The sequence below is a fragment of the Nyctibius grandis genome, chromosome 8 (genome assembly GCF_013368605.1).
Source record: "Nyctibius grandis isolate bNycGra1 chromosome 8, bNycGra1.pri, whole genome shotgun sequence".
Taxonomy (NCBI): domain Eukaryota; kingdom Metazoa; phylum Chordata; class Aves; order Nyctibiiformes; family Nyctibiidae; genus Nyctibius; species Nyctibius grandis.
In genome coordinates this window covers 2,221-142,108 of record NC_090665.1, presented here as the reverse complement: position 1 = coordinate 142,108, position 139,888 = coordinate 2,221, and the positions used below count along the sequence as shown (strand labels likewise).

The 139,888-nt window shown below is 42.4% G+C and overlaps 8 protein-coding genes and 1 long non-coding RNA gene across 18 annotated transcripts; 4 read left to right on the top strand and 5 right to left on the bottom strand.

Moving 5' to 3' along the window:
• Positions 1-353: 353 nt before the first annotated feature.
• Positions 354-10,207, top strand: TM4SF18 (transmembrane 4 L six family member 18). Of its 3 annotated transcripts, none has more exons than XR_011048636.1 (6): positions 354-831; positions 2,327-2,416; positions 3,091-3,233; positions 4,777-4,957; positions 6,355-8,687; positions 9,928-10,207. XR_011048636.1 is itself a non-coding variant. In XM_068406320.1 (6 exons), exons 2-6 carry the CDS (start codon positions 655-657, stop codon positions 6,367-6,369), a joined length of 606 nt encoding a protein of 201 aa, XP_068262421.1. In that variant the 5' UTR covers positions 354-543; positions 621-654; the 3' UTR covers positions 6,370-10,207. The 3 variants fall into 3 exon arrangements, 2 of the variants coding, with proteins under 2 accessions (XP_068262421.1, XP_068262420.1); XM_068406320.1 differs by having other exon boundaries at positions 354-543; positions 621-831; positions 6,355-10,207; XM_068406319.1 differs by having other exon boundaries at positions 6,355-10,207.
• Positions 10,208-12,804: 2,597 nt separating this feature from the next.
• On the top strand, positions 12,805-34,334 carry CP (ceruloplasmin). Its single transcript, XM_068407070.1, has 20 exons — positions 12,805-12,967; positions 15,823-16,067; positions 17,282-17,494; positions 18,019-18,192; positions 18,775-19,029; positions 20,259-20,424; positions 20,863-21,002; positions 22,390-22,530; positions 22,655-22,866; positions 23,430-23,580; positions 24,809-25,021; positions 25,389-25,596; positions 26,829-26,968; positions 27,454-27,582; positions 28,162-28,268; positions 29,042-29,258; positions 29,888-30,027; positions 30,516-30,678; positions 31,889-31,936; positions 32,993-34,334. Exons 1-20 carry the CDS (start codon positions 12,813-12,815, stop codon positions 33,019-33,021), a joined length of 3,246 nt encoding a protein of 1,081 aa, XP_068263171.1. The 5' UTR covers positions 12,805-12,812; the 3' UTR covers positions 33,022-34,334.
• LOC137666821 (BLOC-2 complex member HPS3-like) lies at positions 33,300-49,785 on the bottom strand. Its single transcript, XM_068407072.1, is given in 19 exon segments — positions 33,300-34,392; positions 35,558-35,648; positions 36,918-37,124; positions 37,489-37,596; positions 38,110-38,298; positions 39,444-39,629; positions 41,330-41,560; positions 42,190-42,367; positions 42,700-42,881; positions 43,092-43,184; positions 43,186-43,201; positions 43,788-43,942; positions 44,357-44,438; positions 44,700-44,872; positions 46,050-46,133; positions 46,136-46,163; positions 46,699-46,885; positions 48,147-48,641; positions 49,520-49,785. Coding segments are annotated over 19 exon segments (3,036 nt in total). The 5' UTR covers positions 49,743-49,785; the 3' UTR covers positions 33,300-34,264.
• A 668-nt stretch (positions 49,786-50,453) lies between these two features.
• Positions 50,454-54,914, bottom strand: LOC137666183 (tubulin alpha-3 chain). Of its 2 annotated transcripts, none has more exons than XM_068405918.1 (5): positions 54,885-54,914; positions 53,201-53,423; positions 52,530-52,678; positions 50,949-51,629; positions 50,454-50,750 (listed from the first exon to the last, which is right to left on the bottom strand). In XM_068405918.1, the coding sequence occupies exons 1-5, from the start codon at positions 54,885-54,887 to the stop codon at positions 50,454-50,456; spliced, it is 1,353 nt and encodes a 450-aa protein (XP_068262019.1). In that variant the 5' UTR covers positions 54,888-54,914. The 2 variants fall into 2 exon arrangements, with proteins under 2 accessions (XP_068262019.1, XP_068262020.1); XM_068405919.1 differs by lacking the exon at positions 54,885-54,914 and adding an exon at positions 54,211-54,296.
• Positions 54,915-58,578: 3,664 nt separating this feature from the next.
• Positions 58,579-61,659, bottom strand: LOC137666739 (BLOC-2 complex member HPS3-like). Of its 2 annotated transcripts, none has more exons than XM_068406941.1 (3): positions 61,394-61,659; positions 60,021-60,515; positions 58,579-58,759 (listed from the first exon to the last, which is right to left on the bottom strand). In XM_068406941.1, exons 1-2 carry the CDS (start codon positions 61,614-61,616, stop codon positions 60,244-60,246), a joined length of 495 nt encoding a protein of 164 aa, XP_068263042.1. In that variant the 5' UTR covers positions 61,617-61,659; the 3' UTR covers positions 58,579-58,759; positions 60,021-60,243. The 2 variants fall into 2 exon arrangements, with proteins under 2 accessions (XP_068263042.1, XP_068263043.1); XM_068406942.1 differs by having other exon boundaries at positions 58,579-58,711.
• A 508-nt stretch (positions 61,660-62,167) lies between these two features.
• On the bottom strand, positions 62,168-66,645 carry LOC137666177 (tubulin alpha-3 chain). Of its 2 annotated transcripts, none has more exons than XM_068405904.1 (5): positions 66,616-66,645; positions 64,932-65,154; positions 64,261-64,409; positions 62,675-63,355; positions 62,168-62,476 (listed from the first exon to the last, which is right to left on the bottom strand). In XM_068405904.1, exons 1-5 carry the CDS (start codon positions 66,616-66,618, stop codon positions 62,180-62,182), a joined length of 1,353 nt encoding a protein of 450 aa, XP_068262005.1. In that variant the 5' UTR covers positions 66,619-66,645; the 3' UTR covers positions 62,168-62,179. The 2 variants fall into 2 exon arrangements, with proteins under 2 accessions (XP_068262005.1, XP_068262006.1); XM_068405905.1 differs by lacking the exon at positions 66,616-66,645 and adding an exon at positions 65,942-66,027.
• Positions 66,646-71,421: 4,776 nt separating this feature from the next.
• HLTF (helicase like transcription factor) lies at positions 71,422-97,415 on the top strand. 3 transcript variants are annotated; one of them, XM_068406060.1, is made up of 24 exons: positions 71,422-71,506; positions 72,808-72,979; positions 73,571-73,737; positions 74,196-74,329; positions 75,321-75,418; positions 76,169-76,243; positions 76,455-76,646; positions 76,773-76,868; positions 77,890-77,938; positions 79,686-79,773; positions 80,462-80,541; positions 81,425-81,514; positions 81,737-81,834; positions 83,150-83,293; positions 84,099-84,237; positions 84,979-85,114; positions 85,417-85,596; positions 86,057-86,178; positions 87,446-87,624; positions 90,954-91,082; positions 92,519-92,631; positions 92,933-93,113; positions 96,326-96,406; positions 97,119-97,415. In XM_068406060.1, the coding sequence occupies exons 1-24, from the start codon at positions 71,487-71,489 to the stop codon at positions 97,269-97,271; spliced, it is 2,916 nt and encodes a 971-aa protein (XP_068262161.1). In that variant the 5' UTR covers positions 71,422-71,486; the 3' UTR covers positions 97,272-97,415. The 3 variants fall into 3 exon arrangements, with proteins under 3 accessions (XP_068262161.1, XP_068262160.1, XP_068262162.1); XM_068406059.1 differs by having other exon boundaries at positions 75,318-75,418; XM_068406061.1 differs by lacking the exon at positions 92,519-92,631 and having other exon boundaries at positions 75,318-75,418; positions 97,119-97,203.
• Positions 97,416-99,998: 2,583 nt separating this feature from the next.
• Positions 99,999-116,617, bottom strand: GYG1 (glycogenin 1). The gene is made up of 7 exons (XM_068406062.1): positions 116,221-116,617; positions 112,824-112,959; positions 110,748-110,922; positions 110,188-110,350; positions 106,496-106,622; positions 103,069-103,288; positions 99,999-102,179 (listed from the first exon to the last, which is right to left on the bottom strand). Exons 1-7 carry the CDS (start codon positions 116,225-116,227, stop codon positions 102,009-102,011), a joined length of 999 nt encoding a protein of 332 aa, XP_068262163.1. The 5' UTR covers positions 116,228-116,617; the 3' UTR covers positions 99,999-102,008.
• Positions 116,618-133,860: 17,243 nt separating this feature from the next.
• Positions 133,861-138,608, top strand: LOC137666601 (uncharacterized). Of its 3 annotated transcripts, none has more exons than XR_011048672.1 (3): positions 133,861-133,939; positions 135,774-135,939; positions 136,693-138,608. It is a non-coding gene; the product is annotated as an uncharacterized lncRNA (long non-coding RNA). The 3 variants fall into 3 exon arrangements; XR_011048671.1 differs by lacking the exon at positions 133,861-133,939 and adding an exon at positions 134,273-134,353; XR_011048673.1 differs by lacking the exon at positions 133,861-133,939 and adding an exon at positions 134,273-134,353 and having other exon boundaries at positions 136,667-138,608.
• Positions 138,609-139,888: the final 1,280 nt, after the last annotated feature.

The following is a 139,888-nucleotide window of genomic DNA, read 5'->3' as shown; positions in this document are numbered from 1 at the left end:
CAGTTTCTAACCAGAGTTATTTGTACCTCTGTGCTCGCTGCAGGGTGCTGAGACTCAGCTCAGTGTTCTCGTGAGGCTGCCCCAGGTCAGCAGCAGGTGTGGGTTCACCCTCCGGCCGTGTCTGCCGAGCTCTGGTGCTAATTCTCTGCAGTATGAGGCAACGTGTGGCCTTCTGCACGGAGACTGCACATATTTATCATTTGACAGCCCCCTTCCCCATGGGAGGTGAAAACTTTGAGGTGCAGTAAGGCTGAGCAAGCTGCCTCGTGTCGGAGCATCTGCTCGGCAGTCCGTGTTCCCAGGAGGAGCGCGTTGCTGAGCAGTCACTAGGAAATGAGATTGGTGAAGTTCCTTCCTGAGTCTGACTTCTAGACATATTTCATCTGGAAGATCACAAAGGAGGATCTTTTAGAAGGGAAACTGCTACTTAAAGATGTATGCCTAGGAAGGACAGTGAGTTTAGACAGCGATATTCCTCTCGTGTTCTGCCAGCTGTGAAGCACTCCCCTGTCTCTGGAATCGTACCCCGGCCACCCGGTGTCTGTGAGTGTGGAATGACTGAATCAAACTGAGGAGGTCAAAACGCTTTTCATATTTAAAGCCTTGTAATCTTTTGTTAGCTTAGAAGAGCAAAACGTCTAAAGCTCTCGAGAGATGGCTTTAGAGACATGTGGAAGCTGCCTGAGTTGTCTGCTGATACCTCTTGCACTTTGGAGTATTGTTGTGAACATCCTATTGTACTTCCCTAACGGGAAAGCTTCACATGCTGCCAGTTACCAGCTCCCCAACTACGTGTGGTATTTTGAAGGGATCTGCTTCTCAGGTGTGATGGTAAGTGTTGATTCTATTGTTTTTAATGACTTATATTCTACTGCAAATAACATTGGGTTACTGTGCAGCAACGTAATTGTGCTAGAAAGAGAATATGGATTACTTTGGCAAAAACACTGCAGGCAGAAAAACTTGATCAAACTGAAAAAAATGTGACTATACTGAAGGACATGCTATGTATACTATTTAATTTCATGGAAGTGATTTTGCAGGGTTGATTTTTTTTTTTTCTGCTGCCTTTTTGCTTATGTGTAATTTACGCTGGTATTGTGGAGGCAGGCACTATGTGGATTTAATTCTCTATGGAGGTTGAATTAGGGCTCTTTTAGCAAAACAAAATGAAACAAAAACTAAAAAAGCTTCTCACAAACATTCCAGTGTTTTTAAGAGCTGTGTGCAGTCCCGTATTTAGAGGACTGGATGGATACACTTCACAATGCATGAGTACCGCTGTTGTTAGGCTAAATACAGAAGATTGTCTCACTGTGATTGGCGTAGTAGGATTTTCGCCATTCCATTTGTAATATGCTCACCTGCAGTAGTAAACTAACACAGAGTTGCCCGCTGCTCATACTGTTCGTTATGTTCATCAAGAACTGTGGCCTCGGGGACAGAGAGCAGTTATGCACACAATCAGTACTTAAAAAGGTCTCATCTGCATAAGTAAGGTGTTTTTGTGAAGGTGCTGAACTGGGAGAGGTATTAAAACATGAGACATTCTTTTGAAATTGTGTATTCTTCCTAAAGCAGAAAAACCTACTCTTTTCTAGCGGAGGAGAAAACTATCAGGCAGAGAATTTGAACAGAAAAGCCTTAGGATCATTACCAGTTTATTAGAAACATTCATATTGTCCTGTTACAAACAGGGCAGCAGCATGTGAGAGGGTAGTGCTGTGATTCAGAAACATTCCTTTTTCATGTTTCCCCTTTCAAACCAGTGTCTCTCTGAGTGGCAGTCTGTGGTTCTGGACTCCAAATCTTATTTACTGAAATGATTCTAGTATCAGGTTTAAATAATCCAGTAGTCTGAGAAGAAGTCTCTGTCCCTTTGAAGTCTCGGAGACAGGAGTCTCTGTCTCTGACAGAGAAAGCAAATGGCTGCCCAGGTGAATTTAACAGAACGCTGGTACTGCTGACTTCTTCTAGCATCGCTGTGTTGGTAAGGAAGGTGATGCCCTGATCCCTGTAGCCGTGTCAGCCAGCGGCTGTTGCACTGATGTGGCTGTGTCGATACCATCTCCTTCCTTTCATTGGTGTTGGTCCTTTTTGCCTGTGAGGTTGGTTTTACTCTTTCAGCTTTGCTGGTGTAGCTGTGTCCACGCTGGTTAACACTTTGCTGTGGCAGGAGACACTGTGCTCTCGTCCTTCGAGCCAAGAATCAAGTGCAGTGACAGCCCAATAAAAGCAGCCCCGTTCCGTGGAGCTGCCACAGGCCAGGGGGGCTTTGGCGTGGTGTCTGCTGTCACTGCACTGACCTTGCAATGTCCCTTTACAGATCCTTCTGTTGGCAGCAGTTCTGATAGCCCTGGAGTGCAGCGTGTTCTATCGGTGCTGCCAGAGCGAGAGCTGTAACAAAACCTACAGGGTGAGTCTGTGTTTTATTTTTGTGCGTCCCTTCAGCGATTGTCCTGAGCCTTCCTGCTCCCATCCTTCCGCCCTCTCCGCTGCTCCGTTTCCACTTCCTTTCACAGAGAAGAGTTCTAAGTCAGGTTGGGAGGTCACAGAAAGTGTAGCTCCTTCCTTCTGGTGCTTAAGCAGGATGAATGACAAATAAACAAAACAAAACAAAAAAAAACCCCAAAAAAATCCTTGTAAATAAAATAAGAACGTAGAAGGCCTGAGAGTTTCAATGAGGTGCCCAAACCAAACAGGTTCAACCCCTTGCTTGTATTATTTGGAAGTAATTTTTTCCAGTAACGACTCAATATACACTATCTGGGATGCAAACACGTTTAATGCGTGGTTGTGTTGTTCCAGCATTTTGGGAAACAATTTTGCAAAAATGCAAGTTTTTAAAAAAAAATCCTCCAAAAATGTTTAACTGAGAGTTGTGAAACTGTCTTAAACTCTGTCTTAATTGTTATTTTGTATGTGTATGCTTACTGTTCTTTACGTGGTATTTCTCTTTCTGAATTTTGAAGATTGGGACAATCAAATGTGAAATTCAGCCCCAAGGCGGTAGCTAGGCAGGCTGAATGAAGGCTGTATTTGCTGTGGACACTGTCCCCACGCAGTAATATTTTTCTCTCTTTACTTCAGAGTTTTATTTCCATTGTGCTGGCCCTGCTTGGAGTTGCTTTCTCTGGATACAGTTGCATCATTTTTACGTTGGGGTTGATCCAAGGCCCCTTCTGCAATTCATCAGGTGGATGGGATTATATATTCAAAGACACTGCTGGAGGGTAAGCAGCATCAGTGTAAGTTTTCGGGAAGAAACTGTTCATCAAAACAATAGTCAGACAAGTGCTCCCAAAGTTTTACACAAAGTGGGCACAGTCTCTTGAACACAAGACCTATATTGGCAAGTGAGGTTTTTCAACTTCTTGAATGAGCACCAGAATCCTCAAAGAAAGGTATTTGCCTCCTTGTAAGGAAAGAATAAATGTAAGAATCTTTGTGCTGATCAGACCTGGAGGTCCATCTGGCTAAGTGTCCTTTATGTGGTGGTGGGCACAATCACGTGTAGTAAAGAATATAAGATCAGAGTGAGTGTAGATGGATACTTTCTCAGAATATTCTCTCAAATTCCTCAAGTTTGGGGTTCAAAGATCATAGATGGCATTTTCATCTTTAATAACTCAGTAGGTTTCTCTTTAAGTCCTAAAGCTCACTGAAGTCTGTGGTTTGATCACTGCTTTTGCTACAGCTGCTGTATCTCATAAAACACCTGAGCGAGGCAGACAGAGTGGTGTCCGTGTCCCGGCCTCCTAGAGGCATGAAAGGTTTGATTCAAATCTGGAACCTGAGGCTGCTTTTGCAAGACTTCATGTTCTCCCTTTAAAAGGTCAAAGTTTTATAAGACTTGAATATTTCAAGTCACATAATGCCAAGCTCTTACAGCTGCATTTGAATGCACTGAGGATTAAATTGGTCAGAGGATCATAAACAAGTTCCTTCAGCACCCAACAGGAGCAGTTCCTAAGCTATGGCCTTATCTGACTCAAGTCAGCTTTATTTGGAAACACCGAAGTGCATCCTGCAATCTTTGCTGCATATCGCCAGCTTTACCACCCCATGTGGAAATACAAGAACGAGAGTTTGAGTCCAACGTAAAGGGCCAGATGCTGAACAATCCGCCGCAGGTTTGGCTCAAAGCATTTCAGTTATGAAAGTTTGGGGAAAAAAGCAACTGACGCTGAGCAAGTGAGTCTGACAAAGGTTCTTGCCATTAACCTCCAGGCTACAGCCTGTCTCACTGTTAAAAGGGCACAGCTGGCACGTGTCAGTGGTGCACATTGTGCTCCTGAAGGATGCGAAGCGTGGCTCTGGAACAGCTGCAGAGAGCACGCGGTGACGCCTCAGCTCTGCCACGTAGGCTGTGGGCACTGCTTAGAATGATGGTGTTGGGGTGTTCCTGCTCTCTGCACAGCACTGGTGTCAGCTGGACCTAACCTAGAGCTGAAATTAAATCAATAAAAGGAAAATTCCCATTTTAAACTTGGCTTCTGCCATTTGAAAAAAGGGCAGGGTCTTTCTAACACTTGAGTGTCTACCAGGGAAACTAACGAAGCAGATGTATTTGAGGGAAATAAGTCTTGTCACTCCGCTGAGTTTGACAAACCTATGCAGGAGTCATGCTGATGTAATGAAAGACTAGAGTCTGGCTCCTAAACTTGAAGTATATAAAGCCCAATTTTTCTATATATTATAGGTAAAATAATGTGTGTTTAAATGGAATTGCACCCAGCACACTTAATTTACTTCCCATTGCTCTTTCTCTAATAGGTACCTCACAGATTACCCTGCTTGGTCTCGGTGCACCGAACCTGCTAACATAGTGGAGTGGAACATCATCTTACTCTCTGTTCTGATCGCTCTCAGCGGACTGCAGCTGATCATCTGTGTTCTCAAGGTGGCTGCTGAACTGAAACGGACACTCTGTGGGACCTATTCTGTTTTTGTCCAGGTAACATATATCTGAGGTAATTTCTTCATCTCCAGTCAGTTTAGCTTCAGCAGTTTCTCTCAGTTGAGGGCCTACCTTTCTGGCTTACGCATTCGCTATTACCAGAGGATATGTGCTGCTAATAATGTTGTCTGAAAAGTGGATTTGTGCCCAATGTGCAATGAACCAATCTCACACGCTCAGGAGAGATATTGTATTTATTCTGCGCAGGGTGCTCGGTGGAATCGCCCACAAATCAAGCGCACCTACTGCGAATCCCATTACCTTTTTTATACACCAAGAATTACATGAAACCATCCCTCTATTTCCATAACATACTTTTCATCGGTTAATATGGCTGATTACAATTAACATAAATGCTTAGTCATTCCTATACGATCTACGCATGCTCAAGGAAGGGGTCTTCACCTGGGCAAGGGTCTTTTTGACCTGTGGGTGTGACTTTTAGTATTATCATAATGAGCATAGTTTACTTCATGGCATCCTAAAACTAATACTTCTGTCAAGGTTGATTTACATTAAACAATAGTTATTAGTTTGCTTTAAACAGACCACAGATTAAAGTCCTTATGTTCCAGGATACTCCTTTCTTCTTCTTCTTCTTCTAGCTAGCCGCCCAAGATGTAGATAAGGACAATATCTTCTTTTCTTTGTTCTTCTTCAAGCTAGTATCCCAAGATGTAGATAAGGACAATATCTTATTTTCTTCCAGATGGACCAGGTGTGTCTTGACAAGATGTATCCTGCATGCATCTTTAAGCAATTAGCAAGTACACTAAGTAATTGTTCAAACACAAATACAAATGTCACTGTATCAATAAAACTATGGTGTTTGATTCACCCACTAACTCCTCGTGGTATACAGGGATTGGTGACTGCTCACTCTGACCTTTAAGCTAGGACTGAGAACAAAAAAACGTGGCTGGGAATTCAGCACCGATGCTGAGCCCATTACTGCTACGCCAGCAGAGGTTTCTGAGCACCTTTCTTCTAGCATTCAATTTAAAATCATTCTTATCAATGTGTGGGTTTCACAGCAAACAGAAGAAGACGAAAGAGGTAACACATAGCAGTTGTGATCTAGGCATCAGTTTTTACTGTATTTTCGGTGAGCCATTGAAACAATAACTGACGGCTCTGCTTTAGGCAGAAGAATTAGTTGGAACCCCAGAGCTCCAGCGGCTGATGCTGCTAACCTGCATGCTGGTGAGAACTGGCGCAGTTTAGCGTGGCATTCAGTTCCCCCGGCTTCAGAGGCAGAGTGGAATTAGGCATGCTTACCCCTCCCTGTCCATCTGCGCTGGGATCAAGGAGCCCTCAGGGTTTTATGTAGCCAACAATCCCAGCACGCTGTTGAAAACAAGAGGGCAATTACTTCCTTCCTTTTTTATTTGCAGGCCGGGATTCTCTGAAAATGGTGACGAAGTCTTCGCTGCTTCTCCCCCCACCCCGCCCTGAAAAAGAGAAATGTCTCCTCCAACATTTGCAATGGCAGATTTGGGTGCTGCAAAGACAAGTGAAACCCTTGTCTTTAATCTTTGTCTCTCAAGCCTCTCTATTTTGGATGAAGCTATTTGAACTGTTTGACATCTACATTCTTCTAGTTGTTTTCTAACGCGGCCGGTTGTCCCTGGCAGTTGCTCTTCATTTTTTTGCCCTCCAGCTTGTTCTGAAAATAGAGAGGTTTGAATACCATGGAACTGCTTTTGTATTGAAATCACCTTTTTTTGAATAAACTGCTGTAAAACTGCTACAGAACTGCTGTTATCCTCCCCTCTCTCTGTTTAGGACACAGGAATATCTGTTGTTCTGAGAGGGCCTGCCTCAAACCCAGTATGTCAGGAGGGGCTGTTCCCTGGAGAATTAATGCACTGGGTGAAGCCGTGATTTCTAAACGAATGAATTTTAGTCACACACAGACCATGATGGTCACGAAAGGCAGCAGCCCATCCTGCTCATTCTATCATGGAAGTCCTTCACTGCCCAAAGCGATTACTGGGAAAAGTCTATCCAGCCTGCCTGTGGCAAGGCTTTTAGAAAGGCATCCAGCCTGATTGAAAGATTAGATACACAGCTGTGAAGTCAGCCGTGCTAATTAGTACACATTAATAGCTGCACTGGATTTCTTTTTATTTTATACTCAGAGGCAAACTTTTTTTGATCATCTGTTATGTGACTTAAGGGAATATATGAGGGAACCTTGCGAGCACCCAGTGCCAGCTTATTAATACTCTTCTGAATTCTCTGACCTTGCTGCAGTGGAAGGCTAACGTTCTTGACAATAATAATCAGACAAAAAGGAATAATCTGTTTTAAATTAGCAGCTAAAAAGTCTTTTTAATTTCTCAAATAATTATTATTTCATTGCCAGTGGAAATTCAAGAATTCACAACAAAGTGGACATATGGCTCGTTTGCAGCTGCGTGGGCAACGTCTGGCAGTATTCAGCACTCTGGTTTTGAGAGAATGAACACCCAGAGGGAAGCGAAATATGTACTTCAGACTTGCAGTAATGCACATGTCCCTGTAACATCAGGGCTAGTGGGATTCAGCTATATCCACATCTAATACTAAATACTGTTAGAACTGCAAACCATGCAGTAAGTGGCAGCGGTGGGTAAGAGATTTAGAAAAAAAAGAGTCTATCAGTCATTTAATTCTGTTTCAAGACAACATTGAGATTTTGCCGTGATACTCCTTTATCAGATTGTTTTGAAAAGGTGATTTCTTCCTGTAGGATTTGGTTTGAAGAATGCATCTAAAGTTTTAATTGCTTAGTTTCTATTAAGTTGCAAGAAGTAATAAAGAAATTAATGATGTTTAAGGATGGGGCTAGTCTTTTGGGGGACGGTTTGAGGTGGCATGGATGTTCAGAGGTGCATGATAAAAAAGCATGATTACGAAATGGGAACTGTTTGCAACTGCACGCTTGTTTTTCCCTAGGCTTAAATATACATCATAGCATATATCTACTTAAATGATAATCCCACATTTTTATGGATTTGTGGATATTGTTTGTGGACGATCAACCTGTACTCCTACCAAACATCTTGGAGAATCTTGCTGATTTCATGCCTGCAAACCATGGAGCTGTTTATTTTGAAAATGTTAGAAATATTTTTAAAAATTATTAATTTTATCAATTATTAGTTTGAAGTTGGTAGTAAGACTGCTAAAGGCTAACAGTGGGTTGCATTTACAAATTTAACAACTTGCTTCACACACAGCTTTTGGATGTAAGGCAAAGCTAAATTTGATCTAATCCATTTAACTCCTGAGTCAATCCTAACTATGGTGTCTCTGAGAAGAGGTGCTATGAACTGTGCCCGGGAGCAAAACCAAGATTCCTGTAAGGGATATCAACTGACTTGAAATCTAGACATAACCAGCGACTCTGGTGGTGGTGGTTGAGGAAACATGACCATTGGCTCATGACCTCACCCCAACAAGGGCAGAGGAGTGGGCCGCAGAGCCAGGCAGTGCCGGGTTAACAGTTGGACTTGATGATCTTTTCCAACCAGAACGGTTCCGTGGTTCCCTGATTCTATGACAAAGCTCACACCGTGCTGGTGTATGAGAAGCCCTTTTTTGAACAGGTGTTCCTGAACCCGAAGTGCATGTGCTGCCTGCTGCCATCCACACAAAAACTGCCCCGGGCACACCTGGAAGAAAGCTGCAGATTTGAGTTCATAACCTTCTGTGAGTGAGGAGTTAATGCTGAAATCCAGAAGTAAGAGCTCCAGCATTATTTGTTCCTCTCAGCCAATGCCTTTTGCCAGAGTATTATGATGCTGTGTCTGCAACAGGAGTGTCATTCGTTTAAAACACTGCAACTAGAAATAGATGTGGAGACTCAGTTTTGACCACAAATAATTGTGGGCAGAGAGTCGCAGTAAAATACTGTGGACCCCCACCCACCTTTGCATTTTGGGGCATATTATTCCTCATCTAGGTAAAAGTGAGTCTCACTGAAGTACGATGGGCTGATTGCTAATTCTTCACATGCTGGATGGAGGTTTTTTCCCACATTGAAAAAGAATAGGGTGGCAGAGGACAAATTAAGCTCCCCTGAACTTCAAAGGGTGTTTACCTGCAAAGGTTTGTGGGAGGTCAGAACAGCAGCATGGGCAGCAGACTATAAACACATCATTCAGATTAGGGAATTATGAAATTGTGGGGTTTCAATTCAGTCTCACTGGGAGCTTTTGTTGAGACTTTTTTGTCAGAATATTCAATTTTTCTTTTTTTTTTTCCTCAAGGAAAATTTTTGAAGTAGAAGATCAGCTTTGTATTTTCAATGCAATTTTGAGGACTTTCAGAACAGTCGTAGCATTTCAGCATCCTCAGCATGAGAAATGAGATATTGTAGTTTAAAACAATAAGGGGATATCCATGACAGCAAACTGCAGACTCAGAATTTAACCAACTAAATTAGGTGCTCAGCCTTTTTAGGCCCTGCCTACCAGAGGAGAGAGGTTCCTGCTCTCCAAACACCCTCTGAAGATAATAGTACAGGCTTGGGAAGCTCAGTCCCCTCTGTCAGCTTTTTGAGTTCCCTAAGAGAAAGATAACAGGAGTGTGCTCAGGCACACGAGTATCTTAAAGTTTGGATGAGACGCAATTAGAAGCAGTAATGGAAAAAACTTGCCTGTCAGAAGTTTTTGTTTTATCTTTGAATAAAAACAACACGCAGTTCTTTTCCAAATCAAGAAAGAGGAATTTAGAGGAGTCAAGGGACTAAGGCAAATAAATGCTCATGTTTTTACCCTCAAATAAATGTGCAGATTTCAAGGATACTGCATGTGCGTTTTTTTGCTCTTCCTCAGTCCGATGGAAATTTGAACAAAACTAAACCAAATAGCCCACGTATACGTGAACAACTGTTAGCTGAGTGTTAAGGAATGCCTTTGAATTGAAGTAGTATAAGAGGAGGTAAACATTTTCTCATTTTTACCTGACTTAATTTGCAGAATGGGGCATACGCAACCTGTACAAGCAGATCTTTCCACTGAACCACTGACCTTCATCCATGGCAAAGAAAAAAAAAATCCCTGCAGAAATCATTTTGAGCATGTGACACCAACCTGGGAAACTCCAGAATTTCATCATAGATTCAGTCAGATTTCGAAAACTTGGCTTTGGCGAAGTCATTCAGACAGAAGCAGAATCCTCCATTTAATGCAGATGTGTAGAAGGTTCCAAAAGGTGAGATTATGAACTTCTGAATTTTTTTATATGAATAGTGATTAAAATTGGTCATTTATCTGTATAGCACAGTCCTGATAAATAAGCTTTAGATTTGTGTGTCATTAAAGGAAACCTGTCGTACTTTAGTTCTGTTCTGAATCTTAGTCTTCTATCCAAAATAATAATAATTTTTCTGACCTTTAAGAAAATAGCTTCTAAGAAGATTGTGGTTATTACAGATATTTTTATGTTGCCATACAATGAAAAATGTCATTTAGAATGAGTGTGACTGTGTCAGTGCTCAGGGTGCAGAAGAGATTTTTTTTTAAGAATTCCCAAGTGACTGAAGATGTATATTTTTAACAGAAGTCTCTACAATTTGCAAGTTTACAGGTGGCTTTGTATGTCTAAAGCTTCAGACTCGACCATGATGTAATGGATGTATGCGTGAAAAAAAAATGCAACTGCAAACTTTAGTTAGGTGTTTTTTAAACAGCCCATGTTTAGGTTCCACTTTTGTTCTCATTTTTCAACGAGACTAACAGATACAAAAATGTTCACAGAACTTGAATAAAGCAAAAGTATACCCTTCTGCACTGGGTAGTGCATTTAGATATGATAACAGTTAAGATTATCTGGAGCTTTATACATCTATTATGCTTTTAATCATTGAAGAATGTGGCTTATCTGGTCCGGTGACAGACCAGGAGGAAGATAACGCGGGGAGTTAATTTTGTGGGATTTCTGAGCCTTGTTTCCATTTGGGCGATACTGAAACTGCTGGGAAATGAGGCGCAGACACCCGCCCCCTCCATCCATGAGCACCCGTTCCCATTGTCTCTCGCTGTATCTGCCACACTTTGTGCTGAAATCCCGTTCCCACGGGTGCTGCGGTGGGCCAGCAGCCTGTCCCTGTGCCCATCAGGTGTGAGCTCTGCGCTGGCACCAGGGCCCTCGGCACTGCGGTGGGCCAGCAGCCTGTCCCTGTGCCCATCAGGTGTGAGCTCTGTGCTGGCACCAGGGCCCTCGGCACTGCGGTGGGCCAGCAGCCTGTCCCTGTGCCCATCGGGGTGTGAGCTCTGTGCTGGCACCAGGGCCCTCGGCACTGCGGTGGGCCAGCAGCCTGTCCCTGTGCCCATCGGGGTGTGAGCTCTGCGCTGGCACCAGGGCCCTCGGCACTGCAGTGGGCCAGCAGCCTGTCCGGGCACCCATCAGGTGTGAGCTCTGCGCTGGCACCAGGGCCCTCGGCACTGCGGTGGGCCAGCAGCCCGTCCGGGCACCCATCAGGTGTGAGCTCTGCGCTGGCACCAGGGCCCTTGGCACTGCGGTGGGCCAGCAGCCTGTCCCCGTGCCCATCAGGTGTGAGCTCTGCGCTGGCACCAGGGCCCTCGGCACTGCGGTGGGCCAGCAGCCTGTCCCTGTGCCCATCAGGTGTGAGCTCTGCGCTGGCACCAGGGCCCTTGGCACTGCAGTGGGCCAGCAGCCTGTCCGGGCACCCATCAGGTGTGAGCTCTGCGCTGGCACCAGGGCCCTCGACACTGCGGTGGGCCAGCAGCCTGTCCCTGTGCCCATCAGGTGTGAGCTCTGTGCTGGCACCAGGGCCCTCGGCACTGCGGTGGGCCAGCAGCCTGTCCCTGTGCCCATCAGGTGTGAGCTCTGTGCTGGCACCAGGGCCCTCGGCACTGCGGTGGGCCAGCAGCCTGTCCCTGTGCCCATCGGGGTGTGAGCTCTGTGCTGGCACCAGGGCCCTCGGCACTGCGGTGGGCCAGCAGCCTGTCCAGGCACCCATCAGGTGTGAGCTCTGCGCTGGCACCAGGGCCCTCGACACTGCGGTGGGCCAGCAGCCTGTCCGGGCACCCATCAGGTGTGAGCTCTGCGCTGGCACCAGGGCCCTCGACACTGCGGTGGGCCAGCAGCCTGTCCGGGCACCCATCAGGTGTGAGCTCTGCGCTGGCACCAGGGCCCTCGGCACTGCCGTGGGCCAGCAGCCTGTCCCCGCACCCATCAGGTGTGAGCTCTGCGCTGGCACCAGGGCCCTCGGTCCTCCCTCTGTGTCGCACCAGGTCAGCGCGAGGGGAAGCAGCAGCAGCCTGTACCTTGGGAAGGAGCGAGGGAGACGGGCAGGAGGTCTGCACCTGCAGAGCCTGCCCGGCGCTCGGTGGTGCCAGCGCAGGAGCAGGGACGACGGGGGAACCCGGGTCTCTTACAGCTTTGCCCAGTGCACTTACAAAAAGTTGTGTTCTTGTGCCGCACGTCACAGAAGTTATTTTCTCAGTAGTTTACAAGCTGTAGAGAGAGTGATATAGTGAAGAATGTCATCAAGGTTAAGTCTGTAAATCCATTTAAATCTACAGTGCTTTCAATTTGGCGACAAGATTCCCAGTCTGATAACAGCCTGAACGGTAATTTGCGTGATGGTAGGTTGGCAGAAATTGAAAAAATTTCTTTGAAGATTATCTGAACTGACGAGGTTACCAGAATCTTTTGTTTACTCTTGTCACACAGAGACATTGTGCAACTTTTTATTGTGTTCACCAGAGCAAACAGGAGCGGGGAGGGGGAGGTTGGGAGGGTGGGCGGCGGGAGAGACAAGAACATATAAAGGGAAATTACATGTGCCCGTCCTGTGTTTTTATTTCACATTTTCCACAAGGTTCATGAATGCAAAATGAAGCTATTCTTCCTAAGCTGCTTGCTGGTTTCTTGCTGTGGCCAAGCTGGGGCAGTGGACAGGGAGTACTACATCGGCATTACAGAGACGCTGTGGGACTATGCACCTGGCAACACCGATATCGTGTCGGGGCAGCTTTTTGCAGAAGAAGAGTAAGTAAAACAGTTTGCACTGGTTGAGTTTGATTTTACAGCATTGTCTGCTTTAGGCACTAGGGCCAGGCTGAAAACCCGGTGAAGGCAGTGAAGTGAATCACAGTGTCAGTGGATTTTCTGTCAGACATATAAGGGAATTTTGATTTTTTTTCCTGGCTTGCTTGAGAATTGCATTCCCATGCTCTGCTGATTAAAAGCATTGTAATACGTAGGTTTCTTCTGAATTTGTTGCAATGAAATATTTACTAAGTAGAGACTAGAAGATGACCCTGAATGTCTAATGATGTTTAATTTTAAATGGCTAAGGTGCCAGTGAAGAGACGACTTTTGCTGTTATATTTTTAAACGCAGAAGTTTGACAAATTTAAAACTTTCCTGTTGGACACAGGTTTCCTTTTTTAGACATTTGCTGCTGGCAGTGATCATTTTCACTGGTTCAGCAGCACAGCTGGGTCCTCCCATCCACACTGGAGAAGCTGGGTTGCTTGTTACAGGGCAAGGAGGGTCCTGTGCAGAGTGAAAGCGATAAGTAGGCTGAGGATAAGTATGGTGAGAAGGAGGGGAGCACCCTGAGGATATGAATACTCAATAAAGAAAACTCAGATATAAAAGGTATCAGAGAAATATTTGAGAGAGAAAAAAATGTCCCTTCCTTCTATTTTTTTCATTGCCTTTAAATGAAGTAGGACTATACTAAAATCAAAACAATGAAGAGAGAAATCAGAAATTAGAAAAATCTCTAAAATACAGTTCTCATTTAGTCTGTAGATGAGGGATTAGAAGATTTCCTGTGGTTTGTTTTCTCCAGTGAGAGCCAAGAATATCTCAGCCATAATCAGCCACTTCATCAGGTGTGAGATGAAGCAGTCAACTGTTTTATTTTCACTCATAAACTGAGTGATGTGTAAGACAGTGGCAGTGATTCAGCAGGCCAGTAATTCTGATAGATGGTGGAAGCAGGGCGTCTTGTCTGACAATTGCAGAGCAGTGTTGTGATACACCAAGCCACTGTTCGCTGCCCTTCCTCTGCTTTGCTCTGCTCTGTGATGACCTGCTGCATGCTAAACCAATCCCCGTTTGCCAGTGGCTGTATGCCTGCAACGGAGCCGGTCCCTTTTGTTGTACTTTTAATCTTCAGCTTCTCCAATTCTTCTTCTCCTCCTGAACCCCTCAACTATGAGGCTGTGCTTGTATGGAGATTGGTATTTATAGAGGCAGGAGGAGCAGGAGAAGGGAAGAGTGCGGTGTACCTGCTAGCAGGAGTACTCTACAATTAAATGGCAGCTGTTTAAACAGTCCAAGATGAGCCATAACACATTTGTTTGATGTAATTTGTGGCTAAAAAGCTTCATGCACTCAGACTTCCAGTAACTGAGCCTTCACAACTAAGTTTATGCTCTCCAAGTTTCATGGAGCTCTGAATTATCACTTTAATTACACTTCAGATCTGTGCTTGCTGAAGTACAAACAATTCCTTCCCTCTATGCTCAAACAATGCTCAGCCTTGTGGGAAATACTTTGCATTTTTGGGCAGTATTAACTCGCTTCACAACATGGCCTGCTGGGCATATGAAACCAGGTCAGCTTGGCTTCTCATCTCTCTCAGCAGGAGGCTGCTGAACTTCAGGCATTGTTACCCTGTCTCTGGGATTGCCTCCTCCTGGAGCAGGGTTACTTCCACAGCTCGTCCTCCTGCGATGGGCAGGGAACGTGCAGGAGGATTTGCTGTGAAAGGCTCTAGAGTTTGGGCAAACTGCATCAGCCAAGAGCAGCACTCCTGGTTTGAACAGCCGGCGCTGGCAGTTCCTCTCACCATTGCAGTTAGCGAATACAAGCACTTTTCCCACAAAGATAACTCTTCTCAGAGACTAAAATATTTAACGAGAGGTGCCTGACCCTCAGAGCAGGCAAAAGTTGGCTCCAAAGCCGTTGCCAGTTGATAGTTGTCAGAGACACCTGCAGCTGGTGGTGCTTGAGCAGCGTATCCACGATAGCTACGCAGCTCAGAGGTATTGCTGCCTCATGTAGGAAATACCACCTCCATCAGTCTCATTTTAGCTCATGGGTTAGGCTGTTTCCTCGCTAGCCAAGTTCTCATTTTTAATGTGTTTCATTAATTGAGAGGAGCAATGGTCCAGTAGATAAGGCGCTCAGTGACTGAGGCCATGGCTAGGTCCCTGCTCTCATGTGACCCGTTTGTACATTCTTGGGCTGAATCTGTGAAAATGAGACTTAATTGGGGTAAATCCATATCAAGCTGTGATGCTGTGATTCTTCATCTATGACTGGTGAGCAAGCTGAGGGCTTGGGCTCACTCATTTCAGCACTGCATGCTCCCCGCTGCCAAGCACACACTGGACGTTAGCAGCACCTTGTAGTTTTGCTCATGTCCAGACATGTTAAATGTCTTTTGCAGCTGAAAAGTGTGCTGTTCATTGCACTGGAGGAAGGACTATGCAGTCACTGTAACAGCGTGGTGATGGAAATTATTGTTTTTAACAGGCCATGGAAAATTATACAGCAGTTTAAGCATGCAAGTACAGAAGTTTCGAGCGATAAGAACTATTACGTGCCTTGTCCATACAGTCTCAAATTTGCCTGAAATTGTATCAAATACCCTTATCGTCAGTCTAAAACATACGTAGAAAAAAAGTTCAGGTTGGTGCATAATATTTAATCTCTATATGGGTGCCTAACTCTACAATAAGAGACATATTTACTCCTACACACAGATAGAGTTGTGCACAGCGCTACGGAGGCCTGGTCTTTATTTGAGCCCCTGCTGATGAACACCATTCAAATATGAGATGAGTATTTGACATTACAGATGTGTTTGTGTATTTTCTTCACAGGCAGGCTGGAATCTTTCTCAACAGAGGACCCCACAGGATAGGAAGCACTTACAAGAAGGCTGTCTACACTCAGTACACCAATCACTTATATGATGTGATAGTTGACAAACCTTCCTGGTTGGGTTTTTTAGGCCCTATCATTAAGGGAGAAGTTGGAGATTCCATTATTATTCACTTGAAAAACTTTGCTTCCAGAAGCTACACACTGCATCCACATGGTGTAAGATACACAAAGGAAAATGAAGGTAAGCTTGTATCCGTTCTGTGCCAGAATTTATCAGAAGTTGATCATTCCTCTGAGTGTAAGTGATATTCTCTCATCAAAGAGAAGACTGTTCAAGTAAATAAAGATTTAAAACACGAGACAATCAATTTAAAATAGGAGCTAAGACGTTTGATAATTTTTTCAAGTGCAAAATACAAAGCCACAAGTGGAATTCATAAAGAAAGCAATTTTAGATCAACATTTCACCTGAAATAACAGTATTTACATTTCACCTGAAATAAGAATATAAAGGCATATAAGAGATGCAGGTATTGAGGATATCCAAAGGAAAAATTGATGCTGTTGTGAAGAAATCGTTAACAGTGATAACTTACAGTTCCAAATTCTTAACACTACATTTGTATCTATTGTATATGAGATACACAAGAATTTCTTAAAATGGAGAAACAGCTCCTGCTTAGTAATAAATTAATGATGAGATAAAAGTCTGACAGCCTTTCAGATGCGCTGTGGGGGTGCCGCTGGGATTAGTGACGTCTTGCCCTTGCAATAGCTGTCTTGACGCACGGGCGACGGGGGATTTTCTGCACCAGGCGGCACCACGGTACGGTTGTTGGCAGTTCTGGTAGGGGGCCTTAAAAACAGCGAGTGAATTGTTGAGAATATGATGTTGTCTCAAAAGGATTCCTTAAAAATTTTTAATTAGAAGAATTTATGAAGTATCAGCTTAATTTCTAATGTTTCCTGAAGTTTTTCATTACAACTAATGTGTGGCTTAACACAGACACACTCTGTGGGAGCAGAGCAGTGTGTTATGTAGCAGTACATGCACTTCTGGAACAAGGTTTACATTTTTTTTTCTGTTGCTCTCATTCCAGCAACACCTGTATTCCCTGAGGATATATGCAATATTTTAGAACAGTTTCCAAGATTAATATTTAACAAATGTTTCACAAATATTTGAATTGTTATCTTTTTAGCAGCAGCACATAGTGTTCTCCTAATAAATTAAGGACTACATGTAATGTGCCATTAATCGAAGCACTCCCATGGAATTCAAAGGCAAATGAAGAGACTCCCGAAGAGAAGGGAAAGATCTACTCACCTGATTTTAAAGATTTATTTTTCCCCCTGTATTCAGATGTTCATTCCAGGTTACTGCAACATGTAGTCAACTTTAAAGCACGGCAGGTGAATGAATTGTGTTAACGGTGGCTGCGTGGCATTCTTCAGGTGCTTTTTATCCTGACAACACCAAAGATTTGCAAAAGAGAGATGATGCTGTGCAGCCTGGAGGCCAGTACACTTATACATGGGACGTGACAGAAGATCAAGGTCCAGCAGAGGGAGATGCAGACTGCATAACCAGGGTTTACCACTCCCACATAGATGCTCCAAGAGATGTTGCCTCAGGGCTTGTTGGGCCTTTAATCGTTTGCAGGAAAGGTAAGCCATAAATAAATAAGTAAATAAATACATATGCAAGGTGATTGGTAATGGTTATTGATAAATATCAGTGAAATAATTTACTGGAAGAGGAGAAGATTACAGTTAATTTTGAAATAGCAGCTTTTTGTCTTCTCAATTAGCTGCCTTTCAGTAGTATAGGAAGTAGTTTGATTTTGTGTGTGACCACAAATCTAATTTGCAGAATACTTTGTCCACAAATCCATATGAGTGCGATGTGTTCATGCTACTAATGTAAAAGGATGTGTAAACACTGATATGAGAAACAGATTCACTGTAATCTTGTCACAGGCAGTATTTATTCTTAGTAAAGCTACTTTATAGTAACGTCAAAACCGATTTTTGTTTTCTGAGCGTCTGTAAGTTTATGTGTACACTCTTACTCAAGAAAAGAGGCAAAATATGAAGTAAACAGTGACCAGCCCTACTGATACTACACTTAAAACTGATGAAAAAATAATGTCAGTTGCCAAAGACTTTGAATATACTGCTTTCTTTTTCAGATACAATGAATAAGGGCAATGATAAACACTTTGATGCTGAATTTATCCTTATGTTTTCTGTGATGGATGAAAATCTCAGTTGGTACCTAGAGGATAATATCAGGACATACTGTTCTGAGCCTTCCAAAGTTGACAAAGATGACGAGGACTTCCAGGAAAGCAATAAAATGCACTGTGAGAGAATGTTATATTAATGCTGCTTGTTACTGATATGGTGAAGTAATACTTTTGTGTTGTCTCTGTTAAAGATGAACTGTAGAGAATTTATTTTTTTTTAAGCAAGGCTTTTTCTAGAAGGATTAAGAAAGGTCCTTTTAAATTATAAAAAAATTTAAAAGTGATGGCAAATATTGTCCAATCAAATGGACAATGGAGTTGTGATATACAGTTCTTAGGGGCCAAGAACCTCTTTGCCAGTAGAGCTTCCCTGGCACTCTAGAGTTGTGTTACTTTCCTCTGTTTCTTAGCCCTGAACTCTGTACTATAATGTCGCAGTTTAGACAAACAGTGTTTACTGTTAGTGTCAGCAAAGAAGATACCTTTGGCTCTGTCACAGATCCCAGAATCACAGCAGGAACTGCTGGTCAGGAGGATAGTTGTGCAGAAGCAGCGTGTGTCTGATACAGGCTCACTTTCAGAGGTGCAGTTTTGTTTTGAGCCTCTTTCTATTTTGAAGAATAGAGTGATGGTTGTATGACACCTGCTTTTGAAGAAAAGATCTGTGAAGGTAACTGCAATAAATAACATTTCTTTCAGCAATCAACGGGTACCTGTATGGCTACCTCCCAAACCTCACAATGTGTGTGGAAGACAAGGTGAAATGGCATCTTTTTGGCATGGGTAATGAAGCTGATATCCATTCCGCCTACTTTCACGGACAGACCTTGATAGAAAGGCATCATCGAGTGGACACCATCAACCTCTTCCCAGCCACATTTATTGATGCTGTCATGATACCACGGAGTCCTGGGGAATGGCTGCTCAGCTGCCAAGTGAATGACCACATTGAAGGTACAAAATAAGTTCCAGTAATCAGAATTTTTTTTAGCTTGAGCTAACAGTTTACTGAGTCACTTTAGCAGTACTCCTGACCTGGTTATGTGCCAGATGATATTCTCCTCTAGGTAACAAAACTCTCACAGTAATTGAAATGCCTAGAATTAGATGGGCTTGAGCATGTAGCCACGGAAATCAAGGAAATTCTTGTCTGAAAGGGAAATTGCTATCAGTTGGCAGCAATTGGCACAGCTGCACTTTTGCAAGTCTCGACTTTAGACAAACAATAGCATGATGTTTGCCTCTTACTGAAGGTAATTAATTACAATTTTCTGTTTGCCAACAAAAAAGTTGGGCTCATTCCATGTTTGGGCAAGGGGCACAGGACAGGCAGGCTAACTTGCCTGCTGACAAGGACATGTTCTGGAAAGCACTTTGGCTAATAGGCAGAGATGATCTGCATTTCTCTTCCCTGTATTTCCAGTGTTTGTTAACCATATGAAATACTTAGAAGCTAATTCCACACTTTTCCATGCTCTGTATCCCTATAAGTGAGTTAGAGAAGTAATTTGTCACAAAAGTGGGAAGGAACACAGAACTCAAAATCATTCTCCAAGATTTGAAAATCCTGATATAAGAAGGAGTGTGTTTAACCTACAGATTCAACTACACAGAGGTTATAAGTTTTGAAATAGCTGTCACATCAAGCAACATCCTGATGTGGTTGAAGCATCCTGGGCGAGACTTAAATCCTACAAATTGGCCTAATTCATAGCTGTAAAAGAGCTCTATTATATTATTTGTATCTCCAGCAAGCAGATTTGCTAACAGACCTTTCTCCTGGGGTGCACAGATCCAGGGGTTTCACAAGCAAGCTGTTGGTTAGATTTAAAGGGAAGATGGTCAGCCTGGTAGCACCTGGCCCTGATGGAAGTGCTAATAAGACTGTTTCCACTCCACCCTGATCTTCTCCGTAACTACCACGTCAGCTGCAGCTTTACAAGCAGAACGGGCTTTACCACCCCTGTCTGCCTCCTGTAATACTGTGGCTGTGTTTCTACATCCTAGCTCAGCTGGCATGCATTCTTTCACATCATTCATCTTCCTTTTCAGTTGTGATTTGCGTATCCACCAATGGTATGGGGATTCTCCAGGGAAGAGAAAAGCTGCTGGAAGCAGGGAAAGAGGAAACAAAGTGCAGTTCCTTCTCCCTAGTTTTCCCTACCTCCTCCTTTTTTTTCCAGGTGGTATGCAGGCCCTTTTTAAAGTAAAAGATTGTAGGAAATACACAACAGATCACACTGAGAGTACAAAGATAAGACAGTACTTCATTGCTGCTGAAGAGATCATCTGGAATTATGGCCCATCTGCAATGAATCATTTTACAGGACAAGAATTAATTGCTGACAGGTAAATGTATCTGATTTAAAGAAGTTTTACTTTCCAAGCAGAATTGATATAAACATGCTAAATAGGGTGTATAAATATCTCTATTTAGATGTTACATATTCTTGGTGTTTGTATCTACTGTTGTTCAACTATTTGTAACTTTTATAAAAAGAAGTGTGAACGTCAGGTTATGAAATATTGACTAGAAATTGTTGTTGATGAGTCTCTAAGCGTGCCGGCTGTAAGGGCAGCACAGCATAGTGTCGTGAAGGATAATGATTCCTGCACATCCTTATATGGGACTGCATATAAGTGTGTGGCCAGATCACTGAAAGGCGACTCAAAAAACAAACTCAGCACATCATGCCTTAGAAAATAGGGTTGAGGTCCTGACTGCCTTTGTAAAGCTGAGCATTATGACTTGAACTGTTTGCATCTATGGCCATTTCTTTTACACAGTGAATCTCGCGTATTTTTTGAACAAAGTGAGACAAGAATTGGTGGCGCTTATAAAAAAGCCATTTACAAAGAATACACAGATGGTTCTTTCACTGAACATAAAAAAAGGCTCCCAGAGGAAGCACATCTTGGACTCTTGGGTAAGATATCTTAAAATTATTCCATGTCAAAGATTTATGAGAGTAGCCTGTCAGTGCCACTGGCTAGCCAGCAGTGCCTCTCTACCTCCAAGGGAGGGGCCCTCGGCTCTCCCTGACTTCTGCAGATGCTGGTGCCTGTGGCTCTCTCCAAGGGACACACCAGGGTTTAAGAAAGCTCTTGAAGGCAATGCTGTGGTGGTCCCCAGCTTGCCTGTGGGAATATGCCACGGTTTCCAAAGATCAGGCTCTGAATTACAAGGCCAGGCTAGGCAGATCTAGCCCTATTTATAACCTGTCTGCTTCTGGCATGGCTCTGGACTGAGTCTGAGGTTGGCGCTAATGTCTGTAGGTCCCTTTCCAGAGGGAGGAACTGTCCTGCATGTCGCTGGGCCTCCATGAAGAATGGGACCTGGGCAGTCGAGTTGCTGCTGGGCTGCCATGTGAATCAGGTCATGTGCCAGGGACCTGGTCTGTGGCCACACAGGCCCAGGGGCAGGTCCCCATGCAACGGGAAAAGCAACCAGCCAGTGATTGCTATAAGCTCGTGGTGATCTGTACGTTGCTTGATAGAAATGTCACAGAAATCAGGAATAAAACTCCTTAACGCCAGGTTTAGCATTCACGAGCAGGCATTACTTTATTCAGCCGAGGGACATGGGGGATCGCTCCTCCTAGCGTGCGCACCGAGGCACAAAAGCACGCTCATTATATACGTTATAGAAAAATGAATATTCATACAATTCCTGAGAAAAGCCCGCCTATTCCAAGAAACCTTATGGATATGCTAATACATTATGTAACGTCCTTGTGCATGCGTACTAAATTGGGGAAGGGGTCTTGGGTGGTCTCTGGTGGTTGTAATCCCCCCATAGTTTTTCTGTCCGCTGTATAACCCCGCTTCCACGCAAGCGCGGTTGGTGCCTTTCTGTTGACACATGCAGGTGGCTGCAAGGAGAAGATCCTGTTCTGGTTCCTACAGGATTTCTCTCTACTCCTGGTGCCAGAGCTGTGAATCAGGTCATTTAAGACACTACAAAGATGTTGTTCACAACCTTGTTTATCTTTGGCCCTTCTTTGTAATTAGTGAGGAATTTAACAGAGACCTTGGATTCTCTAAGAATAAGCACAAGCAGGAGTCAGTGATGACTCTTACTCTAAGCGTGATCAGTCCCAGAAGCAGACCCTGTCTGCAAAACGTGCAGTTAGCTTCAGAACGTACTGTTATTTTAGTGGAAAGGAAAATTATGGACAGGAAAGCTGATTCTGTCTAAAGGTTACACAGAGTAGGTCTTTTAGGGCCTACTTTTAGGGCCTACTTTGAGGCCTATTTTACTAAACCATCTCTTATCAGAAACATCTTGTAATTAGATCCTGCGCTCTTTTCTAGGCCCTGTTATCAAGGCCGAAGTGGGTGAGAGCATCAGGGTGACCTTCCGGAACAACGCCAGCCGCCCATTTAGCATCCAGCCCCACGGCGTGAGCTACCGCAAGAGCGACGAGGGGGCCTCGTACGGTGCCGCCTCCAGAGGTGGGCCTGCGGGCCGGGATCCTCCAGCACCAGGGAGCAACCTGCCGTACACGTTGATGTGTTAAAGGGGATGAAATAAACAATGTTCACTAGACATAACTCCTGATGTTGATTTCTGTAATAGGTACCGAATCTCCAGCCTCTCACGTGAGTCCTGGTGCTACGTTTACATACGAGTGGAACGTGCCAGAAGATGTGGGCCCCACAGACCGAGATCCGGACTGTTTAACCTGGCTTTATTACTCAGCTGTGGATGCGGTCAGAGACACCAGTTCCGGCCTCGTGGGTCCTCTCTTGGTGTGCAGGAAAGGAGCTCTGCTTCCCTCTGGGAAACAGGTCAGTCAAAGAAGGAAAATGGAAGCATTTGCACCATTGTAGCTGAATCTGCTTTCGCTCCCTGAGTGGTGTCCTCAGGGCCTGCCACATCAACGACCGCTCAGCACCACCCCCTTTCACATCACAGCCTCACCCATGTGCTGAGGGGAATACATAAAATGAAGACAGGGGGTTTGGTTTTTTTTTTTAAAAAAAAGCAAAATCAGTCTGGCTCCAGACAGACAGACACTGTGTTGTGAAACCACCATGGCAATGAGCAACCACAGGCATTCAAGTCTCAGCTAGGATGAGAATGACAAGAAAAATGCAGAGACTTTAGAGACCCAAACACACATTAATTTCCAGAGGTGGCTCCTGCTAGTAGGAAGAGCATTAGCAGCAGATATCTAGTCACCAGACACACAGCAATTAGAGAGCTTTGAGATTATCAGAATGGAGTATCAATGTATGCATTTACTCTACTTTGTGAATTATACTCATGAATTATTATGCACATATAATTTTTTTCTGACATTTTCTGTTCACTCATTTCTATTTCCCTTTGTGCTCTTTCTTCTCAACAGAAAAATGTGAACATGGAATTTTTTCTACTTGCTACCGTATTTGATGAGAATCTGAGCTGGTACATGGATGACAATATTTTGATGTTTACACTAAATCCTGATAAAATCGACAAAGATGATGAGGACTTCCAAGAGTCTAACAAAATGCACTGTAAGAAAATTATTAGTTAGCCAAATATTCATCTCTACAATAAGGTTTTTACTTTTGTAATCTTATGTTGGAGACTGGGAAACTGTATAGTGGCAGAGACATTTCATTTCTTTCCATTGGAAACAAAACCATGTTTGAATGAAATTCCATTTCAGCTAAATGTGGTAGTTGAAAATATAACACCAGCTGTTCAGTGTCTTGCATGGCAGTTGAGCATTAGCACTGTTATGTACTACTCTGAGCAGACAGAAGAAATTAGGTCTGTAGCCCATGTGCAACCCCTATGAATGCAACCAGGCAGCAAGAGAAAACCGACCTTTGCCCTACAGATGATGTAGCTGAAAGGAGGATTTTCACAGAATCACAGGACAGTTGAGGTTGGCAGGGTCCTCTGGAGGTGGTCTGGTCCAACCCCCCTGTTCAAGCAGGGTCACCCAGAGCCGGTTGCCAAGGACCTTGTCCAGATGGCTTCTGAATACCTCCAAGGATGGAGACTCCACCGCCTCCCTGGGCAACCTGTGCCAGTGCTCGGTCACCCTCACAGTGAAAAAGTGTTCCCTGATGTTCAGAGGGAACCTCCTGCGTGTCAGTTTGTGCCCATCGCCTCTGGTCCTGTCACTGGGCACCACTGGAAAGAGCCTGGCTCCTTCCTCTTTGCGCCCTCCCTGCAGGTACTGACATACATTGATGAGATCCCCTGAGCCTTCTCCTCTGCAGCCTGAGCAGTCCCAGCTCTCTCGGCCTTTCCCCATAGGAGAGACGCTTTCTTGTCCCTTCATCATCCTTGTGGCCCTTTGTTGGACTCTCTCCAGTCCGTCCGTGTCTCTCTTGTACTGGGGTGCCCAGCACCAGACTCAGTCCTCCAGGTGTGGCCTCAGCAGTGCTGAGCAGAGCGGAGGGATCCCCTCCCTCGACCTGATGGCGACACTTTGCCAGCTGCAGCCCAGGGTACCGGTCCCCTTCTTTGCAGCGAGGGCACATTGCTGCCCAGAGAGGTTGTGGAGTCTCCTTCTCTGGAGACATTCAAAACCCGCCTGGACGCGTTCCTGTGTGATATGGTCTAGGCAATCCTGCCCCGGCAGGGGGATTGGACTAGATGATCTTTCGAGGTCCCTTCCAATCCCTAACATTCTGTGATTCTGTGTGAAGTGTGTATTATTTAATGTGTATTGCAGAGTTAAGTAATGTGTTAATCAGGGTGGGTTTTGCTTCCTGATATCTTCTACAGCCATTAATGGTTATATGTATGGAAATCAACCTGGTCTCGAGATGTGTAAAGGAAGTGTGGTTTCCTGGCATTTGATGGGCTTGGGGTCAGAAGTCGATGTCCACGGGATATACTTCTCAGAAAACACATTCGTAACTAAAGGAACACGAAGGGATACAGCAAATCTGTTTCCACATACATTTCTTACAGCTATTATGAAGCCTGACTCTGAAGGTAAATGTCTTGTTTAAAAAATCTTGCTATTAGTTTAGAAACCATTTGCCTATAAACATTTTATGCTTAGAGGCAAGCTTTAAATAGCTGATATTTTGATCCTTTGGGTTCTAAAACTGGTCAGCAAACTTGTGTTCATAGGACGTAAGCTCTTAATGCTAAAGCCTTGGGTTTTCTAGCTTCTATGAATGCTGAATTTTATTATTACTACAAGTAGCCATACTACATTAAAAATTTGGATCTTATACGAGCAAAAGCCTGTGTCTCAGTCTCTAAACACTAAATCAACACAAGTGATGATACAATCTCAAGATCTACTAGTAACAGATTTTTGTCTTCAAGTCTTTGTTTCTTGTACGACCTCCAGGAGTTTTCGAGGTGTCATGCCTGACAACAGATCACTACACGGGGGGCATGAAACAGAATTACGAAGTGAAACAATGCCATTGGTGGAATGTGGATGTGTCTATGTATTTGCATGAAAAGACTTACTACATTGCTGCAGTGGAAGTTGAATGGGACTATTCTCCTAACAGGACGTGGGAATTTGAGCGGCATCAATACCACGAGGAAAGGTACTTTGGAATACACACAAGGGAAAAAAATGCAAAAAAGCGAAGGAGCAACTCACTTCTCTGAACCTTCTCCTCCTCCAGGCACTTCTAGACACACTTTCTTTGCACATGTATTTTGAGGGCTCACCTGAATTTGTGGTCCTTCTCCAGCAATGTTGCCATTTAACTGTGAGCCAGACAGAATGATGTTTGTGAAACAGTCCAGTATAAATCTTTTCTGGGGCAGCTGCAGATTTTCATGAATCCTGGGTAGTGCATGTGCATTCATTATTTACTGATGTTGGTACAGTCCTTTATGTGGAATGCTTAAAATGTTCATTAAGTTGTAGATACGATGACTACTTTGTCCTAATGCTTGATTACTTACAATGTGTAACATCTTTGTCTCATGTTTACCTGTACTCTGAGTAAGGTTTTTTTTCACTCCTCTCAATTTCATTAGCTTACACAAGGTAAGTCCATGACCGAACCCATTCACTATGATGAAGCTTGTAGCCTTGGTGTTTTATTCCCAGTATTTGAATCTCAATGAGAGGGAACTGATTGGATCAAATAGTTCATGCCAATTAGCAGAAGAGGCTAAACAATGAACTGATGAATTTCTATATGTTCCACATGTATAACTTCATTTGAGGTTCAAGTAGTAGATTGTAACTGCCTATATTTTTTTATTGACCTCATTGTATTTTCTTATTTTTCCTCACCTTGATAGCCCATTTCCTTGCCCTGCATACCACAGAGGACTCTGTCATAGTTCTAAGCCCAATATGGACTATGCTGTTACCAGACTTTTTTTCCCCCACTGTCTCCAGCCCTCATGATCTCAGCAGAGAATCAGTCCCTCATGTTTCATTTCAGCAAGGCACTTACACTTTACAAGTTTTAGGCTTCATTTCAGATGTACAGAAGTCACTGAGGGCTCTATTTTTTGGTATGACTTCTTGCAATTTGAAATATCTGCCAGACCAAGCACTCAGCATTGTCTCAAATGCTGTACAGACTTGGTCTACTTACAGTGTTGTTTTAACCTTCCAGGTTAAGAGAAGCCTCCCAGCTTAACAAGAATGTTTTCATCTTGAAGATACCAGTGGTCTATGAGATTACGGTTTCACTGAGCTGGATTTTTGTTTGATGGTTAATTGACACACCTGCAAAAGATGTTTTAAAATAAATGAAGACATGTACGACGTATTCTGATCTCTATTGTCTTTTTTTTTTCTTTTTTTTTCCAGCCCTGGCAATCCCTTTTTAAATAAAGAAGACAAATTCATTGGCTCAAAGTACAGAAAGGTAGTATATCGCGAGTACACGGACCAGACATTCAGTACTCCCAAAAACAGAGCAGAGGAGCAGCAGCACCTGGAAATTCAAGGTACAGTCATTATGAAGTTCATTTTTGAAACTGGGAAAAATGCAGTGAAACAAAACACAAAGTTATTATTTGAATAATACTGAGTATAGTTCTGCCCACACAAAGTGCCTAATCCTACATGGAATTGCTACTTCTTTTATTATGGTGCATTCCTTGCAAGATTACATTGCTTGTTTTACAAGAAAAAAACCCTTCTGGTTTGCTGCCTGATCATGGGTCAGTATTTTCAAAGTCAGCATAAAACTGTGCAGCAACATCCAAACTGACTTCAGATACACAGTAAATGCTCAGAGCTTTTGAAACTCAGATGCCTAACTTCAGCCACTCAGGTTGGCTTATCACAGTGAACGACATTATCCATGTATAGTTCTTAGTTGAATTATAAGCCACTGTTGTGTACTTGAACACAACAAACTCTCTCTCTTCCTCTCTCTCTGGTCTGATCTTTTGTAAAACCAAGTTAATCTTTCTTTTCAATCCAACAGGGCCGCTGCTTATGTCAAATATTGGAGATAAAATTATAATAGTTTTTAAGAACTTGGCATCAAGACCTTATTCTATACATGCCCATGGAGTGAAAACAGACAGTTCTGTTGTTGCTGTAACTAACCCAGGTATCAAAGCATGCTTGTTTATTTCCAGCAGGTAACATCAAGCCATCTAGTAAGGTTTAGCAAGCTTTCATTTTAGGATAGCAGGAAAGACTTTGGTTTTGTTTGGTTTTACCTCAGGTTCTTACATTTTTGATGCTGATTATGACAAATATTTCTACAACTAAAACGCCCTGCTAACGATTGCTATATATCCTAGCCCTTGACAGATCAGTGATTTTTTGACGCAGCGTGGCTGCACCTTTCATGAAAGCAAACAGGTTTGGCTCTGTAGGGAGAGCATAGCTTATGCTAGCTGTTATTTCAGAAGTTTGTCTGTGAACTTTGCAAAAGGTACAATTTTTTTTAATTAAATATGGTAAACTGGACAGTGCAGCCACACACAAAAAAAATAAAAGTTGGCAAGAAGAGTCAGGCATCTGCAGAAGGGAAGTAACAATAAGCTAGCCAGTGCAGTGATTGGGAGGAGGAAGTTCAAGACAAATATAAGCTGTAAGTGGAGATAACATCTGTTTCAGGATGACCTCTTATAGATCAGCACACAGAAAACTTCTCAAATTCATCAATATTTATTTAATTCAGGTGAAACAAAAATTTACATCTGGAAAATCCCAGAGAGATCTAGTTCTGAGAGAGGAGATCCACACTGCATTGCATGGGCGTACCATTCAACAGTGGACATCATTAAGGTATATTATTAATATCAGTCTAAAGGGTCTTGTCCATGACTTCAACACAGTTATACTTACAGCAAAAGGGAGATGAGTTTGAAACTCCTTCTGCTTTCTCTGTCAAGTCATTCCTCCTTTACCATATCTTTGAATTTAAATGCCTCTTGAATAATGCAAGAAAGTCAGGGCAGAATTTGAGAGTCACAGCCCTTCATGTTCTTGCTCCCTGGTTCTTCTGCTGTTGCTGTAGACCACTTCACTCAGATTTCATTCTAAAAGCTAACATTTTATTGCTTGCTCAATATCTAATCAGTCGTGTGTGGGACAACGAACGTGCAACTGTGGAACGTAAATCTGCCATTTTTGTACAAGCACCCGTTAACTTAACATGACACATATTTTTTAATGGAAATTAATGTATTTGTTCCTTCATGTTCCTTCAATAAGAAAGTGTCAAGAAGTATATTTTGAATGGAAACCAAGCTCAAAATCCTAAAACCTAAAACAAATTTGGGAAAAAAAAAAAAAAGATGAGCAAGAAATTAAAATGGAACAAATGTTTATTTCTAGCAAGAGATGAAAAAGAGGCAGTTACTCTTCATAGTCCTTTGAACTTGATCCACGGGTAGTATGTTAACAGTGAAGAAATAACCTTGTTTGTCTGACACTGGCTACCTTTATTCCCAGATACTGACAGCTGTAAAAATAGTAAGAGGATTCATGTCTGGCATTAAAAGTGCTCCTGCTTAGTCACACCTTGCAATTACATGATTTTTCATTTGTAATTTCAGGACACCTACAGTGGATTAATAGGCACACTTGTTGTGTGTAACAGACATTATTTGCCATCATTTAATACTGAAAAGAAAGTTCAATTTGCTCTTCTTTTTATGGTTTTTGATGAAAATGAGTCATGGTACTTGGATGAAAACATTAAAACCTATTCTACCAACCCACACCTTGTTGACAAAGAGGATGAGGAATTCCTTGAGAGTAATAAAATGCATGGTATGTTTCCCAATTTAGTTAACATAACTCTGGAAACCCTATAAAATTATATATTTGAAAGTATTGCCTATAAATTTGACTTCCCCCTCCCCCCCCACCTCTGAATTTCCGTTCCAGGGTGGAAGGCTTGAAAAATTTCACTCAAACTGTTTGAAAACACTGTTAATGCCACTGAATGACTTTTTTTTTTTAACCTATATAAAAATGCTTCTATGTTGAAATTTTGAGGGCAGAAAGAATAAAAATTAAATTTGAAATTTAGATTTGATGTCAGCAAACAACTGTTCTGGATAAGTTGGAAGGGCAATGTCTATACTGAAAGCACGTGCTGATAAAGCTTCCCCTTTAGGAAGAGCTGCAGGAAATGCAGATCATTAAGAGCTGCAATATTAGCAGTGGTGTACAGTAAAGAACTTTTTTTTTAACTATGTCTTACTTTCTAGTTAAATACGGAATATAACCAGACCCATTCATAATATGCTGTCCAATTGTTTTGTTTCTCTATACTATTCAAAGTTGTCACTTTTGCCTGGCATTGGCTTTCAAATCTTGTATTCTATGAAAGTTCAGAGAATTAACAATACAGAAAGTCTTATCTGTTTTCTCTGTCTTGCTCTTTCCCTTTTCAGCCATTAACGGAAAGGTGTTTGGAAATCTGCATGGTCTGACTATGCATGTTGGCGATAAAGTAAGCTGGTATCTGATGGGAATGGGCAATGAAATAGACATTCACACAGCACACTTCCATGGCCACAGCTTTGAGTATAAGGTAACAGGTCCTCTCCACTCATTTCTTGCTGTGTTAAGAATGAGAGGTAGATCAAATACAAACGACTGCAACCTCTGGTGAAAAGTCAGATGTTACAATATGAAGCAGGACTTGTAATTTGACCGTAAAGTTTTTATGCCCCAAACCTGTATTTGATCAACCTACAAGCGACAGAGAGTATCTGCCAGTAGCATTTGCTGGCCTGTAACCTCACAAGTTGGTTTGACACGGCAGCTGTGAATTTTCATGGCTGTGGTAAGACAACGGCTGTACTTCTCCTTCATTTCCACTTGGTTTGCTAGTTTACTCATCTTTCAAACATGAAGTGGATGTACAAAGTGATGCTTCTGTAGAAATGACATACAGTAGATGTCATTTCACTCAACTGTGATTAAAAAGTTCGGTGGGAGTATGCGTAGAAGGTAGCTTAAATTACTGCCATCTGGCAATGCCACGCTGTTTAACCATTGTTTCTTTCTGTCCTGAAGCAAACAGGGGTTTACCGGGCAGACGTCTTTGATCTGTTCCCTGGGACATTTCAAACTGTGGAAATGACCCCGCAGAACCCTGGAACCTGGCTACTGCACTGCCACGTTACTGACCACATCCACGCGGGCATGGAGGCAACCTACACAGTGCTCCCCAGGGAAGGTAGGAGCTCATCTAGCTCAGTGAAGTTCATTATGTTTAAAGGTGCAGAACGGGGCTCACAGACAGGCCAGTGAACTCAGAACCAGTTCAGGCATCCAGCAATATTTTATGGCTCAGTATTCGTGCTTGGAGGCTGGAATGTTGCAAGCCACCCGACTGTACTTGCCTGAGCGCTGCTGCTCAGAAAACAGGAGTAGCCAAGGGACTGGATGTTAACTGACTATTGCTTCAGCTTCCCATCATGAAATGTGGCTGCCCCCTCCCTGGCAGTGCTCAAGGCCAGGCTGGACGAGGCTTTGTGCAACCTGGTCTGGTGGAAGGTGTCCCTGCCCGTGGCAGGGGGTTGGAACTGGATGGGCTTTAAGGTCCCTTCCAACCCAAACCATTCTATGATTCTATGAAATCAAAATGACAGATTTTTATTTAAAACAAATTCGTCATGAGACAGAGTGTTTCTGTACCGAAGAAGTGCCAGTAGTGTCAGACTCCCTCTCAATCTTCATTTAAAACAAAAAGAGCAGTTGGTAAATAAAGCTGAAGTCATCACCCCTAACAGAGTACTGAAAAACTAAAACAGTCATTTCTTTCTAAAGGACATGTTTTAGCTTTACAGACGCTATTGCCTTGCTTTGGCAATATGAAAAAAACTTGAACCTTGAAGGATTTTGAAAGTTCTTGTTTCTATAAAGTTAATACAATTTTAAAAGCAACCCTTTCCTGTACTCAAAATTCAGAGCACAACAGGTATGCATCATAGTTAATTGGCAGAAAGAGAGCAGTGGGAACATTTCAAAATGTGTGTATGTATGTCGATATGGAGATATACAACTACATAATGACACGTGTATCTATACCAAAACCACAGGCTGGAATGTTAAACACAATCTAGCTCCACTTTCTAAACCATTCTGATGGACAGAATATACTGTGCTAAATTTGCACAGGTAACAACAAAGTACAACAAAGTTGACTTAAGAGTACACAGAAAGAGATGTAGAAACAGACTTTAACTTGCAGAAGCAGCATGTTGGATTTTTCATCATCAGCCAGCTAAAGTGCATTAAAATGTACCCTTCAGTGCATTTTATAGCTGTTTTTAAATCTAACCACGTTTAGAAGGTACTGGGATCTATTGGACTCTGTTGGCCATATGGATAGACTATTCTTTTGATAAAATCCATGTTAACAAAAGCTATTTTCCCCCTTACAGACAAACAATCTTTGTTCCCAAGATTATTCAATCAGTTCAAGTGTAAAGGTAAGCAGACACACTAGACTGATGAAAACATTCTACCACAGTGATTCTCCAAGGTCCACCTTCAGTGAAGCACTTCTTGAGAAATACTGTCTAGCTCCTGGACAATTCACCTTCACATGTGTTTTGGAAGATTTCATCTGGTGGCCCATGGCTAACGAAAGGGCCATAGACTAAGACAGCTGAATGGATATAACAGCTTATAAATTTTTTCTCTAAATAAAACTAGTATCTTGCAAGCTGAACATATTCTAGGTGATGCCTAATGCACGTTATTTAACTGCTGAGGAACATGGAAGAGTCAAATGAAATGTGCTTTCCTTTTTATTTTTTTAAGTTTGTAAATAACCCTGTGTAACAGCAGAATTTGTTTTAGGTATCTGCTCTCACATTTTACTGGTCAGATTTGTTAGTAGATATTGCTTGGAAAACAGGTATTTGGTTATCACTTTATCCGTTGGTTCACACTTAAAATACATATGCTATCATATACTTGAACAACTAACAAGTTAGTTCTGTTATTTGTTGTATTATTTTATAATTTTATCCAGTAACATCTTTCAAGACAGTTAATTTAAAAGATGCAATGGCTGAGGGAGCATGGTTGCACAAGATGTTCTTGTTTTTTCTGTTATGAAAATAATTACAAGACAGACAAAGTTATGCTGAAATCAGCCTGATGAAATTCAGACAGTGAAAGGCAAAATGTGGTGACTACTCTAGCTAAGAGCTTTGCTCTGATGCATCTTAACTCCTGCGGTGGAATGGTTTTGCTGTCAGTTTTGTAGTGCAGACCCAGGCAAATGAAGCATCGTTGACAGAGGGAAACAGCAGCAGCATTATGGCTGATGCTGGTCAAAAATGAAAGCAGTAAGAGCGGGTATCGTCGTGCCACCCAGCTGTGTTTTAATAGCCCAACTCCACGTTAGCCCTGTGTCACACAAGAGGGAAGGACGGATGGGACAGGCAGGCAAAGCAAAACATTTGGGCTTTACAGCCACCAGAACAAAGGAAGTTGCTTCTCTGGAACAAGTCTAAATCACTTTGGCCTTTCTTAAGGTAGAAAGATTCTACTGAAACCGGCATAATCCCTACTAGTAAATTAGATCATTGTGGCTGTAGCAGGAATGCTACATAGGTAAGTTAAACTATTTTTTTCGTTCTTCTTTTAAAAAAAATGTATTTTATTTCCAGTGTAGATGATCTCTTCTGAGTGACTTCTACAGGTTTAAGTAACGTTACAGCTTCAGTGAAAATGGATTTGACAGTCAATGATGTCAGCTAATGAGGCCTTTAGATGGTTATTGGATCATGGAGCAATTGTTTTATTTGTGGTAGATTCTCAAAAAAAACCAAACTGCATTCATAAGAAGGTCATAAACATTGTGACAGTTTATTATGACTGAATTCCAGATGAAGGAACAGAAGGATGTTTTCTGCCCAAAAGACAGACAAACATCAGTAGGTACATGCACAAGTACCCAAGACGCGTACCAAAAAACTTAGAAGAAATAAGTTTTCAGCTGGATTTGTGACCTAGCGATACTTCAAATGCTTGTCTGCTGACAGTACAACAGGAGAAGAGAGAGAACAAAAAAAAAAAAAAACAAGCAAGTGGTAGTCCGTATCTTCCACTCCCCTTGGGAACACCTGCGTTTCTCTTTGATTTATGGCCTTTTTTTGTGAATTGCTAAATGAAAATATTGTCAGTGTAACACCTGCACGGGCATGTAATTAAGATGACAGAGCAGCTGACTGGTTTTGCCAGCTGGAATTCAAGGGAATGTCTATGTTGCAAAATGAAGTAAGTGGGGCCCAATTCCACTTGGAAGAGTAAGGCACTTACTTTTACTCATACAGTTAAGACACATGCCTGAGCTTAAACTCCTCCCTAGGTCAGTGATCTAACTACCACACACAGAATTAAGACTGACTCCCAGCTTTGCTTCCCGTGAGCACTGTATGTCCAATTGTACAGTCTGTATTCTCTAGCTGCTTTGGCCAGTTCACCCTCACTGAGAAGACGAGTGATCCTGCCTAACAAACAGCTGAATAGCTGTTTTCACCAGCCCAACCACCACTCAGTTCTACCCGGCAGGAATTCTGGTTTGCTGACCTGTGTCAGAGTGCAATAGCATTAGCTTCAAAACAGATGCTTTGCCTCAGACAACTGCTGCCATTCAATAGTTGTCGTAAGGTTTCAGCTGAGAAATAAGGAGATTTATGTGAGGAGTCCCACGGTACCTTATACGTAGTTCTACTATTTGTTTCATTTACTTTTTTATTCCAGCACATTGCCGTGCACTCAAGGACAGAGAGACTTTCATTGTTTTAGGTCAGCAGCTTCCTCTGGCTGCAGTGAAGAAGATGTGGCAGGAAAAACGCTGCAGTTCCATCCTCTGGTAGAAGACTGAGGAAATCCCTTAGTTCCAGTTCCATTGCAACAACTGATAAAGTTTCTGCTCAGAGCAGGGGAGAAAATCTTGTTTAGGTGTTTTTGGTTTTAGAACAAAGAAACAAAAAAACATTAACAATGTAATTACTAATAGAAGTCATCAAATTATCTAAATATTGCAACTGGAATGAAATTTGAGTCACACCCATTTGGGACCAAATGCAACTAGAGGAAATCTCAGAAGCAAACTGAAATGATGTCTTAGATTAAAACCATACCTCTGTCTGGATTCATCAGGTCTACATGTGGCACTAACGCGTATGGAAGTCAGATGTAGTACTTCACATGGTTTGTACCAAATGCAGAGGAAGCCCTAGAAATCCGTACTCGTACCCTAACTCAGCAGGATCTGTAAAAGGGGATGTTCTGCCAGCAGCTTCTCAGACCCAGCTGTTGAACATCATGTTCTTAAGCTATTACAGCACAGTTACTGCGTGAAAACAGTGTTTCAAAGAAAAAATGCTTGCGCTTGAAACTAGAACTTCGTGACAGAGCATGGCAACCTGTGCTGCACAACGCAGCCCCGCGATGCTGCTGTTCTCCCCTCAGGCATTACACGGGCATTTTTTAAAAAATATATGCGCTTTATTCAATCTTCTGATTCTGTCAGTACAAATACACTGGCCCCTCAGCTATTACAGTAATACACAGTATTACTGACTTCCTACAAACATGTAACAACAGGACTACATCACCTACCAGGGCTGGTTTCTCTACTTCTAGTAGTAACACACTGTGTTTTTTTCAGCCTATGACCTAATCATCAATACACACTTAAATGCCCACTGGGTTATCATAGTAGCCTGTTAGCTGTCATTGCTCAGAACCATATAGGTACTTAGCCTAGGAAAAAAAAGAACCAATTACTAGCTATTAGTTCTATTTAGTAAGGGTTTTTTTAACTGTTTCTATTCTTGACCTATACATAAACAAGATGATTCCCACAATTTAACTGTTTTCAATACGAAATGAATGCCATGATTTTTATACGTTGCAGAATCCTGTGCTCATGAGTAGAAAGGCTGCTGAGCTGTATTAGCTTTAACTGTAGAAAAAGGTCCCCTTTTTTTTCCAAATTATCACATCAGTAGTCCTTAGCCTGAACAGCATTTAGAATATCAGATGACATACAAAGGCTTCTGGAGTTGAGTTGCAATCAATTGATTTACCTTTCAGTGCTGAAATAAGAGCAGGGCAATCATTTCCAGTAAGTCTGGTTCTCTCGCAAAGTTCAGGAAGCAGCTTGTTCCACCACAGAGCCTAATCCACAAAAACCCACAGCAAAAGTGTAAATTAACAAGGACTGCAATTAAGAGTACGAAAGACCTGCTAAAAATACGCTGAACTAAGCTCAGATGTGTACAAATACAAGTAGGTTATGATTAACTCAATAATTAATTTAGATAATGCTCTGAAAGGCAGTGTGTTTGCACGTTGTATTTTCAATTTTCAGTGCAATCTTTTTATACTCAAAAATTTTTACACAGTGCCCCCTCGTGCCTCTATAGATGAGTTTATAAGAGAAAAAAGTCACATAATTAGGAAGACTGACACATAATTAGGAAGACTGCTCTGTCTCCTGGCCTAATCTGTCTGCTTCCAACAGCTGTAGTAGTGAATTATGTTTTGTGCATAATTTTGTTGATAAGAATGGAGAGAGGGGAAGGGATTGCTTTCCTTCTTTTTTAGACGTGGTAACTCTTTTCTTACACCTGTATTCAGATTCAGTTCTGCAACCTCACATTCAACTCTATAACTAACACGGAAACAACCAAAGAAAAACTATCTTCAGATCTGAATAAAAAGCACAAATCCAGTTTTGAACAGAGTTCCAGGACATCCATCTGGTAGAGGATCACCTCTGCCCACTCTGGCCAGCAAAACTGTGTACAATTGGGTAGCTGTGATGGGCAACGGCACTAAACTCCTGTACTCCTGGAACACTGGAGCAAAATCAGTTCCAAAATTAAAACTGTATAGAGGCCTAAGGGGAAAATGGGACATAAAGAACATAATCTTCCCACTAGTGCACCAGGACCATTCTGATGTTATAAGGTCGGCAGATGTCACTAGAACACAGGAAGAACATATTTAAGTGTGATTTTATTTGAGGGACCATGAGCTCTCATCAGTTAGCTTATCACTAAAATTTCATGTTATACAACACTCTCAAACAATTTACAACAATATTAGTGAGCGACTAGCTAGTTTTTCATTTACAGTGGAAAAAGAACACATTACTCTCCATTTTCTGAAGCGCTCTGCCATCTGAAAAGACTATGCTTTAAGTTTACTACAACGAATATAAGAAGTCACAGAAGAAACTTGGGAAAAAAATATTCCATTAGAATGAGTGGGGACTGAGTTATGGAATTTAAATGCCAAGCAAGACGTTCGAAGCGAGCTAAGCAATTTACTTTATCTGAAAGCTGGGCTCTTCGATCCATCCAGAGTCCATCTGTACACAATAGCATTTTAGTTAGACAAAAACCAAAAAGTACTGAACAACTTTTAATGAAAGCAGCTCACCCGACTGTCATCCTTCAGCTCGTGCTCAGCGTATAACACAGCTGCACCAGGACACCCTCTGAGCAGCTGGTCAATGGCTTCCTCATACCTGCCCAGACGGGTGCTGCAGAGAACACGGATGGTGAGGCCGACGTTGCCGGCCTCCGTCAGAGGCTCCAAGACAGGCAGAGCTGAAGCTGTATTGATTGACTGACTACACAGAAGAGACTGAAGACAAGAAGAAAAAGTATGGTTTGGATTTAAGACAAACTTTGCAAAAAAATGCTAACCACAACCTTAGAACAGAAGCCCTTACTTCTCACAGTAATTTTGAAATAATATTTCCTTTAATAAATGATACTGAAAACTGAGGAAGCAAGTTTAGAGTGGACTGCAAATGTGAATATCATTGTTATCGACCTATGTCTTCAGTATTTTTTTTCTTCCATCATTTCAATGGGCCTTTTAGTTCAACTTGGATAACCTGGAGGGGAAGGAGAGGGGGAATCTGCTAGCCAAAGTTGTTCATATATACATGAACATTTGCAGAATGGATCGAAGCTGTAAGCAGTAAGATTTAAGGGTTTCATACCTGCAGTTTTGAGATATCTTCATGGTGATCTTCATCAGATGGAGATCCCACTGACATTATGGAAGTTACCCATGGGAAAATCAACCCAAAATGGTTACAGGAGTTTATCTATACAAGAAAGAATCAAGTTGCAATAAAAGAAATATTTTTGTTAGTGACAGTTCCACGTGAAACCCACCACAAGTGAAGAAAATTTTACTCTCAAATACCGTAATTTAGAACAGCAGCTACTCTTTCTTCTGCTTCATAAAATTCAGTAAAAAATAAATGGAAACTTCCATTTAATTCTGTATTTCAGATTTCTCATTCGGAATTCTTTAAAATTCATCATTCACACATTTTTCTCAGTCAGTTTTGTAAAACTGCAAACACTCCACCTGACAAACTCTCATTGTTTCATTTTAGCCCTTATTTCTGTCCAGAGCTGAGATTCCTGTTGGCAGTATATTTGCAAATGTCCCCAAAAAGTAGGAGTCCCCAAACCCAGCAATACCTTATTTGCTTTCAGTCTTGCTTCTTCTAGGAGATAAACTGTCCAGAATTAAAATACTAAGGACAGTATTTGGATAGATTTTGGAGGGACAACGCAGTCATAAAACTTCCTCGGAGTGCTGTACTTACCAGATCCTCTGTGGTTTTCAATGGCTTCGTCTCAGGAAGTTGCTTCTTTGATATCCTCCAAACATACTGAGAAGTAACCCTCAATAAAAGCTCCTGAAGTATTTCTTCCTGAGAGCACACTACAAGAAGAGCTTCCCAGAAATCCACCAAGAGCTGAGGAACAGTGTTTTCACTGTTACTACACAACATCTGAGAACAAAAATGTCAGAAGGCAGCAAGTTAGCACAGACTATGGTAATTATTAGTAGCAGAAGTCAGAAGAGACAGGAGGAACAGTTTTTCACTTTTGCTAGAAGCAGAATTTTGATTCCTTTTTCTGTCTTGATGTATTTCTAATAGCTGTGATTCTCCATAACACAGTGGTAGGCAAAGAAATCAAATCTTGATTTCTTCTTCACGATTTACTCCACTGCCAGAAAAGTTAGCACACTGTCAGCAAGTATTTACAGGCTGCTAACCTGGAGGATTTCACGCATGCCAACAGCCAAGCAGGTGTCTCCAAAAGAAGAATCTAACGGCCACGACAAGAGATGCCATGTAGCTCAGTTGGGTATAACGGTAGGACCCACCAGGGAGATGCTTTAAGGTCTGGTGTGTCAGCAAACAGGACTTTTACTTGGTTTCCAGCTGGCTTTAAACAACAACACTGTTGTTGTAATTTGAGTTTCATGACTTGTATTTCTGATACAGGTCTTTCACAGTCACAGATCTAAGACTGCAACATACCTACATTGAAGAAGACATGGTTTTAATCCAAACAATGTTATTTGTTGTAGAGAAAAGAAATAAGGTTTGTCTCTCCCAATCTAAATGAAGAAAACTTCCGTGACACCAGAAAAACTGTTCTATTTATCTTTCTTCTCATAAACTGCAGAGACCCACTCTTCTTTCAGAAATTTATACAGAAATCAGAACATTATATACCTTCATATTTAAGTCTGTTTCTTTAGAAGTATGTTTCAATCCTAATGATTTCTTTAAAAGGAGCTTATGGAAGTGATTTATCTAAATTCTGTTAAATTTCAGTAGTCTTAGGAAGCCACTGAAAGATCTCTGAGATTGGGGTATTCTCCATTCAAATGACAGGGTCAAAAAGCAAAGAACTTAATGGAATTATTTTTTGCTTGATTTAATCAGTATTTCTTTCCAGAACGTCCACTTTCTGACTCTGTAGCCATCTATCATGGCTGGAATATATCCAGCACTCGTCTCCCACTTTCTGAAGAAATGCTGAAATGTGAGCAAAGGAGCAACCGAGGCTGCTTTGCTTACCCGTAACATCACTAGGAGAAAAAAATGAAGCAAATGAAGCAAAAAAATGATCACAGGCCAACCTTGAAAAAGGTATCTGCTTCCTCCAGCTCAATTTTACTGTTCTCGTGTAAAGCCACCATGGCAGCCACCAGCAAACCCGGCTGCGTCTCCTTCAGGTGAACAGCAAACTCAGTTGGAATAACAATTCCTTCCTTGTGCTGTCTCAAGAGTTTTGGTTGCCCAATGAAGCCACAAGCCAGTATTGTCTACAAACACAGAGATAAATCAGGTAAAGAATTCAATGCACATATGATTCAACTCAGCAAACTTAGTATTTCCTCAGGCAGCGAAGTTCAGACAGATGAAGGAAAGTCAGGGGAAGGAAATAAATCCTTTTTACAATTCACAGAACAGCTCTCCAGAGACCGAGCTCCAAACCGTGTGCTGCAGCAGGGACTCCTGAGCAATGGACCATTTGCCTGAACACTGAAAATAACATGCTGTCGAAATCCGGAGTTACTGTGCACGTGAGAGGTAGGTTTCATTACGAAATCCAAGACATTCAATACACGTGGTGAGTTGAAAAATCGCTGGCTGACATTTCAATAGACTACTTTGCTAATGTATGATTTTTATTGTGAAAATACCCCTGAAACAATGATCAAAATGTGCTGCACTATGTGCAACAGTAAGTTGTTTCTGGATATCTGAGTGCTTTTGAAGGTAAGCATGACAAGATACTATTTCCACTTTAAAGACAGTGGAGAAATGATGCCTAAGCAGATTAACTGAATTACACAGGAAATGTAAGACAGACTTAGGAGGAAAATTCAGATTTCACCCCACTATGCATACAAACTATCTTTCCTTCTTTATCTTTCTGAAAGTCTTATTTTTTCTACTTTGCAACAAAATGCTTTTTAAAGGTGAGGTGCGACAGAACATTTTTTAATAGGTCAGATTAAAAAGAAACAAAAACCAAAAAAACAACACCCAAACCCCAGCCACCTCATTCTCTAAGCAATATCCACGCAGCAGAATGTGTATGTTGGCTCACAACACGGCAATTTCACTTGATCATGCTGCAAATGGTTAGAAAGCAGGTGGTGCTGAGTATCATTGTTGAAACAGCTTTCCACCGTTCCCACCTTGCAATTCAAAAACTGCGAACTTTGAAAGCTCTCCAGGACTTCTCCTACCAAAGCAGGATATCTGACTTTGGAACAGCTATCAGGTGATTTTAACAGTTTTTAGACCTCCAATATCTCACTCTCAGAAAGAGTCTGTATTTCAAGCTCTGTCACCTTTGAATATTCAAAGAGTCCTGATCAACCTCCACAAGAAGTAATTTACAGACTGGTCTCAGTCTAAAACCACGTGTGAACATCTATGGCAGAGACTGCTTCACTAACAGTTTTCCTCCATTGATGTGGAATTCTTACTTTGGTAGCACTGAAGTAGGTTCTGATCTGATCTTAGGAAGGGTTAAGTGCTTTCACTCCACTTAAGAAAGATGGGAAATTGTATATAGAAACTTTAGTTTGTGTGCACCGTGGACATTCTGCTTTAAAAGCAATTTTATAAGGGCTGTTTGCATACAGATGGTGTTTTCCTGGGCATATCACACATTAATTACATGTGGAGGGGTGTAAAAATGCTACCATACAACCCTGCCATACTGCTGAAGAGCACTGGCTCTGCAGAGTTTGTTACACCCCAGTAAACAGCATTTAATTCATCAAGAATTAACAGCTTCAAAGCATTTGCTTACTTGGTAAGGCTTTGCTACGATAAGGCTACTCTGCCTGCAGGGTGAACAGAGCAGTCCCAGTGCACGCCTGTACAGCGTATCGGGAGGAGGAGGAGAGGCTGACAGTTCCTTTTACTGCAGAATACAGCTACCAGACAAACCTGCTGACCTGGGTTTTGCACAGCGTGAACAGCTCATGCTTTCGGCATACCTTACCTCCTTATAGGCGTCCATCTCGTGTTCATACATCGTCAGGTCTCCCATTTTCAGAGCCATGAAAGCCTTAGTAAGTGTCAGGACCACCGATGGCATAATCTTTTCTACTTTCTGAAGATACTTCACAGCTGTCAAAGGACATACATTTCTCATGCAGGGACTGCAGAGGATATGAGGCAGCTGCACAGGGTCCGCAAGATAGAATATTTGGAGAACTTTATTTGCTGATTCCTATTAAAATAAAAGCCATTTGACAGTTTAGACCTTTCCAGATACACAGTCTTCTCTGGCATATGAAAGTATTGTGGGTTTTTGTTTTGTTTTGTTTTTTAATAAAACAGACAAGTACAGCTTAGCTATCAAATCACAGTGCCTTTCCTGCCTCTTTCCTCCCTACTGGTAAAAGGAAAGGATCCCTAACTGGCAGTGACTCAACCCATACTCTGGGGTGCTAGAGAACATCCACCACCACAGTGGGCTGGTTTTACCAACCTGTACAATTTGGCAATGTTCAAAGAAACACTTTGTTTTGTTACAGAAATGGGAGATCAAAGAAATTTGAGGCAGAGCTTTCCTAAAATGCAAGTGTCTCTGTTTGCAAGTGGGAACCAGATCATTAGCGACATGCATCATGATAGCCAAACCCATAATATGTTGCTTGAAAGCAGCCCAAAGCATCACAGGTGCTGCCTGCTATTTTGTCAACAAAAATGGGAAAATAAAAACCATGTTAAAGAGAACAACTGTAAAACTAAGTAAGCAGCTCAGCATTTTCAAACGGCATTTAATTAAAATTTGATACACAATTCTTAAAATCAGAACTAAATAGATAGAATAAGAAAAAAAAACCTTGTTTCTACCTTACTTAATTCTTCATTTAAGTCTTCATTAAGAGAGTGAGTTAAGTAAAACATAAATCCTCTCTCATATGTCTGTATTTCACCACCTTCTGAAACTAGTCTCTTTAAAACTTCAGTCATGGATAAACCTGACATTCTGTAGTATGGCAAAGCAAGGTGGTAATCCTTTGTGTCAAACCTGAAGGCAACAGAGAGGAAAGAAAAAAAGAACAAAACAACTAAGGGCAACACTTTTGCCATCACTGTTTGTAAGAACTAAAATACTACATCAAACAAAGCTGCAGACACACCAGTATCTGCAAATACATAGCTCGTGTTTAACATAATGTTGTATTCTGTGTTCAATGACAGCCAGATACTGAAGAGATGACTAGATCAAGCTGGTTTCATAGAAAAAGCATTATATATGCAATACTAACGTAGAACAGCAAAGAATGATGGATTTTCGTTTTAAGGTTACATTACTGGAAACAAAAGCTCACCTGTATCACTTTGACATCTAAAACATACCTGCTGTAGCAGTCCCCTAAGGCGGCACAGCTTTCTCTGAATGCTCTTACAAGTTCTTCTTTCTCATCTGATTTTAGGAAACTAGGGTCCATTAGAGCTGCTCTGACCAGTAAGTGAGCCTCACTTAGAAGATGGATGCACTCTCTGTTTTCACGTTTTTCGTAAGTTCTACTATAGTCTACCTGGAACAGACACAGGATATCCTTAGGCTGCTGGCAAAAATTAAGAATATACAGGAACAATTCTAATGAAGGCAGCAGCCATTTGAAACAGGACTATGAGCTATTCATGAGAAATACATTATGTTATATTCAGCAACAGCATGCATCAGAGATTAATTAACAGTACTTATTTTTAGTCACCAAACAAGACAAGGAGGAGTTGGGCAATACCATTTCTCTGTAAAGCTGAATGGTTGAAACCATGTTTATAATATATAAATTCCAACCGGGCTCTGACTCAGAATTTGTTCTGGATTTGATGTCTGTCAGGCTTTCTGGAACTAGGGAGAAGGAAGAGAGTTGTCAGCGTCCAAATAAACATTATGCAGCCAAAAAAACCTCTCTCTCTTGATAATTTAAATGCATAAATAGGTATGTTTGCAGGCTAGTAAATGCTTGAGAGTTAACCTGTGAATTTAAGTCATAATGGCTAATAACAAAACAGGGATGGGCAGGTTCATACACCAGGAACATCATCAAAACTATCTACATCTTCTCGTCGGGCTTAAAGCTCCTGCAGCTTCAGTACTCCTACATATTTTGTTTTTCAGATAAGTATTTTTCTTCTCAGTAAGCAGATACGTTCTTAGTAATGTTATTTTAACATTACTTAAGAAAGTTAAGGTTATTTACAACCTTGAGTAACTTATTTTGTTGATTTTAAGCATCTGTGACCCCACCCTCATTTCTTCTAGGTCAGTTGATACCTAGAAAAAAATAAATGCTTGATTCCTGTTCTCATGCACTAACTAGGGAATTATTTCCACAGTTTTTCCACAGAGGACCTCTCTTCAACTCCAACACCACAAATTCAGCACTGTACACAGAGCCATAAATACCATCTCCCCAAAAGACACAAATCCTTACAGCATCCTTCTCGTAGGCTTTCTTCTTTCAGTAATATCTTCCGTGTCTGCCTTAGTCAAAAGAATTATATGGTTTTTGAAATGACAGATAGCTCTTGGTCCTATAAAAAGCTGCATTCTTAATGTGCAGACATCCAGTGCGACAGGTGGACAAGCCTATAAAGGAAAGTGATTGTTTTGTAATATCAGTTAGTATGTACTTTGAGTCTTTAAATTTAAAAAAAAAAAGAGTAATGTTTGCCCAATGATCTGACATTAAAACATTCACTGGCTTTCCCAACTTTGTGTGCTTCACTTAAGCAAGAATAAAAATTTTATATTTAAATACTTTTATATTTTATGTTGTTGAAAACATTCTACTAGTGTCTAGATCTTAAACAGCAATAATAGATTCACTGAGACATTTGTAGACCATTAAAATACAATATGCCATAGACTGAAGTAAAATATTAATTTCGAATGTTTTTTTATTGTTCAGCAACAGAAAACGAACAGAATTTCAAAGGAAACATAAGGAACTAATCGCCATACTACTACCCCTATTCTTTGAGAGAGATAACGAGAGGTGGCACTTCGCATCGTATCAATATATGGATCCTCATCACGAGCTGCTGCTGCGCTGCACCGCACTGTGAAACACTGCAGGTTCTCACTGAGAGGGAAAAGAAGAAACCACAACGATGAGGAAAAAATGAAGACGTGCAAAAATCAAGCAGCCAAGACTACAGAGAATCAGATCTTTTCCTTCGTAGAAATGGGCCCTGAAGCCTAAGCAGGAGGGCGTGCTGCACTGTCACGTGAGCCCACCCAGAGAGCTCCAGGAGGCTACGAAGGACTTATCAGAGGCGGGCAAAAAAGGCAGCGGCACAGAGAAACACAGTTAAACGTACCAGCAAAACGATAAACATAGTACCTTGTAATAACATGCAGGAACTGTGGAGTGAGCACTGCCTGCTCTGACTTCTCTGAGTATTGGTAAGTAGAAATCAGTTCTACCAATGTCCCAACAGAGTAGAGATATCCAACGTGAGGTAAAGAGAAAAAGCAAAAGAGACTCAGTACTTCTCTCTTGTTCTCGGGGTTTTCCTCAGGGGCCTGCCACAGAACATCCTAAGACATAACAATAAGAAAGGCATTTTATATACCTCATAAATCAAAACCCAGCAATTCCTTTGCAAGTCTGATGCCTAAAAGATACAGTCAAACCTGCCCAGGTGGCAGACTGGTTTGTTAGTAGCTAGTGAAGAGAAAAAGCACTATATGAAGATCAGTGTACAGGTCGGATCAGTGCACAGGTCAAAAAATCTCTATGTCCCGTTAGTCTCATTTGGGAGGCATTTTTAACACAGTGTGGCTGTACCCGCCAGAGCAGAAATTCTGTAGGTGTAAACAGCATCTGAGAGTCCTGGCAGATTCACCACAACTAAGCATTCATGGACTGAAGGATCAGCCTGACCCTAGACACTACTTGTGAGCTGGGATGAACGCTCACCCCCGAGCTACAGCTGCCGGGCACCAAAACACAGGTTCTCGCTTAAGGGGAAGGCTGGGAACGGCAGAATTTATTTATAAAGCCACTTTGGCAGGTAAAGGCCTGTGTTCAGATGCTACAGATTGTCCTGTCAAAAGACTGTAAATCCAAAGAGGGGAACATAAGATAGCGGACTTAAACGTCAGTTCATTCTCTTGAGTCAGCTGCAACTTAAATGAGGCTTTGTTACTCAGCAGACGGACATCCACAAACTGGGTGAGCTCACTGGTGAACATACAGCATTAACATTTTCCACAGTCTGTTGGGGCTTGAGCTAGAGTGTATTAGCGAACCCATAAAATCTGTATTCAACCCTTGCAGTTTTAATTGAAGCCTGGCAGAAAGGTAACCTGTGTCTTAATGATTATTAAGGTTTATTACTCTGATTTCCACTGTCGATTAATGAGAGGCAGCCTAGTATCCTGTAACACTGAGGATAATTTTATTAATGGAATGTAAAGAGTGACTGTTCTGTGATGTAAAATTAACGCAGTATAGAACTGATAAAACCTGATTAGTCTTCCTCTTTTGGTGAGGTGAACTGACACCTCAGTTGAAGGTTTATGCAGAACTTGGAGAAACTTAAAGACTTCTTGTTAGCAGAAGCTCAGTTTAAGTCATTTAAAAGGGAGGAAAGACCTTAATTTAAAAAACAATCATGCAGAAACAGTGTATAAAACAATACACAAAGCAGCTCCTTCCTTTCCCACGTCTCCTGTGACACAGGGCAACAATGCATCCGCAGCACATCCACACACCTGTCTGGTACACAGGCAGCAGCTGAAGAGAGTGCAGCTTCGTCTCTTCACAAAAACCCAAAAAGGCGACTGGTCGGGTGTAAAGCGTCTAGGGAAAAAATCCAAAACAACATGGCACCTCAGCAAGAAATTATGAGCTACTTTGGACATGGCTCTCTGCAGCTCCCTGAGGAGGGGACGTGGAGAGGGAGGTGCTGATCTCCTCCCTGCGATCCAGGGACAGGACGCGTGGGAATGGTTCAAAGCTGCACCAGGGGAGGTTCAGACTGGACATGAGGAAGCACTTCAATGAGAGGGGTGGTTGATGCCCCATAGCTGTCAGTTTCTAAGAGGCATTTGGACAATGCCCTTAATAACATGCTTTAACTTTTGGTCAGCCCTGAAGGGGTCAGGCAGTTGGAGTAGATGACCACTGTTGGTCCCTTCCAACTGAACTACTCTACTCAAAAACACCTTTCTTTGGTATCACACTATTTCCTCAGTGCAAAAAAAAAACCCTCCACCTTATAAAAACCCCACAAGACCAAATACCAGGATTTTTCCTTCGACAAGACATGAGCCACAGCTCATTTTGGTTTCTTATGGTAAATTAACCCACAAAGGGGAAAATACATTTGTAATACCTGAAAAGCAGATACCGCACTTGGAAGCGCTTTGTGTCTTCTGTCGGTAACTCTGTGGATTCCAGTGTGATGGGTATCTCACATAGTTTACTTTCTTCCCCAAGCAGTTCCACTGGCTTCTGACATACGATGAACTCATCTAATTCAGGGTGCAAAGTATGTGTTGAAGGGCCTTCGTCTTTTACACCTTAACAATGAAAATGCTATATTGATTGCTCAAACCATTCCACTGAGCAGCAAGAAAATTATATGACACGGTATCAATTAAATACTCCAATTACAGCCACCTAGCTAGCACTGGCTTCTTCAAACCATGAGATTTTGAAAACAGCTATGCTAGAAGATGAGAACAATCCTTCATTTAAGCCTCAACAGTCTGAATATCTGAGAGTCAAGATTTCTGAAAGAACAAGTAACTGTTCGTTGTAAGGCAAGTCCAAGGCAACCTGTGCTGCAAATGGCTGGCATCAAGAGATGATGTCATTTGGCTGGAGAGGCATTAAGAACAAAAAGGCAGCTCTGATAGAAAGTTGTGTTATCTTAAACTCACTTAAGTTCTGGAAAGCAAAACCTAACAGGACACAGAAAGTCATTTGACCGTCTCTAGTTTTTAGTAATAAAAACAACTACAGGCAGGATGCCACTATCGGAGTTAAGATCCACCTTCGCTCAATGAAGAGCACTCCACTTTATGTTTTCCCTATCTGACAAGCCTTATTTACCTTTAGTTTTTTCCTAGGCACAGTTTCCATTTCTAAAAGACCGTCCTGTTCTGCTTTAACTTTCTTCAACTATAAACAAAGGGTTTTCCTAAAGTTTCTTGGTGTTCATCTGATACTCTGCGAAAAGCGGGAATTGATGGATTTATTTCTTGCAATACACAGGAATGAAACCTACTGAGTAAATCTATTTCTGGGATTTCTATGATTCTAAGGCAAGCCCCTGAATAAGACAAAGGGCTGAAAAACAAGAATTGGCTTACACCTTTTTTAGGCAGGTTCTAAGCCTACTAACAGTTACAAAAATGCATACGCTTCGCCAAGAAGCATTCTTAAATGTGTAAGCCAGTATGCATGGTCCATTTTAATGTTCATGAGATGCTTCTTCCATTTGGCCTCCCACTTGTCCCTTAAAAGAGACACAGTTATTTGGGCAGTGACACTGATGGAATAATTTTTCTGAACACAGCACACTGAACTACTCCTGCTTTGATTTCACCCGTGGTGGCACCCCAAGCATGTGCAGAATGATGGCGTATTTGTTTTAAGTGTTTCCTCCAACTGCAAGTGGTACAACTTCTCATTCACTAGAATATTCAGCTGACAGTCCTAAGACGATCTGGAAATATTTTCTGAAGGGTAATGATCTTGTTTGAGCCTACTTTGAGAATAACAGGAATCACTTAGCAGAGTCTTGGAAATAAAAAAAAAAATCATTTCTGTGCTTACCTCCATCTACAGGCTCTTCTAGTGTACTAACTCCATGTGCACATTGCTCTGTCCTGTCTGCACTTTGCTGGACCAGTTCCAGTTTCAGGATCAGAACATCCAGCTCTGTTGTTACAGCTCTATGTCTGGCACAAAATGCAACTTCAGCAGGAATGATGTTATCAATGTGTAAAATTAAGGAGCGTTCAAAGTCTAACACAGTCAAATTCTGGTTTATGACCAGCTATTTCAAGCAGAACATGACTAGTTTATTTTTGCAGCCCACAAGAAGATCTCCACTTACAGGACAACACGAAATGCACAGCGGAGGATCTGAAAGTGGCATTTCCACAACTGACATCTGTTCTTTTAAGGCTTCACTGGATGACTCCTCCATCTTGTGACCAACCATCCAAACACAAACACGAGCACTCCCTGCAGACATGCATCTCCAGTTCATATAGGCTCTTAGGAAAGTGGCTTTGCTTTTTTCTTCAATCGTCACGAGATAGTCTCCTGAAAAGAAAGCAGCAGTGCTGATATACCATTAAAGAATATATGACACAGTTTTTGAACTCTTTACCTGCTGTACTACATTACAAAGAACACATTAAATTCTCAACTCTTACATAAAATTCCCAAAACGGTTTTCAACAATTTTTCCCTGATGAAATCCAAAGTGCAAGTTTCTTTGCTGGGTGGAACACACTACACACACCATTAAAAAAAAAAAAACCTTCTAGATCTAGGTCCAGACTAATTCCCAAGTGAATCCACTTAACGAGCTGTGATTGCAGACAAGGTGTCCGCCCCCTCCCCCCCCCCCGCCCAGAACACCCATTAACTATAAAATGTTTTGGTCTCTAAAGACCAGGGAAAGTCACAGACGCACGAAGAGCTGCGGGACCGGCTGGGGGGACCGCCCGCCGTGCTCTGAAATGAAAAAAAAGCACGGGCCGCAGCACAGGCTCCAACCGGGCGGAGGAAGACGCCAAAGGAGCAACGTGCTGGCCCCGCACTCGCTGCTAGCCCGGGCACCGCCAACCCCCGCACCGCGCTCAGGCCCCTCCGCGCCTCGGCAGGCCCGGCCCTGCCCGCCCGCGGCAGCCAGCGCGCCCCGAGCAGAAGCGCCGGCACCGGGCCCAGCGCCAGGCGGCCGCCCGGGCAGGGGCGCGCAGGCAGCCCCGGGCCCTCCTCCCGCGGCGCCGCCAACCCCTGACGGGCACCGGCGGGCCCGAGCGCCCCCGCCCCGGCCCGGCGGAGCCCGAGCGCCTCCGCGGCCCGGCGCCTCCGCTCTCCCCGCTCGGCGGAGCCCGGCGGCCTCTCCCCGCACCCGAGCCGGACGCGTCCCCTCCGCGCCCTCCCAGACAGACCCATCGGCGAGCGACACGGACCTGCCTGGCTGTGCGCCATGCGCAGCACCCGGCCCAGCGTGGCGAAGGAGCCCAGGGGCTCGCAGCCGCCGCGGTCGCGCACCGCGAACACCTCCACCCTGCAGCTGGCCGCCGCGCTGGCCACGAACAGCACATCGCGGCCGCAGCAGAAGCGCCCCGGCTCCTGCTTGCAGGGCACGACTCGCTGCGACCCGAACGGGTGCAAGTTGTAAAGCTGCACCATGGCCCCGAGAGCCGCGGCTGCGGCACCGCTGCGCGCCCCGGGCTCCTGCGGCTGCGCTCGGCAGCGACGGCGACCGACCCTTCCGCAGCGTGCGCCGCCCGCGCCGGAGCCGCCCGCCCTCCGAGCATACCCCTACATAGTAAGAAAAAAAGAGAAGGTAAGACCTTTAAAACTTTAGTTGAAAACAATCAAACAAGGGAACAGCGTTCTGCAACTCTTTTTTTTTAATACATTTTTTCAGAACCTTTAAAACTTTAGTTGAAAACAAACAAGGGAACAGCGTTCTGCAACTCTTTTTTTTCTTTAATACATTTTTCCAGAACCTTTAAAACTTTAGTTGAAAACAAGTGAACAGCGTTCTGCAACTCTTTTTTTTTAATACATATTTCCCGAACATTTAAAACTTTAGTTGAAAACAAACAAGGGAACAGCGTTCTGCAACTCTTTCTTTTTTAATACATTTTTCCAGAACCTTTAAAACTTTACTTGAAAACAAACAAGGGAACAGGGTTCTGCAACTCTTTTTTTTTTTAATACATTTTTCCAGAACCTTTAAAACTTTAGTTGAAAACAAACAAGGGAACAGGGTTCTGCGACTCTTTTAATACATTTTTCCAGAACCTTTAAAACTTTAGTTGAAAACAAACAAGGGAACAGGGTTCTGCGACTCTTTTTTTTTTTTTTAATACATTTTTCCAGACTTCAGGTTTCTCAATATTCATCTCCTTCTTCAGCCTCTCCTTCTATTGAGTCTACACCAACTTCCTCATAATCTTTCTCAAGGGCAGCCAGATCTTCCCGGGCCTCAGAGAATTCTCCTTCCTCCATTCCTTCCCCAACATACCAATGGACAAAGGCACGCTTAGCATACATGAGGTCAAATTTGTGGTCGAGGCGAGCCCATGCTTCAGCAATAGCAGTTGTGTTACTCAGCATACACACAGCCCGCTGCACCTTTGCAAGGTCACCACCTGGCACCACAGTTGGAGGCTGGTAGTTAATGCCCACCTTCAAGAAAACAAATGAAAACTTTCCTTAGGAGTGCTAAAGCTTAAAGACCTATTTCTCTTAAAATTAAAAATCACCATGGTTAGGAACTAAGAAAATAGCTCACACTTATTTTGAACTTCATCAAAACATTTAACAGGGACTGTTACTGAATACTATACAATTCCAACATAAGCACTTTAAAAACTATGTAATTACCTTGAATCCAGTTGGGCACCAATCCACAAACTGAATGGTACGTTTAGTCTTGATAGTAGCAATAGCTGCGTTGACGTCTTTGGGAACAACGTCACCTCGATATAACATACAGCAGGCCATGTATTTGCCATGGCGAGGGTCACACTTTACCATCTGGTTGGCTGGCTCAAAACAAGCATTGGTAATCTCAGCCACAGATAGCTGCTCATGATACGCTTTCTCAGCGGAGATGACAGGGGCATATGTTACCAGGGGGAAATGGATTCGTGGGTATGGAACAAGGTTAGTTTGAAATTCTGTTAGATCTACATTGAGGGCTCCATCAAAACGCAGCGAAGCTGTGATGGACGAAACAATTTGCCCAATTAGTCGGTTTAAATTGGTATACGTAGGACGTTCAATGTCAAGGTTACGACGACATATATCATAAATGGCTTCATTATCTACCATGAAGGCACAGTCTGAATGCTCTAATGTTGTGTGGGTAGTTAGAATTGAGTTATAAGGTTCCACTACAGCAGTGGAAACTTGTGGTGCTGGATAAATCGCAAACTCTAGTTTAGATTTTTTCCCGTAATCAACAGAGAGCCGTTCCATGAGCAGAGATGCAAACCCTGAACCAGTGCCTCCTCCAAAACTATGAAAGATTAGGAAACCTTGCAGCCCTGTGCATAGATCAGCCTATAATGGGGTGGAAAAAAGTGGGAGAAGAAAAAAGTTACTGATTATTTTGGAGAAAGCAGTATTAAAACAATAATTCAAAAGCATTTCTGGCTTAAGTTTGTTAGTTTCAGATTGTTATAATTAAAGAAAACAGCATTCTTGAAAGGTGGTCTTCATTTTTTCTTGCATATCTTTTACTCAAAAGTACCAGTGCCTCTGCGTAACTTTTTCTGAATAGGAGTATTTTAATATTTAGAAGTTGCTTTATTGTCTTTCATGCCGTTTTAATACTACTGTAAGCAAGAGCAGCTGTGCACCACTGTGACAAGTTACTATAAATTACAGCTTTAGAATCTGTTTATGTTCCCGTTCCAGCTTTCAGCAAGTCTCAATCAGATGTTGAAAACAAGGGGTTTTTTAAATTTTTGTAATTTTTAATAGACAATCACTATTTCACTTTGAATCCTATCATCCTAGGCGAGTTTCTCACAATGCAATGTCAAGATCAAAGAAACTAGAAAAGTAATTAAAATTGCTAAGCATTCAACCAAAACCTGAGGTTCAGGGTACTCGAAATATTTTGCGTGACACATAATGGCATGAATCAAACTGAAAATAACAAACAAAAAAGTGTAAGAACATTGTTACACTTGTTTAAGGCTTTTATAGTATGTTTCTGAGGTATCCTTAAAATACTTTCAAATAACAGTATTTCAGAGCCTAAAAAAAGTTAAGTTTTACTTACAGAATTTTTATTTAACTGGGGGGTGTGTGTGTAAGGAGAAAAATGTTCTGTTTTGTTTTAAACAATCAACTATGCACAAAATTCTTAGTGGAAAAAAAATAGCAACCCATCATTAGATAGCTATAGAGCTGTATCAATCATTGTAAACACTGACTTGCAGCATGAATTCCTACCAGTTTGCGAATGCGGTCTAGCACTAGATCAACAATCTCTTTTCCAATAGTGTAATGGCCTCTGGCATAATTATTGGCTGCATCTTCTTTCCCAGTAATGAGCTGCTCAGGATGGAATAACTGCCTATACGTGCCTGTACGTACTTCATCTACAAAGAAACAAAATACCACAACATAAATTTGATCTGTTCGGTTCTGTGTGTGCTGCCTAGTGACTACACACTAGGTGCACATGTCAAAAGAGCATGGACAGCATCCCTGACTACATGCAGCTTGACTGACTGGCCTAAAAAGTTGGCACAACTTCAGCCGCTTTGTTTAGGGGAAAACGTCAGGCACTCACAAAGCAGTATTTGTACCCGAGAACAGAGAGGTCCCTCAGAAAACTACATTACAGGTACAGACAAGATTCCGGACAGCAATTAAACAAAACTCTGGATGCAGTGCAGCAGTCTATCCAGACTGTAAAAAAGTGCTGTTGCTTTCCAAATGTTGTTACCGGTAGACCATTATTTCATTTCTTTTAAATAACAATAACCTCAAGTATCAAAATAGCATCCGGACACACACCTTTTAAAATCTATAGTGTTCTGAACAAACAAAAAAGACCATATGGAATCTGTAGGGGATCTTCACTTTTGCACTGAAGGTCTTTAACGTTGGGTACATACCAACTACGGTTGGCTCTAGGTCCACAAACACTGCTCTGGGAACATGTTTACCAGCTCCTGTCTCACTGAAGAACGTGTTAAATGAATCATCTGCGCCTCCGACAGTTTTATCGCTAGGCATCTGACCATCAGGCTGGATCCCATGTTCAAGACAATACAGTTCCCAGCATGCATTGCCAACCTGAACACCAGCCTGGCCAACGTGGATGGATATGCATTCACGCTGCAAATTAACAACAAAACAATGGTAATGAGATACAGAGCTACTGTCTTCTAGATTTTATTCTCCTAGTAACTAGCTGCCTGTGGGTTGCATCTTTCCACAATCTTTCTCTGCTGCAGTATTCCCTGGTTGCTCTGGAGTGACAATTTAACTGATCAAATTGTCTGCTGCTGGCAAGACTCTACTCACCTTAGTTGACCTGAGCTGACTTTGAGAATACCGGGAGATCTTAAAGACAACATAGTGTCTATGAACACATAGGGTGAATACAGATTCATCATCCCTTACCATGCTGCACGTATATTACATCTTTAATATTCTGCCTAGTCTCTTTTTCACCTTTCTTTAGTTTTGGAAGACTTCTTTATATCCCCAAATTTCCTTGATTTGTTGCCAAATCATGTACTGGGTAACTGTTGTAAGACTCTTTCCTGCACAGGACCATTTCGTATGCTTTCCTTTATAATAAGCATAGAGCTATCTAGCCCCTGGCAACTCACACTTCCTCTGTGAAATCACCTGAGAGTCCCAATCAAATGTCATCTGCCCACTTTTAGCCAGCTCCTTTGACTGTAAGCAACCGTGCCATGTATGTTTAATCTCACAATACCTCAATTTTCTCTTACACCCAAGACAAAAATAAGCTGTTTTACTAGCTTAGTGTTACAGCATATCTAGGAAAAAGCAGAGGGGGGAAACAAAAAAAAGGGTGCCTGCGCTGCTCTTTCCTCTTTCCTTGCTAGCTTCATCAGAACTCATATCCTCGACTCCACATTTTAGTTCTCACCCCTGTGGTTCTGTCACAAGTTTTTTTGCCAGCAAGACAATCAGTGGAAATCTGTGCCGATTTCCACTTGCACTCCGTCGACACCAAGTCTCCGGAGCTCTCGCGGCGCCTCACTGCCCCGCGCTCCGCGGCGCGCTCTCACGCCGCCATGTTGCCCCACAGCCCGCGCGAGGCGCCCGGCCGCGCCCACCAGCCCCGCCCCTCCCCCGGGGCCCCCGCACGACCACGCAGCCGTTGGCTGCCGGGCATGCTCCTCTCCTCTGATTGGCTGCGCACGCCAGGACTGCCCAGCGACGGCGGGACGCCGCGGCTGGCGGCTGTCCTGTTGCTGCCCGCCGTCTCTCCGCTGCCCGCCTCGGGTTTCAGGCCGCCCCTCGCCCCTCCGCAGCGCGGGAGCCCCCGCCACAAACAGACTCACGTTGCTTTTCTACATGCCTCATCTCAGTAGCCGCCGGCCAGCTCCTGTGCCCGGCCTCCCCATGGCCATTAACTCTTACACTAATTCCTCTCCTCCTCCCCGACCCTCCTGCCTTACTGCTACCGCGGGGACTTCACGCACAGACCGCCCGCGAGTCCCGCCGCAGCACGTGCCGTCACAAACTCCCCAGAGTGCCGCAGCACAAGCACCCCCCAAGACCCCTCCTCTCCCCCGCCGCGAGGAGCGCGTTCCCCACCATGATGCCTCGCTGAGCTGAGGGCTCCGGCTGCGCCTCACACCACACCCGCCGCCGCCTGTCGAACGCCACCAACTGCCGACGGCCAGCCGCCGCTTGCCCTGCGCCCTCGCGTGCTGGCTGCCCATTGGCTGTCACCCGGGCGGTCTAGGGGCGAACGCAGACCGCTGATTGGCCGAGGGCGCTCTTCTCCCCACGTGGGGCGGTGATTGCCACGCGCTCTCCCGAAGGCGCGCGAGCAGCGGTGTCTGCAGAGGGAGGGCTCGAGCTGCGCGAGGCGTGGCGGTGTGTGTGGGGGGGTCCGCTCGAGGCGGGAAACGCGCGGCGCCGCGGGGCGGCCTGGGCTACCTCTGCCCTGAGGGCTGGGGGGAGGCCCGGCGCCGGCTCGCTGCGGGCGGCTGCGCTCGCACCGGCTCCGCGGGCTGCTCGGGGCCGTGGCGGGAGGCGGGGACGGCTGCGAAGCGCTGGCTTGCCTGGGCCGCGCTTCTGTCCGGCTGCTGTCGAGGCGGCGGGAAGCCGCTGCCTGTCCGCGGAGCGGCGGGCGTGCCTGCGCGCAGCGCCGGGCGGGGAGAGGGGCCCCCGACGGCCCGGAGCTCCCTTCCAGCAGAGAAGGGCCGGTAGCTGTGCAGGTGACGCTGGATGTCCGCAGGTGAACTGAGCACACTCGGTTGCTTTCCGGAGTAGCAGCCATGCCACAGGTGGGTTTTCCTCCTCCCTTTCATTCCTCTTTCTCCCTTTTCTGTCAAAACTTACTTCCTTTCCAGTGCTCAACATACCCCCTGTAACGCTCCACCTGTAGCATTCCTGCATGGAGGCTTTTCCTGGTGGGTACGTGAGGCTGGAGTAGGAGATCAGATTGGTCCATGAAATGCAGCAGATGCTCTATGAATTTTCTGACTAGCAGCAGAGAAGATTATTTTTCTGTAACGTTAGTTCTGCCAAACAGGCCAACAGAAATTCACAGAAACAAATCTAGCAAGAATTCTTCATTTATTTTAATGTACTTCTAGTCAAGATTGGACAGGAAGGCATTATCATCAAATAGCCTTCTTTTTTTTCTATCGAGACTTGGTTTTTTTGACTTGGGCATAGCTTATTAACAGCCTTGTACAATAGAAAGATTCAGTCTAGAGTATTATCTTTATGACAGAGTGAATGCAAGTTGAAGAAAAAACTTTCTTTGTTGAGAGAGCTGCCTGAAAGTTGAAATGGGAAAAGAAATACCATGTGTTACTAATGTCAACCTCTTCACATTCTGTTCCTGTAAATTGTGTCCTTGCTCTGTATTTAAAAAATGCTGTGCTGAGCAAAAGATGTTTTGTGTTTCAGAGGTCTGCCTACAAGGCTTGATTTCAGGTTATTGGGGGTAGTTCTGTTTCTTTGCAAATAGAAGCTATGTCTCTAGGAGAGAAATAGGAGAAAATCTTTCAAGATAAACTACAAAACTCAATAGTGTTTTGTTGTTGGTTTTTTTTAAGATTGAAGCTAGAGTATTTTTCTATGAGATTTCAGTTGTTCCAATGCAGGTTTTATGTAATTTTTTATATGAGGTTTTCCATAATTTAGGACCAATTGCATTTAAAGCTACATCTGAGGGAGCAATTTAACGCCTGGTTCCTGCTATACTTTCAATTTCTTTTTCCCAACCTTTTTAGAAAAGCAATTTATAACTGGGAGCTGGTGCAAATATGGCCATATTCTTACTAAACAGATTTTCCCAGTTGTACTCAAGAATCTAACAACAGGATTTTTACCATTTTAAAATTGTTAGTTTTATAGGGTCAGTACTGCTATGGAATATTGAGCTGAAGGAGATCTATGGCATGACTTGCTTTCATTTACACATGATATTTTGTACATCATTTAAATATATGTACGTCGGTATCTCTGGTTAGGTTCTGGATTAGGCTGGTCTATTGCTAAGCTCTTTAATACGTAAGAGGACTAGGAGCAGGCAAATAAGATAACCTTCACACACACATAATCGTATCGTAAGTTGAGACTGGTGTTATTGGTAAGGTTATATTTAAAGTCAGAGATACCAAAGGCTGAAGTGCTTCCTGTATTATCAGGCCTCTCAAGCTTTTCTTGCTGCGTAGAAAAGGCTTGCAAAGACAAATTAATTACGTCCTAAGGATGACCTAGTTTATGATTGAAATTTGACTTTGGCCTTAGAGTTAATTCAAAGCCCAGGACATGCGAGTTTGAAGAGTTAGGTGTACAGCTTGATTCTGAAAGTGGCAGGCCTATAATGAAGATTGCCACGATAAAAGAGAATGTAATCCTATCGGTGGTGGTGGTGGTGGTGCTTCATCCATCCTGAAGCTTATTTTTAACACTGTGACTAATGAGTGTTTAAGATGCAGTTTTAGAAACACCAAAGTAATTTGAAAATAGGCCCGTTTTTTTTAATTTATTGTCCTCATTTTTAAAGGTGACAGACATTTATTGTGTCCAGTTCTTTATGCTGATTTGTCTGTAGATACTGAACTCGTGTTGCAGAAAATACAGCCCTTCTTGAAAACACAGGCAGGACGTAAGCTGCTATACTTAAGCTTTTATAGGATATGGTATGTGCTGATCTTTGTGGGCTCAGCCATACTGATCCTATCAGACTGGGAAATAACCAGACTGGAATATGCTATGATTTTATAGATGACTAAGTCTGTGTTTCTGGTACATTCAAGAGAAGAATTGCAAGAAAAATCTTGCAAGCTTTGTATGAAAGAAGAAAAATTACAGGGGGAGGGGGGTATAAGGAAACAGTATGAGGATAATGAACAGTATAAATGAAAGAAGTATTTGTTTCTGAAAGGCTTTTGGTATTTAAAATTGTTCCTGTTCAAATGTGTAGCAATCTTAAATATAAAAGTTACATGTGAAAGGGAGAGAGCAGTGAACTGTGCGAGCCAGCGTTTCTGACTGCAAGACATTCTCTGTTGTGGGTTTTCATGGAACTGTGGGTGTTGGAAGCTCAGTGTTTGACTCCACTTCCCAGCTCTCCGGGCTTGCCCAAGAGCAGGATTCCCTGCAGTCCGCCACGTGCATTGCTTAAGAGTTAGGAAGCAAATGGGAACCAGTCCAGTTTGCAGAAGAGCTGCTGTTGGAAAATTACTATAAATTAACGCTGTCACTTTTAGTTTTGATGAATGTGCAAGTCCTTATGGGAGAATGTTCTATCATTTTTTTTCTCCAAAAGAAGTCTATTAATAAACAGTTTTCTAGAATCCTGTCTTATTATGGTTTTCCTTCTAAGTATACAGCTTTAATTGTAAAAGCTGTAATAGAAGTTTTATTTCTGTATTTGTGACCTGCAAATTTGCACTGACCAAAACAGGTACACGAACAGATTTTAAACTCCGTCTTGAACCACTGAATCTGTGAGAATGTGTCAGCGGTTTCATGAAAAGCAGGGTCTTGCCTAGAAAATTACACTTCTGTTTGAAAGATATCTGTAGACTGAAGTTAAAATTGGCTTCTAAAAGATGGAATAAGTCAGTCTTAAAACTATCTAGGAGCATGGCAATATCTGTATGAATCTGAAGAGGAGTGCAAAAAAACCCTCCACCTTATAAAAACCCCACAAGACCAAATACCAGGATTTTTCCTTCGACAAGACATGAGCCACAGCTCATTTTGGTTTCTTATGGTAAATTAACCCACAAAGGGGAAAATACATTTGTAATACCTGAAAAGCAGATACCGCACTTGGAAGCGCTTTGTGTCTTCTGTCGGTAACTCTGTGGATTCCAGTGTGATGGGTATCTCACATAGTTTACTTTCTTCCCCAAGCAGTTCCACTGGCTTCTGACATACGATGAACTCATCTAATTCAGGGTGCAAAGTATGTGTTGAAGGGCCTTCGTCTTTTACACCTTAACAATGAAAATGCTATATTGATTGCTCAAACCATTCCACTGAGCAGCAAGAAAATTATATGACACGGTATCAATTAAATACTCCAATTACAGCCACCTAGCTAGCACTGGCTTCTTCAAACCATGAGATTTTGAAAACAGCTATGCTAGAAGATGAGAACAATCCTTCATTTAAGCCTCAACAGTCTGAATATCTGAGAGTCAAGATTTCTGAAAGAACAAGTAACTGTTCGTTGTAAGGCAAGTCCAAGGCAACCTGTGCTGCAAATGGCTGGCATCAAGAGATGATGTCATTTGGCTGGAGAGGCATTAAGAACAAAAAGGCAGCTCTGATAGAAAGTTGTGTTATCTTAAACTCACTTAAGTTCTGGAAAGCAAAACCTAACAGGACACAGAAAGTCATTTGACCGTCTCTAGTTTTTAGTAATAAAAACAACTACAGGCAGGATGCCACTATCGGAGTTAAGATCCACCTTCGCTCAATGAAGAGCACTCCACTTTATGTTTTCCCTATCTGACAAGCCTTATTTACCTTTAGTTTTTTCCTAGGCACAGTTTCCATTTCTAAAAGACCGTCCTGTTCTGCTTTAACTTTCTTCAACTATAAACAAAGGGTTTTCCTAAAGTTTCTTGGTGTTCATCTGATACTCTGCGAAAAGCGGGAATTGATGGATTTATTTCTTGCAATACACAGGAATGAAACCTACTGAGTAAATCTATTTCTGGGATTTCTATGATTCTAAGGCAAGCCCCTGAATAAGACAAAGGGCTGAAAAACAAGAATTGGCTTACACCTTTTTTAGGCAGGTTCTAAGCCTACTAACAGTTACAAAAATGCATACGCTTCGCCAAGAAGCATTCTTAAATGTGTAAGCCAGTATGCATGGTCCATTTTAATGTTCATGAGATGCTTCTTCCATTTGGCCTCCCACTTGTCCCTTAAAAGAGACACAGTTATTTGGGCAGTGACACTGATGGAATAATTTTTCTGAACACAGCACACTGAACTACTCCTGCTTTGATTTCACCCGTGGTGGCACCCCAAGCATGTGCAGAATGATGGCGTATTTGTTTTAAGTGTTTCCTCCAACTGCAAGTGGTACAACTTCTCATTCACTAGAATATTCAGCTGACAGTCCTAAGACGATCTGGAAATATTTTCTGAAGGGTAATGATCTTGTTTGAGCCTACTTTGAGAATAACAGGAATCACTTAGCAGAGTCTTGGAAATAAAAAAAAAAATCATTTCTGTGCTTACCTCCATCTACAGGCTCTTCTAGTGTACTAACTCCATGTGCACATTGCTCTGTCCTGTCTGCACTTTGCTGGACCAGTTCCAGTTTCAGGATCAGAACATCCAGCTCTGTTGTTACAGCTCTATGTCTGGCACAAAATGCAACTTCAGCAGGAATGATGTTATCAATGTGTAAAATTAAGGAGCGTTCAAAGTCTAACACAGTCAAATTCTGGTTTATGACCAGCTATTTCAAGCAGAACATGACTAGTTTATTTTTGCAGCCCACAAGAAGATCTCCACTTACAGGACAACACGAAATGCACAGCGGAGGATCTGAAAGTGGCATTTCCACAACTGACATCTGTTCTTTTAAGGCTTCACTGGATGACTCCTCCATCTTGTGACCAACCATCCAAACACAAACACGAGCACTCCCTGCAGACATGCATCTCCAGTTCATATAGGCTCTTAGGAAAGTGGCTTTGCTTTTTTCTTCAATCGTCACGAGATAGTCTCCTGAAAAGAAAGCAGCAGTGCTGATATACCATTAAAGAATATATGACACAGTTTTTGAACTCTTTACCTGCTGTACTACATTACAAAGAACACATTAAATTCTCAACTCTTACATAAAATTCCCAAAACGGTTTTCAACAATTTTTCCCTGATGAAATCCAAAGTGCAAGTTTCTTTGCTGGGTGGAACACACTACACACACCATTAAAAAAAAAAAAACCTTCTAGATCTAGGTCCAGACTAATTCCCAAGTGAATCCACTTAACGAGCTGTGATTGCAGACAAGGTGTCCGCCCCCTCCCCCCCCCCCGCCCAGAACACCCATTAACTATAAAATGTTTTGGTCTCTAAAGACCAGGGAAAGTCACAGACGCACGAAGAGCTGCGGGACCGGCTGGGGGGACCGCCCGCCGTGCTCTGAAATGAAAAAAAAGCACGGGCCGCAGCACAGGCTCCAACCGGGCGGAGGAAGACGCCAAAGGAGCAACGTGCTGGCCCCGCACTCGCTGCTAGCCCGGGCACCGCCAACCCCCGCACCGCGCTCAGGCCCCTCCGCGCCTCGGCAGGCCCGGCCCTGCCCGCCCGCGGCAGCCAGCGCGCCCCGAGCAGAAGCGCCGGCACCGGGCCCAGCGCCAGGCGGCCGCCCGGGCAGGGGCGCGCAGGCAGCCCCGGGCCCTCCTCCCGCGGCGCCGCCAACCCCTGACGGGCACCGGCGGGCCCGAGCGCCCCCGCCCCGGCCCGGCGGAGCCCGAGCGCCTCCGCGGCCCGGCGCCTCCGCTCTCCCCGCTCGGCGGAGCCCGGCGGCCTCTCCCCGCACCCGAGCCGGACGCGTCCCCTCCGCGCCCTCCCAGACAGACCCATCGGCGAGCGACACGGACCTGCCTGGCTGTGCGCCATGCGCAGCACCCGGCCCAGCGTGGCGAAGGAGCCCAGGGGCTCGCAGCCGCCGCGGTCGCGCACCGCGAACACCTCCACCCTGCAGCTGGCCGCCGCGCTGGCCACGAACAGCACATCGCGGCCGCAGCAGAAGCGCCCCGGCTCCTGCTTGCAGGGCACGACTCGCTGCGACCCGAACGGGTGCAAGTTGTAAAGCTGCACCATGGCCCCGAGAGCCGCGGCTGCGGCACCGCTGCGCGCCCCGGGCTCCTGCGGCTGCGCTCGGCAGCGACGGCGACCGACCCTTCCGCAGCGTGCGCCGCCCGCGCCGGAGCCGCCCGCCCTCCGAGCATACCCCTACATAGTAAGAAAAAAAGAGAAGGTAAGACCTTTAAAACTTTAGTTGAAAACAATCAAACAAGGGAACAGCGTTCTGCAACTCTTTTTTTTTTAATACATTTTTCCAGAACCTTTAAAACTTTAGTTGAAAACAAACAAGGGAACAGCGTTCTGCAACTCTTTTTTTTTAATACATTTTTCCAGAACCTTTCAAACTTTAGTTGAAAAGAAACAAGTGAACAGCGTTCTGCAAATCTTTTTTTTTTTAATACATTTTTCCAGAACCTTTAAAACTTTACTTGAAAACAAACAAGGGAACAGGGTTCTGCAACTCTTTTTTTTTAATACGTTTTTCCAGAACCTTTAAAACTTTAGTTGAAAACAAACAAGGGAACAGGGTTCTGCAACTCTTTTTTTTTTTTAATACATTTTTCCAGACTTCAGGTTTCTCAATATTCATCTCCTTCTTCAGCCTCTCCTTCTATTGAGTCTACACCAACTTCTTCATAATCTTTCTCAAGGGCAGCCAGATCTTCCCGGGCCTCAGAGAATTCTCCTTCCTCCATTCCTTCCCCAACATACCAATGGACAAAGGCACGCTTAGCATACATGAGGTCAAATTTGTGGTCGAGGCGAGCCCATGCTTCAGCAATAGCAGTTGTGTTACTCAGCATACACACAGCCCGCTGCACCTTTGCAAGGTCACCACCTGGCACCACAGTTGGAGGCTGGTAGTTAATGCCCACCTTCAAGAAAACAAATGAAAACTTTCCTTAGGAGTGCTAAAGCTTAAAGACCTATTTCTCTTAAAATTAAAAATCACCATGGTTAGGAACTAAGAAAATAGCTCACACTTATTTTGAACTTCATCAAAACATTTAACAGGGACTGTTACTGAATACTATACAATTCCAACATAAGCACTTTAAAAACTATGTAATTACCTTGAATCCAGTTGGGCACCAATCCACAAACTGAATGGTACGTTTAGTCTTGATAGTAGCAATAGCTGCGTTGACGTCTTTGGGAACAACGTCACCTCGATATAACATACAGCAGGCCATGTATTTGCCATGGCGAGGGTCACACTTTACCATCTGGTTGGCTGGCTCAAAACAAGCATTGGTAATCTCAGCCACAGATAGCTGCTCATGATACGCTTTCTCAGCGGAGATGACAGGGGCATATGTTACCAGGGGGAAATGGATTCGTGGGTATGGAACAAGGTTAGTTTGAAATTCTGTTAGATCTACATTGAGGGCTCCATCAAAACGCAGCGAAGCTGTGATGGACGAAACAATTTGCCCAATTAGTCGGTTTAAATTGGTATACGTAGGACGTTCAATGTCAAGGTTACGACGACATATATCATAAATGGCTTCATTATCTACCATGAAGGCACAGTCTGAATGCTCTAATGTTGTGTGGGTAGTTAGAATTGAGTTATAAGGTTCCACTACAGCAGTGGAAACTTGTGGTGCTGGATAAATCGCAAACTCTAGTTTAGATTTTTTCCCGTAATCAACAGAGAGCCGTTCCATGAGCAGAGATGCAAACCCTGAACCAGTGCCTCCTCCAAAACTATGAAAGATTAGGAAACCTTGCAGCCCTGTGCATAGATCAGCCTATAATGGGGTGGAAAAAAGTGGGAGAAGAAAAAAGTTACTGATTATTTTGGAGAAAGCAGTATTAAAACAATAATTCAAAAGCATTTCTGGCTTAAGTTTGTTAGTTTCAGATTGTTATAATTAAAGAAAACAGCATTCTTGAAAGGTGGTCTTCATTTTTTCTTGCATATCTTTTACTCAAAAGTACCAGTGCCTCTGCGTAACTTTTTCTGAATAGGAGTATTTTAATATTTAGAAGTTGCTTTATTGTCTTTCATGCCGTTTTAATACTACTGTAAGCAAGAGCAGCTGTGCACCACTGTGACAAGTTACTATAAATTACAGCTTTAGAATCTGTTTATGTTCCCGTTCCAGCTTTCAGCAAGTCTCAATCAGATGTTGAAAACAAGGGGTTTTTTAAATTTTTGTAATTTTTAATAGACAATCACTATTTCACTTTGAATCCTATCATCCTAGGCGAGTTTCTCACAATGCAATGTCAAGATCAAAGAAACTAGAAAAGTAATTAAAATTGCTAAGCATTCAACCAAAACCTGAGGTTCAGGGTACTCGAAATATTTTGCGTGACACATAATGGCATGAATCAAACTGAAAATAACAAACAAACAAAAAAGTGTAAGAACATTGTTACACTTGTTTAAGGCTTTTATAGTATGTTTCTGAGGTATCCTTAAAATACTTTCAAATAACAGTATTTCAGAGCCTAAAAAAAGTTAAGTTTTACTTACAGAATTTTTATTTAACTGGGGGGTGTGTGTGTAAGGAGAAAAAAAGTTCTGTTTTGTTTTAAACAATCAACTATGCACAAAATTCTTAGTGGAAAAAAAATAGCAACCCATCATTAGATAGCTATAGAGCTGTATCAATCATTGTAAACACTGACTTGCAGCATGAATTCCTACCAGTTTGCGAATGCGGTCTAGCACTAGATCAACAATCTCTTTTCCAATAGTGTAATGGCCTCTGGCATAATTATTGGCTGCATCTTCTTTCCCAGTAATGAGCTGCTCAGGATGGAATAACTGCCTATACGTGCCTGTACGTACTTCATCTACAAAGAAACAAAATACCACAACATAAATTTGATCTGTTCGGTTCTGTGTGTGCTGCCTAGTGACTACACACTAGGTGCACATGTCAAAAGAGCATGGACAGCATCCCTGACTACATGCAGCTTGACTGACTGGCCTAAAAAGTTGGCACAACTTCAGCCGCTTTGTTTAGGGGAAAACGTCAGGCACTCACAAAGCAGTATTTGTACCCGAGAACAGAGAGGTCCCTCAGAAAACTACATTACAGGTACAGACAAGATTCCGGACAGCAATTAAACAAAACTCTGGATGCAGTGCAGCAGTCTATCCAGACTGTAAAAAAGTGCTGTTGCTTTCCAAATGTTGTTACCGGTAGACCATTATTTCATTTCTTTTAAATAACAATAACCTCAAGTATCAAAATAGCATCCGGACACACACCTTTTAAAATCTATAGTGTTCTGAACAAACAAAAAAGACCATATGGAATCTGTAGGGGATCTTCACTTTTGCACTGAAGGTCTTTAACGTTGGGTACATACCAACTACGGTTGGCTCTAGGTCCACAAACACTGCTCTGGGAACATGTTTACCAGCTCCTGTCTCACTGAAGAACGTGTTAAATGAATCATCTGCGCCTCCGACAGTTTTATCGCTAGGCATCTGACCATCAGGCTGGATCCCATGTTCAAGACAATACAGTTCCCAGCATGCATTGCCAACCTGAACACCAGCCTGGCCAACGTGGATGGATATGCATTCACGCTGCAAATTAACAACAAAACAATGGTAATGAGATACAGAGCTACTGTCTTCTAGATTTTATTCTCCTAGTAACTAGCTGCCTGTGGGTTGCATCTTTCCACAATCTTTCTCTGCTGCAGTATTCCCTGGTTGCTCTGGAGTGACAATTTAACTGATCAAATTGTCTGCTGCTGGCAAGACTCTACTCACCTTAGTTGACCTGAGCTGACTTTGAGAATACCGGGAGATCTTAAAGACAACACAGTGTCTATGAACACATAGGGTGAATACAGATTCATCATCCCTTACCATGCTGCACGTATATTACATCTTTAATATTCTGCCTAGTCTCTTTTTCACCTTTCTTTAGTTTTGGAAGACTTCTTTATATCCCCAAATTTCCTTGATTTGTTGCCAAATCATGTACTGGGTAACTGTTGTAAGACTCTTTCCTGCACAGGACCATTTCGTATGCTTTCCTTTATAATAAGCATAGAGCTATCTAGCCCCTGGCAACTCACACTTCCTCTGTGAAATCACCTGAGAGTCCCAATCAAATGTCATCTGCCCACTTTTAGCCAGCTCCTTTGACTGTAAGCAACCGTGCCATGTATGTTTAATCTCTCAATACCTCAATTTTGTCTTACACCCAAGACAAAAATAAGCTGTTTTACTAGCTTAGTGTTACAGCATATCTAGGAAAAAGCAGAGGGGGGAAACAAAAAAAAGGGTGCCTGCGCTGCTCTTTCCTCTTTCCTTGCTAGCTTCATCAGAACTCATATCCTCGACTCCACATTTTAGTTCTCACCCCTGTGGTTCTGTCACAAGTTTTTTTGCCAGCAAGACAATCAGTGGAAATCTGTGCCGATTTCCACTTGCACTCCGTCGACACCAAGTCTCCGGAGCTCTCGCGGCGCCTCACTGCCCCGCGCTCCGCGGCGCGCTCTCACGCCGCCATGTTGCCCCACAGCCCGCGCGAGGCGCCCGGCCGCGCCCACCAGCCCCGCCCCTCCCCCGGGGCCCCCGCACGACCACGCAGCCGTTGGCTGCCGGGCATGCTCCTCTCCTCTGATTGGCTGCGCACGCCAGGACTGCCCAGCGACGGCGGGACGCCGCGGCTGGCGGCTGTCCTGTTGCTGCCCGCCGTCTCTCCGCTGCCCGCCTCGGGTTTCAGGCCGCCCCTCGCCCCTCCGCAGCGCGGGAGCCCCCGCCACAAACAGACTCACGTTGCTTTTCTACATGCCTCATCTCAGTAGCCGCCGGCCAGCTCCTGTGCCCGGCCTCCCCATGGCCATTAACTCTTACACTAATTCCTCTCCTCCTCCCCGACCCTCCTGCCTTACTGCTACCGCGGGGACTTCACGCACAGACCGCCCGCGAGTCCCGCCGCAGCACGTGCCGTCACAAACTCCCCAGAGTGCCGCAGCACAAGCACCCCCCAAGACCCCTCCTCTCCCCCGCCGCGAGGAGCGCGTTCCCCACCATGATGCCTCGCTGAGCTGAGGGCTCCGGCTGCGCCTCACACCACACCCGCCGCCGCCTGTCGAACGCCACCAACTGCCGACGGCCAGCCGCCGCTTGCCCTGCGCCCTCGCGTGCTGGCTGCCCATTGGCTGTCACCCGGGCGGTCTAGGGGCGAACGCAGACCGCTGATTGGCCGAGGGCGCTCTTCTCCCCACGTGGGGCGGTGATTGCCACGCGCTCTCCCGAAGGCGCGCGAGCAGCGGTGTCTGCAGAGGGAGGGCTCGAGCTGCGCGAGGCGTGGCGGTGTGTGTGGGGGGGTCCGCTCGAGGCGGGAAACGCGCGGCGCCGCGGGGCGGCCTGGGCTACCTCTGCCCTGAGGGCTGGGGGGAGGCCCGGCGCCGGCTCGCTGCGGGCGGCTGCGCTCGCACCGGCTCCGCGGGCTGCTCGGGGCCGTGGCGGGAGGCGGGGACGGCTGCGAAGCGCTGGCTTGCCTGGGCCGCGCTTCTGTCCGGCTGCTGTCGAGGCGGCGGGAAGCCGCTGCCTGTCCGCGGAGCGGCGGGCGTGCCTGCGCGCAGCGCCGGGCGGGGAGAGGGGCCCCCGACGGCCCGGAGCTCCCTTCCAGCAGAGAAGGGCCGGTAGCTGTGCAGGTGACGCTGGATGTCCGCAGGTGAACTGAGCACACTCGGTTGCTTTCCGGAGTAGCAGCCATGCCACAGGTGGGTTTTCCTCCTCCCTTTCATTCCTCTTTCTCCCTTTTCTGTCAAAACTTACTTCCTTTCCAGTGCTCAACATACCCCCTGTAACGCTCCACCTGTAGCATTCCTGCATGGAGGCTTTTCCTGGTGGGTACGTGAGGCTGGAGTAGGAGATCAGATTGGTCCATGAAATGCAGCAGATGCTCTATGAATTTTCTGACTAGCAGCAGAGAAGATTATTTTTCTGTAACGTTAGTTCTGCCAAACAGGCCAACAGAAATTCACAGAAACAAATCTAGCAAGAATTCTTCATTTATTTTAATGTACTTCTAGTCAAGATTGGACAGGAAGGCATTATCATCAAATAGCCTTCTTTTTTTTCTATCGAGACTTGGTTTTTTTGACTTGGGCATAGCTTATTAACAGCCTTGTACAATAGAAAGATTCAGTCTAGAGTATTATCTTTATGACAGAGTGAATGCAAGTTGAAGAAAAAACTTTCTTTGTTGAGAGAGCTGCCTGAAAGTTGAAATGGGAAAAGAAATACCATGTGTTACTAATGTCAACCTCTTCACATTCTGTTCCTGTAAATTGTGTCCTTGCTCTGTATTTAAAAAATGCTGTGCTGAGCAAAAGATGTTTTGTGTTTCAGAGGTCTGCCTACAAGGCTTGATTTCAGGTTATTGGGGGTAGTTCTGTTTCTTTGCAAATAGAAGCTATGTCTCTAGGAGAGAAATAGGAGAAAATCTTTCAAGATAAACTACAAAACTCAATAGTGTTTTGTTGTTGTTTTTTTTTAAGATTGAAGCTAGAGTATTTTTCTATGAGATTTCAGTTGTTCCAATGCAGGTTTTATGTAATTTTTTATATGAGGTTTTCCATAATTTAGAACCAATTGCATTTAAAGCTACATCTGAGGGAGCAATTTAACGCCTGGTTCCTGCTATACTTTCAATTTCTTTTTCCCAACCTTTTTAGAAAAGCAGTTTATAACTGGGAGCTGGTGCAAATATGGCCATATTCTTACTAAACAGATTTTCCCAGTTGTACTCAAGAATCTAACAACAGGATTTTTACCATTTTAAAATTGTTAGTTTTATAGGGTCAGTACTGCTATGGAATATTGAGCTGAAGGAGATCTATGGCATGACTTGCTTTCATTTACACATGATATTTTGTACATCATTTAAATATATGTACGTCGGTATCTCTGGTTAGGTTCTGGATTAGGCTGGTCTATTGCTAAGCTCTTTAATACGTAAGAGGACTAGGAGCAGGCAAATAAGATAACCTTCACACACACATAATCGTATCGTAAGTTGAGACTGGTGTTATTGGTAAGGTTATATTTAAAGTCAGAGATACCAAAGGCTGAAGTGCTTCCTGTATTATCAGGCCTCTCAAGCTTTTCTTGCTGCGTAGAAAAGGCTTGCAAAGACAAATTAATTACGTCCTAAGGATGACCTAGTTTATGATTGAAATTTGACTTTGGCCTTAGAGTTAATTCAAAGCCCAGGACATGCGAGTTTGAAGAGTTAGGTGTACAGCTTGATTCTGAAAGTGGCAGGCCTATAATGAAGATTGCCACGATAAAAGAGAATGTAATCCTATCGGTGGTGGTGGTGGTGGTGCTTCATCCATCCTGAAGCTTATTTTTAACACTGTGACTAATGAGTGTTTAAGATGCAGTTTTAGAAACACCAAAGTAATTTGAAAATAGGCCCGTTTTTTTTAATTTATTGTCCTCATTTTTAAAGGTGACAGACATTTATTGTGTCCAGTTCTTTATGCTGATTTGTCTGTAGATACTGAACTCGTGTTGCAGAAAATACAGCCCTTCTTGAAAACACAGGCAGGACGTAAGCTGCTATACTTAAGCTTTTATAGGATATGGTATGTGCTGATCTTTGTGGGCTCAGCCATACTGATCCTATCAGACTGGGAAATAACCAGACTGGAATATGCTATGATTTTATAGATGACTAAGTCTGTGTTTCTGGTACATTCAAGAGAAGAATTGCAAGAAAAATCTTGCAAGCTTTGTATGAAAGAAGAAAAATTACAGGGGGAGGGGGGTATAAGGAAACAGTATGAGGATAATGAACAGTATAAATGAAAGAAGTATTTGTTTCTGAAAGGCTTTTGGTATTTAAAATTGTTCCTGTTCAAATGTGTAGCAATCTTAAATATAAAAGTTACATGTGAAAGGGAGAGAGCAGTGAACTGTGCGAGCCAGCGTTTCTGACTGCAAGACATTCTCTGTTGTGGGTTTTCATGGAACTGTGGGTGTTGGAAGCTCAGTGTTTGACTCCACTTCCCAGCTCTCCGGGCTTGCCCAAGAGCAGGATTCCCTGCAGTCCGCCACGTGCATTGCTTAAGAGTTAGGAAGCAAATGGGAACCAGTCCAGTTTGCAGAAGAGCTGCTGTTGGAAAATTACTATAAATTAACGCTGTCACTTTTAGTTTTGATGAATGTGCAAGTCCTTATGGGAGAATGTTCTATCATTTTTTTTCTCCAAAAGAAGTCTATTAATAAACAGTTTTCTAGAATCCTGTCTTATTATGGTTTTCCTTCTAAGTATACAGCTTTAATTGTAAAAGCTGTAATAGAAGTTTTATTTCTGTATTTGTGACCTGCAAATTTGCACTGACCAAAACAGGTACACGAACAGATTTTAAACTCCGTCTTGAACCACTGAATCTGTGACAATGTGTCAGCGGTTTCATGAAAAGCAGGGTCTTGCCTAGAAAACTACACTTCTGTTTGAAAGATATCTGTAGACTGAAGTTAAAATTGGCTTCTAAAAGATGGAATAAGTCAGTCTTAAAACTATCTAGGAGCATGGCAATATCTGTATGAATCTGAAGAGGAGAAATTATGTATTCACATAGAAGAACATTCTGTCAAAAATCAATCTAACAGTCTGGGTTTTCTTTTAATGTCTTTGCCTCTGACAAAGTTAGTCTGGCAAATTTATTACAAGCCAATGAATTTATAGATCAGATACATTAGATTTTAATGCTGGAAGAGTTTTCCCCAATGATAATCCTTACGCAAAATTTGTGGGCACAGCATTAAGAATAAGTAATTGAAAAGCTGGGATTTGGTTTCTTTTTTTTGCTGGTGGTGGTTTTTTGGTTGGTTTTTTTTTACATTAACTTGCATCTTTAGATAAAACTAATTTTCTTTCATCTAGCATCCAGGTTTATCCAAGATGACTGCTGCATAAATCCCTTTTCAGCAAAACATTTCTTTCAATGGATAGCAGTGGCTGCCTCAGTGACTTCATTAAAGTATTTATTTTCAGTTATTTCATGGAATGGAGTGGGACCCTGCAATGGTGGGTAAAAGTATTCCGTTTTAGCAAAGGAAGCTTTTAAAAGGCATCCTCTTTTTAACAGGCCAACGAAGAAGAAAAGTTCTATTATTTTCCTCACCTGTTGTTGGTGACAGCAGGTATCTATTTGACTTAAATTACAGTTCATTTGGTTACAATTTTTGGGAGAAGCTATAGGAAACCTCAAAGTGGTTTCACTTAAGTGGCATGAAACTATTTTTCAGAAGGCTCTACCCTGCAGGGATATGCATGCTTTTAGTTACCACCGACCATGGCAACGATTGGTGAGTTCACACCCAGATACTTCAACGGTTCTCAGCAACGCACTATTTCTGCCCAAGGTACCGTACCACATGCTTTTATCGTGTGTAGTGTATGAGGAGGCGCTACTTTCTACATCAGATTCTTATTACAAGATAAACTTTCAGCAAATCACATGCTGTAACGTCACGCTTTGCCCTTCGCGTCCTTTCGTTTTCTTGGCTCCTCCGCAAACCCGGAAGCATTTTCTTGTCTATCACCTGGGGTTGATTGCACGTGTTCTCTGCCACTGCAGGTTGTGCTCACGCTGCCGCTGTCTGACAGCTCACACGCTGCGCTGGCAGCGCCGGCTGCCCCGGGGAGAGCGGGTGCCTGGCGGGTCGCTCTGGGTGACGCCGCCGGGGCCCCCCCCCGCGCCGGAAGGCCGGCAGGCCGCGGGCGGGGCGGGGCGGGGCAGAGACGCGTCCTCCTCCTGCCCGCAGCGTCTTCGTTGGCCGGCGCCGTGCGGCCTCCGGCGGGGATCGGTGGCTGCCGCTGCTGGGCGGGCGCGGTGGCCGGCGGCGCTGGCTGGGCCGGGCGGGAGCGCCGTGGTGCCATGTCGCGGCGGCTGCCCAGGTGAGGCGCGGGCGGTGGCGGCGGGCGGTGCGCGGGACGCGCTGGTGCGCATCGCGGCGGGTCCCGCGGGCGGCGGCCGGGCCGTGGGGGCGCCGCGGCGGCGAGGTGCTGGCGGGCGGCCTGAGGCGGCCGGGGTACAGACTCGGAGCCGCCGCCGCGCTTGTCCTTGTCGGTGCTGGGTGCCGGGGCCGTTCGTGTGGCGCTGCGCCCTGGCGGGGCTCGCGGAGAGGCCTTCAGCGGGCCGCGGCGGGTGGCTGCGGTCAGCCCCTGGCTGGCTCATCGGCGCGGAGCCTCTGAAACGGCCGCTGCTGTCGGGGAACGCGCGGTGCCGGTTGTGCAGTAGCTTTAGGTGTCATCCGCGGAAGAAACCAGAGTTACTGGGCCAAGCTCTGAACAACTAGTATATGGAAGCTAATTATTTTAATTGACAGTACTCCTAAATTAATCTAGCAACACAGTAGGGTAGTTTTGGGATATACCAAAGGCCATGATTATTATGTATCAGTAGAAACTTGTATTGCGATGTTGTTGTTACGAATTACCTGAATAAAACAGTTGTTAGTGTGTCGGTCTTCACTCAGACGCGCATCGAATGCATGGCCAGGGGTGTTTCCACCTCTTGTGCAATGATGTGAGTTACTGGATGTATCCCTTCTCCAAAAGGGGAGCCTGGCTGATGGAAGTGTGTGTTACAGACACATAGTGTAGTTAGCTGGGTTAGGTTGGAGTAGCTAATTATCTCTAAAGTTTATTGTAAAGTATTAATAATAGGTGACAGGGTGTGAAGGTAAGCTTGAGAAATACGTAAGGAACACTTGTTTCAGCATTTCAACTTTTGTGGATATAGGAAGTTATACAGAGTTAGTTATAAACAGGGTTTTTTTCTTTTAACCTTTTCCTTAGACGAGAAAAATCTGTGTTAGGAAAATACATGGAAGGTTTGCTGTGCCAGGTATAATTAGAGATGTAACTAAATCTGGAGAATTCTTAATGTTGTTGCAAAGATAATTCGTGAGGGAAGGTAGGGCGAAATGCACAAATACCGTAGTTTACTCAGTTAAGTTGTCAGCTCTTAATTTTAACTGGCTTAAACTACTTTATTGGGGATTAAAAAATGGCAGACAAAGTTTTATCATAACGTAAAACTTTTTTTAATATTTTCCAGTAAATATTATCTGAATAAAGTTGTAAAACTGAGGTTTATGGGTAGCCTTATGTAAAGGGGTAAAATAGATCACAAGGAAATAATAATTCTATTATTAAAGTCATTGTCAAATATTTCACACTTTGTTTTTCTGCAGAGGAGAGAGAAACTATTCCCGTTTTTCCTCTTTTGACTTTTACTCCGGTCTTGGGTTGGAAGACTTCCTCTCTGTAGGTGACACTTCTGGAACAGAGGAGGATACAGACTCAGCTATCTTATATGGAACTTTGCGAGGAAGTGTTGTTGGATTACGATACTACACGGGAATTGTAAGTGCATGTTAAATTATACAGCAGAAGAAAAAGTTGTTGTCAGCTTCAGAAGAAATACATTTAATTAAATTTTGAAAATTCCTAGAACTTTTGACCAAGTATAATTTTAATAGTGTGGGGTTTTTTTCCTAACTTGCTGTATTCAGCGTTCTTCACAGGAAGTACTTAATCTAAAACTTTAAATCAAAATTCAATTAAGGTAGCAAGCTTTAAAATCTAGTTTAGTTGTCTGGTAGCTCTGCTCACCCACATAAGACAAATGAAAGTGACTGAAAAGAAGAAATTAGGTAGGTCTTTGAACTGTTTACACGGACAAAAAGGGATGTTTATTCCCTCACAAAATGTGTTAGCAGTTGAAGGTAGTTCTTGCTCTCAGGAATACTTTTGAAATTGCTGACATCTGTCAGGTAGCTCTTTATAAAGCTTTTGGTATTTTGAGTAAGTAGTAGGTTATTACACTGACTGAACAGAACGCTGTACCAAATTAATCTTTAGGCTTCGCAATATTTAAGTAAATGGATATTGGATATTTCTGCAAATAATTTGCAACTAAATGAACGTGTTCTGGCGTTTGTCTTGCTTTGTTAGGTTAATAACAATGAAATGGTTGCACTTCAAAGGGAGCCCAATAATCCTTACGATAAAAATGCAGTGAAAGTAAATAATGTGAATGGAGACCAGGTGGGCCATATAAAAAAAGAACTAGCAGCAGCGTTGGCAGGCATTATGGACAACAAACTAGCATTAGTTGAAGGGTAAGTGTGAAGATTACGCTTTTGGTTCCATCAATATAAATAATGGAAACATTTGTTGTTGCTACACTAACAAATTGTGAAAAGTATTTGTAAGTGTTCTCTTTGGACAGAAATGACAGCTCTTGGTAATATAATTAAAGCTTCATGTTTTCAGACTCTTTATTCTTCTGTTGAACTGCTTGCATACAGTTCATTCTTTCTCGTATATGATAAAATGTGGAGACACTAGTGAGAGCAAATTCCTTGAAGATTGTTATGGAACTCTTAAATTAACTGCATGGGGTGGTTTGTATAAAAGGTTTATGCAGTATGAGTACTAACACCTGTCTGGAACTTTTTATGTTTTGATGAAAATAAGCACTTTGGAGTACCTCTTGCTGAAGAAATAACAAGGTTTATTGTAAAAAAATAAACAATTAGGAGATCACTGCTGTGGGTTTTTTCCTGCTTTTTATCAGGGTTGTCCCTTATGGAGCAAAAAATGCCTTTACCATGCCTGTACAAATGAGCTTTTGGGGAAGAGAAGAAAACAAGGAAGCAGTGCTAGGTCAGCTAAAAAGGCATGGATTTAAACTGGCTCCTCCTCTGAAAAGTAAGTCTTGGGTTTTTTTCCTCTGTAAAATATTCAGATTGAACTTGCCACTGGTTGGAAGAAATGTTTAAGGGCTTAATCCTTGTCATAGTCTTGTCATTCACAAAATGATTTTTTAACTTAGTTGGGGAATAATGCAGAGCCCACAGCTATTATTTTTAAACTTCATAGGAAGTATACTTCTGTGTCCTATCTTGTATGTTACCTGCCAGCAGTTGTAGAGGCATTTGAGCAACCTCAGAAATATACTTGATTCCATAACTTCGTTAAAAATCCATAACGATTCCCTGCATTTCTCCAGACTTGAAAAAAAAAAAAAACTTTAACAAACAGGTTAGACCCTTTCATAGGGTGAGGGTTTCAGGGACAGTGCTGCTTTTAGCAGAGTGCTAGGATGTGTGTCCTACTAGTGAGGTGTGAGCAAATACAGGTGAGATGTCTCTGAACAAATAAGCTTAGCAGACCTGATGCTTTGCAGAGCCAGCCTCGCACAAAAAGCACCTGTGCTCCTGGAACTAGGCTTTGTGGAAGCAGTGGTAGTCAGGAGTAAGGGTGCGTGCAGAAATAAACACTTGGTGAGGGATAGACCTGTTTTACATACAGCAAGATTTCAGTTTTTATTTTATAGGTTCTGTTGCGCATAGTTAACAGAAAAAGAGTTTGGAGTAAAGAAGCATTTTGCATTATCAGTCATCACACTGTTACCAAGTCAAATTTCATGTAACACAAACAATTTTTAAGAAACACGATTGCCATCTTAAAGGATCCCAACCCGTATCTCATCGCCTGTGGGTCTTACGAAGCTTTGTGGAAAGCCTTTGTGGCCCATTGAAAGTACAGGATAAACTGAGGCTAAAAGGCAAATGGTGAAAGGTACTGTCTTATAGCCCACAATCTGATGAGCACTGTTACTCGTGAGCCAGTGAAGGCTGGGACTGGGAAGTTGTCATACCATTATGTTTCAGAATACTATATTTTTAATGGCAAGTAGGTTCAGAACATGGTCTTGGATCAAAGTGGACTTCTGGGAGAGCTGGTCCAAGTTACAGTGCTCCGGTTCATGCTGCTGTGCAGTTGACAACGGAACAGGTTTGCATTTCGTACTTAAACACCTGGAAATTGGAACTTTAACAGTGCGGGGCTTTTTAACTTTTTTATTAATAAAACAGTGCTTGTGAAGTGGAAGTCTGTAGGATTTTTTTTTTTTCTCTTTTCTGAACCACAGATTTGCTTTGAAGTCATCTTGAACTTTTGAGCTTTTTCATTTTTATACTGTAAGCAGACGTTTTAGCTGGGACAGCCTTGTAATTTTGGGAGGTTGTGGTGGTTCAGTGTGTTTTGGTTTTTGTTTTTTTTTTACATTGTCGTGGTGGTGTGTTTTCTTTTCTCTGTCCTAATGCTTTACCAGATAACAAGTATGTTAAGTTCTCAAATGAAAATAAAATCAGACTTCCAGACCTTTTATCTTCAGATTTGGCCCAGGGTGGTACATGAAGGGCTGGGTGGTGGTTTGTTTTTGGTTTTGGTTTTTGTTTGCTCTTTCAAATTAGAGTGAATTACTTACTTTAGTGAGTGTTGTACAAGGATGTGAATATATTTAACCATCCCTTCTCAAGCTCTTGCTTGTATTGGCATGTGTTTGTCTTGGAAAAACTGAACTTAATTTTTATATAGCAGTAGCTAACAAACATATTCCAGCAAATGAGGTCTGAAGTGGTAGACCTATCTATACTGATTACCATGTGACAGGTAATTATAATTTAATAGTCATTGATTATTTAGTGAGGTTATTTTTAATTGCAGTAATTTTAATTGCGATTTTTGTGTTCATTTACGCAGCTTAAAAGTGAATTTGACAAGTTGTTTGAGGATCTGAAGGAAGATGATAAAACTTGTGAAATGGAAGGAGCAGAGGTATTTCTTAAGCTAGAAACCGTTTTCTATAAAAATATAACCACTTAAACATCTAGATGCATATTTAGCTTTGTTGTCTGGACACGGGAGATGCTTGAATCACAAAAACACTGAGTAGATATAAAGGACTTTATAAAAAAATTTTTCTTCCAAAAATGGAATGTCATGTTTAATATGCAACTAGCACATATCATACCTCTTTAATTTGCAGGCTGTTGGCACACTCTTGCTCCCCCATCAGAAGCAGGCTTTAGCTTGGATGGTTTCACGTGAGAACAGTAATGATTTGCCACCATTTTGGGAAGAGAGAAGTAACTTCTATTACAACATACTTACAAATTTTGCGGAAAAGCAGCGACCTAAAAATGTTCTTGGAGGAATACTGGCTGATGACATGGGATTGGTAATAATACTTACAAAGCTTATTTTTTTTTTTTCAATACAGAACATGTGTGTGTGTTTCTTGATTGGTTGATAATTTGGTTCATTTGAATCTGTGGAAAATATGACATTCTTTTCTGTTACGCAGGGTAAAACACTTACTACTATTGCATTAATTCTCACAAATTTTCAAGGTGGCAAGCCTCTTCCTGTTGAAAAGATCACAAGTGCTAAGTTTTATGAGGTGAGATGAAAGAAAAATATTGTTTTAACAGAGTTAATATAGCAGCTAATAAAAAAAGCTGTGCCTAGTAACTTTCTGTATGGTGAACTTTGTATACATTTTGTAGAAAAAGTTATTCAAGTACATCAAATAAGAAGAATAGGGGAGATTAGTTGAAGGTAGGTGGGCTACGTTACTTCAGAGTGTATAATTGAGCTGTAGTCTGTGTTATTTTAGGAGTGTATGCTTAAGTGTACTCCAAGGAAGAATTCATTAAGGCATAAACATTTTCAATGTTAAGTTTTATGAAGTCTTAAGTTTCTTATAAATTTCTCCTATAGGCAAGTTGTGACTGCACAAATAGAAGTGGTGTTCTTTCTGGGGGTGTGCATGCATAATTCCTGTGTGGTTTGGAGGAAGTGCCTGAAACAACCAAAATAGCAAGCAGAGAGTCTTGGTATAAAGTACATAAATAAATAAATAATTCTCAGTTTATGTTTTTGCCAAATACCTGAGATGAAGAGAGGAGGGGAAACTACAGTTAGTGAACTAACACTAGTGTGCAAACTCTTCTTGGGTACTGTAGTTCAAGTGCCTTTTGCTTCTGTTAAGATACAACTTTCAAGACGATGAAATAAACTAAATGCTAGGATTAGGTGATTTATTATGCAATATTCCCTGACAGTATTAAGGCTGGGGGTTTTGTTTCATTTTACCATACTTGTCTAAATTCAACAAAATAATGCTTTGTGTTTGACCTCAGAACATTAACTGGGAAATGTTATTGGTGTGTTTGCTTTCTAGGGCAGCTGTGCAGACTGGGTTTCTCCCCTCTGCCTCTCTACAGTTTCATTTGAACTCTGTATGTGGCTACTAAAAAAAAATAGTACAGCTTTTTCAGCACCTTTAAGTGACTGTCTGACTTGCCACTGAGCAAGTCTTTCAGAGCAGTAATTAATAACTGATCAGATTTCTGTAATAATGTTATTGGCATTTTTTCCGGTTGCTACATTAAAGAATAAAAGTTTCCATTCCTCCATAGGAATCTGGTACTAACAGCATGAGCAACGTTGGACGCAGACTATGTAAAGGTGACAGCAAGCTATGAAAAGTCCAGTAATGTTTGCATGATAATTAATGTTATTACCTGGGGTACTCTTAGTCTGTGGTCAGTGCTAGTCTTCACAAACTCTTGACAAACTATGTATCTCAGAGAAGTATTTAAAACACACCTTTAAAGATGTTTCAGTTGACATATGAGAAGATTAAGTGCCTTGTGAGAAAGTTGCACCCTGCCAGGAAGGTTACTACATCCAGGAAATGGATTCTGGGTTCCTTTTGCTTTTCATTTTTCCTTCCTTGTAGGTAAAACAGGAGCACTTACACATCTGTTAGAATCTTGTTTGTTTGAACAGTAAACATTAGTAGTTCAATTGTAAGTAGGTTCTGTATTAAGTAACTTTTTTTTTGAAAATATTTTTAAGTAATGAGCAAATGACAAGTATTTAGAAGGATTTTATCACACCTGTAGTTTTCAGGTTGTATTGGGAGAACTTATAGATGTATATGAAAAAATATACTTGCTGTTAGTATGTTTTGTAACTCATCATGCTCTTGAAAATGACCGAAGACATGTATGGGGCTTGAAGTTTTCTTGCAGTAACTTTCCCTTGCTGTCCTCCCGTGCAAGCGATTTTAATACGGATGGCCTGACTGATAGCACAGGAGAAATGAAAGGGACTGATAAGCAGAGAACACATTACTGTGAACTGCCTCTGGTTTATCAGTACTCTGGAAGGGGGAAAATGCAGACTTTGGTGGAGGTCAATATGAGTGTTACCAGAAAATCAGAACCTTTACCAAAGCTGAAATGCCTAGCAGCATCCAAGATATTTTTTTTTCCCCAGAGCATCAAGCATTTCAAAAAGATACTGCTTACAGCAGTGAGGGGAGAGCCTGTTTCTACTATTAACTAATCTGAAAAAGTGATGATAATGTCTTTCAAACCCTTACACCCCCCCACCTCCGTTTCTCATTCTGTTGTACATTAAATTGATATCTATTTATTGAGTCTTTGCAAGTTTTGCCATCTTCAGGATTGTATTAAACTTTTTTAATATTAAAAAAAAAATCTTTACTGAAGTTTAAATCTGGAGTTCAAGCATGAATTTACTTACGTGAGTTATAGCAAAACTCTCTGCAAACGCTGTTGCTTTCAGTTTTGATATCAGCTCTGTTCTAATGCGTTTTCTGTTTTGGATTTGCTTCTGATATGCTATTATTGGCAGAGCGCAGAGGTGATGTTTTGTTCACTACCTGACAGAAGACCTTAAAAAAACCCGACAAAACAAAATGACCCCCCCTGCAACCCCCTCAAAAACCTCCGACGCGCATCTGTGATGTTACCACATTTTTTCTCTTAATGTGTTAACAGTTACTTATTTAGTTTTAGGCAATGTAGAAATCATTAATTAGTAAGGTTTGACCCATAAAAACCCTTTACTATTTAGCATTATTTAAAACTTCTTTATAGAACTTTATCCTTACTGTCAACAGTACAATGCTTGCATTAGCTTTTTCTTCGCTTCTTGACAGTTTGTTTTTGACCACCTGCAAACTCAGTACACATTTTATGACTTCGTAAATATTTAGGATTTTTTTAAGAGTATTTTTATTTTTCATTTGTGATTGCAGTATCAGTAGTACTTGTCCCATGCAGAACTACGGTTGTTTTAAAGGAAGTTTGTACTTGTTCTTGATCAAGTTATGCTAAAGTTGGTGTTGTAACCAAGCTGAAGACTCTATATTTTTCATTAATACAATTTATTCTTTGCGAAGACTCTAACAACGTGATGGAGCCTGGCATTTCTAATGTAAAAAAGTCTGAAACTACTCCGTTGAAATACTCGAGTTGTCTTCCAAAAAGGTACATAGCTGGAATAATCTTTTGCTTTTTGTTGGTTTGCTATGTAGATTTTGAGTAAAAATAAAGTGGTGCTTGGTTATGATTAACCTTAGCCTAAAATGTGTTCCTGCTCTCTCCTCACCTTTCAGTGTGCTATGCTTCTGCTTACATTTGTCATAAGTGTTCTGTATGTGTGTTGCACTTTGGAATATACTAAAAAATCACTAACTCATTCTACGTGGCTTGCGTGAATGCATGCTTGGATGTCTCCTTCAGTAGTAAAGGTGTCTGACATCATCAGTGTAGGGCATCTGAAGCACGGGCTGTGAAGTAATCTTTCTTCTAGTATCGTTTAAGTGGTTGAGAGATCCTTTGCAGGCATGCTTCTGACAGAGACAGCTTTGAGCTGATGAAGTTGTGACGCTTACTAGTGTGTTTGAACCTTCCCACCACACTAGCCTCTTCTTATAATTGGTGTGAACTTCAGTGATAATCTGTACCAAGTTTTATGAGCATCACTCACCCTGCAGCTCTGTGTTCTGTGCTTATTACCCTTTTTCTAACCCTTCTAAAGGGGATTTTCAAATCATAGTGGTATCTTATTTGCAGTATCAGGTTCATTTGCTTTATTCTCTTGAGATTTAATATGTACATTCAAGCAGTAGTAGAGTCGTGGGGTTTTTCTTCTTTCTTAATTATGATATCTTAGAGATAAAGCCAAGAAACCCAGATATTCAGGAAGCAGTGAGTTGCCAGAGTCTGAAGAACGGCTGCTGCAACACACAGAAAGTAAGTTGCAAGGATTTTTTTTTTTTTAATTGGTTACTGTAACACCTGGTGTCTTCCTTTCTGAAGCCAAACTGAACAGGATTTCTGATTGACTGGAAAAGGAATTAACTAAACTACATGGGGTTTTTTTGTTTTTGTTTTTATTTATTCAACCAAAACTTCAAGCAGAAAACTTTAGAAATTGCTGAATGGGAAAGCAATGTTGTAGTCCCAACTGTTGTAGTTTGTTTCCTTAGCGGGATGAGTGGTGGTGTAACAAGCTATGAGCAGGGTCAAATGGATGATGAAAAACATAATTGCTAAGATTTTAGGATTTGACATAGACTTCTTGTCAGAGCACTAGGGCTGGGAAAACAAATTCAAAAAATTAAATCCATCTTTTGTGGTAAATACCTGAAATGTGATCATGAAGAGGCAAGAACATGTGTCATTTATTGAACTAAGTATCTTGCATGGAAAAAAAAATGAAGGGCTACAGGTACTCTGGAGTAAGCAGCTAAGTTTAGGTTTAAAGTACTTGAAGTGAAACCTGTGCTAAACTATTTTTTTTAGTGACTGGTAAACTGCATTACTCTGAAGATTCATAACCTGAAATAGTTGTATAAGATACTATATTTCTGCACATGCACTTGTCAGAGTTCAAGGAGCGTCTGGACAATGCTCTTGGCCGTATGGTTTAGTTTTAGGTAGTCCTGCGAGGAGCAAGGAATTGGACTTGATAGTCCTTACGGGGCCCTTCCAACTCGAGATATTCTACATTATTGTATTGGAGAGGAGAAGTAGTTCGGTTAACAGGTTTGATTTTTATGAAGCATGTCATAAAAATAAATGCATGCATATGCTCTGCATGGTGTGAAAAATCTGTTTGTGTGGCTTTTTGCAGCAACTTCACGTGTTATCCAAGAAGATACAGGCTTTGCATCTGTTCTTACACCCTCATCTACTTGTTTAAAAAGACAAAGAAAGAGAAAAGGTAATGAAGGGATAAACAGATAATAATAATTTCTGAGTTTTTTGAAGCTGAAGTATTATAGATATTTGACTTAATACATAAATTAAGCTTACATCTTTGTAAATTGCTTTGATGCTGTTCAGGTGAAGAAATTTAGAAAGGACTTCAGGGAACCATAAGTTTCTTGAACTGCTTTGCTTCAGTGAACTGTTACACCACTAAATATGACTTGTGTTTACTCAGGTACAGCTAGCTTTCAGTCAGTCGAGGAGAAATATTCTGATGATGGCTCTAGAGCAACACTGATTGTATGTCCACTATCTGTCCTAAGCAACTGGATTGTAAGTGCGAAGTTGTTTTAGTGTGTAAAAGTGATATGTGTTTATTATGATGCTGTAGAAATAGTACTCCCTGTAGTCTCTCGTGCTAGTAAAACGTCATGGTTTTCCTTATGAAACAGAGCTGCTTTCACAAGGGAGGTTTGTTTGATAGAAATTTAAAAACTGGATTAGTATTGTAATGAGAGTGCAGTTCTGTGAGTAGGGAGCTCACCACTATCAGAAGGAGTGAGCTCACTTTCCATTCCCTGCTTTTAACTAGGCAGATTCACTTTGGCACGTCTGGAACTTGTGTGATTTAACTCCTTAAAACAGATGAGGAAGGTGGAGGAGACAGGTCCTTCTTCTTGCATGCTCAGAATAAAATATTATTGTACTTTATTGATAATGCATGTGACATTTCATTTACTAGAGGTGTTCAGTAATTTGGCGATCCTGTTGGTTTGTGGGAGTAGGTCTGCTAGAGTGAACAGGCTGAAGGGCCCTTCTAGCTCCGTCTGCATTAGTTAAATTTTTTTGGTTTTGTGACAAATATTAAGGGGATATCTTTAACTTTCAAGTTGTGTTTTATTTGGAAGCTTTTGCTGTCAGTGGTTAGAATATTAATAAGAAAAGGAAACAACTTAATCTTAAACTGTAGTTAAAACATTGAAGTAATGTAATTGGGAAACATCAAATAGTGTAAAAAAAAATTCCTCTTTGTCAATTCAAAACCAAATTAAGTATTTAGAAAGGAAGCTTGTAAGTTTGATGCTTCAGAAATCAAATTGTTGATTTGTATTGGCTGTCGAGATTACTGTATGCTGAGTCCTTCACAGAGCAAATGTAGGGAATATAAACGCTGGTTTTAAAAGGAATACTTTGACAATTGTGCTGCCAACTTAGGTGGTTAACCCAGTAAGGGGAAGAAGCTGTGAATGAACAATGAAAGAATAAACAAAGAGAAGATGAAGGTAGAAAGTTAAAAAGAACATATAAGCTCTTCCATTACAATTTGGGAGGAACAGTGGATTTTGAAGTGCATATATGATCAGGATGTGAATTAATACTGTGCAAGAAGTGGAGTTAGAGTTACGAGAATGTGATACCTCAGTCATTAGTAACAGACACAGTGACTGCTTCTGGTCCCTCTTCTCACCTGGGTGGAGAGGTAAAAAGACACCCAAATTCAAATTGCTGCTGTTATGTAAGTGGATGTAGAGTGTCACAGAGCTAGGAGGAAGTGGGTTTTAGTTAAGGCAACTTATGAGAATTTTGTTCTAACAATCATGTAGTAACACAGTATCTTTTGGATTATTTTTGTCAACTTTTCTTTCAGGACCAGTTTGAACAACATATCCATCAAGATTTTCATGTAAATATTTATGTTTATTATGGTTCTAACCGTAGCAAAGACCCATCAGTTCTTTCAGAACAAGACATTGTACTGACAACATACAACATCTTAGCTACTGATTACGGAGTAAGTAAATGAGAAAAAGACTTTTTTGAAGGTCCCTTACTGTTCAAGACTCCCAGTGTTTGGGCTAATGATGGCAGTATATTTAAGTACTATTCTGGTAGGCAATCAAAAGGTTATAGTGGTAGTTTTGCTTTATATGCTTTCTTATGGGTTCACTGTGGTAACAAAGGGAGTTTTTTATTGATTGCTCCTGTAGAGAAAATTATTTGGCTGCAATTATGGCAGCTTAAGGAAGAGACTTTTTAAGGATAGAAACGGATTTAAGTTTGTATGAAAATCTCCCCAAATCTCAGTGGCATGAGGCTCTAATTTCTGCATTCCCCTATCAAATTCAAAGAATGTGGAACATATAAAAACATACTTCCATAGTTCTTGTTGCATGTGGGCTGCAACCAAGTAGCTCATTGCATGAGATGTATTTGTGAAGTGATGTTTTCATAGAAATTCCAGCCATTTTAAAGGCCTGAAGATTACATCTTCAAGTAATTTAATTTGCTCTCTGATCCATTTTCCGTATCTCTGTGTCTTTGAAGCCTTTCTTCTTTTCAGACTTAGCTTATTTTTGCTGTGGGTCATTCCTCATATTAAAGTATGAGAAGATCGTTAACATTTTCCAGGCATCATTAAGTCTAGAAGAAGGAACGCCTCATTCTTAGTTTTGCTCTTCTGTGCCGATAAATAAACAAGATGTGAATAAATACTTATAGTATTAATTCTGGAATTGTTATATTAATAGCTTGCTTAATCCAAATTGCAAAAAAGGATTTTAATTTGAATCAAAAATTTAAAAAATACTGTGTTTCAGATCAGAGGTGACAGCCCTTTACACAAAGTCAAGTGGCTGAGAATTGTGTTGGATGAGGGGCACACTATACGAAATCCAAACGCTCAGCAAACTAAAGCTGCCTTAAATCTGAAGGGACACAGAAGATGGGTACTTACAGGTAAAATATTTGACACCAGAGGAAACGCAGTGCAAATCATCTCAGTATAACACCATCTTGTGTTTCCCACTTGGTGTTTCCACTTTGGCTTTTTATGGGAGACGGTTAATGTCTGTCTGCCTCAGATTAATTTTGAATGTTTTTAAACTTGTCTTTGAGCAGTGATTTAGGTGTGTCTTCTTGTAGTTGTTTTTGATTTTGTTTGCTTGGTTTTGTGGGTTGGTTTGTTTGTTTTTATTCAGTTTGTAGACACAAATTTTAAAATAACTTTTTGGTTTGGTGGAAGTGCGAGTAAAAAGGAACCCTTTTTATGAACTGGCATGTTACGTTAGGTGAGAAGCTCACACTGTTACGTACTCATCCGAACCTCAGTAGCTTTTTGAAATGCAATAGTCATCCTAGAAACTGCCACGGACCGTGCAAGCATATGATCCTTAAATGTAATTTAAAGAAGATAATGATGTAACCACTGCTGGTGAAGCTGAAATGGAAAGATTAACATCCAAGTCTTCCTATCACTGAGAGCTGCAGTTCCCTCACTCTTATATATTTAAGTGTTTTGTAATATTTTAATTAAGAAAGTAATATATATTATACTTAATGACATGTCAACCTAGTTACGAGCAACCTTGTCCGTGGTGTATGGTTTGGAGAAAGCACAGAACTTTAACTTTGAGTAAAAATACGTATTTTTTAGTTTCTTTGAGGTTTTACAATCTTTTTGTTTGTTTTTCTGTTTAGGAACTCCTATTCAGAATTCTATAAAGGATTTGTGGTCTCTTATTTCCTTCTTAAAACTGAAACCTTTTACTGATCGAGAGTGGTGGCATAGAACAATTCAACGTCCAGTCACAATGGGAGCTCCAGGAGGACTTGGGTATGAAATGTTCCCAAAGGATTTGTGAACAAGTATGACTGGCAGTACTTCGGCAATGTGACAAATTAGTGTTTCGCATTTAAAATTGAAATGCATGTGTCATTAGTTCTCATTTCAATTTTTTAGTTCAAATTAATAAATATTAAATAATTCAAATTATTTAATATTTCAGATTAATGAATTATATTGTACTCCTGGGCTTGGATTTTGTGCAGAACATGTATTTATGCAATAAACTGGGGAAAAAATACCAAGAAACCAACCTCAGCTGGATAATATATTGTCTATATATGTTTTTTCAGGCGTTTACAGTCTCTGATTAGGAGTATTACCCTTAGAAGAACTAAAACAAGTAAAGTTAGAGGAAAACCCGTTTTGGAGTTACCAGAACGTAAAGTACTTATTCAGCCTGTTACACTTACAGAGGAAGAGAGACAAATCTATCAGTCTGTGAAGAAGGAGGGCAGAGCTGCTATTAGCAGGTAAGTAGAAGGCTTTCTTAATCCTGAATGTTGAAGTTTGGTATCAAAAACTTGTGTTTGGGAAGTTTTGATTATGTTAGCTCGAGTGGCCAAGTGTGTCAGTTTGTATGCCGTAAGCGAATAATTGCAAATTAACATAGCAACCGTTCAGTTCTGAAGAGTGAAGTAGAGACTGTTGCAGAACTATATAGTAGAAGTTCTGTCTTGTGAGAAACAGAAAGGGATACCAGATATGTAAAGAATGGCCTTAAAATTTTTGTCACCATATGTTAGCATTTCTTGTAGTAGAACATGGTACTGGTAGCATTTTGTACCTTGCTTCAGAAGAGGATTTGAGAAAATACATTCAAACAGGAAGGTGAAAAATCAGAACGTGATTCTAACAGCTAAACTTGATCAGTGATGTCATCTGTTACTTCAGGCTGTAGCATCTCACACTAACGATAAAACTCTTGTTCAGATTTTTCAGTGAAGGGACTGTACTAGCTCACTATGCTGACATCCTCGGTGTCCTGCTCAGATTGAGGCAGCTTTGTTGTCATCCTTGTCTTTGCATAAATACATCTTCTAGTTTTTCAGCCGGTGAGTGAATGCTTTTGGCTCCTGTGTTTCTAAAACCAGGACTTGCACTTTGTATTCAAGAACAGAAACACGTTCGTGTGTTTTCCAAGCTTTCTAGCTTCAGCCTTCCTCTTTTCATCTTGGATTATTGAACTTTAGCTTTGTAACTTTTAGGGGTTTTGTACCCTGTTATGTTTGAATATCTTTGAGAAGTGGTTACTCAAGCACATACTTAAATATGAACGAAAGCAATGAAGTATGAGTAGTTACAGAGGCTAGAAGCAGGAGTTAATAAGCTTTGACAGCCCATACAGAAATGACCGAAGAGGACCTCTGCGGAGCCAAATGCAGAAGGCTTGTTATTACAACAGCAGATACACTGCTTGCTAACTTACAGAAGTGCTTTTACAGCAAATTTTTTTCTTTGCCTCAGGAGAGAAGATGTAGAGGAGCTTTGGGGAATGGCTTGTAGATTGGTAGCCATGTCAGCAGAACCATTGCCTCTTCAGCAGAATAGGAACTGTTGACTTTGTTACAGCTGTAAGGAAGGGTGAACACAGAGGACTGACAGGAGAGTGAAGTTTTATTTTTAACAAGCTAGAACTGTACAGCTGCATAGTGTTAAAAATTATATGCATTTCTTTCAGAAGAAAGTATAGTCTGTTTGAAATACTCTAAATTTGAGAATTCTCAAAATTAGTATTCTGAAAAATCCTATTTTGAGATGCCATTGGCATAGGTGTGATTTTTCAGGAAACCAAAAGACCAATGAGATACTGTCACAACCTTTTTTTAGGAGGTTGTCATTTATCTTCCTGAAAAATACAGGATGGAGAAACGGTTGGATAATTGTTCAGTAATTATGTAGAAATTAATTAGTAACTAGTAAGTATGATTTGAATTTCTTTACTTAAAAATAAAGCAATCTTAACTATAAATATGTCATCTCCATAGTATTGTTACTACTTGAACAGCTGCCATATGAAAATTGCTTGTTCCCATTAGGCACTGTGTTGCACATGTACTTACCACTGAGTGTGCGGTTGAGGTTCTTTGAATTCTAATTACCATTTTTCCAAGTAAGATTACTCTTCATGTGTTTTTAAATAGTAGGTCAGAATTCTCTGTAGTATTTGGCAGCTTGTGTTTTTATACATTGTAGGCTATATCCTCATTGTGTGTAAACTGTCCTAATTGCATTTTGATCAAAGGAACTGTGTTGATGTGTGCCAGCTCAGAGTGTTTCCTGTATGGAAATCTGTTTTTAAGTATCTTTCTATATTTGCAGATAGTAAAACTCCTGAAGAACTGCGTGAGACATTAGTGAGTAAAATGAAGTTGGTTCTGAGCTCTGGTTCAGATGAAGAATGTGCGGTTTGCTTGGAATCACTGACTCTTCCTGTGATAACGCGCTGTGCACATGTGTTTTGTAAGCCATGCATTTTTGAAGTCATCAGAAGTGAACAGGTTGGTTGTTCGATGGTTACAGTTAACTGTAATAGCTATTCAAAAGCAATGAACTGGTATCACCAGAAGGCCATTAGCTGTTGTTCTTTTAAATCAGAAATGGTGAAGAGTGTAAACCTAGTTATCAGACGAGTTATAAAAACTGCTGTCCTGAAGTCAAACTATGGAGAGAGTTGCAGTCAAACTGAACAGTGTTAAGGTCCATCAGTATTTTCAAAGACCTCTTCCCCAGTTCTCATCTTAATTTGTCCCTAGGGTAAAAGTGGTGGCATCCACTACAGCATTGTATACCTCCATATGGCTGGATGCCTCTTCACTGCTTGTATGTGATGCGATGTGATGTGATGCATGTATATATTGTTGTGCTTAGAAGAGACCAAAGCGGTGTGTTGGAAGTTGACTGTTGGACTAAAATCATGTCTGCTCTCCTTACTCCAACCTGATAACCTTCTATGGTGAAACAGCTGCCTTGCTAGAGGGCCATCTTTATGGCTCTTCTCTGGACTCTCTTCAGAATAAGCTTGTGAATGAGCATCATTTGATTGCTTTTTTGAAAAACATAGTATTTGTTTTTCTTGTGTGCTTCTAAGCTATACTTTTCCTTCTTGTTTGCCCTTTCCTTTCTAGGGCAATCTGATAGTGTGGTAGTCTCACCATCTGTATCCAGTGCTGCTGCCCTTCCTCTCTGGAATTGTTCTGCCTCCTACTCAGCCACAGTAGAGCTGCAAGTGCCAGGCCAAACCTAGGTGGTGGTCTTTATGGGAGGCAGCAGAGGACAAATTAGTCCCTGCTTGTGCATAATCAGTTAACCTAAAAAGACAAAGGTAGGAAGTGTTGTCTGCCTGGCACGTACATTGACTTTGTTTCATTGCCAGACACGCAAACACATAAGGTTCTGATGCAGGTATGCCAGTCGAGAGTCTCTTCAGAATTTTGAGGGAAATCAGTGGTGTGAAATTATTCTCTAAGGAGCACTTGCAGAGGCCTTTTTCCAGTGCAGATGTTCTTGATGTGTCTGTAGCAGAGTCGGTGCCCCTACCCAACCTTCAGGTGTAGTAGTTAGGCATGCAGAGAAATAAATCGTGTTATGACGTGATGGAACCTGTATTACTTGACGGTACAGTCAAGGTATTTACTATGCTTTGCCTAGGAAGGACCTTGGAATCTGCAGAACTAGGGCCTTTTTCCAATCCCACATTGTTCCACAGATTGCTGTCATAGCAGTGAAGTCTGAACAGAAGTGGCTGTAGATTCTGCTCTTTTGAAGTTGAACTATCGTGAGTTTATAAAGCAGTGAGTGAGTAAGCCTTTTTTAGGTTCAGAATGATTCCTGATTTAAATGAATTCCCAAGGAAGTCTTTGCAGCTTCCAGCCAAAACACTGACATCTAAATTCCAGAGTCAGGGAATTCACTGTTGCCACATGATGCTGCATATCAGCTGGGTAGTTCCTGTGCCTGCACGGTTACAATGCAACTCCCTCCTAGTAAATAGCTCGGGAAAGCACTTTACTTACCACCTTAAAAACAAAGCAAACCAACAAATGCATGCACCCCCCACCCCGGCCCCAAACAGCTTGGATTCAAACAGGATTCTTCTAGGCAAGATGCCGGTGGTTCCCATTATTAATACAAATGAGAGCATTAAGCCATCAGTGAGGAATGGGATGTGAAGCTGCCAACGCAGAACTGCTGAGTGAAAAGTTTGGCCTTTCATTGTTTTGCAATGTTTTGTAAACTTTTTTTTTTTTTAATTGTAAAACAATTTTTTTACAATTGTTTGACAAACCATTTTATCTTTCTAGTGTTAACCTAAAAGTATTTACTGAAATCAGAAAAACTTTTTAGTAGTTAACAGCTTCAGAGTTAACGCCTTCTTCATTTCAGTCTTCCATTGAGGCTAGCTTCAGAGTTGTGCAAGTAAGTAAAGGTCATATGCAGAAGTCCCCATAAAGCTATAAAATCTCTATAGTAATCTAGTGTCTTGTGTAGTAACTGTATTCTTGTAAAAGCTTGCCAGATATGCATTAAAACATTCTTTTTTTTTTCCTTCCAGTTGTTGATGGCCAGACACTTTTTGTCACTTCGTATGCATTCACTGCAAGCCTTCCATATCTGTGTTAACATTGTTCAGCTGTAGTGTGGGTTTTTCTATTGTTTTTAATTACAGTACTTAATCGGAGAAGGGATGCAGAAAGATGTGAGCCTTTTATTTTAAAAAAAAAAAAAGTCTTTGAGCACTGTTAGGATTTTTTTTTCCAGAAAACTTTTTCAGATTTATTAGAGTTCATTTATTTTGTCTCATCATTAGAGGATCTTTTTTGGATTGCTGCCAAATCAGGAATGGTTCATTTATAACTATGTTTTGGAGATGGTTATTTCATATTCCTTTGTGTTAAGATTCGGTCTCTTGAAAGGATATCTTTATTGCTGCAATGAATTGTTGCATGCAGACTATGACTGCCAGCCTCTTTAATTGGCTAGAGGTTGATTCCATGTTAGCAGCCCCCAGTACTCACCTGCTTTGTGAGGTCTGCTTTGCAACCTGTCTGAAGATGCCTTGGTTCTGTGGCCAGATTGCTGTACAAACTGAGTTAGCTAGTTTCAAAGGGTTGCTCTGTTAGGAGAAAGTTTTTGATATCTGTCATTTTTGCTTCACAAGATTGTGTATCTGTATAGTGCACACAGTCTTCTGTTAGATTTTGTGAGTAGTCCTGTCGAAGTACTATTGTATAAATTTTAAACTTTGCCTTATCTAGAGTACGCTTCAAAGAAAAAAGCTTTTGGCGTTAAATTATGTCTTATTTCTCATGTCTCTTGGGGAAAAAGAGAAGATACTCTGTGTCTGGCCTTGACAAAGCATATTTCATCAGGCTGCTATTATTTCTGTGCAGGCTTTGAAGAAAAAGGGTAAAAGGTCATTCTTTGTTTGGAACTAAGAAGGATCTTGTCTTTGAAAGATGGTTTATTTTTCTGATATTTTAAATAGTCTTCTCCCCATAGACCAAGTATTTGCTTGCTTTTAAATCTTGAGCCGCTTATTTCAAGTATAAATGTGCTCAGAAAGAAGACCACTTTTAAGGAAGGCTGAGTGTTTTTAAAACATGTAGCATTTATGTCACCTTAGTGTTCTCACAAATAAAATATTTCGATTGTTAGAAATGACAAAGCAGTGTGTTACAAGATTGAATGTACTCCTTGAGGATTCTTTTGTATGAACACCAATATAATAATTTCATAAAAGTTGCTTTGTAAAGGTGATCTTTAGTACTCACTATAAATAATTTCATTTAGTATGTTTCTTCTAATGATATTTGGGGTTTTTTTGTAGCCAAATGCCAAATGCCCTCTCTGTAGGAATGAGCTTCGAGTAGAGCACTTGGTGGAGTGTCCCCTAGAAGAGGAAGCAGACTCCAGTAATGGAGAGAAGTCTGATCAGGAGTGGGTATCCAGTTCGAAGGTACATTCTATTGTATTTTTCTTGGCTTTCATTATGGTTTTGTAGAGTGTTGTCTAGAATTTTTATGTAAATATGCTGAACATACTTTACATATGTAGAACATACTTTAAATTATTATTTAAAAGTCTGTACAGCATGTCTAGCCAGCACAAGAGAAAATGCATAATCTTATCACAAACAAATTTTGCAGCAGGGAAACAAGACAAAAGGAGCGGCAGTTGTAATTTGATGCTGGTCATTGTGCAGTACATAGATGTGTGTTAATTAAATAAAACTTTTGTTAAGAGCTGTTGCTTTGCATTTTGTTTCTAAAGATAGAGTAGTTCTGTAACCACTGAAACTATTCAGCTCTTAATTTCCTAAACTAAAACTCTAAATAAAATAAAAACTCTAAAAATCTAAATAAATCCTTCTTTCTTAAAACTTGTCTAAAGAATATATATTCTGCTCTAGAGGGGAAAACTAAATCGGCATATGTTCAATATAACATGTCAGATAAACCAGTGAGATATTTTTATTTTACTTTGCAGATCTGTTTCTCAAGGTCTGCTACATCGTTTTTTGGCTCACTTTCATTTTGCATTTGCTGACAAAAATTAAATCTTCCTGTTTATACTTTGACCTTTTTGTTTTGAGATTGCTTTTCTGAAACATTAAATTTTTAATTTTAATTTGTAATGAAGTTATTTTTCTTTTAAAAGTTGGTTATAAATTTATTACCTAAAAATATTTCTGTGAGGACCTGAGAACTAATTTAGGTCATTGTGCTCTAGAATAAATTAAGATTTTTTTTTTTAAATTTTTTGGTTTCTTTTTTACCTGGTGCAGTTACTTGCATTCTCTAGCTAGTGGTTCTTTACCTCATCATAGCTAAACCTTACATGAGAAAACTGGCAATGTTGTTCTGCCTCTGATCCACTTCCTTGCTCCTTCTGTTCTCGTGTTGGTCCCAAGAGTGCTTCTGGTGCCTCCTTATCCTCTGTCATACCTAGCCAAGGGTCTTGCATAGCTTGCCTGAGTATTCTCGGGGGAAGCCTTTCTCACTTCTTGAGTATTGCTACAGTAGAGCACCTGCCTTGTGGCTGTCCCTTGCTTAAGCCTTACTTCTCTGTGTTCAGTACTCTGTTCCTTTTTCCCACGTGCCCCGGAGGTAGGGGACTTGCTGACTCCTGACAGTGGGAAGTTATGTCTGGAGAATGGGTTTGTGAATCCTCTTCCCCAGAGCACCGTCGATCACCCTGTAGTTCGTGAGGCGTTCAACCCTTAGCTGCCTTTGAAAAATAAAAGAAACTCCACCCACAGAGTTTAAGATCAGTTTGTTTAAAAGGTATTACTAAGCAGTGATTTCTCAATTGATGTGAACTTTATCAAAGGACCTGTAGGAGTGGAATCTGACCAAGTCAGAATAAGCTGCATAAGTCTTCATTTGATTTCAGATAAATGCTCTCATGCATGCTTTGATAGAACTACGGAGGGATAATCCAACTGCTAAATGTCTGGTTGTTTCTCAGTTCACAACTTTCCTGTCACTGATAGAAAATCCCTTGAAGTAAGTAGAACTACTGTCAAGTTTACTAAACACATGCTTTTACAGTGTTTTAGAAAGATCTCTCAAAGAATATAGTATTCTTTTGATTTTTAGAACTTCAGAAGAGGAACAAATTACTTAAATACTTTGTTGAGTGGAATAAAGCCAGGAATCTCATTCTTGTTATTTTTTTAATGTATCACCTGTTAAATGCAGAAATTTAAATATGAACTTCAAAGTAGAGGTCAGGATTTTAATGCATTTATTTCCTATTGTCACAGAAAATGGATTGTTAAATTGAACATTTTTACTTTCTCTTCAGAGAATCAGGCTTTGCCTTTACTCGTTTGGATGGGTCAATGGCGCAGAAGAAAAGAGTAGAAGCAATTCAGTGTTTCCAAAGCAGCCAAGCAGGATCCCCAACTGTAATGCTTCTGTCTCTGAAAGCAGGTGGAGTTGGATTAAATCTGACAGCAGCTTCCCGAGTGTTTTTAATGGATCCTGTGAGTAAAGGGTAGTTCATAATGATCTGGCTTAATCTAGGTGAGGCTGCTTTGGTGTTTTCCTAAGAGGCAGAAGGAAAGCCCCTCTGGGAATGAAGGACACTGATGAGTATTTGCTAAAGGGCGAATAGGGCTTTTCTTCATTTGTTTCCCTGGCATGTTTTTGTTTTAATGCAATATTTTTGTGCTGTTCATTTACTTACTGTGAATGGAAAGAATGCTAGTAGTACTGTTAACAAAGTGGTGTGACACCTTACAGTGTAGCATTTGATATCAATTCCTTCTTTATTTCTTCCTCTTTCTTTCTGATACTTTTGGATGAGGCTTTCTGTTTGTTCCATTTAATAACTTCAAAAGCCATAAAGTGGAATTTCAGGAACAGTATATTTTTTTTCTGTGTTATAATGCAGTGCTTCTCTGCTCTAGCCTCTTCTGTTATTTTTGCAAATTTATTTATAAATAAAAACATTAGTCTGAGGTTACTTTTTGGTTGTAGGAGACTGAGAAAGACGGTGATTTCTAAATTAAGGAATTTTTTTCCTTTCATTAAAGCATTCAGGAATGCAAAATTATTTGTAAGGAATAAAAATGTAAATTACATTTATTGATAGCAAAATGGTATTCTCAACAGGATTGGTTTATGTCTTGTGTCATTGTACAAAATCGAAGTTTTTCCGTTCACTTCCTCCCTTCCCCACTATTTACTCCTCTGCTCTGATGTCCTAGTTTTTTTGGCAGTTGGAAACTCAGACAAATTCTGCAGTTTGTGCACTTGAAAAGAAAACCAAAGTGAATGAAAATAATAGTGCAGCTTTGGACTTGGGCATCTGGTAACACCAATTGTAAAGAAAAAGTACTAGCTTGGACATCAGGGCTATTTACTTAGTAAACTAAAGGAATTAAATATGAGTGAGAATATGGAGAAGTTGCCTTAGAAAAAGCTTTTTCATGAACATGGAACACCACCACCTAGTCCGACTGCCCTGTTTGTTTTGTTGGTTTTTTTTTTTTAAACAAGTCTCTGAATAAGAAAACTTGTGGAAAGTCTAAGAGAATTTTCATTTTCTGTGAAGATAATTAATGAGGTATAATGCATACGCTGTCCTGTGGCAAGCAGTTTCAAGGAAATAAGCTAAGCATTGTTAACAGTAAGTCATCTACAGGATATAGTTATACCTCACAAACCAGAGCCAAATATAATTGCAGCCTTTACACGCCATTGAACAACTTCTCCTCATCCTGCTGGTAATGATCCTGTGATGGTAACCATGCCCAGTGGCAGTGGTTGACTACCTGTACTTGATGAAGGGGCAGTGGGATGATGTGATCCTTTACGATCTCCCTTTTGAATGTTAAGTGCTGAATGAGATTGGGTCATGCATTAGCATTCCTTGAAGTGAATTAGCAGCAATAACAGGATTTAAGAAGCAGAAATACCTCTAGAGCCAGTGGAGTAACCAGTTTTTCTACTCATATGCTGTGGATTTGTTGTAGAGTGCAAGGGAGGAACATTTATCCAACCATAGACTACTTTCATCCCTTTTTTTTTTAATTATTTGTTTGTTTGTTTAAATACAATCATATCTGCTGAATTTTCATCTTTAGGAAGAAATAAGAACCTTTAATATGAGAGTATCACAAATATGCAGATGTTTCTCTGAGGCTCAAGTTTCTTCGTATTTTCCCATGTAAAATACAGTACCGTTTGTATGAGATACTGCAGAAAGGCTTAGAGGTATTGCAGCTCAGTTTTCCTTTGCTGGACTGATGAGAGAAGAAGAGTGAGAGTAGTACACTTTGGTCCTCCTCGACTACAGCAAAGATAGAATGGAGCACGCTTGTGCATGTCTGGGCTAGGGCCTTCCTCCAGACATCATCTTGTTTGTACAGTCAGATCAGTATTAGAACGGTTTGCCGTACGTAGCTTGCCAGGAACGTTCATCTTGCAGTGACAGATCATTTGTTGCATTTCTGCTCACTACCTTAGATTGGAGAAACAAGACTTGTTTGGCTTTTGTCTTGTAGCTTGATGTCTTAAGTGTGTTTTTACACATCAGAGGTTCTTAAAATCTAAAAGGAATTTTTTGTGCTAGCCTAGTGGTGTTGTGTCCCCCCCCCCGCCCCCTTCTATAGAAAGGAGTCATTAAGAAGAGTTCCTAGATAACTTTCAGTATGTGGGTGACATGGCAAGCTGAGCCCATTGCACAAGACTTGCTTTTCACAGACAGAACATTATTACATTTTAGGTAGGTTTAAATATCCATTCTGTGAGAACTAGTAGTACTATACCTTTAGATAGAAGAAACATGCTGGAAAAATGCAGAGCACAGACTTGGCATTTCACAAAATCTTATATTTAGTGTTATATCCTAAGCATAAGTAGGAACAGCTACTCTACCATTTTGTGTTCAGCGAGTTTCTTGTTTACGTAACTTGGTGATTATTGCATATACTAATGGAAGTATACGTGGGCTTTCTTAACGGTCAGGGGACTTAGTCTAATGATAAATAACTGCTTGTGTTCAGCTGGTTTAGATTTTGCTATCAGGAAAAGGGTACTGAGGCAGTTAGTCTATGCAGTGTTTATTTCAGAATTTAAATCATAACAAGATTGTTTTGATGTCTCTGAGACTCCTGACAAAACTTAGTTTTTTAAAGCATTTACCTGAAGTTCCTGATTGTTACGAATATATAACCAGTTCTCAAAGGTTTCTTTATAATGGGATACTTAAGGAGTGAGACATTAGGTTGGGAGTAATTAATCTGCAAGCAATCACAGAATCACAGAATCAGCCAGGTTGGAAGAGCCCTCTGGGATCATCGAGTACAACCATTGCCCTGACACCACCATGTCAACTAGACAATGGCACTAAGTGCCATGTCCAGTCTTGTCTTAAACACCTCCAGAGATGGTGACTCCACCACCTCCCTGGGCAGCCCCTTCCAATGCCTAATGACCCTTGCTGAAAAGAAATGCTTCCTAATGTCCAACCTGAACCTCCCCTGGCGAAGCTTGAGGCTGTGTCCTCTTGTCCTATCGCTGGTTGCCTGGGAGAAGAGGCCGACTCCCACTTCACTACAACCTCCCTTCAACAACCTCAATATTTGTTCAAGAGCTTGATGGTACAGCAACTTTGTGATTCCATGTGCATCTTACCCTGTATTTTGAAGGGAGGTTATTTAACTTGTTCATTGCTGCTATTGATTGATAGGCTTGGAATCCTGCTGCAGAAGACCAGTGTTTCGACAGGTGTCACAGGCTGGGTCAGAAGCATAATGTTGTTATTACTAAGGTGAGTTGAGAGATGATCGTTCGAATAGTTTTCTGGTTATGAGTAAATAATTTTCAAAAAGCTTTACTGTATTTTTAAAAGAATTCTGACATCATATGTCTCACCAGTAAACTTAAATTGTGGTGTGATTTTTTTGAAGTGTGGGCTTTGGATTGTAAGGTTTTATTAAATGTAACCTATTTCCTGTGAAATAATAATTTTAGAAATTGCATGTCCCTGTTGAGCTATTTGGAGTGAGTAAGATGGGGTAGTATTGCTGTTGCCTAGCCTGGCTATTACAGTTTATTGTCTTGAAGGTATGTAGAATGCTTTTGCTTTTGTCATAGCAGCTCGTTCAGCTGCAGAAGAGCAGCTGGTCTCTCTCATTAATACCCAGTCATAAAAATATTACTTGGGAAATTGAAGACAGTTTCTCTTCTAATACATGTAGCAAAAAAGAGATGGATATTCATCCAATAAGTGTTTTTTTTTTTAAAAAAAAAAAAAAAGGCAAAAAAAATAAAATGCCAAACCTTTTCTTCCAGCTGCTTTATAACCCTTCCCTCTGGTGTTTTCTTTACAAGGGAATAACACAATAACGTAACTGTGCCCTAGGGTACTCAGCTCTTTAACTTTTTTTTTTTCCAAAGTACCTAAATTTCTCATCCTAAACTTAACTTAAAAAAAAAAAAAACATAACCTTCATTTCAGTGGAGCTTTTTTTATATTTCAGTTCATTGTTAAGGATTCAGTGGAAGAAAATATGCTGAAAATTCAGAACAAGAAGCGGGAACTTGCAGCAGGAGCCTTTGCTACCAAAAAGCCTTCAGCAAGTGAAGTAAAACAAACCAAAATTAATGAAATCAAGGCTGTAATTGATTTATAGCTTGAAACTGTGGTATTTTGAGTAAATAATATATTTACTATTTTAGTTCATATTGCTCTTCAAGTTACATGTCTTATGCTCACTTTTAGTTTTGCTGCCTTTGTGGTCAAAACATAAATGCTTCAAATAAATTACGAAAACGAATTTGCTCCTAGATGTTAATTTAGAAACGCACAAAGTTGTTTTGCACTCCTGAAATCTTTCCAGCGTTCATCTCTTAATGTTGGTTATTGTGCACAAGGCGTGAGAATACATAAAAATCCCTCAAAACAGAAATGTGTATTCATGCATTCTAACTTGCAAGAAGTTCATCTCTTTTTAGAGGTGAAAAGGTAACAAAAGGTAAATAACGTGTGTTTTGTCCTTCAGACAAAATCCTTAAGAAATGAATTAGGTTCATGTTTCAATCTCAATGTTTCCTGATAACAAAACAGATCATCTGGATTGTTTGTTTCAGATTAGGTGGTCAGTGATCACTTCATAAGGAATTCTTACTTTTGCAGACTATGTTCAAAGATGGTATTTAATTCAATATTTTAAATTTTTTTTCACTATTTCTGAATAATACACAGGTGCAGCAGGGAGTTCCTCTGTTGATTACTTCCCAGGAGCTAGTAAAAATTAAGTACTTAAATTTGTACACCACTTTCTTTTAATATTTACTTCCCTTAAACAGAATTCCACTGATTTTTGTAAAAGTGAAGGTTTTGTGATTTGGATAAAATGCTAGAATCGTAGGCTTGTATTGATACCACGCTGTCTAGTTGTTTCTGTACATACTTTGAACAGTGCAGCTGTGCTATATGCGAAGCAGAACACAACCCACTCGTCAGTGAATCAGTTGGCCCTTGCAAAATCAATTAAACAGAAGAAATTATTTTAATAGCTGCCAGCTTTCTAAGAGTGTTCTTGCACTGCTAAGCGCTTTTCCAGTCCCATACATACATCCTCATGGAACGCTGATCTGCATGCGTCTTGATTTATAGAGGAATAATTTAGTAAACTACTCGTGTTCACATACCGCAAAGTAATAAACAGCACTGAAGAATCTCAGTTGAGTATTAATTGAATATTTTTGTCTGTTCCTTCTATCTCTTTACATTCGATTCTGGTCTTCTCTTATGTGTTTTTTTAACACTATGCTGCCTTCCCTGTAATACTCAGATTTAGAATTGGAGGCAGAGGTTGCTGTGTTTAGGTCCTGTTTAGATTCTAGGTTTAGATTCAGGAAGTGTATTTGGCAGCAGAGAAATGGAAACTGATTTGCCTCTAATGCCTTCCACCTTTTCTTATATAGAATACCAGCCAGCTGACTATAAGATGGATTGCAAACACAGGAAATGGAAAAGGACTGAGAAAGAAAGCGAACATGTCTGATATTTGGAGAAGAGTGAGCCAATAGAAGGAGTGAGAAAGGAATTCAAAATAGGTAACCTAACAAGCTGATGCAGTTTTGGGGGAGCCAGCGTCTTGGCTCTGGAGAAAAGTGTGTTTTAAGTCTGTTAGAGAAAGAATTAAAAAGACACGAATAACAGAAGACAGCGTGAACCCCAGGAACTGGTTGTCACTGGAAAGTTGACAAAACAAGAAAACAGAGCTACACTTGATTTAATTTTTTTTTTTTTGCATAGGGTTTATGTAAGTTAAACTTTCTTTGCATTTTTGCGGTTCAGATTCTGATGTTTAGAGATAAGCTGGAGAAATACTTCCTGATTATGAATAAGATTTGGCTTTGTGTCATTCTTCCTATTTTCTGAGTTAAAATTCCATGAGGAAGAGACCCATTTCAATGGCTAGTCAAGCTACATCTTTACTTGTGTTAACACATGCTGACTTTTTGCAGAGTGGCTGAGTTATGATTATGAAAACAAGTACTACTGTCATTGTTCCTCTACTAGGTGATGGTTTCCATGTTCCAAAGCCAAATAAAAACTTAGTGGAGTTAGTACTAGGCTGTATGGCTAGTTAAGGTCTCTCCCAGGAAAGCCATTCATGTATCAGAGAGAACAGTTAAAAGGTCAAAGCTGAGAGCATAAAAGTCCTGTCTGATTTGATGGAGCTGTTCTGTTACTCGGGTGGTTAAAAACCACGGTGTTCTGGTTGTTTGGGGTTTCTTTTTGCTTTTCATGAGCTGTAGGTAGTCTTTGGCTACTGCTATTCTCTTTCTTGGAGTTCTAATGGTATGTTCTGTGGCATGTTCTAAAAATGAGCTTTTGGAATTATAAACTTAACATTTTTATTTCCAAAGATTAAGTTAGTAGTCTATCATTCTGGGTTGTTTGTTTTTTTTTTTTTAAGATGCAAATGAGAAAAAAAATGCTGTGAGTTGTCACCATCTAAGGAACACTTGAGATTATATGCTTTTTAAAGGCAAATGGAATTCCAGTACTTGAGTTGCAATCTAAGCAGGGCTGTGATTCTTTTGCATAAACATGTTTTGAGTATAGTGCTTTAATTCAGCTACTGCTTTGAGTACCTACAGTTTAGAGCAGAAAACTGTCTGATGTATCAAGTGATACTATTACAAGGGATAAAAAGGGATCTCTGTTTTTTTCTGCAAATGCCGCCTGCAGTAATTATGAAGGAAGTAGTAGCAGATAATGACATAAAGGTCATTTTACTGAAAATAAGCTGCATAGAGTTTGGTATAGATGTCATACCTTTTGCTTTCCTGAGGCTGTGGGTAAACAATTGACCATAGTATGAGTCACAGAGGCTAGGACAGAATTGGTTTACAGGTTTCTTTCTTTACTAACTATATTCTTTAACCCCAAACATGCAGGTTTTCATCTTTTTCAGCATCTTTCCTTATCTTCTTGTATTAACTTTAACAAAAATTACATGCTAAAGCAAATTTTCAGGTTGGTATAGTCTCATGCTTTTATACTTTCAGTTCTCTTCAACTAAGCTTAAAATGAAGTAACATGCCTATTCTCTAGTACAGAATGTATGAATACAGACAAGGGGAGCAAAATGAAGACTGTTTAGCTGTCCTCAAGAGAGTATCTTACCATTTTCCATAGAATATTTAGTGAGCATGCAGAATTCCAATATTTGTACTTGTTGGATAAAGTATACTTTTGTCACTACAGATTGTAACTGGTAACCCCTCCTGCTTTCACACAACTTCAAATTTATCTGTTAAAAATACCCAACACAGCAAAAGAAAAACCCACACAGGAAAGGGCTAGTTACTAGTGGGAGTTCAGATGCTGTGTAGCTTTTAAATAGCTACAAGCGACTTTGATTTGCACCTCATCTTTAGCATTTTTGCTAAATAGTGACCAAGGAATCTTAGAGCAATTAAGTAACAAAAACAAGTTAAAACAAACTATCATACCCAGATTACATCTTCTGCTTTACCAGCAAATGGTGAGAGCTTGTTGATTGTTTATTTTATCTCTAGGCTAAAAGTTCAACACTCTCAGTAGCTTCCTGCCAAAGTCCTCCTTTATTAGGAAATAATGAAATAATATTTTCTTAGTGTTTCTGGACTAGTACACAGTATAGCTGTCAAAGCCAGGACACTAAGTAATTTGGTTCTGTTTAGATTTTTGGCTGAAGGACGGATCTGAAATTAGTACAGATAACAGCCAATCTCTGTCTTCACGCTTTTGCTGTTCTGGTATTTTTACTGCTATTCTGTGTGTCTTAGAATACAATGTGTAGCCTGAGTGTGGCAACGAAGCACTTTCTTTCACTCTCTGCACACATGGAAAGAGTAGTTTTCCTAATCAGGGTAGGTAGAGTTATATTGTGTTTAAAAACAAGTTCACAGTGTACAGGACTTGCGTTGGGGATGATCTTCAGTCACCGCAATAAAAATTCCCTCTTCCCAAGCTCCGTCTTGCTTATGTGAGTAGCTTCAGCAAGTGCTTCCTCCACAGCCCTATCCTATACTTAGAGCAAGCTAACAAGGGGATTGGCCCTGAAAAGCTCCCTGGCAAATGACTATATACTCTGTAAATAATTACAGAACTACAAGCTGGACATCTGCTAATGGTAGCTAGAGTAGCATTAGCAAAGCTTAAGGGTTATACCTGTTAATATTTTAGTTAGGCTGCTTCAGAGCTCCCTTTTTAAGTGCTCACGGGATGCCAGAAATGCATGACAACTTTTTATTTTTGTATCAAGTGCAACATCGCGAGTAACAGATAAAACTCAGTTTACTACTCCCGTAGTATACAGAACTGAAAAACGCATTCTGCCATGCTGTAGGCACTGCGCGTAAGAACCTGGTCAAAACTTCAGTGCAGTCGTGACTGGAAGAGCAAAGCAGTGCTATTACTGTTACATCTGTGTGTATCCCAGTGTCATTAATACATTTATGGTAAAGCAGAATGGCTACCACTCTAGTGTATGAACAATCCCATGAATTAAGATTTTACATCTAAAACAGCAAGCAAAGGAATCAATGCTAATCACCTTAATGAGGTGAGGTAACAAACCCAGTTTCAAGGAATATGTTGAGCCAATTGATCACAAGAGAAGAAAATTTAAGCTGAAAATACCTGGTTTTATCTAGTAGGGAGAATTGGAAATTGGGCAGTTATAGGTGGCCCAAGGAATTCTGCTTCCTAAGCTTTTGCTCGGTCTTCACCTGTAGCACTGCAGCGGCCTTCAGCCAAGAAGTTTTTCATCAAGCTACTAGCAAGTGTAACTGACCACCATCTACACCTTTCTAGCGGTTAGTTCTGGAACAAGTCCTTGTATCACCACTGTTTGAGACAGGTATTTCTACTGAAGGTAGGTATCAAGTTTCTTCTTGATGTTGTCAAAGGAATCCACTCCCATATAGTCAGCTTGGCCCTGTTCCCACCGTTCCTTGCGTTCTTCTGAAGATACAGTTGGTAATACTGGTGATGGTGCTGATATTGATATGTGGGACACTGCCTCTGTAACCTCTGCCTAAAAGGAAAGGCAGAGTAAAAATGTAGAAATACTTTGCATAGCTAAAGTGAGCAACAGGCCATAGAATGGGACAACGAAGTAGATGTTCTCATGCGCAGCAGCAAGCATTGCCAATGGGCAGGGATTGTGCAGCTTTCCTAGCAAAATAACAAAGCAGAGTTACAGAAGTTAGCAGGGAGGGGAAAAAAAAAGAAAAGTTTAAGTTCTTCATACCTCTCTACAGAAGCCACAAGAGAAAGCCAGAGTATAGACCAAGCCCGATAGCTGCAAATAGTTCGTTAGAAAGATGCAAGATTAACAAGGCAAAGCACATCTTAAGAGATCAGTAACTGTGGTCTTAGAAAGGCTGCGAACTTAAACTGGCCCATGTACTAAGACTATGCAAACTACTAAACTCTGTGAATGAGAACTAGAGTTAGAAGCATTACTTTGGCTTTGATAAGTACTGGGATTCATCACTGCCAGTCTACTTAAGTATTCATCTTCTAGTTATCCTAGACTTACCTAGATTTGTTTCACCATGCAAGATCTATATGTACATATTGCATGCTGAACTGGGTTCTTCTGCTTGAGAACCTTACTAGCTGCAACACATTAAGAGTTAGGCCCCTTCTCTGTATATATTAAAGAAGTTACTACAGTGTAATTTCCAGTGTGCCATTTGTTCTAGGCAAGCAGACAGATACATTCAAGACCACTATAGCGTGCTTCTCTTCTGTAGTATTATTTGTCAAAGGTTAAAAGAACAAAACCAAGAAACCCTGCATCCCACAAACTAAACCACACCCATGCTTTGAGCTGGACAGAGAGAAGGGAAATCAGTGGAATGGTAAAGAACCTGTCATCCATACTTAGGCAGTTTCTACAAGAATATTAAAGCACATACCATGTTTACACCTGTAGTAGTTTCTTTAACAATTCCATGCTGTTCTAGTAATGGTAAAACATTAGCTGTATAGGTATGCCACCACATGTTGAGGAATTCTGGGTGAACTGTTTTAGGGTCGTCCATGTTGCCTTTTACGCTTTTTGTTCTGGAGTCATATGTATAGTTCCATGGCTTTGTGCTTCCCAGGAAATGCACCACTTTAGTATTTGCACCAAACCTGTTGGACAGAAAATGTTAGAACCCACAGTTTGTGCAGGTGTCTAGAAAACAAGAATTTTGACCAGCAGACATCATTTTTTTTTTTAATCTGTAGTTTCTGTAGGTGTCCAGAGAACAGAAATATGAATATATTTATATGGCTAAACACAAAATGATCAAACTGACAATGCCTACTGGGACTGAAAGCATTGCTATACAACAGAAAAAATGCAAATGGAATTCTACATTACACTAGTCAGAATACAGCCAAAACCTAAATGGTCTGGGCTATTTAAGTACTTACAGCCAACTCAAGTCTTTAGGTAGAGTGATGTCCATAGCTCAGGAGAGAGCAGTCTCAAGCAGCCGTTGCAATCGGAACTGGTTTTAAAAGTGAAGAAGATTCTACTCGAAAGTCAGTGATCCAGATAGTTAGCCATTAAAAGCATTATGTAGAGAAGGGTCAGTGTTAGAGTTACCCTTTCAGTTTACAGCCCTATAGAAAAGAATCATTGGAAGGCCCTGCTGCAGGAAGACACTATGCCTGCAAAATAATAGCTTTGTACAACCTACACATTTCAGAGGACTTCTGATCTTGGTGCAGCAGGGTTGTTTTAGACAACCAGCCGTTATTTTCTAAATAACCTTCATTTAGCCATGGGTGGGTTTTGTAGTGATGGTGGGAGGGTTTTTTGTTAATTTCTTTTTAAAACTTAACCTCATTTTCAAGATGGACTTCTAGCTTTGTCCCAGATGTTACCAGTATGTTCTTTTGCATTAAGAGTGTGGATGATAGGCACCCCTTTTGAAGTAAAGAACTTAACACTAAAAGGGACAGTCTTCCATTCTTCTATGGTTCCAGAACTAGAGTTCAGCTTGAGTCAGTTTTGTGACCAAGCAATACCAGTCTCTCTAGTAACAGTGAGTCTCACCTAGTTCAGTTTGCATCACATTAGGATTTCTTCTCAACATAGTAAGATTAAAATGGATAATAATGCCAAACAAGTTTGTCTAACATTGTAAAGCACACTTTGATCATTTTGACCAGAGTTTAAGGAGTTTTACACATGGAGACCGCAGCTGCGTTTCAGAAACTTCAGAATATTCGAAACAAGGTAGTGTGCATTTGGGTGGGGGTTTTTGTATTATGTTAAGATCCTTGACTGTATTTCAATATTTATGTTCAATGTTTTGAACACAACTGATCTTATTGCAGAATGAAAACCTATGTGCATGTGAAACAAGGTCAAGTACTTGCACTAATTGCAAGAAAGAAAAAAACCACCTGTCTTCAAGAGGTCAGTTCTTGGGCTTTAACTTTAAACTCCGTATGTCAAGATCTGGCATAAGAGGACTACCTTAGTTTTATTAGCTGTCACAGCACTACTTAACAGCGTGAGTTTTCTTCATGTTAGGCTGCTGCTGTTCTGAGGAAACTTGTCATTGTTTAAAAATCAAGGCTAGTTAAGCTACAGAATGCCTAAGTGTTATGTTACACTTGCTGCAAATGGAGAAGTGTATTGCTAGTGTTCTGTCTGCTTAAGACCTGTACAACAGCTGACAGATGCCACGCTTCTACGATGTTTTTAATATCTGCTTTCTAGATCCTTTCTAGATCTGCAATACTTTCTTTTGACATTTAAGCTCAACTGTTAGGAAGCTTTATGTCCACACTGGCCTCAGCAACTAATCTGTCTTTCCCCATCTCCCAGAAAAGTCCTTCATCAATGTTTTGAAGTTAGAGAGCATTTGTCATGAATTGGCATTTTCTTTTGGAAAAAGGATTACTGAGACTGCTGTGAAATCTAGTCTCGCTGTACAAAGCTGCAAAAAACTTAGCTAATGATGTCAGTAGGTTTACATTTTACTTTATTCCAACTGCTGATTATCAGGAGTGTAGCTGCTGATCTAACCAAGGGAAATTGTTCCACCTATTGTGCAAGGCATTCTCCTTAAGAGGGCTGCACTTCCAGCATTTTGCTTTTGAAGGTCTGCTGAGTTCAATTGAATCAATTGTCTAATCAGTTAAATGGAATTTTGTCAGGAGCCCCCAGATCCAATTAGTCTTTTGTGGCAACAAGGTCATTTGTAAATTTAAGGTCATGTGACTAGCCACCAGCCAGCCATGGAAAGAGGACATACTTTACAATAGATGTTAGCTTATCAAATGCTATCCAACTACTTAGTCATTCTTAGGCTTGCATGTATTTCTTTAAATAAGTGTTCCACTTTTAGCATGACAGGATTTCAGTGGTATTCTGATCACAAGACATAGTTTGATCTTGAGCCAGCAACAGTCCTGCTTATGCTAGCTGCTGCTTTAGACACTAGTAACCTGATGTCATTCAGAGATCAGATTGGTTTTATGCAATTGGTACTTTCCGTCCACCCCCCCCCCCAACTTCTGCAGCTCTTTAATAACAGTTTCTGCGTAACGCTTCAGCTTCCCATGCTTCTTCCCCTTCCGCCTGTGTTTGCTGTAACACTTTGAGTGACCCTGCCACTGACATACGGTTTACTCACACGCCAAATCTAATGCTGCTAGCTAGGGAGGATACAGTTGTTTTCTGTACACAGGAAACGTGCGATAGTATGGTGGCTGGCTGTAGTCTTTGTTCGATCTTGCTATTACTTGAACTGTCTGACATCTAGAAAGATTGTTGGGAGAGAATTCTAGCTTTATACAAGTCTTTGTTCACCATGTTTATTTGAATGGTATAGGTTGATTAGATGAACTGTAACTATTGGTTGTTAAATACCCTAAGTAATTTGAGTGATGAAAGGGCAAGTTATGCAGGTGGGAACAATACCACCACCAACATGCTGAAGTTCAGCTCAGGCTGATTCAAGAGCTCATTCAAGGGCTACTGCCTTTGGTTAGAGCTGTGACAGACAGTATCCCATACTGGAGTACTGGTTCTTCCCTTTGCAAGTGACCTGTCAAATGTGCTGACTCCACATCAACTTCAGTGTTACTACCAGGGATTAGTTTTAAGCTGCAGATACAGCTTTCTCTCTGCATTTATCATGAGATGATTCATTTAACTAGCATTAATTCCGCCTTTTTTTTTTTTTTTTAAAGAGTAGAAACTGTTACACCTTCTTTTAGTGACAATAATGGTCTCCCTTTAGAAAACCTGTGTAAGTTCACATCGTGCCTATTCATTCTGTTACAAGAAATTAGTTTATGTAAGCTCTGAAAGTCATCTTAGAATTTTGAACTTACGCTTTAAATGCTGGAAGGTAGGAATATACAGAAGTGCTGCTCAAATTATAAATAAATGGTAGATGTTTGCTCATGTCTGCTGTTGCCCAGCTGCTGAAGAAGGTGTTTAATAACCCCTGATCTGCACCTGAAAGAGAAAGCATTAACAGGCTACAAGCATCAGATAGCTGTTTTAGGATCCTTTTCAATCACTTCACTAATCAAGAGTTGGTAATGCGGTTGTCATGTCCAGTAGGAGTTTGGCATAGAGCACTAGAGTTGTATTTGTGAACAACCGTGTAAACCTCTCAGCCTTTGAAAATGCCAGAAATGCAGAGAATGAAAAAGGTAGTATGTGTGGGGTTACTTTTGCTAAAAGATAGCAAGTTGCTCACAAACCCTGCCATTCAGTTTCTTTTACACCTTAAGTTCAAGCCATACAAGACACCAAAAACCTGGACTTGATAATTGAGTACTGTTCAGCTTCAGTAAAGCTGTAGCTCAGAAGATCAACTGCCAACAATTAGTTTTATTACTAATGCTTACAGATGCATGACCAACATCTCAATGCCAGAGTTAGGGTATCAGTGGTCTGTTAGACCTGCAGCAGTGGATGCATCTACCTACACTGTGATATGATAAGGAAAGCACATTCAGTCTTGGTGACAACTCTAGTAAAACTTCATCAAATCCCATTAACAGGCAATAGGCATTCCTAGTTCTGTACTAAAAAGCTGCTGACTAACCCCTAAGTGAGAATAACAATCTAAGTTTTATGGCCAGACCTACTGTACTGGGAGGGGTCACCTCTTAGTTTGCAAGCAGAGGTTGTAGTGAGGTCAAATGAGTCTGAAGTTGTTTGGTATGTCCGTAGTAGTGTAGTTAAAAAAAACCCAGCCTCTGGCCCAAGACAGACTAGTTTATAAGCAGCTACTGAGAAGTAAAGCCTACTTAGTTATATCCATTCATTCTTTATTGCAGTGAGTATACTTAAATCTTTAAGTGCTAATAGTTCCTCTTATAAAGGAGATTGAAGGGAGTCCCTCAACTTTCATTTGCTGTCTTCCCTTCACCTGTAACTGCATGCACAAATAGCATTGCTAAAGAGTGGGTAAATGGATAGCTTAGTTAGGAAAGAGAGAATGTTTTATTTTAGTCTTTAATTTTCTAAAGCACTCAGTCTCTGCTGACTCAGTTTTTTAATTGGCCTATGATTAGATTTAGGGTAGTACTAAGGTTTGAACCCTCACTGCTGTTTGAGCAGAATTTGCTTTTTGCAACTGAAGTATCTAAACACTGGGCATAAACTTAGATGTACAGACAGTACACTGACATATAAATTCTAAAGTATCCTGTTACAGCTGTCAGCATACATGCAGATTGCAGAGTGAGAAATGGCCTAGAGACTCAGTCCAGTGATCTCAGACCTCTGACTTGCCTCTCAACCCATAAAGGAAGGAAAGCACTTTTGAAGAAATTGTGCCTGTCACAAGAGAACATAGTCAAAGAAACCAGACAAGTCCTCTGGTCTTTACTCAGCTATGTTTCATTTTAACTTCTAACTTAATGCTGTGTTAAGAATGCGTATGTTAACAGTAAGATCACCTAAAAGAGAAGAAAGTCTTCTCTTATAGCTCATAACTGAAGGGGCAGCATCAATGTATTTAACTTACTCTACAGGACTTTCACTCAAATTATTTTCAATGTTCTTTAAGTTATCAGTACTACCAGATTTCTTTTAAAACCAAACATTTCCCCCCCCCCCCCCACTCTACTACTTTTAGATGGTATCTAGAATTATTGCATGACGTATTCCTCATTATCTAGATAGGTGAAGTTCAAACAGACAAAAATAGTAATCTGTCACTCTACCATTTCTGGACAACACTATTACACAAGAGGCATCTGTCTGCTGTTATAAATATGAAATACTCTGGGAAGTCTTGTATTCCTTAGCTACTGCTACTGCAAATGAGGTGCTTAGAGCTTGATTTCAATTATGCATAGCTTGGTAGTTTGTTGAGTTTGCATGCCTGTGTCCTGTTAACGGCAGTGACCCTTCACAAGTGTTTCTCTTATGAAAAGTTTCCTAGGAACTTTTATTACTATCTAGACCAATTTAAGTTTAAATCCCCTTTCTCCCCACCAAGTTCATTAGCTCAGCAGCAGCTTATGCAGGTAGTGTAAGTCTCCGTGGTCTCACTAAGATCAGTGCTACCATTTAATAAAAATTGAATAAATTTTAAAGCTGAAATACAAATTACAGTTCTAGAAATTCAGTACCTAAACCATTAACCCACCACTTTTGCTGTTAAGAGCTGCAACAATTGCTTCATGTTTAGGACACTGAGGAAGTTTCACCATTGTGTGGTTTTAGCTTTCAAGTCAGAAAGTATATTGTGGAAGCAGTTCTGTTCTTTTAAAGGACAGGGACCTTAGACTCAGAAGATGGGGTCCCCGCTAGCAGTCAAGCACAGAGCTCAGAGGAAACAATCACCAAGTCTCAGATGTCCCTGGAGGTACTCAACAGTCAGTCTGCACAAAGGTCGGTTTGCATGATTTTTTGTTTGTTTTTTTTAAATGCAACAATTCAGCACCATGCCACAGCTTTTGCCATAGCTGGTGATCAATTTACACCCAACATTTGAGAGCACTCCCAGAGCTACCAACTGCTGCCTTGTCAGTAGCAAGGTACAGACAGACCCTTCACTACATTGTAGTACTCATTTTCACTAGAGTTTATTCATATGGTAGCCTTAAGCATCCAACTGCAACTTTAGGAGGCCACACATAGGAGTCCACACAGTAACAGGGATTATTCTACAGATTAGGAGTGACATCTAGAATTTTTACTTTTTACAAAGTACTGAAAGATAAGTCAATGGGCTGGCTAATTACCTTCTATTAAGGGTTCCATTTTATCATCTTATTTATGTAATTTTCTGTAGCTTTTTCTAGTTAGACTTTGTTTTGTACCACAGTAGTTATATAATGAAATTTAGTGACGAGAGATAGTCAATTCAGGAGCCTTTAACTATAGCAGTCTTCAAGCAATGTGTGCATTTACTGCAACGGTAATGGATTGGTAAGGAGACTTACAGAACAGCAGAACCTGGCTTCTCCAGCTTAAATTTGGCACAGTGGCCAATCCCACGTGATCTATTATGAGAAGCAGCCAAGGCTACATGCACTTGATATTGGAAAAAAGATGGTCACCACCCTACATGACAGGAAGCTGTCACATAGCATATGAAGGGATAGTTGCATCTTCAAATGTTCGTTTCTCTGAGGCTGCACGCGAGTTGATCAGTACTATTTTTTTCCACAGCAACTTGAGTTAGCGTAGAACATTCACGCCTGGAGCGTTAGGAATGCATGAAGCATAGTACTGCAGTTTCATTTGCTAGTGCATGCACTGTGCTTGCTACATCTTAAGATTTCTTGTTACATGATTCTATGCTGCTAATGCTTACAGCGGCTAGTTTGGAAGCCAAACTCTTAGGTTTTTTATTTCGTGAAGTCTGAAAAAAGTAGTTTTACTACATATTGTAATGATAGCCTCTATTGTGAGAAGGATATAATTTTTGTGTAGTTACATGGAGTTCAGAATTCTATCATACAGCATCCCCATGACACATATGTATTTACTGAGCCAGCCCAATCACTATTACCATTTTGCTGTAACTTATATTGAAACACAAAGTAATACATACCGTCAAAGCTGCCTTTCTCTGTGGCAAACTGTAACAGCTGATTATATGTTTCAATGGAAGGTCGGTAAACAAAAACTCCAGAATTAAAACAGTCAGGCCAGCCTGGATCTGGTGCTGCAGACAGCTCTTCTCTCTCAAAAAGCTCATCAATATTTGACAAAACCTAGTTGTAAAGGGGGTAAAAAATTGTTTTGTTTTTTAGATTAGGAATTGGGATATCATGTTTTAAAGTGGATGTCAAAATCTATTAAAACATGAAAGAAAATTCTCATATTGATGCTGTTGTCTTATGGAAGACAATACTTAACGGAGACAGTCCCCACAGACTACGTTACAATTAATTTAGATAAAAAAGGCACATACATTTTTAGAGTTACTAGTTCAAATAGCAAAAAGGCCTCCATTACCCCTCCTCCTAAAAAAAAAATCCAAACCACCATCGTGTGCCTCCCCCCCCAAAGAAACGCCAAACAACAAAACCAAAAGCAACCCACAGAGAAAGAAATCCAACAATCCCCACACCAGCTCATCAAGAGGTGCCATGAGACATGACCACTTACCATTGTGTCTGCATCCATGAAAACGCATTTTGAAAACTGCGTCAGTTCCCAGCAGTGAAGCTTTGTTAGTGTGACACCCAGCTCAGGTCTTTTCATTAACGCCAAGTGCGCTGAATCCCCACTATCCAAGACGTTTACCAATATGACTTCATCAAAGACTTTTTCCAGCACTCTCCTGTGGAAAGAGTCAATTGCCAAGACTTAGTTCTCTTGTTGTTCCAGCACCATACCACATGACAGATTCCATAAAGAGAAGGGAAACAACAGGGAACCTGGCGCTGCATGTGTTGGAATGCAAAAGTACAACTGTCTGCCTCAAGGTTTCTGGTTTGTAATGGGCACGTTTTGGGGAACAAAGAAGTTTGTTTGGGGTTTTTTTGTTTCACAAACTGGGCTTTACTTGGCATTGCTACCAAGTCCAGTAGGTCATGGCTATGTAGTACAAACTTTCCACACAGGTTCTTTTTTTTCCAGACAGACTCTGATTTTTGGCAAGTTAACAGTCTACTTTGAGCAGGCAATTAAGAAATGGGAAGCTGTTAAGAGTAGCTTGAGCAGGATAGTAGCTGAATCCTAAACAGTTGAAACAGAAGTTTATGCAATAGTTATGACAACACTGTTCAGGATTTGTGACTGTTAGGGACATCTCGCTAGACCCAGTTGCTAAAACTTTCTTTATCCCATAAAGTTTTAAAGAGTCACTTCATCATAGCAGTGTGTACAGCAGTGCTTTGACCCAGTATCATGCTCACCTAAGGGTGACACTTAAACTTTCAGACAGTGTAGTGACATTTTTGTGGCAGATATCCAACCTTTGCCTTACTATCAGTAAAGCATTACCATTAGTTCCAAGAGAGTTTAAGGAGCTCATGCTGCTTAAAACATGAAGCATCTGTAAAGTCTCACTATTCTACAGTGTATCTTGAATGCTCAGCAATTATCAGTACAATTTGAGCCAGAGAGCTTGTAAACGAGTTTTAGAACTCTGCCTTGCAAGGCTGTCTTTATACCGACAGTTTGGTATGGACAGTTGCTTCTGAACTTAAGGCATACCTTGTTAGTGGCTGCAGAGTGAGAAATGCAAGTTCCAGTTACACCACTAGGTAGGTAGGTATTGCTGGTCTAAGGGCAGAGTGCTAACTGGCTTACACTAACACATAAGCACATTTATGATTCATCTTAAAAGAGCACACTCACCTAATAGGCTAGAATGGATATTCCTGTATGTAACATCTTTATGTTGATAAGGCCATTTAGCTGCCAAGAGACTCTAGGGAGAGTCACTCCATTTATTATTGAGCCACTTCCCTACTGTCTCTATAAATTGAGAGATCTTTTCCAAAGAACTTCCCCATGTAGAGAATCTTGACCTATCATCTGCAGTTCATGGAGCTATTAAGTTAATTGTTTTTTTACCCTCCTCTTACATGTGGAAAGAGCACCCACTCTACTCCATACTGAGACTATTCTAGAGAGGCTGTAGGAAGCAGTTGCCTGTTAATTTCATTTGCTGTACTGTGGTGACGTTGTTAGACGCCTGTTGATCTGCCGATCTGACATACTTGATGCTGCTTTAGTTCTGCTCATTTTCTTCTCTCATGATAACATTTGAAGTGTCTGCTAGATTTCAAGAGAGCTTGTGTTACATTATCTCAATCTGGAATGCTTCTGCAAGACAAATAAATACCGATCCCCTACTCCCATCTCCACATGCATACACGCAGTGCTAAGGAATGCCCAGGCAATATTGTATTATTGGACACTTTTAAGTAGGGCTATGAAAGAGCAAAGATCCAGTTGAAATATCAGTATCAAGTCACAGTTTAGTGCTCTAACTTCAGAGTATTTGTTAACTCATCACATGGAAGGGAAAAAGAAAAAAAAAAAAAAACAAAACCCAAAAGTTTCATGTTTGAAGAACTTACAGAATGCCAGACAGTATAAGTTGAATTCTGCTAAGCTTAGCTGTTAAGCTTCCAGAGCTTTGGAAGGCTACTGTTAAGGAATTTATCTTCTGTTTTTCAACCTTCACATCAGCAGGAACTGTGGCAGTTTGAAGTATGTAAGTGACCTTACCTCATAAGATCTGAGACCTGAGGAGTTATGAGTGCAGTCAGCTTCCTTGTTGTTCTGTACTGTTGCAAGGATGAACCAAGTACCAGTGCTCCTTTCACATAGGAGTCATTTGTGGCTAGAGTCACAAAAGACTGGTCTGGAAGAAATGAACTTGGTCAAGTTAGCATGGTCCACTACTTTATTCTGAGACAGATATACTAGAAAACTGGTATTGTTAGGTAATCATGCTGTGAGACCTCAAAGATGTGCCCTTTAACTCTGCGTGTCGGGCCTACCTACCTGTCTGAATGAAAAATATTATACTTGCATAGCTATACTTGCCATTAGTAACTTAACACATGGCAAAATGCAGTAAAAAAAACAGAGTCAAGACTGTTGGAAGAGAAAAACAGTTCCAGTTTGCCCACAGGTTAAATAAGTCATGCCAAATGTTAGAGACAATCCAAAAGGTCTAAAGAGGCTTATTTTTGGCCATTAATATACTATTTTTAAGCTAAAAGTATTGGGAGTCAGTGAGCTTGCATTTGGTTTAAAGTTCGTAACAGCAGAGTTTTGTGGAGTTACGCTAGGTTCAGCTCTGAATCCTGAAGCTAGGGCAGCGTAAAACTTACATTTCATTTTCAAACAAAAGCAAGCATTGAATTAGATCTTGGACAACAGTATTAAGTTTTGCTATCTCAGGATTTTGCAGATGACTTTTTTTGCAGCCCACAGTTGCAGCTCTATCACAAGAATGCAAGATTTAAATGGGAAGTAACCAGGAATACGATAAGCAATTGAAGACTTGCAGCAATAGTTTTTGCTCTTCAAGCAAAAAGAGGTAAGGTTGCATTGTTGCTATAAAGTATAATCTCCTGCTCCAGCTGTATCTTAAAAATAGATTAAGATGGATCACTGCCATATACTGCTTATTGAGGCCATATAATACAAGCTTTGCATTCTTCCAATTGTCATGTTGTTTTAAACTCCAGGGTGGGACTGACAAAAGCAAACAAGTAACTTCTAAACTTCTTCAGTTCGCTGTTAACTATCATCACGTAGACTGTTAACTATCGCCACGTAGTACTCCTTTCCAAACTACAGTGCTTTATAAACAAGTGTGTTCTTTTCTACCAAACCATTTTTGACACTCAACAAAATAGTATCTTCCTAAGAATTTCAAGAGTAGATTTTTCACATTCAAATTTATTTTAGCAACTGTGATTTTTTTTTTTTTTTTTTTTACACAAGTTAACTAGGTTAGATCAGGATTGACAAGTGACAGTTCTGGGCACTTAGAGGCTTTCTATCAAGTCTAGTAGCAAGATTAAAATAGCGACTGCTCTACTTTCAGAGAGATTGTTGTTTAGTACAACTCCTCAGCCCATGAGACAGTCATTATCACTATCTTTTTAACTTAATACCATTTTAACAGCTGATGACAGAAAGTCATGTACTGTAATTGCCTATAAGCTTTGCAAACCAGGTTTAGAAGCTCCACAGACCAGCTACAAAACCTCCTATTTTGCTTAGCAGCAAAACCAACTAGTCCCAAGGGATTTAGATTATAGTGGTCAATTACAAAGTTCAAAAAAGCTTCTACAATGCCAGGAGTAAAGATTTTTTTTTTTCAAAAAGTTCAATTCACTTTAGCTACCTATTTGTAATAGTTCATATAATTCAGCAAATCTACAGAACAGTTTTGTGTTTCTTTGAAGCTGTACAAATGGCAAGTGTGTAGCATTTTAAGTGGCGTGAACATCCCCCTAATAGGGCAGCATTTTTCATTATTTAATTTGCATGTTACTCCTCAGCTACTCAATAAATAGAAGTCTGCCACTCCATGCTGACAGACAGCCCACTAAAAATCCATGGTAGACAAAGGGGGATTCATCTGAACATTGTTTTGTTTTTTTTTTTCCTCCAGCATTATAAGACTAATTCTTAAAGTGACCTTGCCAGTGAAAGACGAGTCTTTTTCATTGAACTGTTAGCGGGCATACTTCTACCATGTCACCTCATCTTACTGAAACTGAGTGTTCACACACAAAAGTCTTGGAGAAATAGTCAATTTAAGGATGGAGTAAAGGCTAAGAAGCCCCCTATTACATCCTAAGTACAGCTTTCCAAACTTTTGAATAAACTATGTTCTATTTCACGCTTTCTCTAAAGTACATTCAGACATGTTATGTATGAGTCCATACATTTGGGCAAGACCAGAGATGCTGCTTAATATGGAAGTTACATCTGCAAGAGCGTAGTCCATTCTACCTAACCCACAAGTATTTCAGTGGTGTGGGTCTCCCTTCCCATCCTCTTCCCCTTCTTCATTCTCTGTAAACATTTCCTCCACAATAGGTTATGATCACACAGCAGTCGCTGTTATGCCTGAAACATACTGAACTATTAGTAACAGTGTGGCTGCAAAACCACAGAGAATGTAAGACAGTTGCACAGCTTTGCAATTTATTTATCCAGGCAAAACCAAGCTACTTCAGAGATGCCTTGGTCTGCCCAGTTCACAGGCTGTAGTAAGAGTCTTTGCCCTAGCCCTTACACACCTAGGAGCATCCTGGAGGTCTGAGCTAGGAACAGTCTTTCATTTGACAGCATGGAGGAGGGGGGTAGAGTGCTTGCCCCAGGGGTTTCACAGCTTCCCCCAGAAGCATTTTCCTAGGCAGAGTTCAGATGTTTGCCTGTCCCCCTGTGCTTTGAGCTAGGTACTGATGCATCTGATTTTTTTTTTTTTTTTTGAGTACAGGATTCCTAAAGAGACAGGAGCATCTAATCGAGACGTGCACCGAGGCAGAGCACCAGGCTTCCCGCAGCCTTCCAGATCTGAGAGTGAAACCGACTCCGCTGACAGCTGCGGGTAAGGTAATCGGGGAAAAAATCCGGAAGAAAAAAAGCCAGGCGGGGGGGGGCGGGGGCGTGGGTAAGGGTCTGCTCGTTATAAAGTATCAGAAGGCACAGAAGTTACACACGCTCTTTGGCGTTTCAGGAGAGGGCTGTTTCCTCCTGTGAGCCGCTGCGGCCCTATAGCGGCCCCTCCGCCACGCTGGCCCCTTCCCTCCGTTAGGGACAGGGCCCCGGGCAGGTGCGGAGGCAGGCGGCGTGCGGCGAGGCTGAGCCGTGGGCGTCCCCTTGAACCGCACGGAGCGCCCCCCCCCCCACCTCCGCGGGCGGCCCCGGCCCCCGCGGGCTGCGGCACCGGCAGCCCGTCCCCGGCAGCCCGCTGCTGGCAGCGGCCGCCGCCTAAAAATAGGCGCCGCGCGGCCCGCCCGGCTCCCGCGCCGCGGCCAGGACGCGGCCGGGGAACGCGCGGCGGCTCCGCGAGCGCGGCCCGCGCCGCCCGCAGCCCTCGCGAGTCGCGGCGCGCGCCGGGCGCCCGCGGGGAGGTGTGGCCGCGCTCACTGACCTGCCATGGCGCCGGCTCCGCGGGACGGCGGCGGCTGAGGCGGCGGCCGCGCTCCCAGCGCTGCGCCAAGGCCGCCCTTATATAGGGGCGGGGCCACGCGCGGCGCGTCTTTGGCCGGAGGCGGAGGCCCCGCCCGGAGGGGTCCCCGCGTCGCGGCGGGGCGGGGTCTCCGCCATGGTGTCCCGCGGCGGCGGCACGTCACCCCCCTTCGGCCGGGAGCGGGCTGGGGCGCGGCGGCGGCGGCACCTGGGGCCGCTCCCGTGAGGGCCTCGTGCCCCCCGGCGCCTCCGAGGCTGATCGGGGCTCGGCAATGCCCCGCGGTGCCGGTGGAGGGGAGGCGACCTTGCCGGGGCGCGGCGGCGCAGGCTGGCAGCGATGGTGGCACAAGGAGACGGCTGCTCCTGCGGTCGCCAAGCCCTGCAGGGAGAAAGGGCAAAGCCACGCCTGGCCCAGAGCCGCCTGCAGCTGCACGGAGCGCATTTACAGCGAATGCACGCGCAGACACGCGCCCGCGTTAGGGCAGTGCGGCTGCTGGTGAGCCCTCCTTGGTGCTGCTGCAGAGTGGCGGCTGAGGACGGTGTGTCCCCGTGAGGATCGCCGGGGGCCGGAGGCAGGCAGCTGCATACAGCGGTTGCGATCGCTGTTGGGTTTTGAAAGCCAGCTCCTGGCGGTTTGGTGGCGGTCGCTGCAGGGGGCTGCGGGGTGGCAGGAGGGGCCCTAGAAAAGGTGCAAGGCAAGTGCTTTCATTTGAAGGCTTACGCCCTCATGCCTCTGTTAAGATAGTTTAACCGGTGCCGTTGGCAATGCTTGGCACCTCTGGGGAGTGTGTGTCAGCAGGTAAGATGAGGAGATAATGCCTACACTTTATGGCTCACGCCCATACTTTATCAGATATGCCCATTTTCTTTATGGCTCGATTTCAGTCCTTGAAGAAATTGAAACTGTACTTTTCAGGAGTATAGGAAGGGTGCTGGTAAGCTTCTTGGGCTCTTCTTTATCACCCTTGCAAGCATTATGAATATTAAGACTTTAGTACAGGTCCTTTGTTATTCACATGACTACCTACCTACTAGTCAAAACTGAGCAATTAAAGATGATGACAAATAGTGAAGGGTATAGATATCCAAGATACCCTAACTGAAGAGATGAGTTAGTCCAAAGTATCACAGAATCCAAACTGGTTGAGGTTGGCAGGGTCCTCTGGAGGTGGTCTGGTCCGACCCCCTGTTCAAGCAGGGTCATCCAGAGCTGGTTGCCGAGGACCTTGTCCAGATGGCTTCTGTATACCTGTGCTAGTGCTCGGTCACCTTCAGAGTGAAAAAGTGTTCCCTGATGTTCAGAGGGAACCTCCTGCATGTCAGTTTGTGCCCATCGCCTCTGGTCCTGTCACTGGGCACCACTGGGAAGAGCCTGGCTCCTTCCTCTTTGCACCCTCCCTGCAGGTACTGACATACATTGATGAGATCCCCTGAGCCTTCTCCTCTGCAGCCTGAGCAGTCCCAGCTCTCTCGGCCTTTCCTCATAGGAGAGACGCTTTCTTGTCCCTTCATCATCACTCCTTATACCAATAATTTATAAAAATCACATCCATAATAATGCATGAATCATAATTATAGGCAATGCTGGTAATGTGTGTGAGTAGGGATTACTAATATTTTCTGGTATGCAGCCCTTTTTCAAGTATCCATGACTTTGACAAACTTTCTTTGTGATGGTGTTGGGCAATGGTTTGTGTCTGTCTCAGATGAAAGTTTTGAGAAATTTTTAGCCAGCACATTTCAGCTGCGTCTAGCTTGTTGCTTTGCCAAGTTTTTGAGAGAAAACAATAGAATAGCCACTGTTGGTGACTACCCTCCCTGCCCCCCCACCCCAGCCTGGGCTCCTTTGTATTATGTTAGAGTGGAGCAAAAGAGCATCATTCCTTCTGGTTTCCATGTTAAAAACAATCAATCAAAACAAAAACACCTAGGTTTTTCAGTGTTAAGCTTGAAAGTGTGACAGAGAAATGCTTCCCCCACCCCTATGCACACACCTGTTTGTACATCCTTGTTTGAGATTTTTCAGATGTTCGTGGTTGAACAGGCTGTAAATTCTATGGTTCCTTTGTGTGACTGGATTGCACATAACATCCGTGCCCCTGTACTGACTGGTTACACTCCTTTCCTCACAACCTGGAGGGGGAAAGTCACAGGAAGAACCTGAGAGAGAAACAGGTGTCCCATGGGCTTCCAGATCAAAAGGAGGAAAAGATCATGTGACATGAGGATAGGAGGAAAAAAGCTGGCAAAAAAGAGAGAAATGCTTGGGACAAGCTCTCATGAGATGAGGGCTAAGGTGAGAAAGCATCTAAGCCTAGGACAAGCTGAGCAAAAAAAAAAAAAGCTTGGTCTCAGTCTTATCAGAGGATAAATTTGAGACTAGATTAAAGATAAGTATATGAGGATGGGAACCAGCCAGGGAAACTGTGTTACTTGTCAGCACACCATAGGACTTGATAAAAATCTGGTGAGAAGGAAGAAGGAATAGATTTTGCTGGATAAAGAGGCAGACAGCATTCAGAAAGAATGGACAAAGTGCTGCATAGCAGCTCATTGGGTGAATACCGGCGCGCTGAATGAGGTGCAAGGCCTATGGAAAATGAACCTATGATCATGCAGTTAAAAAATCACGATGCGTGTCACAGAAGTCAAATTACCATTGCACATTATAGAGCTTCCTACTTTTAATGACTGAGTAATAGTGTTATTTTAGTAGGAGCTTGTCTATAACTTAAGTAAAAGGACATTTCAAAACACCAAATACTAAGAAATAGCTTTGAAATATAGTTAGGATTTACATGGCAGTAACAGAAACTGCTGCCCCTGTAACTGGACTGTGTTAAGTGTAAACTTCTAAAGCACTTAATTAGACATGTACACTTAAGCTATATCATAATGTTGCAAAAGTGCACAGTGAGTCCAACAATTAAATTAATAAAACACTGTAGGGAAAGTTTAAGAATAAAACATTATTTCTGCCTCTGCAAAATCTGAATTAAAAAAGAAAAACAGTCGACTCCATGCATTGAGTCCAAGTTTAAAGTACTGGACTTCAATTTTTACAACAGTGCAACTGAAATGGTAATCTGGTTAGGAAAGAGACTTCCACAGTGTGAAGTGCATAACTGGATATATATAAAAAGAATATAGCCTGATTCAAGACTCTGCTGAGAGGTTTGATTCCATTTTTGTCGTGCCATCTCTGTCTTGCCCTGCTATAAACTTCCCTGATGACAAAAGCTGTTCCGGATCATCCCCTCTGCTTTTGAACCCCTCTTCACCTTCACCTTACTGTGAAGCTAGACTGGACATTTATTATTTGAGAACTTAGAATAGTCTGCATAGAATTTTAAAATTTGGCACAATTTTTTCCTAGTGCTAAGATTTCAATATAATGTAACTTATCCCCATAGGACTGAAAAGGCTTTGGTGTTTCTATTAGAATAATCAGAGTACTATACTATGCTGTCACTCCAGCTTATTTCAGTCTTTCGCGTTCTCCTTTCCTAAGGGGCATTCTCTTTGCCTGTCCCAGAGCCAGTTATAGTTTTAGCCTTTTTTCCTTCAAAAAAATCCACCTGTTACATAAATGAGATAGAGTCTAGCTTTTCAGAAGACTATCTTGTAAATCTTGCATTTCCTTGGTGTGTGTTACTTAACACATGGCAGTGAGGACATGTTTAGCTGATTAAGGAATTATTACAATTTCTTCTAGCTAACATGATAAAATAAACACAAGCAGTGAAGCAAGTAGGTCTCAGTTTCTTTTGATTTATATCATCTTTTGGTTTGATTCTCAGGGGTCTGTAACGCAAGCTACAATAGAAGCTTTTCTCCTGGTTGCATGAATAACCTGGCTCCTATTAAGAAGTAAATTTGATGCTGAGCCTTTTTTCTCATTGGAAAAATAGTTACCTCTCTCATCAGTCTTTACAAAACCGTTAAAAAGTAGTAATGCTGAGACTTCTCTCCACTTTCTTGAACTTAATGAAAAGGTTTAAATGTTATTGGAGAACACAGAACCATATACAAATGATTTCACAAGCATCTTCTCCTTCGGCAAACAGGCTAAACAAGGCACATGTTCATGTGTTTTTCTCCTAACCTGCCCTCTGCTCCATCTCTCTCTGCTCCTCTTTGCTAGTGATTTTTCCAGGATGGGAGGCCACAAGACCTACTAATTAGGACATGTGGCTGGGAGCAGAAAGCAGGGGTTTGTCACCAGTTCCACTCCTCATTTGGCGTAATGCTAAGGGCAGGCAATGCAGCTATGTATTTGTTTCCCTTTTTTTCTCTCTTTACCAGTTGACTGAAAACAGAAAGTCCGTCTCTTGCTCCGTATCTGTACAGGGGAGTCCCAGCCATGTATCCAAGCAGTAGGTGCTACTGCCTCAGTAGTAACCATCAGTCTTAGAGTTTCTTACTTGCACAGATGTGCTGACCAGAATCTTAAACTCTCCCAAAACAGACGACTTTTAGCACCTCATATTATCATGCATTTCATTCCTTACTATAGGAAGCGCTGAAACTCTTAATACTTGAAACAAACAAACTAGCAGATGATAAAATTCCTGGAGATGCGAAGTTCTCAAGATGTAGAGATTCTAGCAGAGATTTGGGAAGAAGCAATAGTAGTGTTTCCACCAAGTTCCTCAGACTTACAATAATGCTCTAGTTCCATGCTAGGGTTGTGCTTAATTTCAAGCTAGTACTTTCTCCAGTTTAGGCCATGTAATTAACTTTAGTTTCATGTGAAAATAAAATTTTAAAAAATTGGGATGATATACTGGGTATGACATTTCTGATTAATATTAAGTGAATTCAATTACTGCCTTTTGGAAAACCTTAGTATCATTAAGTTCATAGAAGCATAGAATCATAGAGTGGTTTGGGTTGGAAGGGACCTTAAAGATCATCTAGTTCCAACCCCCTGCCACAGGCAGGGACACCTTCCACCAGACCAGGTTGCTCCCAGCCCCATCCAACCTGGCCTTAAACACTGCCAGGGAGGGGGCAGCCACAGCTTCTCTGGGCAGCCTGGGCCAGGGTCTCACCACCCTCACAGCAAAGAATTTCTTCCTAATATCTAATCTAAATCTCCCCTCTTTCAGTTTAAAACCGTTACCCCTTGTCCTGTCACTCCATGCCCTTGTAAAAAGTCCCTCTCCAGCTTCCTGTAGCCCCTTCAGGTACTGGAAGGCTGCCAGAAGGTCTCCCCGGAGCCTTCTCTTCTCCAGACTGAAGAGCCCCAACTCTCTCAGCCTGTCTTCATAGGAGAGGTGCTCCAGCCCTCTGATCATCTTCTTGGCCCTTCTCTGGACTCGCTCCAACAGTTCAGGTGCTTCAACCCCCTTCATAGCTAAAGTAGTATGATAGCATCAATATAGAATAGAATAGAATAGAATAGAATAGAATAGAATAGAATAGAATAGAATAGAATAGAATAGAATAATTCAGTTGGAAGGGACCAACAGTGATCATCTAGTCCAACTTCCTGACCACTTCAGAGCTGACCAAAAGTAAAGCATGTTATTAAGGGCATTGTCCAAATGCCTCTTAAACACTGACAGCCATGGGGCATCGACCACCCCTCTAGGAAGCCTGTCCCAGTGTCTGACCACCCTCTCAGTGAAGAAGTGCTTCCTCATGTCCAGTCTGAACCTCCCCTGGTGCAGCTTTGAACCATTCCCACGCGTCCCGTCCCTGGATCGCAGGGAGGAGATCAGCACCTGCCTCTCGACGTCCCCTCCTCAGGGAGCTGCAGAGAGCCATGAGGTCGCCCCTCAGCCTCCTTGTCTCCCAAACAGACAAACCCAAAGTCCTTGTCTAGGACTAACATGTTACTATAGAAATGATACATTAACGATAATGCTCAGCAATTATAGTTGTCAAAAACCTATATAAGCATTAATCCCACATTTCTGAGCAGTTAACTATTGCCACATCCACTTTTACTGAAGAAGATTATCAGGCTCATTTAGATTAAATGGGGAGATAGTTTGCAGTTTATGCTAGCATAAATCAACAGCGGTGTTGCTTGGGTGTTGGGGTCCATGCGAGGAACGGACTACAGCACACCAATGTGATGGTCTGATAGCCACTTTATTGCAGTTAACACAGCTCTTTTATAACATATATACTTCCTTATCTCGCGATTACGCCTTAAGCTGTTGGCTGCAAGCACTGTGCACGCTGTGTCCACGCGCCACTTCTGCTGTTCTGATTGGATACTTGCTATGAGCCTAAGCAAGGCCCCATCCTTATGCTTTCTTGCTGACTCATGCTGCCTTAGCACTTACATAGCAGTGTACTTGTATGTTCTCTCTATAGTTCTTCCACGATCCAGGCCCCAACACTTGGGAGGTCATTTTAGTTGACCTCAAAGGAATTGTTTCAGCATGACACCTTCAGTTCAGGCAACACTGAACTTTCTTATTATGTGACTTCCTCAGGACGGCACAGAACATCAGCAATACAGATTTGTGGTGTAACAGCTTCCACACCTGACCTCACTGACAAGGTCTTGTACTCATCAGAGCATAACGATGTGAGCCTAGAGGTACACTTTCCTGGGTTCTTGACCTAAGTGGGCCGGTGTGCTCGAGGGCTAATCAGTAAGGTCTTCTTTAAGTGGAGTTTTATCTTAGGATGTTCAGGTTTGCACAAGAAGGTCCTTAGTCAAGGTTACAAAATGTTAATCAGAAGTCCTTGTTATCAAAACCATTGCAGAGCAAAATGGTCTGTAGGTGTTAAACCCCATGTCTCTGCTAAAATCAGTGTCATACATGCTGAAGGACAGAGGTCTTGTCGTAATGCTGAAAAATACTTAGGCTGGACCTAAAAAGAGATGTATCTGATGAACAGTTAAAGGAGTGCTAACTGAGTCAGCCTTAGGAATTCCTCGTTCACACTGATTGATGTGTGCTGTAGTGCTGTAAATTCCACTTAAGAGATGGGTGATTGCTTTTCTGTTGAAAGTCTGCAGAAAACAACTTCTTGCTGCGTCATCTTTACAGCATCTTACACGGATCTTTACAGGATCCATGTTGGCTGGGCTAGGTATGTTTGCTGTCTCAGGTGTATCATTCCAAGTAAATATCCCCATGTTAAAAGGTTGATCCTTAAGTTTGTTCTCCATCATAGTTACAATAGTCATCAAATGTAGCTACCTTGCAGTATATGCCATATAAAGTGGGTTTCTTAACAATGTTTTGTGGCTGTATTGGGAAGCTGGACATAATTAGTTTGACAATGCCTTCTCTTACGAATTGGTTCCTGTATATCCGACATGGCTCAGTGATGATTTTTTTAGCTGCATAGTTCACACAGACGATAGCAATATTTGTCCTGTGCAAACTTTGAAACAACGTCTCATGCTTTTCTCACTGTACGGTCTGGTTATTTTTTCATTGTCTTTTATCAGGATTTTCATCAATGTTTCCTCACAGCTTCCAGATTGTTCACAATGCAGATGCAGCAGTTCTGTTCACTGGGCTGGGCAACAGCAATCACGTTACCCGTGCCCTGCATTCTTTACATTAGTTGTTCATAGGAAGACAAATTTAATTATAGCTAGTACTAATTGGGTATGGAAGGACACTTGGTCGTTTCTTTTAAAAGCCACGACTGACATAATAAGAAGGCCTAAGCTCCATTTGCTTTCTTTTGCTAATGACTCTTTATATTTTGATGTAGCCTATTGCCTGTGAAGGTCAGGTTGTTACAGCAGTTTACACTGACATAACTGTTGATGCTGGTGCTTAAGATCTGAAGCAGATGGGTTTGAGTGGGTTTTGAACCCTGGAGTTTTTCAGTACTATTTTTGTGGCCATATTTTTATTTTCCATAAATATGTAAAACATTTAGAAGCCCTGCAATGCTTCTGATATAACATCTTTTGAAGTCAGCTCCACTGGTTAACTTTAACATTTTGTCAGTGCTAAGTATAAGCTACAGATCCTTCCCATTCTGTGTTCCCCAGTATCTTCCAGAGAAGCCCTGCTTAAAGTGATGGTTTTAGTGTTTCAGGAAAGGTTTAAGGCATCTTTTTTGTTATTTGAGGAGTCCTATATGTTCTTCTAATAAGCATTATTTACAAGGGATGTTCTGAATATTTTAGGTCACATAGAGTTGACTGCTATGAAGTTTCTGTATTTTATTGCTGTGTTCTCTGCTATAAGAGGCATAAAAATTTAGTAGGTAGGAATTCCCAGCCATTATTTTTCTTCTAAATGTATATTTTATAGCTTTTATAAAAGCTATAGTACAGAATTATTTATGACATGATTCTTGCTTAAAAAAAATCAAACCACCCCACTTGCACATAAGTCAAAAATTGTTTTATTTAAATGTTTAATGGGTATAATGGTCCAGCTGAGAGGTCTTAGGATTCAGCCTGTAGTTACTAAGCACTTAACATTGATATGGCTTATGTTCAGGAGGCCCATTTGGATAAAGCACAGTATCACTTATGTGAATATATGTTGAGGAAATGTGTTTTATTTAGGAAAAGGTACAGCAGAGAGTAAACCTCTCTTCATGAAGCTAGTAACAATTATGAAAAGCATAGTAGAAAATACTTCGGTTCCAGTGTCTCCTTCAGCCCTGGCACATTTAACGTCCATAGCTTCACTTAAATTAATGTGCTTTTTCCTTCTAGCATTTTAGATATATTTAGAGCCACGGGTAGGCTTCAAATATTATATGGAAATCTTTAATGAGACCCTTTTGTGTTTACTTGTATTAGAGAGGAGTTCTGCAGCAGAGTTTTGTTCTGCAGTAATGGAAGTGAAGGAGAGAGCGCTGCATTTTCCTAATGATTACTATTTATACACTGTTTTTCTGCTCAGTTTTGTATTGCTTCTTAACTGAACTTGGAGAGTTAAGACAGATAAAAGCTGTACATTGGTCCAGATATGAAGTGAAAGAAGATCAAGAAGTGAGACAGCAGCAGAAGTAGCAATTTGGAGCACGTGTGATAGGAGAAAGGACTGGGAGATGTCAGATAATCAGCAGGAGAGCTCTTATGCACTGCAGAGTCATGCTGGAGAATGTGGTCAGTAAGCTACGAAGATGATAAACGGAGATGGACAGGACTAGAAGCTACAGGTTACAGTAGGCTTCTTTAAATTTTTGATCTAGCTTTTTAAAAGCTGCTCTCAGTAAACAACTCTGATAGGGCAATGTGTATAATGCTTGTCTTGTAATTGCTCATCACATCTTTCAAAGACCTTAGTGTCCAAATATACCTTCAGAGCTAATCATGGTTGGTATGAAGAGAGTTTTAGTGGTGGTTGCAGTGTAACGGGGAGTGAGCTGTGGCATTCCACATACTTAATATGACATCTGTGATAGTGAAACATGACCATGGACAATAGAGCAGGACATAAGAAACAGAATTTGTAGGTGGAGGTCTTTTACTAGATCAGCTCATTTAGTAGGAGAAGTAGACAAGCTTTTGGACACGTGAGCCCTTCTTTAGTCTCAAATGAAACCAGGGACTCAACAGCCTTACTGGTGTTATGGCATATCATAATATATCTGCTCATTAACCTCTCTGTTCCATAGGCAACAAACTGCCTGTTTCTCTTCCCTAACATTGTCTCCTCTCTTATCCCCTTAATAACTTCTCTTTTACTTCAAAGCGGTCAGCTATCTTGTCTTTCAGAGACGATCTAACTGATACACACCTAGCTAAACTCTGAGCAATTGCTTTCTAGTTGTATTTAGCTCAGCTTGTTTTATTTAGGTCTGCCACATCTATTTTGGACCTGATGAAGGCTTCTGAGTGTTCAAAAGCTTGTCTGTTTTTTTTTTTTTACAGCTATAGCAACTGGTTTAATGTAGCATAACACCTCTATCTGCAAATCTACAATGATTAATTTTTGAGGGATGAGAAAATGATTGAAGAAAAACTTGAACGCATACTGGACCCACTAGGCTGAAAACAGCAGTGACAGGAGTTTTAGTCATTTAAGAACTATTAGGTTTTACTTTTGTCTTCAAGCCTTGCAGTTGTACTCGTTGCCATATAAGGAAGCAGTCCAGAAATGCTGATCTTCATAATCCCTAATATAGCTATGCCTTACTCTATTCATTGTGAAGGCAAAAACATTTCCAGGGTCATGTAACATTTGTGACAGATCTTTATATCGGTTTCTGGTTTAAGTGCATTTCTCACCCTTTTCTTGGCATATTCATTGATACTTAGACCTTTAGCTGTGCTCTGGTGAGCTTAGTGGGGCAGAAACTTGTATTTGTTCGTTCCAGCATGCAGTCGTCTGAAATGTGCTGGGATATAGCACGAGTAATTAGTGCAACTTCTACAGCTTTGCTTTCTCTCCTTTGCAGCAACAAAGTTGTTGACCACCCCAGCTTTTCTAAAGCTAAGTAGTCTTTATGCAGTCACACCATTTATAGGAGTAAACCTCCTGCAAAACAACAAACTGTTATCCCATCCAACCAGACAGGCTCTTAGTATTTATATAGATCATCTGGTACCACCTCCTGGCACCACTAGGTGACCCTAGTTCAGTTCTCGAGTAGACTGTGAGTAAACCTGGACAAGCAAACATGCATGGTCATGTGAGGGCCACCACTGAGGTTGTTCGCAGCTCTTCTTTGTTGCCAGACCTTTAGTATCAGATCAAACCAGTAAAACGATGCCCCCCATCCCTGTGGGGTGAATCTTTAAAGGGCATAAGTCATGCACGTTTCCAATGTTGTTTTTCCTCTATTGGCTTTTCCCAGCTTTCTGTTTGGACTCCACTGCAGGACTTCTGTCTCTTTGAAGAGATAGACTTCTATCTCTTTCTCTTTGAAAATATGTTTCATGTGGCTGAGTTTGCTACGAATACATTCAGTGACAAACACTCCATGATAAATGTGTCCTTTATAACATCAAAACAGAAGTATTTGGATATTTTATGCCTTCTCAGCATCTGTTATGTTGCTACATTGCAGTCTTTGAATGACCCAGGATGTTAGGACATTGCAACAGGAATATTTTTATTCTTGGTTTCAAGGTTGCCCCAGTTGTAATTACAGAGAGACATAAATCTCGCTCTACCTTTTGCCCTCTCAGTGCCAGCTGAAACTGGCTATTTAGATTTCTCAGAGTTCCTTTTCAGCAAAGACAGAGAACATACAGCAGATAATAGTTTCTGTAGGCTGTGGCCTAGCTTCCTGATTTCTTTTATTAGGTAATGGAAGAGAGTAGCCAGGCCAAACAATGATGGACCTCAGCTGAACTGAATGGGCCTGAGACTCACTTCGTTGCTGGGCTTGCAGTAGAGTGAAAAATGATTTCTCTGTATCTCTGTAGTGAGTGGGAATGCAGGAAAACCTGCAAAGGAAGGGGAAATGGTTGAGAGAAAGAAAAACATGAAGTAGACCTGGGAAAAGGAGAGGATGTGTGGAGACTGAGGAGAGACTGGAGAGGACATAGCGTAAATGAGAATAAGTGAAACTGAAAGAGAAGAAAGGCTGAAAAGAATTTCAGCTCTAAGGAGTTTTCAGAATTGGAAGATGCCTGTAAGAATCAAAATAATGTTTCTTTCGGGGTTCTTGGCAATGAGGTGGCAATGATGTAGTGAAGAGACAAAGTCGGGAACTTCAGCTGGGACACTAAGTGAGATGAATTTTGAAAAGGCTTCAGTGCTGAGGCTAAGAGAATAGGGAAGCTGAAGAATTGTATGGGAGAGAAGTCTGAAGACAGGCTGGAGTGCTTTGTTAGGTAGGGACGGTTGGCAGTATCTCTTGAAACCGTTGCCCAGAAAGACTTGTGGAAAAGAGGGGTACTAGCCAAGCTGCTTTATAGCAAGACCTCCTTTGGAAACCAGTGCATTGTGATACGTAAGAGTGAGATACAGTCAGCAGTTTCACTGGGGCTGGCATACAGCTACTAGTGCTGCAGGATATTTTGCATCCCACTTTGCCTCAATTAGATCTCTTCTGCTCCATCTTTCCTTAACAGTGCTAGTACTGTGTTCAGTTTCTAATAAAGGAATGGGATTAGCTGGAACAATTCTTGGTGGGTCTATATGCAGTGTATGTTTAATTGTCTTACATTGTAATTGCATTTAGTATGATGATAAAAACCTCAATACTTAGATAACTTTACCCTGCTTGTTACTAATGGCAGAAACAGCAAGAAACAAGTATGCATCTTACCTGTCTGTAAATACATTTTTAAAAATCTGAAAATTCAGCTTAAATTTTCGTAAGTGTTCATTTTCCCAGACAAGCTATGGGTCTGAAAACTGACATGCACAGACATAGTCACTTCTGAAAATGCACTTTTACTGAGGACTGAATCTTTCCTTTTTCATTTTGGTGGACAACCCATCCTGTATCAAAAACAGTGCTGCCTGTGGAACAGTAAGATTTCAGGAAATAAGTGCTTTCAAGCCACCCTATATTTACCCATGTGGTATAAAATGTACCCCATAGGGAAGGGGAATTCCTGTCCATCAGCACGGAGGAGAGGGAGGTCCAAATCTGGACAACACATTTAACCACTCCAGAACTTCCTCAGACATTGCTCCTTGTAGGAACTGAAATATTTGCTTTGAGAGATTTAGAATTTGACTCTTTTCCACTTTAATCCATGTGTCTTGGATTTGGTGTATAATGTTGACAGATTTCATTAGCTGGGTTCAGATGATATGTGTTGTCAAAGCTGCATTTGTATTGAAGCCCAGGTATGATTTTGATGCTAGGCCTGTACAGTCAGTCTCTCCTCATAAATACTTCTCATTTCATGAGCAAAGATTTGAGTGTAACTATATTTAAGAATGGATGGGGAAAGCACTGTCAATGAAGATGAATTATTGTTGGAGTTCTTCTATGTTGCTGTGTGAAGTTCTTGTCAAAAAAGATTTTCATTTTGCCTTGAAGAGCATTCAGTTGTTCTTGCTTTTCTTTTAAATACTGACCACTGCAAATTGTTTATTGTGCAAGATTTGGTTAAAGTATGTGATACAACTTAAGGATGTTAGATTTGCAAAGTACTGCACGGAAGAGCCACATGCCATTGTGTATTTTCAGTCTTGACTTTCTCTGCCTACTGTATAGATTTGGGAGCAAAATGTGACTCTTAAAGTAACATATTCCTCAGCCAGTAAAGTAACGTATTCCCTGCCAGCGGCAGGGCTGTTGTTCCCTACTCTCGATATTGCCACAGTAGTGCTGCGATATTTAGGCCGAACAGATGAGTTTGGGAAATGAAGGAGAATGAGAAAATGTGCGTAGGTATCCGTGTCTGTCACCTGTGTGTATCTATGGCAGCGGTTCTAGTGAAACTAAAGCTGCCGAGGAGTCAAAAAAAGGCCCGGCCGTCTAAAAAATGCAGAAGCTCTAGGGGGCTGTGTCAGCAAGTGTACCAAAGATGATGCGAAATACTACTTTGCTCCCCTCGGTCGTAGTCTTCACAAACCTTCACAAGCAAAGGAAGCTTTAGATTCCTACACAGCTTTATGCTAAAGGGTTTTTTCCTCTCTCAGCAGAATGTCGGCTGCCACCGTTTCACTGTGGTCCGCCCTTTCTTCTGCCGTGAAAGGACAAGACGGATGAAAGGATCTTTAGCAGTCTGCAAGTACAAGATACGCCTGTGATGTGCGTCCGCGTTTTTCCTGCGGTCCTTGTAGTACGGAGTTGGAAGCTAACGTTAAGAATGTGCCGAGTCTCCTTCTGTAGTTTTTCTGTGAAATATTTTAACACAAGTACTAAAAATAATATAAGGTCTGTTCTGGAGCATGTTATGTAAGCTATGCAAAACTTACTTCCATCCGTCTGTTTTCTCTTCCTGAAAGCATAATCTTGTGTTTCTGTGCACTTACTATTAAGTGATACTGTGAAGCTAATTTTGTACTAAAAGAGCAAAGAAGCTGTTCGTAGGAGTTCAGGTGTCCGGAAGAAAGAGACTTTGTTTTAGTGATAAAAGCTTTATGCTTTTTCAGTCAGTAAGTTTTCGAAACATCTTATAGTAGTACTCGAAAGCCTTGTGGAGACACTGGCGTCTGTACTAGAAGCGATCCAGGTCAAAGAAGAGGTGCGGATAAAATAGGACAAATCGGTGTCGCTTCGGTGTGTTTTCCAGGCTTCCCCGAGAAGCATTAGCGGCCTTGTGACTAGTGACAGTGAGCCCCGATGCGGTTTTGGTGTGTTACTGCTTCAATAGCGTCCCTTTTCCTTAACCTGTGGTCTGTAATTTTTGACTTGAGCTGGAGAGCAATTTTTCTGGAGTGGAAATCTTTCTCATTCAAAGAGGTTGAATTTTATGAACTTCCCATCAGAGTGGATCTTCAGAGACCACATACTTGGCAGTAGAAGTCATCAGGAACGAGACTTTTCACTCTTTAAAAAAAAAAAAGAAAAAGAAAAAAGTCGATTTCCTTCCAAAGACCAAACACAGCACGTCTTCCAAAAGTAGACGGCACTCAGTTGTAGCAGCCGGCAGAGCACAAAAACGCGTTCCTCTGCATGCTTCCGTACAGCCGAAAGCGTTGGCGAATCGGCCGGTCCTTTTTGGTAGCCTTAGGTATTGCAGCACTGGGGATTTTTTTTTTTTTAATTCTTTTTCAAAAGTAAGACCATACGGGGGATCTCTTATCTCACTGGTTTTTCTGTCGTAAATGAAACTGTAAAAAAAACAGTCAAAAGGGTAGAATTTACAAGCTGCCTTGCATTGTTTAAACCGTAAGAGCCAAATAGCTGTAGCAGACAATTTATAGGCTGTGTTTAAGCAGTCGGGTATTTGTTCTGAACGTGTCAGAAGCAAGACACCTGAATGCTACGGGGTTTTTTTCCCCGATGCTTTGACAGAGCGCCCTGAAGTACTTTATTCCTGTGTCTCTTTCGGTGGCGCCTTTCCCCGGCAGTTCGGTAGCATCTCTGGCGGGCGGTGCGGCTGGCCAGATGTGCCTCCTAATGGTGTAACGGACAAAAAAAAGCCTAGTTGAGTGTTGTAGAAATTGCCACATAATTGTTGTAGAAGTTCTCTTGAATTAAGCAAATAAGAATCAATAGAGACGAAATAGAATTAAGAATAGACTTACATTAATTATTCTATGTGAATAAACACAGGTGGGTTTTCACAATCCATGAATATTGTTCTCGAAACTCCTTGTATAATCCTGACCTATGACTGAACAAATCATCAATCAAAGCTTAAGGAGTAGCTAAGCAGAAGTAGGCCTAGAAGTATTACCTTCTGATGATTTAATAAAAGGGAGGTATGGTTAACCTTTTTCTTACCTTAAAAGAATATAGAATACTTAGAAATAAGAATTGATAGAAATAAGGTTCTAAACAGACTTTAGCTATTTTAGGTTAATATTTAGGAGATGCTGGCAGTGGAAACCAGACTCTGGTCGACCTGGATCAAGGTGGGACACCGATTACAGCAAGAACATTAAGGATGGGGGGGTGTCGACCAGAGCCGGAACGGAACCAGAGCATAAAGATCAGCTAAGCAACGGAATAGAACGGACTTTCATGGACTCCTGACAATGGACTTTTGTGGACTCTTGACAAAGAAAGAAAGAGGAATTGAAATAGTGGATTTTTAATAGAAGCTCGTGAGAAGTTTGTGATGTAAATACTTGTTAGTTTCTATATAAAGTGACAGTGAATTTGAGTCAGGTACCATTCACTGCGGTGGTGGTCTGACTCCGAGTTGCTTCAGGAGCAAACCTAGAGACCCGGACTCTGCTGATTTTCTTGAACATCGAGTTGTAACTGTGTATCTTGAAGACAGGTGATTTAATGGTCTGGGTTCACAGCTATGCAAGTGAAGTTAGTGCAAAAGGAAAAGGAAATAATTTTCCGGTATAAATACCTGAATTCGATTTCTATGAATGTACGCAGACCTTTTTAGCACAAAGTGAATTACTGAGATTCGTTCTTTATTTTTCATTTTACCCGATAAACTTTTACACGTCCCTTTGAACTTTATTGACCGAGCGAGCAAGATGTGCAGCAGCAGCGCGAGGGCCGTAGCTGTCAGGGCGAATCTGTAAGCGTTGATCCTGGTTACGGTACGGCCTCGTCGTACAGCCGCACAGGGTTATCTGCCTGCAGCAGTGCTGTGAGAAAGGGACAACACGTTCTCCAGCAGCAGCGAGAGTGTTTGCTTTTATGTTAGGAATGTGTTGAAAATAGTGTCCGTGAGTCCTGATGCCGATGTTGAGTGTTCAAACCGCTCAGGCTTTTAAAGGATGTGTTGTATTTCGAGCTGACCTGTTTACCTAGAGTCCTCCTTTAGCTCAACTGCTCTCCTGGCTCTTATCCTGACTGCGTTCCTCTACTTTCTTCTGTGCTGTTTTTTGCCCGTGCCGGAGTCTAATCTGGGAGTTCTGTTTTTCAGCCGCCTTGTCGTAAGCGTGTCGTGAGGCTCGGCGGCTACCCCCGGCGCAGGTTTGCCCGCAGGTCGTTAAGCGTTTGTGAGGGTGAGGGACCGGCGCGGTGTGCGGAGGCTCCCGGCTGTGGGGGCAGCGAGGGGTGTCGGGTGTGGGGGGCCAAGAGGGGCCGGGGGCGTCGGTGGCCCCGGGGAGCCCGTCCCGGCGCGGGAACGAGGCGGAGCAGAGGCGGAGGGAGAGGCGCGGCACCGTCCTCTGGCACGGCGCCCCTGTGCCGTGGGGCGGCTGCCGGGGGGACAGGCTGCGGGACGGGGCTGGTGACGGGGCAGCCATTTGGAGGGGTGCCCTCCCTTTACTTTTCTAGCAGAGCTCCCCTTTTTTGGGGAGGGGGCGTGTACATGCGTAAATGGCGTCGCTAAAGTAAGGAGGTGGCGGTCAGGGCTGTTTCCCTCCTTTAGTGCGTGTTTTTGGGGTGAATGAAAAGCGGGGAGGGGGTCTGGGTGGTGATGACGTCATTTGGAGCACCCGAATGTCACCGAGGCGGGGCAAGGACACAGCGGAGCGGCAGGTAAGTGCGGCACCGGGGGGTCCCCCAAGGAAAGGGGTGTCAGAGCGTAAAACCGCGCGACAATCATCGGTGGGAGAGGTGAGGCGGTGGCGCCCGTGCAGCTCGGGGGCCGCGCATGCGCAGTGGAGGGGCGCCCCGGCTGCGCTGGATGCAGCAGCGGTCGCTTTTTACGTTGTTTTCTCGATCTCCCTTTTAGTTCTCGGGAGCTATTTTTTTAATTTTCTCCTTTTGTTAATCACGGTCGCTTTTAAAAAAGTGTCTCCGAGGCTGCGTTTCAGTTGGCCGCCGCTGCTTTTGCCGAGGGAGCGGTGCTCAAACGGGGCGTGGGCGGGACGTGGTCGGTGTCCCCTGGGCAACCGCGCATGCGCAGTGGCCGGCTCTTTGCCGCCCTGGGTGCCGGGAGTGGGCGTGGCCGTGCCCCTGCGGGGGCGGAGCAAAGGCGTGGTCTCCCGCGGAACCCCGCCCCGAGGGGAGGGACTGGGCGTGGTTTCCTGCACGACTCCGCCCTGAGGGGCAGGACATGGGCGGGGTCCCCTGGGGAGCCGCTCATGCGCAGTGGAGGGGCGCTCTGGCGGCGCCTTCTGCTGCCGCCCTGTGGTCAAATTTCGGTACTGCAGCCGCCGCTTTTTTTTTTTTTTTTTTTTTTCTCCGCAGGTCCCGGCGCGAGGGGAAGGGGCGGGTCCCGGCGCGGTTCCCGGCGCGGCAGCGGCTACCGGAGCGGAGGCTCCCGGGGCGGTGCGGCGCCGGTCCCAGCGGTAGGTCCCGGCGTGGCGCGGCTGCGGCTGCCTGGGCGGCGCGGCGCCGGTCCTGGCGCAGCTTCCCGGAGCGGCGGGGGCGGCTCCCGGGGCGGCGCGGTGCCGGTCCCGGCGGCAGGTCCCGGCTCGGCGCGGCGGCGGTTCCCGCGCGGCTCCCGGCGGGGGGGGCCCGCGGCGGGGGCGGGTCGCGGCGGCGCGGGTCGCGGCGGCGCGGGGGCGGGGGGGGCGGGTCCTGGCGCGGCTTCCGGCAAAGCGGCGGCTTCCGGCAAAGCGGCGGCTTCCGGCAAAGCGGCGGCTTCCAGCGCGGTTTCTGGCGCGGCTCCCGGCGCGGCGCCGGTCCCGGTCCCGGTCCCGGCGGCAGGTCCTGGTGCGGCGCCGGTCCAGGCGCAGGTCGCGGCGCGGCGGCAGCTCCCGGTGCGGCGCGGTGCCGGTCCCGGCGGCAGGTCCCGGCTCGGCGCGGCGGCCGTTCCCGCTCGGCTCCCGGCGGGCTGGGGGGGTGCGGGTCGCGGCACCGGGCGGGTCCTGGTGCCCGCACGGGGTGGTGGGGGGGAAAGGGTCCCGGCTGCTGCCGCCGGGGGGGTCCGTGGGGGCGGGCGGGTCTGCGCTCCCGGGGCGGCTGGACCCGGCTCCCCGCGGGGGATTTTTGGGCCTCGGGGGGGTTTGGGGGGCGGGCGCGGCGGTGCAGGAGATGGCGGAGCAGTAAAGCCTGCGAGAGCGATAATAAAGCGCTGGCTGGGCTGCGGTGGTGCCGCCCCGCAGGGGCACGGGGCCGGGCCCTGCGCGGTTCCCGAGCGCTCCCCAAAACTGCCCGTGGGGCCCTGGGGGCGCAGGGCTGCGGGGTGGCTGCAGCCCCCCCCAGCCCTCGGCGTCGCACGTGGGGGCTGCAGGGGGGGTCAGAAAGCAGGCGGGGTGAGCTGCTTTGGGGCCCCAACAACGGAGGCCAGGTGTTGTGTTCCTGGGCCTCGAGATCAGGCTCCCGCGGCCGCTTCGGGGGGCTCAGAAGCGGATGTGAGCGGTGCGTTTTTCGGGAGCTGACAGAGGGGACTCGCTGTTGTGGTTTTGGGGTCGGCAGCAGAGGCCGAGCGCAGCGTTTTTGGGGCTGGAGAGCAGGCTCGGCAGCTGGGTTTTTGGGCTCCGCAGCGGGCGCTCCATGAGCTGGTTCGGGGGCCAAAAGCAGAAGGCAGATGGGCCGTTTGTGCGGGGGAGCTTCTGTTAAAATTCCGCTAACTATTTCAGTTGCTCTTTCATCTCTCTCTGTTGGCCCAAAAGGGAGCCCCAGTCAGGAAATCTCTATTTGAGATCTCTAGACTCTTCAGGGGGCCTCAGGTATTGAGCAAAGAAGAAATTAAAAGGCAGTAGTAGGGCATCTGGCTGCTGAGAATTAGCAGTGCAGAGGTATATGTGCACAAATGTGTGATATCTCAAAATGTCAGCTACCTTGATACAGCATTTAAAACAGGAATTGATATTTAGAGCCTGCCTCGAGAGTAACAGCACAGAAAAAGCTTTAGAAAGCGTTATCTTCTATCAGATCACTTTGTTCTGATAAAGGAAAAAAGAACATAAAGTGGTCATAAAGACCAGGCTTAAGTATGTTTTTAGTAAGGTGCTGTGTGGATCTGTAGATTGGATGTGATCTTTCACACGGGGGGGGCGGAAGGAAAATTTGCACTCCTTCGTAAAAACCGTGGCAAACGCTCGCTGCAGGTTTTTGCTAATTTTTTTTTTATTATTATCTGATGCGCTTTCTTGCAACTGTTCAGTTTTGTAGAATATTTTTACTGGAATCTGTGCATATGCTTATAGCTCTAAAAACTGTCTTGTTTCGTTTAAGTTCACTTCCTCCAGAGTGCACAGAAGTCCGTTCTTCGCCGCCGGTCAGCTGATCTTTATCTTCTGGTTCCGCCTGGGCTCCGCTCAACACCCCATCCTCGATGTTCTCGCCGTGACCAGCGTCCCGTCTTGACCAGAGTCTGCTTTCCACTGCCGGCGTCTCCTAAGTATTAAGCTAAACCTTATTTCTACTACTTCTTATTTGTAAGTATTTGGGGCGAGCGGAAAAGAAGGCAGGGACTCTGCGAGGGAGGAGGCGAGGGCTGAAAGCCAAAGGCCTCAGGCTCCTTTATTGCTGTTCTACTGCCCTAGTGAAATGCAGGAGCCGGACTGGGCGGTTCGAGACACCGTCAGCGTTCACAGGCTGAGCGCTCATCACCCCTTCTGGGAAGAGCCACGGTGCTGTGGGCTCAGAACATCAACAGCCGTTCCTTGTTTTCAGTTCTGTCTTCAGAACTGCCCTTCAACACACACGTTTACTTCTTTCACGCCTCAAAGGCCCCCGTGAACTGCTCAGGGCTCCTTTATCTTAAAAGGGAGTGAGAACTATTCTCAGTGCAGCCTTCCCAAGGGAGTCCCCTGCTCTGCAAGTAAAGCACAGCTGTTTGCGGGCTGATGGTCTTCCACAAGTATTCTGTATTCTTTTAAGGTAAAAAAGGTTAAGCGTACATCCTTTTTACTGGAATCGTCAGAAATTAATACTTGTAGGCCTAGTCCTGCTTAGCTGCTCATTAAGCTTTGACTGACGATTGGTTTAGTCACAGGTCAGGATTGTTGTAGAAGTTTTCACATAAATTGTTATAGAAGTTCTCATGAATAAAGAATAGAGTAAAAAATACAAGCCAATCTGATAAACACGGGTGGGCTTTCACAATCCATGAATATTGTTCTCAGAGCTCCTTGTGTAATCCTGACCGTAGAGAGGATGTTCCGTAGAGACCAACCTCTAACAACGGTGGAAGAGGCGGAGCAGAAAGACCGGAGCGTCCGCGTTCTCGCTGTGGAGTTTATGGATCGAGACTCTGGGATTAAGGTAAAGAATGAGGGATTTATCACAGCTAAGGTAAGTGGCATTGCTATTAAGTTCTTAACAGATACCGGTGCAACTTTATCAGTGCAACTTTATCATTGTTACATTTTCATGTGTCACAGCTATCTGAGGAGTTTGTAAAGGTTACTGGGGTTTTGGGTGAAGATAAGTTACCATCTTCCCTTCCTCTTCCTGTTGTTTTTGATGATCATTTGATATGGGGTCGATTTGTTATTTCGCCAGCTTCTCCTATTTCACTGTTTGGGAGAGATTTATTGCAAGAATTGGGAACGTGCCTAGCTTTAACTCCCAAAGGAATTCGATTAATCGTAACGGGAATACAAACGGTAGGAATTCGAGAAGGCGAGCTTAAAATCCCGAAAGAATTGAACGATGTAGCTAAAAAATTAGGGAGTCTCTCCGGAGATGATATTGGACTGTTAAAATCTGCAGAACCAGTAGCGATTAAAACAAAAGGAGGGACTCCTCCTTCTATTAGGCAATACCCAGTTGTGGCAGAAGCCATCCGAAGTATTGGAAAACAAATAAATCGTTCTTGGAAAAAGGGATTTTAAAAAAAAAAAAAGTCAAAGTTCTTTTAATACACCTATACTCCCGGTTAGTAAACACCGATTTGATAAAAAGATGGGGATCCAGAATATAGATTTCTACAAGATTTAAGAGCAGTAAATGGATTTGTAATCGTTGCCCATCCAGTTGTACCTGATCCAAATTTGATTATGACTCAAATACCTATTTGGGGAAAATTTTACACTGTATTGGATTTGACGGGAGCTTTCTTTAGCATAGCTGTGGCTGAGAAAAGCCAGCACAGACTTGCCTTCACTTGGCAAGGGAAGCAATTAAGCTGGACTCGGTTACCCGAGGGATTTACAAGCTCGCCAACAATATTCTCCCAAATTTTGAAAGGAGATTTGGCTGATTTGTTTTTTCCACGCAAGTCTGAATTAATACAATATGCAGATGATTTATGGTTAGTATGTCCTTCAAGGGAGGATTGTATTACAGACAGCATAAAGAGCAGCTCAGCAACGGAATAGAAGGGACTTTCGTGGACTCCTGACAATGGACTTTTGTGGACCCTTGACGAAGGAAGAAAGAGGAATGGAAATAGTGGATTTTTAACAGAAGCTCGTGAGAAGTTTGTGATCTAACTGCTGCTTAGTTTCTGTATAAACCGATAGTGAATTTGAGTCAGGTACCATTCAGTGCGGTGGCGGTCCAACTCCGAGTTGCTTCAACGAAGAATCGGCAAACCTGGAGACCCGGACTCTACCGATTTTCTTTAACAAGGATTATACAAAGGAGCTTTGAGAAGAATATTGAAGGGTTGTGAAAGCCCACCCGTGTTTGTCAGCTAGACTTGTATTTATTATTCTACTCCTAATTCTTTTTCACCTCTACTGATTCTTACCTGCTGAATTCGTGAGAACTTGTACGACAACTTACGCGACAGTTTCTACAACAGCTTTTATGTTAGGAATGAGTTGAAAATGGTGTCCGTGAGTCCCGATGCCGATGTTAAGTGTTCAGACCGCTCAGGCTTTTAAAGGATGTATTGTATTTCGAGCTGACCTGTTTACCTAGAGTCCTCCTTTAGCTCAACTGCTCTCCTGGCTCTTATCCCGACTGCGTTCCTCTACTTTCTTCTGTGCTGTTTTTTGCCCGTGCCGGAGTCTAACTTGGGAGTTCTGTTTTTCAGCCGCCTTGTCGTAAGCGTGTCGTGAGGCTCGGCGGCTACCCCCGGCGCAGGTTTGCCCGCAGGTCGTTAAGCGTTTGTGAGGGTGAGGGACCGGCGCAGTGTGCGGAGGCTCCCGGCTGTGGGGGCAGCGAGGGGTGTCGGGTGTGGGGGGCCAAGAGGGGCCGGGGGCGTCGGTGGCCCCGGGGAGCCCGTCCCGGCGCGGGAACGAGGCGGAGCAGAGGCGGAGGGAGAGGCGCGGCACCGTCCTCTGGCACGGCGCCCCTGTGCCGTGGGGCGGCTGCCGGGGGGACAGGCTGCGGGACGGGGCTGGTGACGGGGCAGCCATTTGGAGGAGTAAGGAGGTGGCGGTCAGGGCTGTTTCCCTCCTTTAGTGCGTGTTTTTGGGGTGAATGAAAAGCGGGGAGGGGGTCTGGGTGGTGATGACGTCATTTGGAGCACCCGAATGTCACCGAGGCGGGGCAAGGACACAGCGGAGCGGCAGGTAAGTGGGGCACGAGGGGGGTCCCCCAAGGAAGGGGGTGTCAGAGCGTAAAACCGCGCGACAATCATCGGTGGGAGAGGTGAGGCGGTGGCGCCCCCGCGCGTCGGGAGGGCGGCAGTGCAGCTCGGGGGCCGCGCATGCGCAGTGGAGGGGCGCCCCGGCTGCGCTGGATGCAGCAGCGGTCGCTTTTTACGTTGTTTTCTCGATCTCCCTTTTAGTTCTCGGGAGCTATTTTTTTAATTTTCTCCTTTTGTTAATCACGGTCGCTTTTAAAAAAGTGTCTCCGAGGCTGCGTTTCAGTTGGCCGCCGCTGCTTTTGCCGAGGGAGCGGTGCTCAAACGGGGCGTGGGCGGGACGTAGTCGGTGTCCCCCGGGCAACCGCGCATGCGCAGTGGCCGGCTCTTTGCCGCCCTGGGTGCCGGGAGTGGGCGTGGCCGTGCCCCTGCGGGGGCGGAGCAAAGGCGTGGTCTCCCTCGGAACCCCGCCCCAAGGGGAGGGACTGGGCGTGGTCTCATGTGAAACCCCGTCCCGAGGGGGGCGGGAATGGGGAGGCGTGGCCTCCAGCGGAGCCCCGCCCTGGGGCGTGGTTTCCTGCGCGACTCCGCCCCGAGGGGCAGGACACGGGCGGGGTCCCCTGGGGAGCCGCGCATGCGCGGTGGTGGGGCGCTCTGGCGGCGCCTTCTGCTGCCGCCCTGTGGTCAAATTTCGGTACTGCAGCCGCCGCTTTTTTACCTTTTTTTTTTTTTTTTTTTTTTTTTTTTTAATATAGTTCTTTCTTCGCCCTTCTCCGTTTCACTTTCCCGGGGCTTTATTTTAAACTTTCTCCTTCTTTTCTTAATCACGGTCGCTTTTAAATTTTTCTGTCTATTTGATCCCGTTCGC

Bases quoted from the DNA above. Each gene is read 5' to 3' on its own strand.
- TM4SF18 (XM_068406320.1), top strand. From the start codon at position 655: ATGGCTTTAGAGACATGTGGAAGCTGCCTGAGTTGTCTGCTGATACCT. The intron at 2,417-3,090 runs GTGAGTCTGTGT...TCTTTACTTCAG, and splicing joins GCTGTAACAAAACCTACAGG to AGTTTTATTTCCATTGTGCT. The intron at 3,234-4,776 runs GTAAGCAGCATC...TTTCTCTAATAG, and splicing joins TTCAAAGACACTGCTGGAGG to GTACCTCACAGATTACCCTG.
- CP (XM_068407070.1), top strand. From the start codon at position 12,813: ATGAAGCTATTCTTCCTAAGCTGCTTGCTGGTTTCTTGCTGTGGCCAA. The intron at 17,495-18,018 runs GTAAGCCATAAA...TTTCTTTTTCAG, and splicing joins TTTAATCGTTTGCAGGAAAG to ATACAATGAATAAGGGCAAT. The intron at 19,030-20,258 runs GTACAAAATAAG...TTTTTTTTCCAG, and splicing joins AGTGAATGACCACATTGAAG to GTGGTATGCAGGCCCTTTTT.
- LOC137666183 (XM_068405918.1), bottom strand. The intron at 52,679-53,200 runs GTATGTACCCAA...GTTTCTTTGTAG, and splicing joins CCTAGAGCCAACCGTAGTTG to ATGAAGTACGTACAGGCACG. The intron at 50,751-50,948 runs GTAATTACATAG...GTTTTCTTGAAG, and splicing joins GGTGCCCAACTGGATTCAAG to GTGGGCATTAACTACCAGCC.
- LOC137666739 (XM_068406941.1), bottom strand. From the start codon at position 61,616: ATGGTGCAGCTTTACAACTTGCACCCGTTCGGGTCGCAGCGAGTCGTG. The intron at 60,516-61,393 runs GTCCGTGTCGCT...CTTTCTTTTCAG, and splicing joins CATGGCGCACAGCCAGGCAG to GAGACTATCTCGTGACGATT.
- LOC137666177 (XM_068405904.1), bottom strand. The intron at 64,410-64,931 runs GTATGTACCCAA...GTTTCTTTGTAG, and splicing joins CCTAGAGCCAACCGTAGTTG to ATGAAGTACGTACAGGCACG. The intron at 62,477-62,674 runs GTAATTACATAG...GTTTTCTTGAAG, and splicing joins GGTGCCCAACTGGATTCAAG to GTGGGCATTAACTACCAGCC.
- HLTF (XM_068406059.1), top strand. From the start codon at position 71,487: ATGTCGCGGCGGCTGCCCAG. The intron at 74,330-75,317 runs GTAAGTCTTGGG...TTTAATGGCAAG, and splicing joins ACTGGCTCCTCCTCTGAAAA to TAGGTTCAGAACATGGTCTT. The intron at 86,179-87,445 runs GTGAGTGAATGC...CTATATTTGCAG, and splicing joins ATCTTCTAGTTTTTCAGCCG to ATAGTAAAACTCCTGAAGAA.
- GYG1 (XM_068406062.1), bottom strand. The intron at 103,289-106,495 runs GTAAGTTCAAAA...TCTGTCCAACAG, and splicing joins TACCTTCCAGCATTTAAAGC to GTTTGGTGCAAATACTAAAG. The intron at 102,180-103,068 runs GTATGTGCTTTA...CTTTCCTTTTAG, and splicing joins CTACTACAGGTGTAAACATG to GCAGAGGTTACAGAGGCAGT.